At 40.4% G+C, this 141,990-nt stretch overlaps 9 protein-coding genes and 1 long non-coding RNA gene across 22 annotated transcripts in view; 5 read left to right on the top strand and 5 right to left on the bottom strand.

The window, feature by feature from the left end:
* The window catches only part of zak (sterile alpha motif and leucine zipper containing kinase AZK), a 25,112-nt gene extending 14,870 nt beyond the window's left edge, over positions 1-10,242 (bottom strand). The window contains exons 1-7 of one of the 6 annotated variants that reach the window (XM_034575285.1): positions 10,059-10,242; positions 7,925-8,114; positions 5,834-5,921; positions 1,981-2,082; positions 1,354-1,419; positions 1,209-1,237; positions 619-756 (exon numbers count right to left, since the gene is read on the bottom strand). In XM_034575285.1, coding sequence (XP_034431176.1) covers positions 619-756; positions 1,209-1,237; positions 1,354-1,419; positions 1,981-2,082; positions 5,834-5,921; positions 7,925-8,083 — 582 coding nt within the window. In that variant the 5' untranslated portion in view covers positions 8,084-8,114; positions 10,059-10,242. Of the gene's footprint in view, positions 1-618; positions 757-1,208; positions 1,238-1,353; positions 1,420-1,980; positions 2,083-5,833; positions 5,922-7,924; positions 8,148-10,058 lie in introns of all 6 variants that reach the window. The other 5 variants (XM_034575283.1, XM_034575282.1, XM_034575284.1 and 2 more) reach the window with 5 other exon arrangements.
* Positions 10,243-11,777: 1,535 nt separating this feature from the next.
* On the bottom strand, positions 11,778-45,181 carry rapgef4 (Rap guanine nucleotide exchange factor (GEF) 4). Of its 3 annotated transcripts, XM_034575277.1 has the most exons (31): positions 45,037-45,181; positions 41,789-41,931; positions 41,615-41,703; positions 40,860-41,006; positions 28,967-29,039; positions 25,301-25,365; positions 24,165-24,215; positions 23,941-24,047; positions 22,944-23,065; positions 22,659-22,842; positions 22,488-22,572; positions 21,627-21,687; positions 21,429-21,505; positions 21,199-21,345; positions 19,741-19,856; positions 17,902-17,987; positions 17,504-17,582; positions 17,235-17,385; positions 16,750-16,838; positions 16,604-16,631; positions 16,435-16,513; positions 15,595-15,741; positions 14,376-14,473; positions 14,006-14,131; positions 13,674-13,852; positions 13,487-13,577; positions 13,360-13,410; positions 13,052-13,139; positions 12,538-12,602; positions 12,380-12,434; positions 11,778-12,251 (listed from the first exon to the last, which is right to left on the bottom strand). In XM_034575277.1, the coding sequence occupies exons 1-31, from the start codon at positions 45,102-45,104 to the stop codon at positions 12,124-12,126; spliced, it is 3,075 nt and encodes a 1,024-aa protein (XP_034431168.1). In that variant the 5' UTR covers positions 45,105-45,181; the 3' UTR covers positions 11,778-12,123. The 3 variants fall into 3 exon arrangements, with proteins under 3 accessions (XP_034431168.1, XP_034431169.1, XP_034431170.1); XM_034575278.1 differs by lacking the exons at positions 40,860-41,006; positions 41,615-41,703; positions 41,789-41,931; positions 45,037-45,181 and adding an exon at positions 38,944-39,137; XM_034575279.1 differs by lacking the exons at positions 40,860-41,006; positions 41,615-41,703; positions 41,789-41,931; positions 45,037-45,181 and adding an exon at positions 34,866-35,057.
* Positions 45,182-51,579: 6,398 nt separating this feature from the next.
* ppp1r9ala (protein phosphatase 1 regulatory subunit 9A-like A) lies at positions 51,580-78,084 on the top strand. 4 transcript variants are annotated; one of them, XM_034575273.1, is made up of 20 exons: positions 51,580-51,839; positions 52,297-54,403; positions 64,946-65,078; positions 65,286-65,406; positions 65,672-65,776; positions 66,106-66,241; positions 68,009-68,167; positions 68,278-68,331; positions 69,355-69,584; positions 69,760-69,856; positions 69,949-70,075; positions 70,261-70,412; positions 71,275-71,599; positions 71,686-71,743; positions 71,833-71,907; positions 72,282-72,486; positions 73,023-73,067; positions 74,600-74,716; positions 75,895-76,083; positions 76,813-76,971. In XM_034575273.1, exons 2-20 carry the CDS (start codon positions 52,493-52,495, stop codon positions 76,969-76,971), a joined length of 4,398 nt encoding a protein of 1,465 aa, XP_034431164.1. In that variant the 5' UTR covers positions 51,580-51,839; positions 52,297-52,492. The 4 variants fall into 4 exon arrangements, with proteins under 4 accessions (XP_034431164.1, XP_034431167.1, XP_034431166.1 ...); XM_034575275.1 differs by lacking the exon at positions 73,023-73,067 and having other exon boundaries at positions 51,726-51,839; positions 76,813-78,078; XM_034575274.1 differs by lacking the exon at positions 51,580-51,839 and having other exon boundaries at positions 52,493-54,403; positions 76,813-78,084.
* Positions 78,085-78,580: 496 nt separating this feature from the next.
* pdk1 (pyruvate dehydrogenase kinase, isozyme 1) lies at positions 78,581-85,422 on the bottom strand. The gene is made up of 11 exons (XM_034573699.1): positions 84,896-85,422; positions 83,301-83,442; positions 83,149-83,220; positions 82,849-83,033; positions 81,998-82,093; positions 81,787-81,864; positions 81,517-81,593; positions 81,280-81,378; positions 81,004-81,114; positions 80,665-80,778; positions 78,581-80,582 (listed from the first exon to the last, which is right to left on the bottom strand). Exons 1-11 carry the CDS (start codon positions 85,002-85,004, stop codon positions 80,442-80,444), a joined length of 1,224 nt encoding a protein of 407 aa, XP_034429590.1. The 5' UTR covers positions 85,005-85,422; the 3' UTR covers positions 78,581-80,441.
* Positions 85,423-85,797: 375 nt separating this feature from the next.
* nup62l (nucleoporin 62 like) lies at positions 85,798-88,908 on the top strand. Its single transcript, XM_034573698.1, has 2 exons — positions 85,798-87,661; positions 87,758-88,908. Exons 1-2 carry the CDS (start codon positions 86,117-86,119, stop codon positions 87,914-87,916), a joined length of 1,704 nt encoding a protein of 567 aa, XP_034429589.1. The 5' UTR covers positions 85,798-86,116; the 3' UTR covers positions 87,917-88,908.
* Positions 88,901-108,716, bottom strand: itga6a (integrin, alpha 6a). Of its 2 annotated transcripts, XM_034573697.1 has the most exons (26): positions 108,441-108,715; positions 101,143-101,267; positions 100,534-100,613; positions 100,183-100,444; positions 99,895-100,026; positions 97,910-98,123; positions 97,463-97,656; positions 97,278-97,372; positions 96,411-96,538; positions 96,239-96,328; positions 96,092-96,153; positions 95,841-96,010; positions 95,208-95,351; positions 95,009-95,118; positions 94,577-94,739; positions 93,947-94,024; positions 93,778-93,857; positions 93,548-93,625; positions 93,248-93,350; positions 92,985-93,161; positions 92,794-92,889; positions 92,604-92,711; positions 92,420-92,518; positions 92,193-92,318; positions 89,834-89,959; positions 89,221-89,355 (listed from the first exon to the last, which is right to left on the bottom strand). In XM_034573697.1, exons 1-25 carry the CDS (start codon positions 108,620-108,622, stop codon positions 89,852-89,854), a joined length of 3,204 nt encoding a protein of 1,067 aa, XP_034429588.1. In that variant the 5' UTR covers positions 108,623-108,715; the 3' UTR covers positions 89,221-89,355; positions 89,834-89,851. The 2 variants fall into 2 exon arrangements, with proteins under 2 accessions (XP_034429587.1, XP_034429588.1); XM_034573696.1 differs by lacking the exon at positions 89,834-89,959 and having other exon boundaries at positions 88,901-89,355; positions 108,441-108,716.
* Positions 108,717-118,518: 9,802 nt separating this feature from the next.
* LOC117754965 (palmitoyltransferase ZDHHC23-like) lies at positions 118,519-122,984 on the top strand. Its single transcript, XM_034574332.1, is given in 5 exon segments — positions 118,519-118,637; positions 119,332-119,532; positions 119,534-119,917; positions 120,731-120,903; positions 122,962-122,984. Coding segments are annotated over 5 exon segments (900 nt in total).
* A 2,979-nt stretch (positions 122,985-125,963) lies between these two features.
* dlx2a (distal-less homeobox 2a) lies at positions 125,964-128,236 on the top strand. Its single transcript, XM_034574812.1, has 3 exons — positions 125,964-126,521; positions 126,902-127,086; positions 127,216-128,236. The coding sequence occupies exons 1-3, from the start codon at positions 126,203-126,205 to the stop codon at positions 127,540-127,542; spliced, it is 831 nt and encodes a 276-aa protein (XP_034430703.1). The 5' UTR covers positions 125,964-126,202; the 3' UTR covers positions 127,543-128,236.
* A 1,823-nt stretch (positions 128,237-130,059) lies between these two features.
* LOC117755141 lies at positions 130,060-141,527 on the top strand. Its single transcript, XR_004612541.1, has 3 exons — positions 130,060-130,197; positions 130,334-130,565; positions 139,909-141,527. It is a non-coding gene; the product is annotated as an uncharacterized LOC117755141 (long non-coding RNA).
* Positions 133,275-137,494, bottom strand: dlx1a (distal-less homeobox 1a). Of its 2 annotated transcripts, XM_034574689.1 has the most exons (5): positions 137,397-137,494; positions 137,105-137,317; positions 135,314-135,906; positions 134,835-135,034; positions 133,275-134,576 (listed from the first exon to the last, which is right to left on the bottom strand). In XM_034574689.1, the coding sequence occupies exons 3-5, from the start codon at positions 135,621-135,623 to the stop codon at positions 134,325-134,327; spliced, it is 762 nt and encodes a 253-aa protein (XP_034430580.1). In that variant the 5' UTR covers positions 135,624-135,906; positions 137,105-137,317; positions 137,397-137,494; the 3' UTR covers positions 133,275-134,324. The 2 variants fall into 2 exon arrangements, with proteins under 2 accessions (XP_034430580.1, XP_034430579.1); XM_034574688.1 differs by having other exon boundaries at positions 137,105-137,466.
* Positions 141,528-141,990: the final 463 nt, after the last annotated feature.

Genomic DNA, 141,990 nt, shown 5'->3' with positions numbered 1-141,990 from the left:
CCTGCACGGACTCTGGAGTCCCACATTCAGGCCGGTGCTCTTGACAGCCACCTCCTCGCTTCAGTCGCCCACCACACAGCTCCGGTGCACCGCAGCACATCAGCTCACCATCATGAGACTTATATATATATATATATACTTTGAGATGTAGTGTCTTGTTTTGAATATGAATATGTACATTAAGAAGAATCAGTGTCAAGTTTTCATTTATTTTCATTTTTATCCATCCACCTCCATCCATCCGCCGGCCTCCTTCCACAGTCCAAAGACATGCAGTTTGGGTTAATTCCGGACTGATGTACCCCTGCCTCTCACCTGATGTCACCTGGTACTGGCTGCAGCTCCCCCCCGACCCTCAGAGGATAAATGGTTTAGCTAATATATGAATGGCTGGACGTTCAAAACAATGTCCTTGTTGGAAAGTGCATTTCCTCTCCCTGTGAGCACACTGAGACACTCAGTGACTCATTACACATTATGGGACCTATTATAAAGAACGGAAACCTCTGTCCTACCTGTTTTTTATCCTATAGGAAGTAAATATGTTCCAAAGAACTACACAACTTGCATAAGAGTTATGAGTTAAGTGTGAAACTCCCCCACCCCCTTGTCACTCACCACGCCATAGGAAAAAGTGTCACAGGTCTCAGACACAGGCAGGCTCTGGATCACTTCTGGAGCCATCCAGGGAAACGTGCCAACCAAGGACATGTGCGTTGTGTGGGTCAAGAACTTAGACGCCCCAAAATCACAAATCTGAGGAGATAAGAATGGAATTGAGACTGATTTTGCTGCAAAGATTGGTTTCTACTGTTGTGTTATCGCATCATTCAGGTCTGATATTAGCTGCTGCTTTAATCACTGCAGTGCCACAGGAAAATTCAATTTGAAACACTATGGTCTTACAGAATGTCTCTTTAACATATGTTCAGAGTAACATGAACAGTTACAGAACAAACTACATCAAAAATACAAAACAAGATTTTGTTGAGTTCCATTCTCTCCCACGTTTATGATAAATATTCTTTGCAGTAAGACACAGCGGTTAATGCTCTCAGTGGCTTCTTGCACATGCTAAGTTAGTCACTGCCCTCTTGTGTCCATATACTGTAGGTAAGTAACATACTAGTATTTCATGCTCATATTCCATTCAAACCTATATAGATAAAAGATCACATTTTCACTGTGCAGTCATATTAAAAACTCACCTTGAGAACTTTGTCTGAAGATAAAACAACTGAAAAGGAAAATAGAGAGAAGCTATTAACGTATAAAATCCAGCGTTAATGTAAAAACAAATTAATATTCATTTTTGGACGTATTGGTAAAACAATAATGTTGCAAATCTGTTACCGTTCCTGGACTTCAGGTCTCTGTGGATCACCTTAATCGGTGCCTCTGAGTGTAAATAGTGCATCCCTACAGGAGAAGAAGAGATGTTTTTCATAAAGATAAATGAACAGATTTTCTCAATCACATGACAAAGTAATGCATCTTTCAGCTGCTCGTGATCGAGGAGGGACAGCATTACATTGCAAACACTATTTGTGTAGCATTCAGCCAAAGTGACAAGAGCTGCTTTAAATAGAAACGTATACTATTTGATGTTAATAATTGGGACTAATTGACTCTTGTTCATATTTAATTGTAGACTTATAGTACAGCTACACCGCCTGCACACACTGAAGCACACAACAGTTGGTAATCTGTGTAAAAATCAATAATGACGATAACAAATAGATATCAAATATTCTTTCTTGCTTTGTAAACATTTTGAATACTAGAACAGCTGAGGCAGTCTCATCAACATTTTACTTATCAACATATGTGACTGAAATTGCAAAATATAAATATCACACAGCACAATTTCAGCATTGGTTTGAATTATTATGTCATGTGAAATCACAATTCCCCACATTTGCATAATACACGCCTATAGCGGCTGGATATAATAGGGGGATAAACAACAGTCACATTTACCTCGGCCAATGTCTGCGGCCCATGTCATGATCTGTCCCATGTCCATGTCCTCGCTCTCATCACTGGACAGGTATTCATACAGTGATCCCCCACTCGCATACTCTGTAAAGGAATGTGATTGTGTTGTAGATTAAAATAGATAAAGACATTCGGGAACAAGAGCAGAAGAAGATTTGTGCTGATAAAATGTCTTACAGTGACAACACCTTTCTCTTGAGGTATTTTACATATTTGTATATAATCATTTTCAACTTATCTTGTGCCTTTTTTAAGCGTTTTTCTACAAGTTTTATTTCTAACATTGTACATCTTATTTTTATTCATGTTTGTGTTGCCTTCCTCTGCCATGATTGTGCAGCTCCGATGTTATTTTAAATGCGCTCTATAAATAAATCTGACTTGACTTGAATTGACTAGTGCAGTAGGAGAGAGAGAGTTGCATAAAAACAATAAATAGTTGAAATCCTGCTTGACAACTCCAAGAACCCACAATTTCAAACTGCTCTCGTCACCAGCCTGCAGCTGTATTTAGCTTTATTTAACATAACGAAACTGAACAAACTGGTGTGTTCGGTCTAAAAATTCCACAACACAAAGGAATAATCTCTCTGCTCTGCTTCAACAGGTTTCATACATTTCAGACAATGCTTTTGCAAACATCCTCTCTGTAATAAAGAGATTTGATAAAGCTTTTGTAAATGAAATATGTAAAACTAATGTGATAATCAAGATTTTTGCTGTTAGTAGACATGTGGAGTAAAGTGCTCGAACCACTATTAACAAGCACTATCATAACAACTAACACAGCAGGGATCCACTGTTTGTGCATAATAACCCAATCATATCCCAACACAATGAACGTAAACATGCACAGCCGCAAAGTAAGGACTGTAAATAACAATTAGAAAATACACCCAACAATTTAACATTTTCTATGGGCCTTGGTTTTACTTGTATTGTAGCAGGGGCTGATGTAGAAAGTGTGTTTTAGATGAAGTAACATGCAGCAACACTAACTTTCACCTTATTTCACCTGACTCTGTACTTTGTACTTTAATACGTTCATCCGCATTCCATAGATAATGTGGTTAGTGGCTCTAATGTAAACTGCACCTTCCTTTTCATCTCAGCTACCTCCTCAGAGGGAGGGAGTGTCATGTCACATGAGTATGGTGGCCCTGAAGTGCAAATCCGAAAAACATATCACTGAACACAAAGAAGAACAAACAACGGCCAATAAGGAAACACAAATACATATAAGAGAACACAACGGCAAAACACAAAACACGACAGCAAATAAGAAAATGCAACAGCCAATAAGAAAACACAATGGCAAAACACAAAAAAACACAAAAAGAAATATTTATTATTGTGTTTTCTGACTTGTTACTGTGTTTTGACATTGTAATTTTCATTTCAGGGCCACCGTACAAATACGTTTTAATTAGCCATCAGGTGAATGCGCCTTTACTCAGAACTATAACCAACTTTAATTCCCATAGCTTATGACGGCTCGGAGTGACAGCAGATATTGTTAATCTGCTGCGGGTCAACAGAGACAAACAGGCGTCTTGAACAGGTTGTAGATTGTGGGAGCTGGAGAGAAGTGCTCGGCCTGATGCTGTGTGTCAACTGACAGGGGAAATTTATAACACAGCTGATGAATGTGGACATTGCCTGGTCAGGGGGACCATAAAAAATTTTCATGAATCTGTTGTTAATTAGATTCTGCTTTCATAGTAAATAAAGACACTAAGCAGCTCCTTGACAACAAAGCTGTTCTGTTACACAGCTGCAAAACACTACAGCTGTTGCCGAGGAGGAGACACACACAAACTGTGAGGGCTTCAGAGGCAGCTCTGCAGGTCCTGCTCTGAAACTGTATATCTAGTGATCAAAACTTTAAATGCTTTCATCTAAATGTTAATGATTGCTGCTTCTTTCCTCAATTTGCAATTCTTTTCATTTCTGTTTACAGACTCTTCTTAACTTTTCACACTGAAATGATCTGTTTCAGTCGTACTGGCTTATTTAGTGCGTGAGAATAAACAGGGACAGAAAACCCTTGATTCCATCATCTGTATAAAGTCAAATTTAAAGGGTGTTCTAAACTATTTAAAGAGGATATTTAGCTGTGAGACATGGAGTTGTGTGTATGTAAGTTGGTTTTAAAATGTATTGCACTCTAATATTAATGTGAGGTTCCATCACAGTGTGATGCTGCAGAGGTTCCCAGCTCGACCCATAATATCAGATATTTATCTTCTACCACTCTCAAACTTACAGTTATAAACTTGATCTCAGATTGACTGTAGTCATGCCAACAATTAATATGTCACACAATTCTGGAAAAAATATTTACCAACTTAAAAAAGTAGGTAAAGAAATTTTTTTTTTCAGTGAAATTAAGCTGGGGACTTCATTTCAGTGGGTGTGATGTGAAGGAAATTATCACCGTAATTCTTGAGTTAGGGCCAAAATACATGTTTTGTGACATCACTGTGACCTTTGAGCTTTCCTTTCTCTAACATATACATAAACAATCCCTCAGAATGAATCATCTTCCAGCCTCCGTATGTTGTTAACAGCAAGATGAGAAGAGAAAAGTAGTTGTACAAACTTCTCTTAGTATATAAACCTAAATGTATCAACACCCATAGTCACGGGAAATAACCAGATTACAGTTGACTGTTCTCAATAAAACATTTCTTTTAGTGAGATGTGAACTGTGGGCTTGTTTTTAATACATTTCAATTCATTTCATTCAGTTTGAGATGCTGTGCATTTTCCACGTGATGAAAGTATGTGATGTTCCCTGTTCAGGATGTGAATCATCTTCATTCACAATATGTTTTACTGTTTTCCTGGCAGGGGATCAGTCTTTGTCTCAGTATGGACGAGACATTAGAAGTAAAGGACCCGTGGGCAGTCACTAGGTTTCCCAAACATCCAGCAATCCCTGAATGTCAGAGTTTTTTATAGAACAGAAAATCTTTGTTCAACCCGAGAGGCTCAGAGGTTCACGCTCTGATGTAGAGTGGGTAAACATATAAAGAGCCTATAACACAGCTTCTCATGTAGGCTGAGTTGTTTCATCTAAACTGCTGCTGGAGGGCTCTGTTGTTGTTTTCAAGATAAAGAGCCTCTTTTATTTCACTCATAAGAAAGAAGGAATAGTCCTCAGTTTTACAAATGTAATTAAAGTCTTGATTACAGGTTTATAAATGAGACTAATTATGTAATTTAATTAAACAATTTGTTGATTAATTGATAAGCTTATTTATACAAATTAATTTAGATAATTAATAAATTAATTGAATCAACTAATCAAGAAAATGTTTTTCACTATTGGTCAAACAAGAAACTATCTGAAGAATCACATTGGATTCAAAAAATTTACAGAGAGAGAGTGTGCGTGTGCATGTGTGTGCGTGAGTGTGTGTGTGTGTGTGTGTGTAAGGAGAAAGTTTTAGCCCTCAACAGATGAATGAGACCACAGACTTCTACTGTCAGTGCACATACATCGCAAAACACACTTTACAGGGCCCCTTGTTTTGTACAGTCCACAGCAATGTGTGCTTTACAGGGCGCGTTGTTCTTCTCAGCCTCTAAATCAGACAAAAAACACACAACTGCTGTATCAACGTGTGCACTTCCTGAACCCTCCGCAATTCACTAATGCTTCCATAGAAACCTCGGCAGCATTCATTGTTGAATAAACTGTGCAACTGATGCAAACACATTCAGCTGCTGCAGTTTTCTAACATGATGTGGTCCAGTCGTCACACTGCACTTTGCACTGCGACGTGTCAGCATGAATGGTTGACCATTTGTTTTTGTTTTTTAAACTTACCAGTAACGATTCCATAGTGGGGAGCCTCAATAATTGCACCATAAAACTGGATGATGTTACGGTGGCTGAGGACACTGAGGATTTCAGCCTGAGCAATGAAAACACAGAGAGAAAATATTAACTTCATCTTTTCCATCATAATTAATATTCCTATACATGTAACTGCAAATCATTATACATGTCTGAAGAAACAGGACTAGTAATCTACAGCCATTGAGCTAACATGCTAATGATAAAGCAACATTATGCATCTTTTTTACCTTAAAATAGCAGCTTCAAAAAGATTTGATGTAACTTTGGCGAGTGGGTAAAATCTCCTGTGTGACCTGACTCATGGTCACGGCTTTAATTTTCAGAATCAGGTCAGCAAGTTCAACAGTAAAGCTGAACTGTAGATTTAAAATATTAAGACTCCTGAGCAGAGTTTGGTGTATTTGTAACGCAGGAGCTCTTCTGCTTCAGGAAGCCAGGGATCATGGGTAATATCGACCCTTCAGTTGTGTTTCAGTTCAGTGAGTGGGACTATGCAGAGCTCAGACACGGAGCTCCACAGAATAATCACCATGTAGTCTCAGCGTTGCAGGACTCACACGTATGAGTTGAAAGGGCTTCAATCGAACCGCTGCTCATTCACTTTGAATGGGGTGACTTCCTGTGTTGCTAAACTGCATTGTGGTTCAGTTACATTGCGTTGCATTGCGTTGCATTGTCTTGCATGTGGAAGAAGCACAGCTGACAGTGCAGGCACTAACCCATCAAATCACATTATTTCATAGTTGTGCGTATAGGTGTGTGTGAGTCGCACTGCAATTACACCTCCGAAACGCTAGTGGCAACGCTCTGTTAACTTCAGAACACTGGCAAGTGCTACTAAGCGGATCGTGTTGGAGTTGGAGCTGATAGATGTTGAAGAGCAATTACTAGAACTGCAACGAAGAAAAGAAATACGTCGTCTGTGTTCGTTCCTTCAACTCAATAAAAAAAATGGCGGTGAGTCTGCCGGAGATGCGACGCTACCAAAGCGGACCAATCACAGCTCTTGTGATCTGCGTTGCCTCGGTGCGTAGTTACATTTTTGGGGAGGCGCTTGTCAGGTTACGGCGTTGGGCTCTGCGTAGGGTACACGTCTACGCATAGGCTACAGCTTCCACGCAGAAGCATCAATTTGGTTTTACTGCAACAGATACCTGTGAGTCCAGCTTTAAAGTTCCATAGTGTTGCTTTGAAGAGGTATAATGTCTTTCCATCTTATTTTAGTCTTCTGGGAGTGTTATCATTTGCTTATTAGCGCAAAACACAAAGTACAAATAAAAAAGTGTAAAGGTTAAGGGATTGCCATGAGCATCAGGTCATGAGCCATATCATAACAATTCATACATTAGTTGTTGAGAGATTTTAGGGTTTAAAAACACCACACACAAATGTGAAGTACATGGTGGCAGTGGATTAAATGTCCAATCCTTTGTAAAACTGTTGTTAAGATATTGTAAACAACAGCTACATGCGGGTATGATTAAAAATAAAGGAGAGATTATATATAAAGACAATAATATAATACACAGTCCCAGAGGGTCTCGTGTGTCATCGTTTCAAGAATGAATAGAAACTTGACAAAACCAATATATTTAATTGTAGTCAAACACTGTAATTAAAGGAACAATTGGTTGAAGTATTAGTTATTATTTTTCCCTGAACACGCATCTCTCCAACACTTGAGTGAAGCTGAATGGATATCTGTGATCTTTTACAGTTTTATAAAAGACACGATGAATACTTTTTCTGAGCCTATAAATGTAAAACAATCTCCATGAAAAGATTTCAAAGATAATTCATTTTTTGTTTTTAAGACAATGAACCCGAGCTTTCAAAGGGATTTCAAGAACGGTCTCTTCTGTAATTGGGCCAAACACATTCTTTCATCGGGCGATGTGGTTTCTTTTTGCAGCACGCTTCTGAGAGTGAGGGAGTATAATGACCATGAGTGACACATATGGAAGTCACCACATCCCACTAAATGGGGCAGCAATTAAAATGATTACTACACTGACAATTAAAAAGTATATGAAAAGCTCGGGCAATTACGACTCCTACCTCGTTCTCGATCTTGAGCAGCTTTTTCACCGCCACCTCTTTGTCCTGGGAGATCCACCTGGCTCGGTACACACTCCCAAAGCTGCCACCACCGCAGTTCTCGAAGAAAATAATGTCATCAAACTTGACTTGCACGAAGGAGGCGCTTGGAGACAACATCTCATAATGACACTCAGCTCCAACTCAGCTTCTAGGAGAAAGTATCACAGGAAAAGAGGGAAGCCTGCTTCATTACACAAATTCCTCTATGGTAAAACAAACCTGTTCCTCCAGTGCATGATGCTTCAAAGAATAGCTTTGCTCTGAAATACGACAACTGAGAATGTGAGTCACTGCAGGTCAGACGGACTCTAACAGGACCCAAAAGAGGCTGCTGTGCCGCCGGCTGATTCCTCATGTAGTGTCGGTGTGATATCCCTGATGTTAGCTCTGTGACTTACTGAGCATCCTCTGTCTCTTCCTACCAGCAAACACTGAGCTCAGGGTCCACACTGTTTGTTATGAGGAGGATGGTATGCTTGGTATGCTGTGATCACGCAACCAAAGTCGCAGGCTACTCGAGTCTGGCCGACTGTATTCGGTACAAGTAGGGTCATAAGAGAGAGAGAGCTAAAAACAGGGGCTATAAACTGTCTGTGATTGTTTCGAGACAAACGCCGGGAGAGTCCCTCGTGTTCTCTTTATCTTTTTAGATAAAAAAAGAGATCTCCCTGCCTGTGTAAAGGCCATACATGCTGCATTAGTGTAAACCAGGGTCAGGACGAGCATAATGCTGCCAAACTGTCAATGCAGATGGATTATGTGGTTTTGTGTGTCCGCAACAGCATAAAAGCATCTTTTAAAGAAATAATTAATTACAGGAAATTGTAGCTCCGTTATTGTTCATAGGTTTCCCATTTACAGCTGCGAAATTACAGCTTTTAAAAGCTTGTTACCTGGGTCTTCATTGGGATTGCTATCCATCCCTGCGGGGAATGCCTCCATTGTCACAGAGGGGAGCCGTTCTGCTTCATTCAGCTTTCTGCTGATTTACTTGTATTCACGCCATACTTAGCCTCAAGCCAATCTGCTCAGTGGACCGCCCCACCCCCCTCCAGTGTTGTCCGTCCACTCAAGAAGCCAGGGTTACTGGGATATGGTAGCACTCTGCCACTCATTCCTGCCAGTTTCTCACTTAATAGCAAACAACACTTCAGCACTGCAACAATAACGTCTTGATAGAGCATATGTCAAACTGCATCTTGACCTGTCAGCGTCTATTTCACGTCCTAACAGCAACATGGTAACATTTAAATCCAGACGTTGATATCACAATCTTAAATACTGATCTTACAGTGCATGATGCCTTTGATGGCTTAAATCCAGATGTTGAATTCACAATCTTAGATACTGATTATACAGTGCATGATGACTTTAATGGCTCCAATCCAGATTTTGAAATTACAATCTCAAATACAGATTTCACAGTGCATTGTATCTTTGGTGGCTTAAATCCAGATATTGAATTCACAACCTTAAATACAGTTTTTACAGTGCTGGATGCTTTTGATGGCCTAAGTCCAAATGTTGAAATCACAATCTCAAATACTGATTTCATAGTGCATGACACCTTCCATGGCTTGAATGCAGATGTTAAAATCACAATTTCAAATAGTTTTTGGAATATTAGTGCCTCACCTTTGGTGGCCTGAATCCAGATGTGGAATTCACAATCTTAAATACAGATTTTACAGTGCATGGCAGCTTTGATTGCTTAACTGCAGATGTTAACATAAGTGCAGCCATATCCGGAGCATAATGTCTTTTGTGATTATTGGGGTCTATGTACAAGCACATGCACAGTTCACTGCATTAACAAATAGAACAGTGGGGAAGTGTGTTGCTCTGCTTCATGGTGTTATTATGACAGGACTGGACATGTTGTAATAACACGTACCCACTTAATAATTAGAATAATACGCTACTTTATAAGTATCACACCCGGCTCCACCCAGAAGTACAGTAAACATGTACACACACCATATGTACTTCTTAACAAATATCAGTGTTTAAACTACAGTCACCCTGGATCTTGCATGCATGTAAATCCCGTGTCCACCTCCAACACCCGCCCTCCAACTCCCGCTGAACATACCGACATGAAGTGCGAGGTTTCCGGCTCCGCGGCAAGCTCGTCGTCGGTGCAGGTTCCTCCAGACAGAAACTTTCTCTGGAGAAGTTTCCGGGAAGGCTCATGTGACTAATTTATCCTGTCGTTCCGCGGTGGTTTCACTGGTTACACAACTTCCTCCGGCAGCAGCCAACACACTGACTCCATCACAGGCAACATACTGATGACAACAGCGCCCCCAGCTGGAGCAGAGGGGCACATCCTACCTGCTTGTTCCAATGTTTTTCTCATCGTCCTGGGACGGTGGTGTTCAACATGAGGTCCGCGGACCAACCGAGGTCCCAGTATCATCTCCTACATATCTCTTTAGTTTGTAACCTTCAACAAACTTCACTTTGTAACCTAAAAAATATTAATTACATATTCATGTCAATGTTATTTAAATGTATTCACTCATTTTGTATGTGTTTTTTTCACATTTAGTACTTTAAAGGAACTAAATACATTGACTCAATGAAGTGTATTTTTAAGATACATGGGTCTACTTTCATTTTTATAGCACCCTATTATTTGACAGCTATAGTTAATATTTACTTAAAAACATAACATTGTGAATAACAAATAAATAAATATGATGTATTCCTTCACGTAAAACAATCGGTCTATTAAGTAGATAATATGAGCTCCCTCTGGACCACATACTATAATAACTTCTTACATGTTACTGCAGCAGTAATAACAACAATGCAATGATATAAGAATATATGTAAATATTACACTGACTAATACTGACTGCCTCCATGAGTGCAATGAATTGTCTAATCTTCAAGGGAAATGTGGCTCATGATACCTTTTTCTCTTTTTTAAATTTACTATGGAATATTACTTTCAGTTTTTATTATTACTTGTTATCAATTTGACTCAACACTTCTATATATATAAGTTATCTGAGTCTGATACAACTATACCTCTTACTTTTTAATAATAAAAACAGGTTATAAGAATAGTGTGAAGCACATAAACATTGTTTAGGCTCATCTGTTGAGGACCACAAAAATGAATTGTTGTAACCTTTATAACTCCATATAACTGAATTATTTTACCAAACAGTAGTGAATGTGTAACTTGATCAAAAGTTTTCCTCTTAATTTTAAAGAATTTACCATCATAAAATTGTAAGAACTCAAAATGATGTGCTCCTGGAAAAGAATCATGAGAACGTAGAACAACGTTTATCATTGGCTGTTGAACTTATACTCAGGATTATATTTCTCAAAAAAAAATGTATTCCCTAAGAGCTGAATCCAAAATATCATGAATGACAATTGAATTTCAGTTTTGTCTTGCTCATGAGGATGCCCAGGACAAAACTTGAATCAAACTGGACTTTTAACTAAAGTAAATCTGCCTCAGTAACTGTTTGTTTCAATAAACTGGTTCTTGAGATTTTAATATATGATGTTTGAATTCAAAACAGGAACAACAATACAACAAACAAATACATCTAAAATATTTAATATTTGCAGAACACACAAGGTTTTTTTTAGACATTCAGAAACGAGAAATGTGCTCACATCGATAAAAATCATGATCCCCGCATGCTGATGTCAAAATAAATATTTATACACAATTTACAACACATATGAATCTCACAAATTTAAATATGTATAAATATGGTTTGATACAAAAGTTATGAAATAACTGGATATCAGGAATAGTATGGCAACTTGTTAAAGCATCAGCATCACATACTGTATGTTGACATCTGGCATTTTACACAGTATTCTGATGAATGAGATCCACGAAAGATTTTTTCAACTCTCCCTCTTGTGTGAGTCGGAGATAATGGTGGTATCTGCAGCACAGTGATATGAGAGGTACTTCAGCGACAACAATCACTGTTGTTAGAATATTACAAATTACTGTAATAAAAGGCCGAGCGAGTCAGGCAACTGCGTCTGAAACGATATCTCATGATGGGATATGACATAAGGTCCTCCAGGTGATTGCCTGCACTGGAGTAAGTTCATCCCATGGTGGCATGAAGCGAAGCAGCATGAGAGTGGAACATTTCTGTCCCTGAGTGGTTTCAAGACCGGCGAGGCTCAAGTTCATGGGAGAGCTGAGTTAGCGTCCGCTGGTTGTCGATCACATTGAGCTGACGAACGTAGGTCCGAACCTCCGGGTGGGTCTTGCTGGCCAAAGGCGAATCTGGGCCTGATTAAATTGAAAATGCAGGTAGTGACGGAGAAAAACGAGAAAGACATTCAACGTTATTCTCGACAAATCAACAGAGATCTTCAAAGTCTCTATAAAATGATTTCTTATCAAATATTTCCACTTACTGAATGGCTTGCTCCTACAGTGTCTCACTATCTTGACCGTATTAGCGATCATTCGCTGAAAGGCAAAGAGCAACAATCACATACCAGGAATTAACTGATAAATTACAAGATAAAGATTTTCACCATTAGATCAATCCTCTGCACCTCCAGAGTCTCACCATTTTTTCAAAATTGACCAAATTGTCAATAAATGTCTTGTTGCCCTCGTGAGTAAAGGTCATGTCTGGAAAAGACAATGACAAGCAGTAAGTGATCAAGTAAGAGCAGAGATGGGAAAAAAAACTATCCTCCGTCAATTCAGCCATCCATAAAGATTTTATTTTCTTCCAGGCAGGATTCGGCATAAACTCGGTTCATAGCTTTGGCTGTGTGCATTCATGCAACAGGCATACACTTCTCTAATGCAGGATTTGTCGTGCTCCACATCCCAAGCCTTTACTTATCAGCTCTAAAAGTTAATCATACTGAGAAACACACCCAGGAAATATTCACACCAAGTTTGGTCAAAAATGTGCCATGTATTGTTGAATTATTTTTGCCCACATGCATTACAACTCAACAAATCACCTACTGGATAAAACTGTCAATGTAGCATAAACACAACAAAAACTATTGTGATGCACTGGTCAAACTGATGTTACAATAAACAGTCATATAATAAACGGCTCTAACCTTTGATCAGCAGTGGCATGAAGGGAATGATGGGAGGCTCCAGCTTGGCGACTGTCAGTCGGTATGCTCGGTGGTTCCTGGACGGGTCCTGTGGAAACAGTCACACTGTTGTGAGATCTGCCGTCGCTGCGATAAACAGATCCATCACAGACGTGGCCAAGGGTGACACTGCTATAAACCCACAGGGAGCAGCTGACGGTGCAATAATCCTCGTGACTTTTTTATTCAGTGTTTGCTCAGACAAAAACAAGAAGATCAACACACTTTGAAGTAAAAAAAAAAGTTTGAATAAGTTATTTTTCGCTTACCATCAAGTTTTCAAATTCACAGTAAAACTTCTTGAATTTGTTGGGAAGTTTCTGTGAACACATACGACAGCAGATATTAAGATTTTAGTCATTTTGAAGAGACACAAGCACAAATCTGTACACCCACCTCCCAGGTCTGACTGAGCCGGCTCACTGCAGGGTTACTCAGGCCCATAATGACGGCAAAGAAGGCGTTCAGGTTCCTGTACTCCTTACAGCTTTGACAGGAAACATGAAAAGATAAGATAGTGGAGCGAATAAGCATAAACTGCATTCAACATAAATTAAATTTAGTTAAAGAATGAACAACTCACTGCGCAGCGATCTTGATGAACTTCTTGAGAAGCTGAACGCGCTTACTGAGCTGAGAACACAGACACATCTCTGAGATCACCCAGAACTGAATCTCATTAAACCTCCTCAGGAACAGATCCAGGTTCACGGTGGTTTTCTTCACATTTTGCCTCCCGAAGGTGTGGAAGAGGAGCTCGAGCTGTGAGATGCACACAATTATTCTTCTGTTATTCTTCTGGTGAATAAAAAAGCAGATTAACTAAATAAAACAGGTCTGCAATGCTGTGAACCTCGTGGGAGACACCCTACAATGAATCAGATGTGCTAAAGGTACATGGTCTCTCCGTTATACCTCATGCACACAGTGGAAGAGCTCCCAGTCATACGAGGTCACATGATAAGCCACATCCTTAGAGCTCATCAACTCAAAGCCGGACTGTGACCCTGTCGATGGGCCCTCCTGCTCAGGTATAGGGGTCTGGAAAAAATAGAAAACACTGTCTTATAATTGATTATCAAGTAATTTACTGTGTTTAAAATTCGAATAAATTAACAAAATCTGAAATATATCAAATCTAAAAGGAAACATATTGTCATGGAAAAAATATATCAAATGTTGAACAGAAGTCAACAAAATGACACAAAATCACTTTGGCTGCTCACAAGAATAAACATTACAATTCAATTCAAGAATTAACACATTTCCATTTTAGTTAACTCACTAAAGAATCCAACTGGTCCCGTCTGCAGGCAAACAGACGTCCATTTACGCTGAGAGTGGAGAAGACTGACACATCTTTCGGCTTGAAGATCGCTTTCTCTGTCACATGAAAACATGAGACACACAGGTTACGAACAGATTCAGACTTTTAAGGGTCATTTTATGGGAAATTTTGCCCTGCATTTCCTTTAAATGTATCATTAAAATCCAAGTATAAAATGAAATCGTAACCATAAGGGGATTCTATGTGTACCAGCATACAGTCCAGGCTAAATTCACCAGTATGTCAAACATCCCAGTTGTTGCTAGATTGGATCAACTGGTGGGACCACGTGTCTGTGATTGGTTATTTTGCTGTCAGTCACCTGCTTTAGACCATAACCACCAATCACAGTGTCGCTCTGGATGATCCAATCTACGATTATAAAAAAGTAATGACAATGGTTAGTGAGAACTAATGCATTTTTTAATATTTAGTAGATGTTTGGGTTGTTATTTTATAGTTTTATATTTCAGGGTCGGGCAGACAACGGTTCAGAGCACCCAGTGGAGCAGCACCTATGATCTCAACAACTATTTCATGGATCACCATGATATTTTGTACAAACATTCATGGTTCCCAGTGAAGACGAGTGACTTTGGTGGTGCCAGACTTCTCCTTGATTTTTCTTTTCTGGCACAAAGTGGTTCAATTGATTAAAAAGCCTCAGTTTCACAGTTTCATGGCAGCATCCTGCTAATGAGTCAACAGCATACGGTGCACGCTGCAACACCATGTTCCATTAAATTATAACATTGCACCATCGGGCTTTTAAGAACTCTCTCATGGAAATGTTTTCTCATGTGAAAGATATTTAAACCATTTAATTTCCTTGCCCCTGCTGTGTTTTTGTTTTGACTTGCAGAGAGCACGAGTCAAGTGTGGACAAGTAGGAGCTGCATTCGACATCCCTGGCAGAGACAAAGGAACATGACTGCAGTGAGGAGCAGCCAGCACCAACAGCCTCGTGCTAAATGTCATGAAAAAACTGAGCTCAGGTTTTTTTTTTTCTCTCGAGCTGCTTTAAAGGGCGTTTTGTTTTGGCACCTCCTGTCACAGTCAGCAAACTCGCTGCGAAACGCACCTCGTTTCTCACTAAATCAGCCGGGGGATTAATTAGTATTACAACACCATGCTCGCTCCGTCGACTTGGTTAACACGTAGCTGCCGCTGCTCTCACCTCCTGCCGAACTGAGGTTGACCAGGACCAGGTCCTCCGCTGACCCCAGCTTGTCGGCCACAGCACCGATGACCTCCCTGACTGAGGTGGCGACAGGGACCCGGATTGTGATGTAGGTATGATCGCAGCAGTAGACTTTGAACAGAACTGGAGAAATGAATCAGAGCAATTAAGAAGCAGTACTTTTTGGATTAATATTCAAAAATTTGACAACCTGGCAATCACAAAATAAATCTGAGGCATCACAGGATGATTTTTATCTTTCAGATTTTTCTCTAATCTTTACTTTTCTTGTCAAATCCTTGATATAGTTCTCCAAATCAAACAATACACTTTGCTTTATGTAAAGGTATAATATAGAAAAGAGGTTAGAAATCACTTCCTACAACAAAAACTGTCTTTAGCTCAGGTTATGAAAACAGAAATCCCCATAAAAGCGGGTAAAGACAACAATGACTCGTTATTCATCAAGAAAATCCACATCAAACAAGGAAATCCTTTCTGCCAAAACCCTTGACTTGGTACCATATGGTGGCAGTCAATACAAGGTCCGATTTTTAAATAGATTAATCACTTATGTTTCAAGTATCAGATATTAATTCATTTAGAGTTGATTAGAAGGACCAATGGAAAAGCAACGATTCAATCAGAGTGAAAGTCGAGGATGTTCACATTGAGCTGAAAACGTCCATTGTCCTTTTTCTGCTGCTGCTTCAAAATGAACAAAAACACCACCCACTCCATCAAAAGTGTCTCATGAAGACCAGCTGAGGTAAAGACAATGTTATATAATAGAAAAGGCCTGAACAGTCTGTGGGTGGAGACGCATCCTTTACTCACTTTCATCATGACTCCTAATGGGCTGACGCTTCTGAAGCTTCTCATTGCCCATGCTGAAGTGTCGCAGGAGGACGTTGTGCTGTGACCAAATTTAACACGTTTAGGTCGACAAGTAGTCACAATATAACAAATTAGACCTTTAATTTGAAAATGAATGAGTCAGTTTTACCTTTTTCTGTGAGACTCTGGCTTCAGTGCTACAACATGAAAAAAAAAAGCCAAAGTCAAACCGTTAAAGTGACTTGTCTATATTATGAATATAAGCACTTTTGAATGACAGATCTTTATTTCTTTCCCACTGAGACACTAACTTACTTGTGCTTTACTATTCTCTCCAGCTGTGTGAGCTGATCTCTGAGGGCTGGAATCCCTTTGGCATCATCAGACACAGACACCAAAAACTCCTGCAAAACAAACATGAAAGTGCACTTCATAGAAAGTATAGATTAGATTAACAACGGTAACAACTGTGCATACATCACAAAATGTTGTAAACATTTAATAACAGAAACTCTTATTCTAAGTCTTCAAACCAAAGCAATAGGAAGCACATCTCTACAAGTGACACCTGTAGCTCATAATATATATATATATATATTTTTTTAAATTATATATACTGGATTTTTCAAAATAAAGGTCACAAAATAAAGACTAAGTATGTTCTGAGTTATAACTATTGTTATTGTACAATTTATATTTCAAAAAAAACTTTCATTTACTTTACATTGATAATCAAAGTGTATTCCCATTGATTTTATTGTGTTCAGGGGTTAAATCAGCATTCATATCTAGAGGCCGACCTGTAGGAAGGCCACTGACAGGTCCTCCTCCTGCAGCTGATCTCCATGCACAGCTGCCCACTGCATCACCAGGCGAATCACCCTGCGCTTGTTGTTCAGTGTGTAATCCAGCTTCTCCTGCTCAGAGCCCTGCAGGGCCTGGGCATGGTAGGTGCACCGCAGTCAAAGATCAAAACCATGTAACTATACAGCAGAGCAGCACGTTTATGTTCTTGTTCTCGTGTCAGTTCATCAGCACCGGAAAAGAACATTAGGGTAGCAAAGGATATTGGGCCATCAACACGGGACACAGTTGGCTGTTTGGAATGAAGACGCAGTGCATGAGCGCAAAGTCGTCCAGGGCTGAATCTGTGACAGAAAAAACAAAGGAGCTCGCGTCACACACCTGCGATGTAAGAGCAGATCAAACGGTCCCTGTCACCTCTGACAGGCAAATGAAAACCATATGTACCCACACAAGCGAGAGTAATTAGATCAGCTCTGTGATGTGTGGCTAATTATAGATGAGAACAAGCGGGTCAGTGCAGAGCGGGAGCGGAGGACAGAGCAGAGAATGAACATGCTGCATGGAAGAAAACCCCTCAGAGTAAATGATCATCATTGTGACAGATTATATTTAAAGGGCTCTAATCCGCCACAGTGAATGTTTCATGCTGAGCTGTTTTACCTGACTCCGTGAACTGGGAATCCAATCGCATCATTTCAAGGAGGTGCTCCAAAATCTTCTCCGGTGTCCCCGACATCACCCTGTATCTGGACAGAGTGAAACACACCCTTCACTAATCAAGAAACACCGGCTCTCGAGGCTTAATGACACAACTGGGGCCCTCGATCCGATTTGTGTTACGCTTGAACTTGCATGTGTGTGTGTGATTGCTTCATTTGATAACAATCCTATTTACAATCACAGAGTTCTTGGCTACAGATTAAGAGGAGTCTGGGCTAAGTACTATCAGTGAAGCCCCAAAAGAAATTTTTTTTATATATATACATGGGGATCTTCGCTGTGAAGGAGAATGAAAACAATCCAGCGACAATATTACTTGATGGCAGCCACACAAGCAACACTGTGTCCCCCCCCCACTCACGGGGGAGAGCGTGGACTCTCATGTGTGAGGAGAGCAGCTGATTAGAGGGCGACCCCGAATGAGTCAGTCGTGACTTGCCAGGTCCCTTTCTTACCCGTAAGAGCTCCAGTTCATCATTACCATTAATGTGTCTCCTTATATTACTGTGACTGTGGTGCAGTGACAGACGCCTCTGTCAAGAAAACACTTGTCGGCTGCAGTGCACAGGATGTGCTCGTGCAGCCTGTGTGGTCGGGAGGCATTTTCTTTTGACAGATATAATTCAATATTCTCCAGGGAAATTACAGCATCTTCAAGGAGAAGGTTGGGCGATATTTTTGTTTTTTTCTCATTGGCAACACATGTAACGAGAAGACGAAAACCAACCATCTATGAATGCATTTTCTAATCTGAGTAAAGTTTGCTACGAACTACAGAACTAGCTGTAATAGGAAAACTTCTAAAAAGAGTTACAAAGTGCTTTACAATAAAACTGAATTTCAAGAATCAAAATTTTCAATTTTAACTTACTAAGCAAGATAAGATCATTTAAAATGAAGGACAAACACCAACAGTTAAAAATAAGACATAGGATAAAAGTGAGTCTTGAGAAGAGGCTGAGGTGGCCAGCCTGAGAACTCCAGGCAGGGAGTTCCAAAGTCTCAGGGTCTGGATATTAAAGGTCCCCTTGTCACCATTAGTGACCAGTCAAGATTTTTCCTAGACCCTTTGTGACCAAATTATTAAAGATTTAAGTCTTCAGTAGGAAAAAATAGGATTTAGTCAAAGATGAGCTGTAGAAAGTATTGGAAGACAGCCTAATGTATTGTTGACTGTAGTCTTTTCATGTTGGCAATGAGAAAAATATAGAATACTTAAAAAAGGTCACCTGCAGTTTATTTGTTTTCTGACTCAGAACAGCTGTTGAAGTTGTTGAAGTATGCAACTTTTTTTTAAACCTTAAATAGCAGCTTCAAAAGTTTGATGGTTCACTGACTTGGAATCAGGAGAATGTTTCCTCTTTCATTCCCACACGTCTGTTCTTGCTCTTTGTAACTTCGGTGAGTGGGTACAATCTCCTGTGAGAAGTGTAGAACTGACTGATGGTCATAGCTTTAATGATCAGAAAGTTCATGAGTAAAGCTGAACTGTAGATCAGTCAAAAAGACTCATTAAAAATCTGTGTTTATCTCCAATATTCAGCGAAGAAATTTAAATTTTCAAAAATTCGAAACAGAGTTTGGTGCATTTGTTGCAGCGGCAGCTTTTCTGGTTCAGGAAGCCGTGAATCATGAGGAATGTATAGGCTTTGTTTGTTCTCTACATGAAAACCAGTTTATCGCTCAGACACACAGCCCAACAGAATGAGTCACCATGTGTGGCTGCAGAGGGCGCTGTTTCTTCAGTAATGTGTGAAGTGCAGTGGAGGGTACATTTACTTGTAATGGGAGGACGAGGCTCCATGGACGGAGCTTTGACTGCTGCTGAGACTCTTCTCCAACACCAGAACATCCTGACCGTGCTCCTTCAGACGCACCGTGTTGGCCTCCACGTCCTTCACACACACAATAAATAAAGTACATAGATATTAAGCATTTTAATGTAAAGACCCATGATTATGTAGAATACACTGAAGGTTGTTTTGTCAGTTCTGTCTGATCCTGTGCATAAGATGCTGTCTCCTCCACAGCTGAGTGAAAATGAAGCGTCATAAACTGGGCACAGTGTTTACACCATCACACAATCATCTGGTACTTGCAGTGAGGTTTGACTCTGCTCTCTGAACCAGAACCAGTATTAATGGTCCCCACTGCAGAGACAGTGTCATTAACACCGGGCCCCGGCCACAGAGCAGAGTGGAGGAGATGGTTTATCCAGTGCAGAGTCAACACACAACCACACTGACCCCAGGTTTACACAAAGCTCCTCACACTGTAATGGACTGCATTGTTTTGACTCATGATACAGACTGAGAAACATATAATAAGGAAACAACTGCAATTCAAGTCTGTTTAGTTTAAAACACCCACTAATTGGATGTTTTGTTTCTAGTATGATGTGCTTCTTTTACCTCATAAGAATTGTGACATTTTTTAAACTAGGGATGAATAAACTTAATTTTTTCTCACAATGAACTGGAGATGGAGATCCTAATGTTTCCATAGAAACCACCATGGAAACCATGTCAGGCCAAATTTTGGTGACATGTTGAATGTTTACAATGTACAATGAATGTTTAGATTATTTTACTGAGTCTAAATTGTATCTAGCTCTAATAAATAGTTGGAATATAGATCACAACGTTTTGGCAATAATCAGTTTATCACTTTAAAGTTACATTGCGGATTTTGAAAAATGGTGATTAAAAAGCAGTGATGTCATCATATCCAACACAACATCAACAAATCATTCAAAATATTGATTATTATTTGATTTGATCATTTTATTCAACTTGTAATAGTTTCTTTTTCGGTGTTCGGTTTCTTTACAATCTGACCTGCTGGAGCATCGTACAGGATATGATGTCTATTCACTATGTTAAACTGTAAGAAGCAAAGCTGCTCCAGCTCAAGCTCAGCATTTATGAGTTCCCAGATGGAAGTTTGTCACATAACAAAGTTTTGCCCCTACAGCGGATTAAACCCCAAATCTGTGTGTTATCTCTAGCTTGGAGCTACATGAGTCACCATATTCCACATTTAATGGCATGAGCTAATGGCTGCAGAGGGCTGGTGTGCTCTCTCTCTCTCTCTCTCTCTCTCTCTCTCTCTCTCTCTCTCTCTCTCTCTAAGGATGCACTTATAGCTGCTCTGCTGAGTCTTCGCCAACAGAGGGCATTAGTGTGTTGTTGTTTTTTTACAGTTGCTGTAATGACATCAGTAGACACAGAAACTCACCCTCAATATCCTGTTGAAGTCCTCCTTGTCTACTCTCAGGAAGTGACAGTTGTCCTCTCGCAGGACAATGGACGCAGCACGGGGGGAGTCGTTGACTAGAGCCAGCTTCCCAAAGTCGTCCCCCTCATGAAGCGTGCAGACGACACCCTGAGGAGCACAGCACCCCACAGATCACACATCAGTATCTTCATGCTTTTCACATTTGTATCCGATTTGAACAAAATACCTACTTTTCCATATATGACGACATTGACTGAGCCCTTCAGAATAATGTACCATGACGTGCCCTCCTCCCCTTGATTGAACACTGGGAGAGAGAACAAATCATATCAGAGAGAAAGACTGATAGTGTCTAATCTGGGATTTGTTGTATTTATGTAATGCAGTTATGAATAAATCAATCACATCAGTTTTATCAAAACACTCACACACTGTTCCTGATTTCGCATGAGACTCGAAGATCAGTACTCCTGCCAGCTCTCTTTTCACCTGTGCAGATTTATAATGAGGGAGCTCAATTTTAAAACACTTTCCTTTTACTTAGCGGTGCCACGGGGAGCAGCCAAAAATATCACTCTACTTTCCTGCAAGTCAAATCCCTCACTGGTGTAAAACATGAAGGTTATTATCCATTAAAAGAATATGCAGTTTACAGATGTTCTCACATTACGTGTTTTACAGTGTCCATGAATCTCAATAGCAGCACAAACTAATAATATTACCTGTAGAACATGTATCCAAACATCATATAGTCAGGGGAGGATCTGTGGGTGGGGCCAGGGGGGCACTGACCCCAACTGAAATCTGATTTTTATACATAAACTAGTCAGTTATTAACAATACTAACAATAAATAGTACATTCTGTTCAGAATTTTCAAATCTTTTTTGAAATACACAATGTGCTTGAACAAAGATGTTTTTCAAAATATATTTATCGATGTGTGGCTTCGCTCAAAGCTATAGAGCTAAAAATAAACAAGGAATGAACTTAAATTACTCAATCAGGAATGGGAATTGGACGTACAATTGTCCCCTTTGTATAAGTTTTGGCCCCTTTATGTCCCCTGATTAAGAAAATCCTAGATCCACCACTGCTGTAAGTGATGATCTGGAGTGAGATGAGATACATACGGGCGTGTGTGTTTGCATCTTTGCATCTTTGCATCTTTTCTCTCACTGTCCCTGCTCTGATTCTAAATATCTGAGAGGTTGAGCACGTGTTTTTATCGCCACAGGAGAGAGAAACAGTTGAAACTGACAAACTCACTGATGGAGAATTTCTACTCACAGTGGTGGATAGATGAGATAAGGCCTTGATATGGAGCAGCTCCTCATAAATGATCTCCAAATCATCTGCTGTTCTTTCAGATGGACTGTAAAACAGGAATCACGTAAAGGAAATTATTCCTTTATACTGTTGCACTTCATTAAATATTACTTCAGATATTTAAAGCCGTACTGTTTCCTCAGAATCATCCTCATGTGGGCGTCAGGTCCGATCTGCGAGAGGAGGAGCAGGGTGTCCTGCAGCTCCTCCTGGCTTTCCTGCCTCTCCTCCTCGCTGGGCAGGGGGGCATCCTCCTGTTCATCGTCCAGGAAGCGGTAGAAGAGGTACTTGTCCTGGAAGATCAGCTCCTGGTCCACTGCGTCAACACAACACAACACAGACAGCGCGGGGCCTAAATTTAAAAGCTCTGTTGCTCACTCACATGTGTGCAGACACACGCGTCACGCAGAGTCTCACCGTGGTTGAGAACACCTTCTTCCAGCAGCACCTGCCACATGCCCACAGCCTGGATACGAGAGTGGACGCACGAGCTCTGCTGCATTTGCCAGTCGACCAACTCTGTCCCCACACAGCACTGCCTGGCAAAGACACAAGTCAATATTAGATTTGACATAAGGCCGAGAAATTATGCAACACGCCTATTGTGTAATATTAGTTAATTATCTATTATTGAGTAGCTTTGTCTATCTGTTGTATTAAAATTAAAAGTAACCGACATAAGCCTGCTTATGATAAAGTTACACACTTTCCAATTTTCCACAGAACCCATAGAATGTAACGAAGGCATATAAGTTTTTCATTTTCCACCATAGACTGTAGATAAAGATGGACGTCATGTCTCCACTTCCTCCCACTATCCAGATATGAAGCCAAAATATCCCAGATACAAGCGCTGCTATCTTGTGCATTTGGAGTCAGCACAGTAACGATCGTGGGATGGAGCCACGGCATCGAGGTCCCACCAATACACACACAGGACCAATTGCGAGTCAACTGTCAATCATGACGTTTCACCCTTTTGAACAAATGTCAGTGTGATAAGAACTAACGAAAATGACAGAAACCATCTTTGAGAAAAATGTAATTGACGTGTAATCTTTAGTTTGGTCAATGTCCCATATGCTAGCAAGGAGGAGGTGGAGTTTATGATGCAGCCAGCCACCAGAGGGCGATCAAGATGCTTTGGCTTCACTATTGGGCAGCAGTTATGTCCATCTTTATATACAGTCTACGGTTTGCACCACACAGATCCTTTACACGTTAATTGATTTTTTGCCACTTGGGGGCAGCACAACAAGCTGTAAATACAGAACTGACACATGAAGTTGATGTGAGGATTACAATAAATGATGATACTTATTTTATCGTGTTAGTATCTTTATTTTGTTTTCAAGCTAATGCTAGCTTACTGACAAACTATTTCTTGATAAAATGTTTAAAAATGTCAACCAACCTATATGTTTTCAGGTGGTACTTCCTGTCTCTAATCATGTGCGGCGCCCTGGAGAGGATGGCGTTACGGAGAATCTTCCCAGCCCGCAAGATCTTCTCTGAGGGAACCTATAGGTGATAGAATTAAAGTCAAATCAAAGACAAAAGTCAAATCACAGCACAATAGAGTCCAACTGAGTAACAGGTGATAGCTGAGCCCTACATTACAGAAGGTGAGTTTACTACCTGAGAAATGCATTTAGGATTGGGTTTGGCTGCGCTTTCAATGAATGACTTCTGCAAAAAATAAAATGAAACAAAAAAATAAGTGGAACTGCAAAGAAAAGACATCATGGATGAGAGGGGAGGTGAGGCTCCTCCGGTGGCAGAAAATTAAACGTTACAGAAAAACGGGGTGAAATTAAAGGTTTGTTGTCGCGGAACACAACAGTCCAGTAATTGGCAATAACAGGCACCAGGACAACAACAGCAACAACAAGTCAAACCAGTCTAGTTAAATAACGGGTGATTTTCCTCTCGCGGCAGACCGCTGGACGCCTTTTCCACCGCTCCTGTATGACTCACAGTCGACATTATGTGTTTGTTAGCTGTCAATTTTAATTGAACTTATGGCTTTCTATATTGCTTCTGAGTTCAAATAATAGTGTGTTCCCACACGGTTGCCTTCAATTGCTCAAATGGGACATAGATATTGTGTCGTAAGTGTTTCTCTTTCTCCACTGGGACCATTGGTGGGGGTGGGCTGCGGGGTTGTGACATTTAAAGTGCATTGTGCATGCTCCAGAGAGCAGCGTTAACTCATGCATTTATGTGACGGCTTTAAAGCTCATCTTTTATTAACAAGAGAATTAGTCCACTCAGCTTTTATACTTATTATTTATATACTGCACGTTAAAGCAGTGTTTTGTTTGTTACATAAGAGAAAAATATGTTATGGAATCCACTTTTTATATAACTGCAAAATCTTGTCGCTGTGTTGTTCCTTGGGTATAGGAACAAAGCACAGGGCACCATATATCTACTGCGGTGTCACGTTATCGTCCCAGTGGCCAGGAAACGACAACAGGAGAAAGGTGGGACAGGAACTGTACAGGATGGAGACAAGAGCTCCTGTCAACTTATTTATATTTAGACTTTAAACAAACTTCACATTCCTCGCTGATTTCCAACCCAAAATATTAGCCGTAACTAAGGCTGCCAAAATGTACAATGACACTCTGCTAGACGGGAACAAGGCCGTGACAACAGCTCTGTCCCAACACCCCCCAGCCCTTCTCTGTCTTTCATAACATGCCCCATTACAGTTAGTGTTATACTAAATAATTCACATGTGTTAGCTTGCAAAGTGTCAAAGAAATTACCTTATTCTGGTGTTTGGATCCTGGAACAAATGAGTTGTTGCTGATGTTCTCTTTGTCCGGCATTCCTGTATGAGAAGAACAGAGCATATATTACAATACACTGTAAAGTAAATAGAGGAAGAACATGAGGATCAATGAAAAGGGAGTTAAGACCTTGAGCTTGTCCCATTTTTGCTCAATCCTCCTCTATTTAACCCTATTAAAGTGTTGGTCCCGCAAGGGTCCCGTGCTTCACTCTGCTTTATCAGCTCATACCAACAAGTAAAGTTTCCTCCAGCAAACAAGAGGCTGCATCTATACCATGAAAAGACAAATTAATCTTTGAAAACCCCTGTTTTACTGTACATGTAAACACATATTTTTATTGTGGCTTTAGAGCATCGAAATAAATGCAGAATACATTAAGTTAGTTTAACTATACTAATATAACAATATAATTATGATAAATAAAATACAGAAAATAATATCAATATATATCAAATATATAAAATGTAAAATATAAAACGAAAAAAAATAAAGCAATAAAAGACAACAGAATAGAAAAATAAAAATACAATCACCAGACTTTACAAGTCCACAGGGTTAAAAAACACATACAGACGTTTGTCCCAGTTTCTCTCAGTAAAGCCCTTATGTTCACATTTGAGTGACTTAATCGAAACATTAAATATACACATAAATTCCTCAGCACAGTATTAAAGCTGGGGACGTTGCTATGGCCACAAAAATGTGATTTGCATCTGTCCATGTTTGAAGCTTGAGCAAAATTCTGAATCTTTCATCCTTATTATATGCCACCTGACGTTATTTCCATTTTGCATCACTGTAGCTGCCTCACAGGTTTGCTGTGTAAAATAAAGTTCAGTAGGCTCCAAACATCACATCAAACTTTAACAATAAAACAACTAGTATTGTATATCCTGGTCAGTGTCATTGAAGGGCATAAAAGTATTTAACGATATTTATATTGTGCTTTTTAATGGTGCCATCTTCGGACATTTCTGTTTAAAACAATCAGGTTCATCTATAGAGCCACTGTTTGAAGATATTATTTCTGTGGTTTGGATGTCATCATGTGAGCCTACAGTCCACTAGTGTTTTTTGCTTCACCAACATAACTTTATCAGTAATTTATGTGTATTTATTCACTTTTTTTCTCATGTCTGCCTCCTCAGTCAATACGTTTTCAGTTATTCTCTCAGAATAAAAAATAATTTGGGCTTTCATGTGCATTCCTTTAGGTGAAAACTGGAAACTAGTTACAAATGTGGTCTGAACTGTTCTGAAAGAAACAGGAGATGTGACTTAGATTTATCATTAATTCAAATGTATATTAGACTCTATTGCTTAACATGGGGTTCATTCAATTTTACCAACCAGTAGAGAAATAGTTTTGTTAGTGTTTATACTGAGGGCGTTTGTCAGAGGGGTGTGGTGATTTCTCAGTATTCAGAGCCCTAAGCCTGCTGCACTGTGCTGATCCCCTCCCTCCAGGACCAATAGCATAGTATATTCAGTCAAGGTTGCTCAGTCACAACTGTATCTGCAGGGAGAGGAAAAAAAACGCAGCTATTCTTAGCAGTGCCTCTCAGACTGCTGATACCACAGAACAGACACAGAATCAGTGGAGAAAGTGGTACACGGCCGGATGTGTAGACTTGAGGCTACATGTCCAGGAACAAAGTATCTGTATCAGCTTCAGCTCTGTGGACAAAGCTTTGTGTGATTCCTGGTCACTGAAGATTCTTCTATATTTCACCATCACGTTGCATAAAATGTGTTTTTGTGCATTTTAACCACATGACTGCTGGGAAAAACCAATGTCCTTCAAGGAAAATGATCTTAGAAAAGTTGTAAAATATAAGATCTGTGCCGGTGTCAACAGAGCAGTCACTCCAAATTATTCACAGTTTTTTGGAATATATGTGTGTATATGTATTAATTTGCTGTAGATCCGTGTTGAATTTGTGCATGTTTTGTTGCTGCACTGAGAAGTTAACACAGCTGTCCATCATTACATCTGTGAAGCTGTCATGCTGGTGCATGTGACATTATGCCGTTCATTGAAGTGTCACATGATTTCAATCACATCAGTTGAGAAGCAGCATGTTTAATGCATGTGAGAGCAGATCCCAACATTAGACTCACAAAACGAAATGTTTTTATATCCTGGGGAAGAGAAGTTCTTTCACTCTGAACATTTCAAAGCTGAAAGATGAGTGATGCAGTTGGACACTTGTCTTGACCAATGATTGTGTTCATGCTTTGTGCTCAGGTGCAGTCGTGCTGACTGCATGAGCACAGTGAGCGAAACAATGCTGACTTTAAAAGCATCCACCTGTTGACACAGGTGCCGTAAAAGCCTTGTGTTTCTGTGAGTTATTCATTTGACTACAAACCCACCGAGCTGCTGTGGATGCACTGTACAGGGAAGTGCATCAGCCTCCAGCTGCTTGATTTCTGTCGAGGTGAATTCATGCATAGAGTTCATACTGTACATCCCCTGCACTGTAGGTTGCTCTGCGGTCACAGTATCGCTCCAAAGCTCAAAACAGTGATGAATACTGATGCAGACAAATCTACTTTTGAATGCTTCTAAAAACGCTAAATAAATTTAAGTTTATGATGAGAAGGGGTTCGGATGTGACTTATTTAAAAAGCTATCGTTGTTTGGAACATATAATATTTGTCCATCGTTTATGATCCTTCCCTATAACTGCACTCATTAAACACTGCCAGTAAAACCATCAGGCTCTGGATCCCCTCACTGCTCCCTGCCGCTCATCATTTTTATGGTACATGACTTTGAAGCCTGTTAAGTGCTCTGTCTGAGCAAAGATGAGTCAGTCTCGAGTTAAATTGCAACAGAAAATAAAATAAAAGCATCAGCCTTTATCAAAATGTGACAAGATAAAAAAAAAAAAGGAGGGTCGGACAGTAATTGAGTTAGACAGTGAGAATGAAGTCATCCACTGGAAACGCTGGTTTTCATCTTCATAAAGTCTTACACGCAAGAATAAGTGCACAGAAACCTAACACTACATTTTTTTATTCTCGATTTAGCTTTTTCTTGTCTGTACCCTGATCTCTCACGTAAGAACATTACAAAAATTCTACTTCTATTCTTTTGGCATTAACAACAATTACACGTTGTTAGACTTTCAAAATATAAATTAGTAGCGTTTAAAGTAAACACTGAAATTGTGTCAACAAATCAAATTAGTCAAAATTTTGTGAAATAAATGTGTAATTCATTACAAATAGACCCAGCTCTATTAACTTAGTTTCTTCAGTTGGGGAATGCAGGAAAAACATTATTTACTAAATGCTTTGTTTATACTTTGATGTGTTGTTTGTGTTATGACAAGTTTCTTTAACTTAGAGTGAACTAACAGGAGTTTGTAGTTCCTCAACTTTAAAAACCTCCAAGTGCAACCAAGAGCAGAGTCAATGCATAGCCTTCTGAGACTAGCTGTACTATATAAAGTATTTTACAGTTGCATGCATGATTTAAAAATCATGTTAGGTTCAAATTTTATTTAATATTGGGACAATATTTGTTCAGTATACTAAAATCTGTCTTGTGTGAAATTTAATGAAGCTAATGATAGCTGTGCTAGTTAGGACTAAATGTCAAGCAAACATAAACCACTCAGGGCTACTTACTTATTGCACTACAACCACTCTCCATCACACCGTAGGGTGGAGCGATGAGTCCAGCCAAGCACTGATGATATTTCTGTAAAAATAAAAGAAATACAAGAACGATATCAGATTTAGTAATTAACTACTGAAGAGTCCACAGATGTAACTAGGCACAGCAGATCTAGTGCATGTAGTTTAGCATGCTAGGCTACAAAGCTGAGGCTGATGGGACACTTATTAGTTTAGGAAGAGACCTAAACCATTGACTGTATATAAAAAAGCCAAAGTGTCTCCATTGCGAACTGGTGGCTGGCTGCAGTATAGGTAAAAAATGCTGCCCTCTCCATGTTAGCAGATGGGACAAAGACCAAACCAAAAAATAAATACACGTACATAATACAATTTTTCAGAGATGGTCTCTATCATTTTAGGTCGTTCTTATCACACTGGTCTTTAATCAAGTTCAAATGTTTCTTGGTAAGTTTGGTTTTATTTAGTTAATTGATGTAATTGACAGCTGAGCCTGTGACGATTGGTCAAGTGCATGTATCGGTGGGACCTCGCTACTGTGACTCCATCACATTGTCGCTACTGTACAGTGTCTTGCTCCAAATGCACAAAATGGCAGCATTCGTATTCGGCATATGTCGGCTTCATTTCTGGATAGTAAGAGGAAGTGCAGACCTGTCGTTGATCTTTACATACAGTCTACTCTATGGGAAAGTTAATAGTTAAGGAGGTATGTGGACAGATAAGTGAAAGCCCAGGATGAAAAGTTAATAGTTATTGCAATGAACCCTGTAGGAAAACACTTCTTACATCCTTAGTTTAACTTCACTGCCAACAACAAGTTCCCTGTAATTAGTTGCTTTACTAATTACAGGGAACTTCTGTGTCTTTCACGTTTAACAGATGCAAAGACATAATATTGAGCTAAAATGTCAGAGGTTCACGTCCAGCTGGGAGTCTTTGTTGCATGTTATTTCTCGGAGTCTCTTCCAAGAAGAAGAAGAAAAAAAACAACAACAACCCTTCTGTCATCATTTGCCTCCAGGATGAAAGGATGAGAAGACAAGTCGATGGGAGTTTGGGGTGTTGGTTGATATTTCGTCCTCATCAGTTCCAACACGCAAATGTGAGTCGGGTTCAGTGAGAAATGATCACAGAGATTTTTCCAGACTCTGGGTTATTATGAATTATCGTGAAAAGCTTAGTTATTGAGGACAAAATGTTCTGCATTTGTTGTGCATTAAATACAAATTTGGCTTGATTCTACTTCCCAGTTAAAAAGAAAATGTCCCTGACATGCAGATTAGATCTTTTGGATGTGTGCGTACCCACTTATGTTGCACATGCTGCAGAGAACCACAGAGCAAACAGAGCATGACAGTACAACTGTATTTGTCTTATACCATCACTGTGCCCCGCAGCATCAAAGATGTTACGCAATGAACATCACACCGCACCCAGGCTCCCATATAAATGTCATGTTGTTGTTCATGGCACTGGTGCACTGAGAGGTAAATCCAGCCATAGCCAATGAGCCATAAAGATATATCGTGTTATGAAGGGAGTCTAGTGGTGAATACAAAACTCTTTAAATGCAAAACCACTGAAAAAAAATTAAATCAAAACACTGTTTTCTTATGATAAAATGTAACATCATAGTTTTTGTATGATAATATGATATTTAAGACATCACAGGATTTAAAAAAAAAGAAAATGCAGGGATGTTTTTCTCTCTTTTATGTCGGATTATTCTAATTAACTCAACCAGGCATATTTTTGATCGCGAGTGGCACAGTGGTGTAGGGGTTAGCAGTGTTGCCTTACAAGTTTGAATCCCAGCTTTTCTGTGTACACTTTTCGTGTTCTCCCCGTGTCTGAGTGGGTTTTCTGCACAAAGACATGCAGATTGTTGTTAGGTTAATTGGAGATTCGTCTGTGGGTGTGAAACTGAGTGTGAATGGTTGTTTGTCTCTGTATGTTGGCCCTGTGATACGCAGGTGACCGGTCCAGTGTGTACCCTGTCTGCTGGGATTGGCTCCAGCTCTCCCTGCCGCCCTCATCCGATTAGGGGTATAAATAATGAATGGATGGATGGAAATTATGTAGCATTAAGTCAGTGTTTTGTTTTTCATTTTATCTTCTCATCACAGGAGGGAATGTTTCCAGCTGTTTAATGGTTTGTTTGTTTTCAGCAGGATTACTTGAAAACTATTTAACCAATATATCCACATTTTTGGAGACACAAACTGATCCAGAGGTTTTTTTCTGTTATTTTCACAAAAAACTGAATCATTCATGAATCATAAAAAAAAAAAAAAAGGGACTGATATCTATGAGTGTGTGTAATGTGGTTCAGCCTTATTGAATTTAAGTCGGCTGTTTGGCTCAGCGGAGGTACGTGCTCTACTGAGTAACATTCTAGTTTTTGTCACGTGTAAAACCTCATCATACAACATTTTACTGTGGTACAAGCTGAATCTTAAAATTTTGTTTTAAAACAATTTCTCAAATGTAAATGGTAGCCTATGAGATTATTTTGTTGTCAAAGACGACCAAAAACTGATTATGTGCCACAGAGGCTGTGTTCTCGGTCAATAAGAAGCTGATAGAGGACCACTTAGTGACCGGCCAGGTCTCTGTGGCCTCCTATCTCCTGGTCAGAGGAGACTCAATGAAAGCTAGAACTCTCCTGCCGTTTGTTCCTGGATGGTAATGTGTTCTCAGAGGCCAAGGTTTTAAATTCAATTCCACCCTCTGAGGTCAGTTAATCACTTTAGAGACTCTTCTGGGGAACACAGCTTTTACCCCTCCATCAAGACGAGGCTGGAAATGTTTCAGTGAGGTTTCAAAACAACTGTAGTCAACCCCATACTCAGATTATGAACGTAATTATCAGATTAATTAATCCTTCAAAGTTAGTCAATGCAGTGAAGCTTTCAGAGTCACTTCACTAAGCCAATCTTTGTCAACAATTGAAGGATTTAGGATTAGGGAGGAGCACTTAAACTGAGCCGCACAGAAACAAATGAACTCATCCCGTCTGAACTAATAAAGCTGTTCTCCCTGAGGAGCTGAGTCCGCTTCACACGGTGCTGCTGTTGTTTTAGAGGAGGATTAGAACCATTTTCAGGTGTGTAAAAAGCACTCAGTCTCTGTTTTGTCAGTAATGATGTCTCTGACTCGTAGAACACATAATACACCTGTTTCTATAAGCAACTGTTTCACAACCTCCACCTCACTGTCACTTCGGTTTACCCTCTGCTTGCATCAGACTATTTTTATCTTATTATTTTAGTTATATTGTCTCTTTGTCGAAAACCATTAGTCAATTAATTGATTAGTCAGACAGAAATTCAATAGGTAGTATTGTATTGGGAGTTGTTGTGTACCTGACACCCAGAAGAATATTGCTTTATAGTTAAATGGATAGTACAATATTTTGGCACTTATGCTTTCTGGCTGATACTTGCACAGTTAGATGAAAAGATTGCTCCCACTTTCAAACATTATTGTTGCATCAGTCAAATAAGCCAATTTCCCAAAATGTGAAACTACTCCTTTGAATGAATCACACATTGGCCTTTATCATTTTAACTCTGCATGATTATTAGAGCATTAAATCCGTTCACACAACAGCTAGAGAGATAAATACTGCGAGTGTACTGGAACTGGATGATGAGATCTTATAATGAATACGTAAAAAACCCTGTTGACATCCTGATTAGGTTTATAAGCCTTGTTTAGAAAGACATCTAAAGTCAAACGTGCTTGCTTTGTCACCCAGAAATGCAAATTAAAAAAATGCATAACAACGCTTTATGTCACAGTAAAACATCCGCTGGGTGAGATTTGTGCAGCTACTTCCCTTCAGTCCATCATTTATAGCCATAACAGTGGCAGAGGTTTCCTTATCATCCATTATCTCCAGTTGTGTAGGGACAGCAGAGCAGTAAATCACTTTCTAGGGGTTTTAGGATCACTAAGTTGCTGCAGCAGATCAGCATTTCCTGACAAATGGACGCACAAGAGTCAGAAACAAGCTCCACTGGGACTCACGCACATCTCTGTGCATAAAATCCACAGTTGTATTAGTGGTGCTTAGGTTTCTGAACACATGCGATTATTAGTGTAAAGCACGTATGAGATGGGCCTTGAGGGTTATTCTACTGAGTCAAATAATCGGTCACGATCTGACACTCAGAGAGTGATCACGTCGATGTAGTCACCTGAATCTATTGTGCTATTTTTATGAACTGATTCCATCACATTGCAAGATTATGATCTGAGGCAGATTTACTCTGAGCAGCTGTTTCAAACAGGAATTAGGCCGATGAAGTAAAATGATAACATCTATTATATCTATAAGGAGCTTAAAGAGCCCTTGACAAATATCGACCTGACTTCAGAACCATCATGTAGCAGACGGCAGATACACAACTTTAACAAGGGGCTGTTCTTTAACTGCAGAAAATGTGATGACAAACCAAGAGATGTTTTTAGATTTCAAAGATTATGTTGAACAATGACAAAGTACAGTTCTGCCATCACACGCACATTCATTCAATGCAGCTATGTTCATTTCTCTATTTCTGAGATCAAACTGCCGGTCAGGGGACGACCCGTTCGACCTCCTGATCCACAGCCGCCCAAAAAGTGACGTTTTATTTTCTCCTTTCTTGTGCTTTGACTTTATATCAATGAACGGTTGCTCATGATTCCACAAAAAAGAAAAACATACCCAACTGAAAAGTTAAAAATAGTAATAATTGAAAACTATTTGAACTTGACTCAAAGGGGTAGCATTGTCTGGCTGATGAAATATTAATACTGAACATATGTGACTCTGTAATTACAGGTAACAAGATCCACGAATGACAATATTTTGGTATTGGAAATGAAAGATTCAACATTTTCTAAAACAAAAGATGTTCACAAATAATTTTTATAATTATAATTATAAATAATATAATAATTTACTTGACAAATTGACAGGTGTATGTAGAGTACACAGATATGTCTGATTTGATTCTGCATTCATTCACCACACAGCTTTTTACATAAAATCATAATACAAACATAAAGACATATATATAGAAATGTCTACAGTAATTTATGGACCGATTCTATTTCACCCCAGTGAAGTTTGGTTGTGTTTATTTGCTCTCACACACTAACGTCACTGTTCAGGGCAGCAGCAGAGCTCTCACATGTCCTGTACCATCACTGTGTCATGTTAACTCACGCGTCCTGTGAATAAAAACATCATAAACACTGTAAACATTAAGTGAGAAACTGTTGAGCATACAGTCCTATCTCTGTGTGATCCACATTGTTGCTATGCCTCGAGTGATTATGTGTATGAGTCCACAGATAAGTCCAGTCTTATCTCCGTCATAACGTCAGATCGGTGAAGATATTAATCAAGTCACGTCGGTGCATTTTCAGTTCATGCCTCCTCCTCGCTCTAACATGCCCGAGCACATTATGGCATTGTGAGCATCAACGTGCATGAATGCACTCTTGTATTTTAAATAATTCACCCCCAGATTACATAAGTGCAAACTGTTCTCCAGGCATCCGGTGAATATTCTGAACTCTTGCAGGCACACTTCTGGAAACAAGTGGGGGGAAGAACTGTCCCTAGAGTGTCACTGTACTTCATAAATATTTGATTTCCTCAAAACAGGAACAGTTCCAACATAAATTCAACATTTTTTAATTGTAAGTAGAAATGCAATACATTTTGCAAATTTTAATGCAAATTCTGACTTTCCAGGAAGTTTTGCAACATAAGCAAGAAAAATTCTGCAGGAAATCTAATCCTGCAAAGTTTTACTTGCCCCAAAATCTTACACAGTACTCCTCATGAATCAAAAGCATTGCACTGTTCAAAAAGTTTGAGAAAGATTACCTAAAGATCAGCATCCACATGCAGCCTATTACTGTTGTTTACGACTGGAAGATCCTCCACAAGCTCTTCATCCAGGCATTAACAAACACCCCGAGCATGTAAATCCACTTCTGAGAGTCCCAGTGTCACACTGGTCGTGGGTCATATGCAGCGTGGTCACACATGGTCCAGCAGCCCCGTCACCACAGTCACTGAGCGAGCACAGCACACTGTGTACGAGCAGCACAGTGCCAGTCAGCCGCCGACTTCTTCTGAGCAGCAGTTGCTAGGGTGACTACTCAACTCCAGTCAGTGAGCACACAGGAGCATGCTCTCTCTCTCTCTCTCTCTCTCTCTCTCTCTCTCTCTCTCTCTCTCTCTCTTTCCCCCCCCCCCCCCCCCCCCCCCCACTGGAGCCACTACACTCCTAATAGAGTAGTCACTCATTCATTTTCAGCACGGCCACCTTTGCAATGCAAGTCGAGCCAGGCCATTCACACAGGATGTGAAGGCAGTCGAGATGTCAAAATAATTTGCAAATACCTTCATCACAACCCATCATCATTTAGTTAAACTTTTAGAATCTTGTCCTTTCTGAACTCCAAAGTTTTTCTGGAGTCCAACCCTTTAATGTACAAGACAGATGTACAGACAGCATCATCCGGACTCCTGCTCCTATCGCTGAGCCTCTTCCTCTTAAGTACAGAGACCAGATGGTATCTTTGACTTTGTTTCTTATCAAAGACACAGGACAGCTGCATTCAACTCCCGGAGCGAAGAAATGAACCAAATCAAACATTTCTCAAAGGGATATTACTGTGTCTCTATTGATTAATGGCAGATTTGCAAGACAACAATTGTTGTTACTAAAGTAAAATTGTTACGACCCTAGTGCGGCCTTTTTGTCAAACTACAATAGAACTCAGTAGAGTTCATTCCTACACCAGGGTCCAACAGTTCTCTGAAATTAAAATTAAAGCTGCACCAAATTTCACACACTCCCCTAAATATGCCTTTTTTTTTCATCAAGATCCATGAATTATGGGATTTTGGTGAAAATGTAAAAAAAGAAAGTAAAAAGAAATTGCTGGATCTGCACAAAAGTTAAGTCTGTTCTTCCCTGACTCATCCTGCATCCTTCCACCAAGTTTTGTGGTGATCCACAGTAGTTTTTGTGAAATAAACAGATGAAAACAGATGAAAGACATGACCTCCTTGGCAGAAGTAAATATAGTTTCTTGTTTCTTGTTGACATTTCCTCCAACCTCATTCATAACATCAAGAAATGTAACTAAGAAACAGAGAGAAGGACCAGAAACAACAACAGATCAGCTGAATCAGTGTCATATCGGACTCTGTCACTTTATAGTCCCGGCTGACGGAACACACTTAAACTGATTAGCCTCTGTGATTTTAGGAAAACCATGAGATGGATGTTTATTCCTCTTTTTAGGTTTTGTCATTAGTCATCTTGAATTTCATGGAACATTGGTTTATATTGAACAGGCACCAATTTCAAACTCTGGTACATTGTATTTTATGAGGGACAATAGGAAATGGAGGCACTGGAGAGAGAACATATTCCATCTTCATTATCTTCTCCTCAAATTTGATTTTGAGAAATTTGACTCTGACCCTCAACTGTCAGCCTCATGGTGGCGCTAGAGGAAAAGTTGTTGGATCATAAAAGACAGAGGGAATGCAGTTTTTTAAGGTTTTTGTATTGCACAGCTTCCAGTTCACATGCCAGGCTTTTTCATTAACTCTGTGAACAGAGATTAGGGGATAAAATGTTTTCGATTCAATCTCCCCGTGCACATATCCACTGCACACACTCAGGCTCTGGATGTGGCTCGGGACATGGATGTTGAAAAGCCAGAGAACTCATGTGGTCTCGTGTTTCTTTTCCAGCCCCCCTCCGCTCCAATCCTGAGACACCAGAGGGCACGCTGCGCCCCTGCCACTTCCTGTTCGTCAGCTTTCTCCACTGGCTGCCCACCAGGCTACTTCTACATGGACTGATGCTAGTGACACACCGAACACCCTGCCGTGCTCTCAGCTCTGCACCCGGCAGACATGCTCCGAGCACAAACACACATGAAGAATACACCCATTTGTAACATGGTGGCATTCAGAGCATGTGCCGTGCAACAGTCCTCCTGTGATGTGTAATTTGATGCACAATAACAAAGCTTCATGTCCGGGCCACATGCACACTGCTGTGACAGTAACAGAGCCGCCTTACGACCTAAAAAAAACAAATTACACTTGTGTTGTTTCAATCACAGTGGCTGTCGGAAGCAGGAAACACAGTGAAGAGCGAATTGATGATCAGGCAACTGTGTCTGTGTGTGTGTGTGTGTGTGTGTGTGTGTGCATGCTCAGCTTGGCCCATATCTGCTGTGTTAAACAAACAAGCACACAGTCACTCATTCCCAGTGACAGAATCCAGCTTCTGTCACGTGCACAGCAGCGTGAAAGCCCCTTTCGTAGTGGTTGTAGCAGTCAGCAGCACAAGAAAATATCAAACTTGCATGCATGAGTGATGTCCATGGACCACTCATGCATGGAGAGTCCCCTCGTGTGCACTTGTCACAGTCACACATGCAGAAAATATTGGAACAAATTAGGAAAAAGGAAAACTTGCAATAAAATGCATTTGTTGCATCTACAGCACAAAAAAAAATAACATATCCATATCCTTATATTAGCTTAAGGAGAAGATGTAAACACAGGAGGGAGATATACACTGAATAATTGACATGGACAGACATGAATAAAGAATTGGATCCATTGGTTCATTGGGGCATTGGTGTGCTCACTCTGGCATAGTTTTTGTAAAAGTGCTCGGCCTAAGGCGAGGACAGATCTGTGTGGGAGGAGGAGGACGAGGAGGAGGAGGTGTGTAGGTTTGTTTCCTCGGGCTTCTTCTTCAGCAAAGCAGGATAAGTGGTGCATTTCCCTTGAAATCGTCCCTTTACAATCTCTCTCCAGCTGCAATGGCATCAAAGAACATTTCTTCTGTTCACCCAGGTTTTCAGGGCTTACTTAGCTCACGCAGCTTTATGTTTTCATGCATCGCAAAATGCCATTCAGATGTAATTTAACCTGAGTGAGGGAGCGGAACTACACTATTTAAGCAGCCAGTGATCCTCCCGTGCAGGGACGGAAGTTGGAGGCAGTTTGTCGCCACAGTAAAACTGGCAAGAGGCAGTCTGCAGTGTGAAGCCACTAGCAACAATGGAAAACATACATCAGTCTTTCTGCATTGCAGCAAAACTGAGAGGACCAAATAAACACCGTTGCCAGAGTTATTTGGCAAAACTGCTGTAAGAACAACTAATTGTGAAAAAGAACGAGAGCAAGTGTAACGATTTTCAGTCAACAGGCTGATCGAGGGAATTTTGACTCGACAGCCCTTCAGTCACAGTTTTGCCGACTTGTGAAACAAAACAAAATCTGCCCATGTAACAACGGAGGATCGATGCTAATGCTGTAAACTGTTGTCCTGGTTTTCTGGGCTAAAATACATCAGGAAGTACAATGAATATATGATTTGGACAAATGCAAATCAACCTGAACTGGATCAATGATTGGAGATGCACATGTTTTAAAGAGGAAACACTGCATATCCACTCCAGACTTGTAAAAGCACTCTGCTTGGAGCATGAAAATGATGCTCATAACAAGCTTCTATAGTGTTGTATATTATTCTGCACAGTGGAAACCAGAAATCCAATTAAATCCAGAAATCCAAGTGAAGAAACAATAAGAAAAAGGCAGCGGGGAACACCACACGAGTCAGTGGAGACACCTCCAGAAAAATGACTCTCCTGTAGAGTTTGATATAGTTGAGTTGGAAAAGAGGTCACATGACATGAGTTTTGCTATCCAATGCCGTTGAACAAGACTGATCCAACATTCAAAAACTGCACTAAATTATAATGTAAATTGCAAAATATCAGTTAAACATGATGGAACAAAATACATCAAATTCATTAGGTTATATACCAACCAAACCCACACAGATCGGAGGAGACAACATACAACAATCTGATGCACCGGAGTCAGAGGCCATAAAATCTCATCTGGAACAAACCTGAGTGAAGAGGTGGCCTCGGGGCAGAGGTGAAGTGAGTGTGGGTTAGCAGTATCTCCAAGTGATCCTGAACACACATCCAGCCACAGCTGACCACTGCCCTGACAGAGACACACGGGTCCTACTTTAACCCGCTTGTGCCCTTCAGTCCCAGAGGAAATGGGCTGTGTCTCTCAGGAAACCAGCCCATTACAGAGGAGGGGGCCTGGGAGGGAGAAGAAGGGCCTCGACACAGCGGGACGCCCTCCAGCCAACAGCCCCGGGGGAGGCAGAGGTGAGAGACTCAGGAAAAACAACCTACTTTGATAAATCTTCTACTTCTCCACGAACATGTGACAATAAATTTAAATATGTATTATGTCAAGTTTCATGTTTGTCCTGAAGCAGCAAGATAGACTCCGAGTTATCTCACAGGTGTCGCATGAATATAATGGATCTGACTTACACTGCTTATCAGTGGAGGAATCCAACAAAGTACATTTACTTCGTTACTGTACTTTACTTAAGTATTTTTTTTCATGTACTTTTCAATTTTAATCCAACACATATATCAGCCAATATCTGTACATTGTACTCCACTACAAGTCATCGCGTTACATGTTCACATTGTTTTTAGATTAAAAAAAATAATCAATAGCGAGAGGTAAATTATAATTTTGTATTTTTATACTTTGATTACACCTAAAAGCAAGTACTTACTTACTTTTGCTTTTATGTGGTACTTTTACTTGAGTACATATTTATCTATTTATTTCTACTCTCATTAAAATATTTGACTATCTTCCCCAACACTGGTTATTTCCAAATCATGGCTGGTGAGTAAGGATGAACAGGCCTTTTGCAGTTAGAACATTTACCTTTGGAGATCACATTGTAACTTTGTTAAGAAAAGGGCTACATAAATAGAGTTTATTATAATCATTACTTGTTGTGGAAGACTATTCTGAAAGAGTCAGGACCAGAGTGGCAGCTTCTCCTCAGAACTGTACTTCCATCTGGTGGTCACAAGGTGCAAAGCTCCTCCACCCCAATAAAACCAATATCCAAGCACACACACACAAACTTGGGAGCAGAAGGTTACAGTATAATAAGTGGACAGCTCAGCTCATTATTCATGCAGCGGTCCAAACAATAAATTCACAGTCCTCCGTCCACTCATCCACACAAACAGTTGGACACCACCTACACTTTGGCTTGTGCTCAGCTCGACTCTCCAACAAGAGCAGAATCCGACAGACGACTAGAATCCTCCTCCTCAGTGGATCAGACGATTAGAGGATAATGTGCTGCCTTATGCGACTGATCAACTGTTACAGATCTGATTTTCAACTGCAATCATTGACTTTAACAATGTAAAATGAGTCACATCTTTATTTTAGATAAGTTAAAAAGACATTTTTTACCTGTATATTTCACCATGTGGTATGAGTCAGGGAATAACCCATTACATTTTGTAGCAGATCTGGATCAGGGATTATTTAGTTTTTTCAACTTTCTTTAACATTGAAAGACATTTTTTGACATTTTCACTAGATTCCCTGGGAATAATGAATGGATCTAAAGATAAAGTGCCATGTAAGTTATATTTTGAATTTTTGCCAGCTTAATTCGGACTAACTTCTTGTGTATGACCCTGAAGCCTGATTGTACCTAAACCCTGGTGTATTGTGTGTTGTTTTTGTGTCACTTGCCGGCCAGAGTCACATGGCCTGGCTAGTATAAATCCAGAAAATAAATCTTCAGTTTAATGAAATGTGTTTACTTTATGTAATGTGTGTGGTCTTTGTCCTTTGAAGGAACAAAACACATCAGTGATAAGAGTGTGAATCTCTTATATATTTGTCCCCAGATACAGTATGGACAGAGATTTCCTGCAGTCTGATGAATCCAAAGATGAAGCAAACAGAGGTGCTCACCTGCCACAGAGACCTGAACTCCCTCTGTTCAATCCGCAGGAGCTCGCTAATTTCCCGTGTCACTATGGTGGCATGTCGGGGGCTGTTATCCAGGACCGACTCTCCGAACGCCGTGCCGGTCCCCAGTGTGCATATAGTAACAGCATCCTGTAACAGAAACAGAGGGAGTTCCCTGCATGGGCCATTGCTTCATTACAGGAACATCATGCAGCCAGATAATAACTATGCAAATGTAATGTCCTTATTCTTCTCAAGATAATGCTTTGTGCTTTACACTTGAGAAACAGTGCTCTACTCTCAAAGGGTTAGAGGCAATCACCTGAGCACTTGTGGTAGACAGACGCATGCACTCCAATCTGCACAGATATTACTCCAATCAGCATCCAGACAAACTGGGGTGCATTAAGCTGCATGGTATTCAAAAATATTCAAACTAAAGTGTTAAACGTTCTTTACAGCCCATGTACACTCCAAACAAGCTTGGATGTGGAATCCTTGGCATGCGTGATGAATTTCAAGTGAGGCTTTACTGATGAAATAACAAATCTTCCCAGAGAGATGCACGGAGATGTTGTACATTTAGAGAATAGGCACAAAGTGATTATTTAATAAAAAGTAGTTTGAAAAAGATGGGAGGATTCCTGATATGTGACATGCTAATAGGCCAGACAGATGAAAAACACCATTTCTACCTTGATATCCCATATTTCAGTTAAAACTGGGGTGTCATGCTTGTGTAATCATGTCAGTCGTACCTGATGACGTGATGTCTCAGAGACTTTGACGTCCAGCGAACCAGAGAGGACGGCGTACCAGCTGGTGCCGATGTCTCCTTGGCGATACACTGAAAAAACACAGCACAATTTGAATAAATCAACCTTTTTTTTAATGACCTATTTTGTTGTTTCAGAGCTCGTGTCCGGACATACACGTGATGCCTTTCTCCAAACACTCGTAGAATCCACACAGGCAGATCTGCTGCAGCAAACTGGTGTGGAATCTCTCGAAGGCCTTTGCATTTTTCAGACGTGCAAGGATGATGTCGACATCTTCTCCAGAGCGCTCTGCTGGTCTGGAGAAATGAGGAGAAAATGGGCATTTACAGGTAACTGCGCAATTAAATGTCCATGACGCACCTAAGTAGGCTGCAGCCCAAGCAGCGTAACTCCATCTCTAGCTCTGTAGGAGGGATCAACTCATAGTCAACTCTATGTTATAACTCAGCCTTACACTTGCACAGTATAGCATCAGCCTGGAACACCACAGTCTGATCCAGTTTTCAAGAGGTCAGACAGCTAACAAGTGTGTGCTGCATGACTACAATGTTGCTTGTGTGAGGATTAAAGTCATGTGCTTTGACAATTTAACAACATGTCAATTAAAGTTTGGTTTAATTACACTGAATCTCCCAGGCTGATATGAGGCATGAGCCAAGTCAGTCAATATAGTTGAAATATTGGAGCTTTCAAAAAAATCACAGTTTCCCAATCATAATTATCTCCACACAAGAAGGTTGTGTTTTCAACTGTGTCTGTTTGTTGGTTTGTTTGTTGGCAGAGTTAAGCAAAAACTACAAAACTGAACAAACTTGTTGGAGGGGTGGGGCCTGGGCCTTGAAAGAACCCATACATCTTGGTGCAGATGCGGATTAACAGGCAGTTACTAGGTTTTGTGAAAAATACATCATGATCATAATAGAAATAAAAACTTTATCTCAGTGATTTGTAGTGAAAAAAATAAAGATCAACAATAAAAGTCAGTATTTTACTAGGAAATTTGACATTAGATGATTTTAGAATTATAGAAATACTTGAACTTTAATATAAAAGTATGTTGTTTCTATATTTTGTTGCTTTTACAATGGGAGAAACAAACTGTAGCAGAAAATGCTGACCCCTCTCACATCACCACGGGTGTGTCATCATTTGTTATACTGAATCCAGAAGCTCTGATGTAACATGTGGGTGGTTCTTCTCAATAGCATACAAACACCTCTGAATCCATGTTCTCCCTTTAAAAAGTGAAATATAACTGTATCAATAATTCAGGAAGGGGAAAGAAAGCTTTGCTTCAGTGCTGCAACACTTTTCTGGCTCTCTAAAAACGATTTATCGTGCTAATATATTTTCCGCTCTGTCGTGGTACAATAAAAGTGTTTAAGCACCAGCTTTCAAGCAAAAGACTCTTTCATCATGTATACCCTGGCAACCTGTTACCTGACAGCAGAGTCACATTGTCTCCATTCTCTGCACTTCCTGATAAGACCGTGTGATCACACCTGCAGCCATATGTAACATGGGAGATCCCCTTGTCTACTCCCAATTTGTTTTTGAGCTGGAAAGGGACAAATCTACTCTCCTATTTCTGCATGGTGTACTGTGGCAGAGTGAGCACAACAAGGCACAACAGAGAGATGTGTGCGAGCCTGAGTTTCAGACATGAAGCCAAGATGTCTGTTTGGAAACAAGTCAACAACACAGAAAACACCTTAAAAAAAAAAGGTGCTGATACAGGGTCGAAGTGAGGACAGAATGTGTTTGGGACGAAGCAGCTTTTTCAGTATCTATGAAACATAAACACGACAAACTAAATAAGAAAACTACTTTAAAGTTAAAGTCCAACTGTGAGATATAGAGTTTTGTATATTTCTGCATCTGCTAAGTTCTCCATCAAACTGATATAAAATCCATTTAAATGGGTCTTTTTGTTGTATTATCTTCTGTAGAAGTGCAATTCAGTTCAGTGAGTGACCTGCAACATTTAATTGCGGCAGAATGATAAGGTGAAGCCCACGGGTGGAGCACACAGGCTATCGGCTGGAAAACCAGAGGCCTATAACTAACCAGAGGATATTACTGTGTAAACACGTCTGGCACACTGCGTCACGTGGCTGTTTATAGATGATGTACTTTGAACCTCTGTTTGTGATGCGCCCCTCGTTCTCCCCCTTTCATCCCGTGTATCTTATCTGAGCTGTGGCCAGCCACCCATTTTGAGTGTAAAGTGTAAAACCTCATTATATCATGTATACAGCGACACACATTGCAGTTATTTGCTGTAAATTGCAGATATTCACATTGCAGCTGTGCGACACATCTGTCAGTGGTGCCGAAGGGACAATGGTTCATAGATCTGTAAGGTGTTCATAGCTCTTATCATCAAAATGAGGTCACATCACTAAAGCACATCACCTGGATTTACACAGGACAGGTGTGCATACAGTAGTTTTTTGTTAGTTTTTTCAGGCCAAGATTTCCACAGTGATTTGTGGCTGAATTTAGTCTGAGGCTAAATTGTGAATAAACAGGCCTCTAGGCTACAAAGCATATTCCATGATGATAATGATGAGGCATCCATATGCTATTTATAATATCTTGGCAGCTTATTGTCATCAATTTTGATCTTATAATTCTTATGAAACATTCAAATCTATACTGCACTGCGATCTATTTATTTTCACCGCCTCCAAAAATCAAACACCTCAGAGACAGTGTGCACAGAAGCTGCAGGGCTGTTCAATGCTGTATTGAACTTTTAAACTGTGCACATTGTAGCAAATAAGTGGCAGCTTAGTGTGTGTGCATTATCCAGGGAGACTATAAGGGAAATGTGTTGACGTGTCTTTTTGAAACTTCTACTCCCAGAATAACACTTTTTAGTAATTCACACTGTGCATGTAAACTACTGGGTACAAATTAGAATGTCCTTTTAGGTTTATAAACCTGGATATTAGCAATAATCACGATTATAATTTAGTAAGTAAAACTGCTGCATGTGCATATTAGAGTCAAATATGAATGTAGTCAGTGCAAATTAACTTTTAAAAGCACATCAAACACCTACTTGAAATTCTGCTGTGATTATTGTCCCCGGAGCTACAGTTTGTGCAAACTAATTTTGCTTTAAACCCTCAGCCAGCAGTAAGGTAATGGCAAACAAATGAACTCATCATATAAATGTATAATCTTACACCTGAGGCTTTCATGATCACCCTGATTCAATCTGTGAGTCTCAATCCCACTGGGAAATTAAAACTACAGAGTCGACAGCAATGTTTTCATTCAGCTTTTGAAGCACGACGCCCAGAATCTGCTAAAAAAAATCCCCCATCATTCTGTTAAATTCAATTATTTGGGGAAATAAAAAAAGACACTGACATCACATTTAAATGAATTACCTTTTGTCCAGACAAATAATCCACTCAGTAGATTCCGACGAATGTGAAGAAGTGTGCGCTGCTACCATCTTGCGATTCTCCTGCTGCTGCAGCTGCTGTTGCTTCTGCGGAGGAGGAGGACGAGGAGGAGGAGGAGGAGGAGGAGGAGGAGGAGGAGAGGGCTGGACCACTTCATCTGCCGCCAAACACTCACTCTCTCACTCACTCCTCACAGGCAAATAGTCTCTGCTGCTCACCTGTCCGGCATCAGCAGCATCTAAATGAGTTAGAGGGGGAGTGTTGTGATGGAGCATTTACATTGTAAGGTCCCTACTGCAGACCGAGTATTATATATATTTATGTACAGAGGTAATTTTAACACACTATACACTCAGCTGCCAATGCTTCCATTAAGGTTATACTGTTATGTTTTTAACTCTTTTACAGAGCTGTTAATTTAACTTGATGGCCAATTTACAAGCTGCATTGTGCTATTATGACATCCACACTATATGAGTGAGGACAGACTAAATGTTAGAAACACTTTTCAGTATCATTTCATGAGGGGACGATAATAGCAGTGTGACTTCAATGTTATTTTGGAGTGAGAATATTTCATTTTGATGTAGAACTCTCTCCCCTTCAAACAACATAAGTTATAAAACAATAACAGTGATTTTTTTAACAGTTCATCTCAAACATGGGCAACACAGCCCACACACTGCAGCAGCTCGTACCAGCCGATGTCTTTGCTCCGCTTTTGTCACCACATAAAACTTTCTCGCCCACACAGATCACTGATCTTAAAAACCTGGCTCTGAAATGGAATTTGTCCAAATATAAAAAATATTGTTCACTGTGATTCTGTGAAAATATCATATTCAGAGGGATAATTATGGCACTGTGATTTATTACACTTTCAGATGACACTTCAAACAAGTGAAAATGAGCAAGGGATTCGGCTAGTGGGTCAAATGAAAGAATATTGTGTAATTGTCATCAAAGAAGAATAATGAAATTGTAGATTTAATGGTGCCACAAAGACAAGTATTGCAGGCAGCCGTCTAAATACTGTGTCCAATCCGCACAATGAGTGACTTCTCTGTAGGATTTGGTGTTGCAAAGGACAGACAGAAGGTTTGGTGGTAACACTGAGCATTGCCTCTCCTTATCCTGATGACCACCATGGCTCTGTAGGAATGAACGTAAGCATGCAAGGAGTCAAGAAAATAAAAACAAACCTGCACTGTCTGTCACATGTCTGCAGTGTCTATAATTAAATGGCTGACAGCAACGGCCTCCATTGAATAGGGACTGTTAGCTTGTCTCCTATCAAATTGGGAGCCGCTCTATAATGGCCTTGAGAAATTTATGCTTTGTAACAAGAGGCCACATAATGAAAAGGTCATTGGCCTCCCTCAGTTGCCGTGGCAACGGCGACAGAAGTATAGAGACTCTGTGGTGCAGCTTCACAAAGCCGTCTGTGCACTCTGTCTTTTCACATACTTTTTTTGTTACGGTTAAGAAGTTTATTTTCCCATCGTTACTTAAAGAGTAAAACAACAGATACACTGTTATGAATGAGATCATAATTCATATACCATGTAGGACTAGAGGATAGTTTCCACTGTTTACAAATAAGATTCTACCCAAGTTAGGGTTACCCCAATAAAAGAAAGTTTGACTTTAGACCCAAACAACAGATTTTTTACTATCTGCACCAATTACAAAAATAATAGCAATGTTTCACTGAGATGAAAATGATAAATAATCCAATTTCCCATCTGGTAATGATTGAAAGTATTTTATCTTATGTTACATTTTATTGTTGTGTACTGTATTAAACAACTGTAAAACGATATTTGATACCATATGTCATAGATTTAATCATGTATACATAACTACTTAAATTATTCATTTTTATTCTCATTTAAATGTTTTGTTTTGTTTTGTTTCATTTCGGGCTGTTAGTAATGGGACTGGAGCCCCAGACAGTTATCAACTGCTCCTGGTGTTTATCACATTTTTGGAACCAGTATTTGTCAGCGTGTGCTTCTATCTGCCACAAGATGGCAGCATCTTCTTTGTACAAGGTAATCAACCCAAAAAATAATGGGGTTCAAAGAGAAAAGGCTTTATTTTGGGTATTAAAGAAATAATTTGGAATTTTAAAAAAAGCCTAAAACATTTAGGGTTGTTTAGCATTGATAAAGTATATTCATAAAACTGTATACTGTAGGTATGAAATATTCAAGCACCATTTTCCAAAGAATTTATGTATTTTTATTGTCATGAGTACACTGCCCCACACCTAAATATAAAATTGAAGGTTTTTGACAAAGTACTTAAGCTGAAAGTCCACTTACTTACTCTTGATTTTTAATAAGCGAGCCTTAAACTAGGATTATGTCCTCAAACAATAATTTCCATTTAAAAGCATGTTTACACAAGGTGCATGTGCGCAGTCCAGCCCCCCACCCTCACTCTTGCCCGCCTCTGACTTATGTAAATAGCAGAGAAGCGAGGCTGAGCTCAGGCTGGGGCATGCACAACACCAAAACACACATTCCTGTAACGCTGCATACCACCATGTCACAGCAGCAACAGCAGACAAACACACAACAATGTGTGGAAATGTCAACATGCACGGCAGCACAACTTTACCGCAACACCTTTGTTCCTTCTTCACTCAAGCTGGCAGGTCACAAACCACAGTAACAACATGTTTCAGTCCCAAACTAAATCACACGTAGGTGAAAGTCTCTTTCTTTAGAACATGAATAGATGACAAAGCAAGCAGGTTTTAATATGTTTATCCATAACAGGTAAATGTGTATAAACCCCATTTATACCCTGAACATTTTAAAACCCTGATATGTGTACAGAAAAACCTGAGAGACAGCAGTATGGCAGTATTTAAACATCATAGAGTATTTCAGGTCCAGGTGGAGCAGCAGTTCTGTGCTCCATGTTGTGTCTGAAACATCATCTCAAAGATTCCGCTGGCTCCTCAGACCAGATATCTTCATGGGCTCCTGTTTCCATTTGGTTTGTCTCGTTCATTGGATGTTGTTTAAAGGGTTACTAGGGACGACTGGCTTGGTTGCTGTGTGCCATGTTGCTCCCTGGAGTGTATGTACAGTACGGCTCTTTAGACCCGCAGTTGCTAGGAGAGGATCCAGGAAGCCATGAAATGAAACGTGTGTAAACACACTGACACATGCAAACCTGATGTGCACACACAGCTTGATTTCAGATGGGGATGAGCGTTTGCTGAGACATTAGGTAATCCTGAACTCTTATAGATCCATGCAGCCTTAAAACACTGAATCACACTTCTATTGAATTAGTTTCTCTTCTCGTCCATAATTTGTTTCCCCAAGTTGATCCTTACTCAAGAGAGTTAAGAAAGATTGAATTCACACAGTGACGGAAATTGTTGTTTAAAACTCGGTGATCTGTAGTTTACACTGTTCAGACTCACAACCTCATGGCGCCCAAATGTTGGACCTCTGACCAGCATAAAACAAATAAAGACAGAGGAATGAATGGAAAGACATAATGTGCAGTGTAAACTAACAAGAACTCACGTAAACTATGTACGTGTGTGAGTGGTTGTAAAGAAGCCGCATAAAATATATCAAACATATCAGATAACTGTGTCTCAGATGGAATGTGAGGGCAGATAACTCCAGAGGAAATGCCTGAGGACTGGACTTTTTCCCAAGAACTCTCTCTCTGAATGTTTCAAAAACACTAATTTACAGCTTTGATTTGATGGGTGAAGGTCTGTCAGTTTCTTTTATGACATTCTGATGATTGAGTGCAAAAAAAAAGTATCGCTCTCTGGAAGAAGATGGGCGGGTTGAATATTTCATGTTTTGCAGAATTAAAAATGTTGATGGGATTAGACTTTAGGCAACTGAAAAATAAATGACCACGCCTGGTAAATAGATCACCATCTGCTTAAGCCTCTTCTAGTCTAGTTCATATTTATCAATAATTACTGCCCTCTTCTTGCATAATGCTCCTCATATTTAGCTGCATGTAATATATATATATAGAAATGTATTGAGATCTCATCAGACATCCACTTTTAAAGGATGGAAAATAAAAAATTTAAACGTAAGTTAAACTAAGACTAAGTCCTAGACAAACATAACTGATATATGTGTTATTAAAATTTGCATCATCATCATCATCATCATCATCATCATCATCATCATCATCATCTTGTAAAAAAGTTCAGTTGATGTGCATACAAGTTGAAGTTGAGTTCAAGTATCTTCTTCCACTTGTTCTGGCTCCTGTGTCCTGTGATTGGACGGTATTTTTGCAATGTAGGTTCTCAGCCACGGAGGAAATCTGACTACACTCACTCATTCAGAATCTTTGAGGCTGATCTCAGTGAAAGCAGATGCAATGTGGTGGATCAACTTTGAGTTAAATTGCAAGAGTGTTGCCGTCAGGGGAAGGGACCTGGTTTATGAATAGCGTACGAAAAAACAGAAAGCATTGCACTGTATTGTGAAAGTTTTTATCCTGATATTCTGAATCTTTGACTGTTCTGTGGAATCACTCTAACAGACTATATCAGCATATTTTATAGAACACGAATGTCTAAAAACACCTTGTATGGAAGAGCAAACATCTGAAGTATATAGGATATCTGCTGGTGACCTATTTTTATTCAGGCCATATAGATACACCCGACCCACTGTGTGTTATGTGAAGGATACCGGGGCAAAATCCCAGTGTATACAGAAGTGAGACCAGTCCCCTATCATATGTTGGAAAACAGTGAGAGCTGGAACAATCTCCTAAAATCATGTTTGAACTTGACCAAGCTCATGTTGTTGTCTAACTTGCACTTAGCGCAATATTTTTCTGTCGAGTGGTTTTAATCCTTTAATTTGTGTTTCAATAATTGATGCCAGATTTGCTGTTTAATGTTTTTGATTCAAGATATAAAATGCTGACATGCCTCTGTGTATAATATGTAGTGTACAGACAAGCATATCTTGCATTGTCTTGTTGCTGGCTGCACCTTTCCAGCACCTAGGTATGTTTTCAAGAACTATGGCTCCCAGAGGATTGTAGACCTGGGACCATGGGACCTTACTGTATAGAATGGGTTCTGTTCCACTGAATTTTGATTTGAATGGAGCCCTGGTGCTTCCAAACTGGAGTAATTCTATTCCTGAATTCAGTCAAATTTGACCTTTTTGACTCATCTCATCAATAGGCCTTTTGTTACGGCAGAAATTTAGATTTTTCCCAGTATAAGTCATGACAAAGTTCACAATGTGACAGTGAGCCAACATTGCACAGTGCCAATTACCTGACATTAAAGAAGCTGAAAGAAATTCAGTCATTGATAAATGTATGATCAGAGCTGTGCTTGCCTTTTGTCTTTTATGTAAAAAGGCCCATAAATCAAATAAATGCTGTGAACCTGGGGCTTCACACCCCTGAGGATCTGGGGCCTGCAGGTGCAGACATCCACTTTTCCAAGTTCATATTTCAGCCTTGACCAAATTTGATATAGCTGCATAGTAAAGTAGGGTTACGTCATTCCAATAGAAACTGTTGTTCCATCAAAAAATACCCCAGACGGTTACTCGATTGTACTTCCATTTAAATGTGGGACTTAAAAGAGACATAAAAAAAGAGAGAAAAAGAGTGGCCTAATTCAAAGCAGCGAGGGCCAAGATATAAATCTACAAAAACAGAGAATCTTAGAACGCTGATCAATCTTTTATTAGACCTCATCTGCCTCCTCAATGTGAGTTTCTTTTAAAACTCTCACTATAGTTTATAACTTAGATGTTCACTAGGACCCTTTATACAACATTATACAACAAAAAAATATAAACTGGTCTTCAGAACAGTTTTTACTGTGTGATTATGGTGTGTATTTTTTATTTTAGTGCAGGATTATGTTGTATATATATGCGTGTATTTTAAATTTTACCGAGGCAGTTTTATTCTGTAATATTCTTGTATATTTATTATGATTATTATGATTATTATGATTATGATTATGATTATGATTATGATTATGATTTTCTTTTGGAGAAGCTCCTTGTAAACTGGAAACCCTACAACTGTGGTTATTACACTTATTTCATGAACTGGTGACTTGTAGTTTAGTTGAAGAGTTTTTCCTGGTGCAGAGTGAACTCTGATGTACAGTGAACTAGTTCCCACGCCTACAGCTCCTGTGTGTTGAGCAGAAAGAAAGAAAGAAAGAAAGAAAGAAAGAAAAAGAGGATGAGGTGGTGGAGGTTTAGGAGGAGGTGGAGCAGGAAGAGGAGGTGGAGGTGGAGGAAGAGAAGGTGGAGGAGGAGGATCAGGAGGAGGAGGTGGAAGAGAGGGAGATGGAGGAAGCAGAGGAGGTGGATGAAGAGGTGGCGGTAGAGGAGGTGGAAGTGGAGGAGGTGGAGCAGGTGGAGGTGGTGGTGGAGGAAGAGGAGGAAGTGGAGGAGGAGGTGGCGGTGGAGGAGGGAATGGAGGTGGTGGTGGGGGGAGGAGCGGAGTGGTGGGTTACCGCTCTGGAATGTGTGCGCGCTCCCGAGCCTCTCTCTGTTCTCGTCTGTCGCGCCCGCTCAGCCAGAACTTCTCCGTGAGCGCGCCGCCTCGCGACAGACAGACAGGTCTGGAAGTGGAGGAGGAGGAGGAGGAGGAGGAGGCAGGACGACGCTGCTGCTGCCGGAGCAGGAGGGGAATGATGGCGGAGAGCGACCAGAAGTGGCAAGTTTGAGGCGGCGAAGAAAAAGCGGGGACGACATTTCGGAGGCCGAACACGATGAGGCGAGTGGGAGGTGAGAGGCGAGCACAGTTGTTGACCTTTGTTCGGCTGGTGTGTGTCGGACATTTCTCACCGCTCGTACTTGAAACGCCACAATGAGTTGTTGAGAGCGAGGCAGCAGTGTTGAAGTGTTGGCCCAGAGTTTAACTTCGGTTTAACCTCTCCGGTGACGCGTTACCAGCGAAACTAACGCAGTTAACTACTTAAACCAAGTGCAGGTAAAGTTGCTAGCTAGTTAAAGAGTTAGCAGTGGTTAGCTAACGCTCGAAGTGCGATAACAATCGAAATGCATACAAACGACTCCACACGTTACTTTTAAGCTAGCGTTACTTTGTGTTTTGAAGCGAATTTTTAAACGCATTATGATTTGATTGGCACTTTAATGGCTGCCTTTATGTACAGTGTGTGTGTATATATATATGTCAGGTCTCTGTATTAACCGACTTTTCCCTGTGTGTTTCTCTATGAAGATGACTTCCCTGTGACTGTGTAGTTGAGACAACAGGGCTCCACCGCAGCTCCACCCCCCCCCCCCCCCCCCCCCCCCCCCCCACCATGGCACCGCATGCGTAAAAGTGGAGGAATAAAAGTTGACCAGCAATCCACTACACTCTCTCCCCGAAACCCTGCTTTTCTGACAGTGGCTGCAGAAACAAACAAACAAAAATGATCAAAGCAGAAAGCAAAGTGGGCGAGAGGACCCTGAGGAGTGCGTCCCCCCACAGAAACGCTTACAAGTCTGACTTCCACGCCATCAAATGCACCTTTGATGGGCCAAAGTCTGAGGGCTCCGCCAAATCGTATACGAATGGCTCCAGCGACACCCGGGAGGACTCAAGGGGGAGGCCGTTTGGCACTAGAGTGAATAAGATAAAGAACATATTCCTGCAGATGGATGGTCAGCAGCAAGAGTGTCAAGAAGCAAAGCCGCCTTTAAAGTCTGAGGTGACACCGGTTTCCCCGCCGAAGGTGCAGTTTCCGGTCAACACGCAAAAAGCCAACTTCAACACCACTGCAAGCCCTGAAACACAAAATTTAGAGAAAACACCCAAGGGGGAGGATGTTGAGATTGACAAAGTGGCTTTGGCGGAGAAGTTTTCTTCAACCAGAAAACTCTTTGAAAGACGCGTCAAAGAGCCGCCCGCAGGTGAAAAGCAATCCCCGAACAGAGTGGTGAGTCGCCTGTCCCTAGGAAGCGCCTCTGATGAGGGGAAAAGCACAAGGAGAGTATCGGGATCTTCGGAGACCACTATCAAATCAGAGCAGGCTCCCACATCAACGGAAAACAGTCGAGATGAAAAGGCTGATGGTGAGAAAAAGAATGTGTCGAGAGCGTCTCTGAATTCGGGACCAATTTCTCGGAGGCTGGAGAATTACATGGCTGAGAATGACTCAGAAGACAACAACACGGCTTCTGGAAAAGGCGCGACGGTGTCTGCCAAGCAGCACAGTACCACTGAACACTCACTGCCTACCTCTCCAACAAGGGACAGCTTACATAAACCGAGGTCTCCCGTCAAAGAAGCCACTAGCTCTTCACCTGTAACTAATACCACTAACAAAAATACATCCCAGATGCCGCGTGTCGTCGACAAACAGTCGACCCCTGGGTCTGATTGCGGTCTCAAACCAACAACTCCAATAAGTAATGCAGCCCACAAGTCTGTTTCTCCAACAACTGATGCCACTCACAAACCCCTCTCATCAGAGAAAACGACTCCAATTAGCCACGGCTACAAGGGCTCCTCGTCAACCAGTGATGGATTTAGCAGGACATCTATTGGTCGGGATGAAAGCAAGCCACATAGTCCACCCCCGAGGGATGTGAAGCAGCCTCCTCCATCAGCTGATGGCTTTCAGGAAACCAACAGGACCAAATACTCTGAAAAATCCAAGAGTAATGACAGTGTGATACATGTTCCTGCCAGGGAAAATCCACCCAGCCAGAGCTCATCACTGGACTCCAGAGGGGTGGGCATGGTACGGGCAGAGTTGGTGGTTGTTCAGAATGAGTCTTCGGAGAGTGAAGAGAATGAAGATGAGAACGCTGAAGATTGTGTGTTCGTGGAGGAGACAGTGCAAAGCCTTACAGAGCAACCGATAGAACTGAAAAGAACCTTTCAACCAGAAATACAGAACTGTAACACTCCTAATGAAGTCATGGTAAGAGATGTTGCAAGAGAGACACAAAGGTTAGCAGAGAGTGTGGGTGAAGGTAGAGTCCTCGAGGACGTAGAGGGATTTGAGTCAGATGAGGACAGAGGAGAATATAGTTTTATTTCAAATCAAGACGGTGGTGATGAGGAAGATGATGAGGTAGCAGAGGAAGAGACTGAGCTGGAGGAGCAGGTGGGCGAGAGCATCGTGGATGGAGGCTCTCCAGTGGTGTACGGTATTGAGAACGCAGCCTTTGTGGATGACAGGGATGCGGACCATGTCCTCAGGGAAGAGGAGGAAGAAGAGGAGGTGGATCAAATGTATGTGGAGTATGATGACTGTTATGAAGCCCCTGGTCTGTCAGATGAGGAGGGGCCTCCCACGAAGAGGAAAATCAACTTCTCCACAGGTCCAATTCTGGTAAGTTTGTTGTGTTGTGTTTACATTTGAAACACCTGAAGCACCAAAAAACACATTGCACAAACCTGTCATCACAAACCACTGAATCAGCAATGATGTGTGAACTAGGCGTTTCCCCGCAGACACAAGACAAATTAGAAGAGGTTGCAAGTATGTTTTTTGTGGGATATTGATGTCACAGCTTCTGCACTCTATCATCAGACATGCTTTGAAACAGCTCAGAAAAATCTCAACTAGTAGTTTATTTTATCTTAGTGACCAGGGAGGCGGGTAGTTCGTCAACCTCGTCTCCTTAATCTTGCAAGAGAGAGATCCGCAGAGTCGGGAGAACTTTGGGGGATGTGAGTTTGCAACGTTGTTTGTGTGATATTTTTGGAAAATATTGTTTGCATAATAAAGCGTGCAAGATTGGGGCCACAGTTGAACGAGGGCAGGAGTGAGACAGAGATGTGAAGCTTTTAAGACTGTAGCAGAAGAAAGAAACCAGGGTCTACCCCTGAGTCACTGCACTGGTGGTTTGGCATTTTTTACTCTGGTTCCTGTCTGTTGTGATTCATGAGGGACTTTTCTCTTCTTTCCAACATGGTGGAATTCAGGGATTTGATTCAGCCATATGATCTCTTTTACAGCTTATGGAAAGGTTATTTCTATGGCTGCAGGGAGAATTCTTTATTTTTTATTATCAATAAATTTATAAAGATATAAATCTTTGTGAACAGCAGAGAGGCACATTCTGCATTTTTCCATTTCTCTGATCTATCATCTTCTTGGCTTTTGTGACTGTGAGTGGTGGAGCATCATTTCATTGTGAATAGATGTTCTACAGTTGAGTTTGTAGAGCTTGGTGATACCGACAAAATAACTCTCTTAGGTAGCCTTCATGCAAAAAGCAATCATGATTATATTTGTTTTATTTTACCTTCCTACAATAGTCAAGTTTGGAGAAATAATGCAACCCTAAAGACAGCATTATATTGATGTCTTCCATAAATAACAATCCATGTAATCGCATACCATATTAGGTACAGTACATGTATTTGACACATGTCTCAGCTTTACAGTTATGTAGTCCAACTGATTTTCCAGTTGGTGTAATCTCTATTATGGTATTGCCACATATCATTTGCTGTAAATACTGCCTGTGGGTATTTTAAGGGTGTGGGGGTAATATCTTCCACCATGGATATTTCACTATCAACATGTTGCTAAATCGGGGGAAAACAAATCACCCTAGTGCACTCCACTCTGCTTTCTAAATAGCTCAGTGTTTATCCAGGCCTTAAAATGTGCTGTTATCTCAGGGTGTGGACCCCCCCTCCTCATCCCAGTCATCCTGGCAGGGGGTCCTGGGAGAGGGGACCAGAAGCTGACCTGGACTGGAGGGGACACAAACAAGAGTGCACTTCCTCCGTCCACAGTTGAGCTGTGACAGAGATAAACACAGCTTTACAGTTCACAACAATATGCTAGACTGTGTCTGGGGTCGGTAGCAGCTCAATCCTCATAACACCCATCAGAGACTTTATATCAAACAGAAATAGCTGACACATGGTTGCATTTGTTACGTGGGGTTCATCCAAAACTATTTCCACAATTAACCTTTACGTTTTCTTTGATAATTAATGGGTTGCTTCTTCCCACATTCTCATAGTATGTACTGTGTGGGAAGTTTAGTGTGTGCGATGCTCAGGTGGACATGCACCATGAACCAAATATTATGAGGGGGATGGCCCTTGCTTGATTTAACTGCCCAACTATACCTCTGCCAAGGCCCAGCAGTCTCCTTATGAATTCACAATTAAATTCACAAAATCTGGATTTTTGCTTGGATCTAGACGGAATTGCACACACTCATAAATATCAGTCCCCACAGAGAATCAACAAAAAGGCCCCAACATGCAATGCTCAGGAAAGTGAAAAATTATTCCTGGTTTCCACAAACGTAAACATAACCTCGTTGAAGGCGGAAATAATCCTTTAACCTGGAGTAAAGTAGGCTGGAAAGAGAACAGAGAGTTTTCAAATGGCTATGGTTAAAGATTAATTGTGTTGGCTAATGAAGTCACAGCAAACATTTCTACCGGTGTTCCCTCTAACAGCGACCTCCCGCTAGTGCCGGATCCATCTCTACATTCTGCTTGACAGAGCTGGCATTGTGATCGAGCAAACTTGAGTCTTTACCAACTCTGAGAGAAAAAGTACTTTGTGTTGCTGGCTCACAACAGAATTAGCTCATGTAACCTGAGTCTTTTTGACATTGGATGTGTCCTCTGTGGAAGAGAAAGGTCCTTTTATGAAGAAACGGGTCCAGTTCCTGCATGTCGTGGTCGAAAAAGAAACTTAAATGATGAGCGCTGCACTCACACTGGAGTTATTTTATACCTTTTATATTTTATGAGAAGATTGTTTTTCATACATTTTAATGCAGAGTCACACTTTAGTAGGACATAGGAATGCTGCAGTCCCATCGCTGCTGTGTCAGTATAAAAGTTTGCAAGTTGGCTGTGTCCTGCAGCTGTATGAGCAGCATAAATATTGAAACACTTCTTTAAAGTGTAACTTTGGTCTTTACAGTGAGGAGGTAGTTTCGTCTATAATTGAAAATTAAAAACAGGCCAGTAACATTAGATTTGTGTGCATCCAAACGTGTCTTTACCCAGAGAAACCTTACAACCTCAGATCACTTTGGTTTAGCAGTTTACAGGTTTGCGTCTGCTGTAAATCACCCATACTCTGGAATAGGGAAAAAAGCCAAGAGTTATCAATGATTAACGCTCCCTGCTGAAGGTGTGTTATCTGCTTCAGGACAAAGACTCATTTTCAGGGTAGTTACATCATATCTCTAGAGAGGTCATCATCTAGGTTTTGTCTGTCATGTCGCACACGAGAAGATTTGTAACAGGAGTAAAATAAAAGCAGAAAAGAAAATGTCCAAAACCATGGTCTGCACCTGTTGCTTTGCCCCACCCCCGCAAAGTAACAGGAAGTACCACACGCAGTTATATGTCAAGGAAACGCATTGTCCCTACCCGGACGCACAGGGTGTGGTGAAGATTTTTTACCAGTCATTGTAAATGAAAATCCAGCATTTCTTTCTCTGTTTGCACTGAAAGAGCTAAACTGTCCACGTTAGCCACTATCCAAGCATACACATCCTTTTGTCAGTTTGATGCCTGCAGCACTGCTTTGTTTCAGTATCTAGACATTTCACAACGTGCCAGGTAGACAGTTTGCACACATTCATGTGGAACCAGATAAGAGCATCATAGGTGCTCTGTGGCTTTTCTACAGTAATGCTTCCAAGCCAGAAAGTGTTTTATTATTTATTCAGGCAGGAAAGTGGGGATCTATTTTCAGAAGATTCTCTAGCTATTCACTGTGTATTTCATGTGATTTAGTGAAAAGCAAAATGGGCAAACCCCATGGACTCATAGTGTTATGCTTTCCATTTCCTATCTGTAATGTGTCTTCTTTCTGGCCAGAGGAATGTGTCTTACAAGACTCCACCCTCATCCAATCATGAGAGGCCCTCCCCTCGTAGGATCCAACTTCTCTCCAGCCACCTGGGCTGCTGGGTGACTATCTGACACGGTGGTGCTGAATACTAATGCAGTCAGCTCAATGCTGTTCATTAAACAGCTTGGCATGTGATGAGTGTGGGGCTGATTGTGATTGCCTTAAAAGGGTTTCATTATGTGATTACGGACCAACACATTAGCTGCGTGTTTTCACTGAAAGTTAGATGTAAATGAGTGCGCAACTTTTCAGCAGCCCTTGCGGGACAAAAGTAGCTTTTGTGGGCCATTCATAAATAGACCTGCTCAACCTGTTCATGTTTGCACTCATGGAAATTTGATTCCATTATGGCACTCTGCTCCAGTCAGACTCCACCTCTGGTCATACATGAACACTTCAAGTTCAAGGCAGGAAGACATGCATATTATTTCTGTTTTAGTTAGTGTGAACTCTTTAAAGTGTTTATGATTCCAAGGCCATCAGGGCTTTACACAGGGATATGCCCTGTCTGGTTCTTCTACCTGCGCTTTATTACAAAAACTCATTTAGCAAGTTATCTTGGTTCTAAAACTAAATCACATATTGCATCAGTTCTAAGTTGAAATATTCTTCACAACAAAAAACTGTAATTATAAAGGTATTCGTTCTAATATTTTTCAGTAACCGACCCATCTATTTTCTCCTTGAAGTAGCCTGTCAGTCTTTTCATTTCCAGTTCACTCTATTATTCCATTATAGTGCTATATACTCTCTAAATTATACTCTTATAGTTAATTGCAACTTGTTAATTTACTATTTTGTTAGAAATAAAATGAATATAATAAAGTTGCCGACTGGACTTTAATAAGTGGTCAGCTGTCTGGTGGGCAGCTGGTGGTTGTGGAAAACTGGGGCATTTTTACAGGAAGTACCAGATATTTTGTTCTTCTTCCTCGTGTGTTTACACAGGATCTAAAAACTGGGCCCCATGCCTTCTTTCCTAATTGCTCTATGATCTGCGCCAGGCCACCACCCCTTCCCCAGCTCACTCTCACAGCATGTTTTGATTTGCCGTCTTTCTCTAGGCCCGCTTACATTGCGAACTCCCCAATCCAGTGGTCAGCCCTCGTTTTGCACTGGCAAGAGATTCCTCTGGTTTGCTTTTGCTCACAGCTGCTGAGTCATTTCCCACATTGGTATTCAGTTATGGGGAAGGGAACGAAGGGGAAAGATGGAAAGGGTTTCAGTGTGGGTGTGGGCATGTGAACATCTGTGAGGACAGACCACTGCAGTTGTTAAAGATGGATGAAAGGCCCGCACACTGCTGAAGGCGAGCTCTTTGGAGGAAAATTACAGCATGGCATAAGTTGTCTGACCTACAACACAACCTCACTGACCACAACAACAATTTAAGGGCATGAACTGGCATGAAAACACATTATATACCTTGTTTTGTATAAAGTCGACAATAAATAGTTATTTTTCCTTAAGTTGCATACCTGTTGGAGTCTTGTTGGAGAATTGTGGAACTTCTGCCTGACAGAAGTTTGTTTTGGTTGTGTTTAATTGTTGGACAGTGTTTGCTGAGCCACAAAGGAAAATGGGTAGCTGGAAAATCTGATAGCTGGAGACGGTAAGAAATGTGAAAGACTTTTTTTGTGAGGCTGAGGCTAATAAAGACTGATTTCTATTGTTTTTGTCAAGAAGACAGAGGTTGAGTGATTAAGGTTTTTGCAAAGAACAGAGCATTGTTTAAAAACGGTCTGGGAGTCCATGGCAACAGAAAAGTCAGACTTTGGTATTGAGGGGGAGGTAGGACGGAGAAGCCAAGCTACGCTGCTGCTGCTCAGCTAATGCCGGGGCTCAGGATACAGCGGTTCTCCCTATATTCTATTAACCTACATTTTTAACCCTTAATTACTAAAGTCTCCAAAGTCTAAACTAAAAAGCATCTTTCATCCTTGATGAAATTTCTCCCTGCTCTAGTTTTGTGAATCCATTTTTAACTGTCTAAATTATGAGTTGATAAACTTTGTCTGCCTTATTTATAGAAATGTTGTTAAGCTTGTTTTTTAAGAGACAGAATTGGTTTAAAGATGAAAGCAGGACAAGAATGTCTAGAGAAGCTTCTTGGTTAATTGGAAGTTATAATCTTGTCTTTATGTAACTACCAATGGGGGAAAAGCACAATATATGGGTCATAGAGGAAGGACAACGCGTCTCGATTTTCTCCCACTATCCAGTAATGAAGCTCAAATATCTTGGCTAAGAGCACCAGGATTGTGGATGGAGTCGCGATAGCAAGACCCTGTCAATACACGGACCCCCGACCAATCACAAGTCAGGCTCACCACGTTTCACCCCGTTTTTATAGCATCAAATAAGTAATTAAAAGTAAACTTACTGGAAAAATGTACACTTTACACATATCAGTGTGATAAGAATTACAACAAGGGTTTTAACGCATACCTTGTTTGGTCCATTTACTAAAATGGAGGAGGTGGAATTTATGACCAATACTGCAGCCAGCCATCAGTCTATGGCTTGTTCAAGTGTAAAAGGAAGAGGAGGATTCAGAGGGTGAAGAACTCACTTGGGTTGATGGAGGTTTGAGGCCCCATGAATAGCATTCCTGTCTCTACCACAGAACTGCAGTAGTGTGAATAATCTGCCAGTTTCCTATCTATTCAGTTTTCTACTTCTTCTCATAACATCAGGGGTCCCTGCACATGTACCATATCAGTGCATGTATGTCTTTATCCTAAGATAACACAATATGATTCCACTTGGATACGTTTGTATGAGAATCAGCAGGATGTTGTAAAGCAGAAATAGATGCTGTAATTCCCTTTGACATAATGAGCAGAGGGCTTATCGAGTTATTTTGGAAACTTACTATCACACTGTTTTGGGCTCCATCCAAGGGCTACACAGTGAGGAGACAAAAAGACAGAGGGAGATTGTTTGTGGTTAATTCCTCATGTCTTGACATGCTGCAAGATCTAGACCTCAGACCCTGTTGCCCAGGGTGAAAATGTTTATGTGATGACATCACACACCCTCATGCCAAATGCCTCAATCATTCCTGTAATCCTATAGTTTTACTTCATTTTGTTTGGTAAAGGTTCATTCTTCTGTTTTTAGATCTTTTTATGGGTTTCAACACACTTGTGATTCCCATTCTCTACAAGACTAAGACTGTATGCAGTTTGTTATGTTATAATAGTGAGGCTACATCCACACTACGTTTACACCTGCCGTTTACACAACTCCAGAGTTTTCAAGTGTCTGAAACCGAGAAGTTTGATACTGCTTTGGCCCTGTTTTTGCATTAAAACTCCAGGCCTGAGTGTAGTATGGACAGGCAAAAACTAAGACATTTGGAAATGACGCATTTACTTCCTGATTGGTTCTTATCAGTCACGACTAGACCATCTGCAGTGAAGGCAAAACATTGTAAACACTTACAGTTCCAGCTTGTCTTCGGCCCAAGAAAAGAAAGACTGCATCTCAAAGTAATAATAAAAAAGAGCAAATATATTGAAAGTTAAGCTGTGTACAGATTTTGTTTATTTCTTAACATCCAGTATAAAGACGTATGAGTGCTCCATCAGGCTTAGTTGCAAAATATTTTTAACTTCTCATAGCTTTCCACCAGTAAGCAAGCATAGATTATTTTTTACCACAATATGGATAAAATGGAAATGACTTCTGTCTCAGCCCTCATGCAGGATCTTGCTGAGCTTTGTTTGTGCGTGTTATGACATGGATCTTTGCTCTTGAAAGAAATGCTCTGTACTTGCTCACTAACTTGACTTAACTTGATGGCTTCATCATCAAGTTTCAAGTCCAAAGTTCATGCTAAATACTGAATTATCCTTCGTCTCATATTCTACCTGCAACTTGTATTTTCTCATTCACTTACTTTCCCCATTTTCCCCATGTTTGAATTCCAAATTCCAATTCTTCGCTCCATATAATTGGTATGTCTATTATTCAATAAAACTAACATTCCTCTTTTCACATGCACAGTGGAGCCAGATTATCAGCTTGCTCATTATTAACTCAGTCTACCTCACCTTTTGACATTGTTGCCAACATCCTGTCATGACTCCACTCAGATTAAGACTAATAATCGCCAAGCAGGGGGTTTAGGTATCCGACCTACAGTATAGTCAGGCATTTGGCCCCAGTGGAGTCTGCTAAACTCTAATCTGGTTTATTTTTTATCAACAATTCATTTATAAAAACTCTCAAAGCTCTGGGTGTTGGGACGGTGTGAGGTGCGATGGCCTGTTTGTGCAACTCAGACCTCTTCATCAGTGACTATGCAGACTTCAGAGGAACTTTTAAGATTGTTCAGACTCTGCTGGGAACTCTTGGAAGGTCTTGCTGGCTTGAACTGAAGTTAAAAGACATTGCTTTGCAGCTAACTAGAACTGCAATAATTAGCTGTTTGACAGAAAATATATTACCTCTACCAAGGTTATGTTTGTCAGCAGGATTGTGCAGAAACTGCTGAACTGATTTTGTTGAAACTTGGTGGAGTACAAATTTAAAAACCACAAATTTGGCTGTTTTTCTGATAGTAAGTCAAAAATCCATGTTTTTGTCTGTTGTTTTGTCGAAACAGGAGATTTAAAGATGTCACCTTGGGAAATGGAAAACTATTTATAGCAACTATCAAGTAAAATATAATGACAATGAGTATTTGCTACTGCCCTGCTGATGACTTTGTTTTTAAATATTATGAACTGTACACTCTCACTACATGGTAACTGAGACACAACAGATGGTCATCTCCAGGCCATTAAATGCTAAATATTGTAGTGCTCACTTTAGCTTGACCCCTGGAGTGTTTTTCGGAGTGGATTAAGAATACCATTTGTACTTGTATCGGTGGAATTCGAGGGGAGCACAAAATGTAGCGGTGTGTGTGTGTGTATTATTAGGCCTTGAGGCTGCTGCTGAGCACTGGAGCATTGGCTCTTGATTGAAGATTAAGTGATGAATTTTTTTTCTTTGCTTCGGTTGTGATTTTATTTCTCTTTTCTATGCTGATGACATCCCCTTGTCTCCTCTAATCATTGATCTTTGCTACATCCACTGCTCAGCTCTCCCCAGCTGTGCCCTACTTTCCACACCGCTCATGTTCTGTCTGTGGGATATAATTTCAAACAGTCTCTGGGACACATCCAGTGTATTGTGAGGCCTGCCTGCAAATTTCTCCGATTCTTACAACTCTCATAAAAGTCCTCAACAGTTTGTCTTGGGAATGCATCTTCTGCTTTGTTGTCACTGACACTTAATTTGCATCTGTTCATCTTTCAATAAAGATGCAAAAGATGAGTAACAGCAGTTCAATATGCATGTCCGGATATATGCATATGATTGTATACAGTCGCAAGAAAAAGTGAGCCCTCCATTTATGTATACGTTTGTCATGAAATATGGTTAGACCTTCATATGAGTTTCATTTATGAACCAACACAATCTATTATTACAAATCACACAAATCATTGTATTGTACTTTGCCACATTGAATACATCATTCAAACATTCACAGTGTAGGTTGGAAAAAGTATGTGAACCCTGATGTGAATGGAATCAATACAAGCCAAGGATAGTCAGACCTTACTAAACCGAGAGTCCAGTTAAGATTCTAGGTGTAGATGAGTTATTTTAATTTATAATAACTGCATATGGTAACAAATGAATCTTAAATAGTGAAGATATTCATCTACATTTACACAAATAATCTATAAATGTAGATGATTGAGTTCAATGGCTACTTTTCCCAGTTGAAGGCACCCAGCTTGGATGATTTCAAAGGCACAAGGCCGAAAGTAATTACTGGAGCTTGTTAACAAGTCTTTGTCTTTGTTCATCCGTGTATCAAATTCAAACCATAGTGTTTGGCATGAAACATTGTTCCCATGTCAAGGCACCCTGGAGGAAGCTCCTGCTCAAACAAACAAAGGCGTAGTTTTCCAGATAACACAATGATACTGCACAGCACTACTGGGAAAATGTTCATGGACTGATGAAACTAAGGTTGAAGTGTTTGGGAAGAATATGCAGCACCGCATAACAAAATGAAATCATCACAACAGCAAAAGGCAGCATCATATGGTTTGGGCCTTTGCTGCCTCTGGGCCTGGACAGCTCGGTATTATTGCAGGGAAAAGAATTCCTCGGTTTATCTAACAGGATAATGTCAGGGTGGCTCTTTGCCAGCTGAAGCACAGTAGAACTTTGGTGGCTTCAAAACAAAAGGGATAATCCACCTTTTGGAGTGGCCCAGTCTGAGCCCTGACCATAACCAAATATAGTTGTCGTGGAAAGACTTTATTAAATCAGTTCACACTAGACATCGTAAAAATATGGCAGAGCTGAAGCAGTTCTGTAAGAAGAATGGTCCAAAATTCCTCCTGAATGCTGGAAGTGCTTGTTAGAGGTCATTGGTGCCAAAGGACGTTTTAAACAGTTGTCTAATCCAAAGAGTTTACAAATTTATGTTTTTTTGATGTTTTCAATTTAAACACAGAAGATCGTAGTTTGTGCAGTATGAGCTTAAACACAGTGAGTGTGCTTATACTTGGTTGAAGATCAGGTCACATTTTATGACCAGTTTATTGCAGAAAACCAGATTTTTCCACTGGCTTCACATTCTTTTTCTTTCCACTAGTAGCTACAAACCTAAAGATTATTCCTCTTCATAATCTCTGCCAGACATTCTTGTGGAAATTATAACACATTTGATGAGTGCATTTCAATATCAGTGGCCCTAATCATCAACAAAGAGCTGTGCTGTCCTTCAGCAGCTGTTAAATTGTGCCTCAGTAATGCACTAGCGCAGTAATTTCCTTAGTAAATTTCCAGAGAATGTGTGTAATTCTCCCTCACCATGCTTTTTAGACCAAATGAAGAATATGTCCTTGTTCACTTTACCTAGATTGATAAAAATAACTTAAAAGTGAAAATTGTTTGCAGCTCTCTTTGCAGATGCCTCTGATACTCTGTGCACTTTATATTTCAACAATACAGGTCTACAGTACTTTCTCCAATGAGGAATATGATCGGCGAAATGATGACGTGGACCCAGTAGCAGCATCTGCAGAGTATGAGCTAGAGAAGAGAGTGGAGAAGATGGATGTGTTTCCTGTGGAGATCGAGAAAGGTGAGTCTAGTAACCAGTGAGGAACTATAGTGACTAGTGAGTATTTTAACAATTAAGGGTTGTGACTGTGGTTTATATTTTGCTGCTGTAATATTGATGTCAAATCAGTGCTATCAAAGTTTTTAGTCTGAATGAATATGAAAATGTTATCCTGTATGCAGTTTTTTCAACCAACTGTTTTCGACCCTATTCATTTCTCTCCATTAGGAGAGAATGGACTTGGCATCAGTATCATAGGAATGGGAGTGGGAGCTGACCAGGGTCTGGAAAAGCTGGGCATTTTTGTGAAAACCATTACAGAGCAAGGAGCAGCTGAGAAAGATGGACGGTGAGTTAACGCAGCAAAACTCCCTCTTTTTTTGCACAACCTCACACTTGGATCTCATTCCAAGAGACTAGTAATGTTTTAATGTCACACTCTAGGAATTCCTAGATTTTATTTTACCCTCCTGAGGACAATAAAGAAAATGGTCCTAATACTTCTGCTATTGTATTTTTTTCATGTTTGCTACTAGGATGGCGGTGGTGAGTTACTCTGCGTTTGAAATGCTTTTAAAAGTTCTTCTTTTAATCCCTATCTTCTGTCTGTCTAGGATACAGGTGAATGACCAGATAGTGGAGGTGGATGGTATCAGTCTGGTTGGCGTTACCCAACTGTTTGCAGCTACAGTTCTGAAGAACACTAAAGGCACAGTGAAGTAAGACAATCTCTGTCTTCATCTAGAAATGAATCTCTCACTGTTGAATGAGTCACTGTAATCTCACAGTCAAGTCTGTCTTTTTCCTGAGAAACCAGAGGCCACGAATGCCTGTGATGTATTGTGGCATGTTAGTGATTTATGATGGGGAAATGAAATAGACCCACACGACAGGGTCAGGCCTAAACTGCATCCCAAAATTTACATTTTCCTGTAGCAAGTGCAATAGATATGACAGAAGCTGCAATATGGTGTTTCCAGGCAACATGTACAATATTTTATTTAACTGTGGATTTTCATGTTGCATTCTTAAAAATAAAAAATAAAAGGTTCCATATTGGACGGGAGAAGCCAGGGACGCAAAGCGAGGTGGCGCGCCTCATAAGCGAGACGCTGGAGCAGGAGAAGAATCAGGAGCAGGAGGAGGAGCACCTAGATGATCCCTATGAGCACTCCACAGAGGAGGTGAGGTTACTGGACAGTTGTTGCTCATGTTACATGAAATGGCTGGAAGAGATGGTGGATTCCTAAGTATATAGCTCGTGAGCGTTCACTTCATCAGGGCGATTGTATGATTACAGAGCTTGTTATCTGTATTGAAATACTTTGCATTGACACTATAAAGCCACATCTGTTAACGGGTTGTGTGAGGCATCCATATGTGTCTGGTTTTCCGTCCAGTCCTAAGGATTAAGTCAGACATGTTTTTCTAATTGTAATTACTAGTTGGATGTTGACATTGTTGTTTCCCTCCTGCCACTCCCAGTCCAATCTCACCTAGATCAATGAGGAAACGAGGATCTGGCTGTGAGTAAGCCAAGTGTCACTATTCTGCTGTGTTGAAAAGAGTTTATTCAACTGCTGCCTGTCCAACAGAGTTGTGAAATGTTTGTTTTGCGAAGTTCAAGTAGCCACAAGCCCCGGTCTTTACAATACAGAGATTCAGTCCAGGAGATTGGACTGTAACACATATTTTGTTCTTCAGACTCTGTGTTTCAACACATTTAATTTGAAATGAAACAATGGATATTACATAAAAGTTTCAAGTCTCAGCTTTACAAATGTATTTTTGTTTGAGAAGGTTTCTATCCATATAGAAAGAAGTGTGAGGACGATACTGTCATTTTAACTCATAATGCCCAAATTTTGGATCTCCATTGCATCCACCGTCAACTCTTGGTTGTTGTGGGGTCTCTCTGCTTTCAGTCTGGTTTTCAGCAAGTAAAATGCAGCTCAAAAAGTCATTAAGAGCTTTTATTCATGGTGCAATTGATTTTCTGCTCATGCACAAGATCTGTGCTATATGGCTGCTAGGTTTGTATTTGCCATTTTCTAGTTTTCAAGAGAGCACCTTCAATTTTAGTAGAGTCCAACCATTTTATCTGTTGGCTGAAAGATGGCCTATATTAGCCTTTCACAGAGATATTGGTATCTGTGTACTGTAACAACTGTAAAATATCAAGCCTTAATTATCTTTATTTTTCATGAGGGGTTTGATAACAACATCTTTGTAATTGTTGCCAATTAAAAACAAAATGTATGGGATGATATATCAATATAAAATGTTTTACTCCCTGGTATTGGCCTTGGCCCCCAAAAATCCCCCCCCCAAAAAAAAAAGGTACATTTTTTTGTATCAATCCAACTATTGGCAAACCAACTCCATTTGTTATCTCTCTGATTTTGTCCATGAACTATTACGGAAATGTAACAGAACCCCAAGAAACAATTAGTAGCGAAGTGTACAATTACTTTTAAACCCCTGAAATGTGGGCACCATGTATTAAAAGGGTCCTATATCCCAAACAGTTATTTCTATGTTGATGCCAACTGACTCAAATTAAAGCTGAGACTTGGTACTTTTAGTAGTGTGTTCAGGACTGTACTGTATATCTGGGATTTATGGGGAAGTTGATATTTTTATCCCTGCCCTGTGGTTATGCAAAATGTGTGTGTGTGTTTGCAGGTGTGTTTATACTGTCATGATCATTTCATGACTGACAGTATTGATCAAGGTAATGTGTCAATGCATCAGACATGTGTTTCCAAATTCCTACAGAGCCTCAGTGTGAGGCAGCCCACTGATATTTGGTTTTGATGTATCGATTAAAATGTTCTCGCCAGACTGTGACCGGGTGCCACAGGGTGTGTTGTTGACACATGCCGAGCCTGTTCCTGTGGGGTGTGTTGGTGTTTGCAATATATAATGCCATGTGTGATCTCATATTTCAGGACGAGCGCTATGAGGAACAGGACGGAACGGAGGAGGGGATTCTGTGCTCCAATTTCTCTCCAGGGCGGAACGTAGAGGTGTTTGAGCTGCCGGATTCTGAGGTCTTGTTTATGCCCAGCAACATGGACAGCTCTCAGATGGCCTTCAAGTTCAAAGAGGTATCACCCACATCTGACTATCAGTCCTGTAATCTCTGTTGAGACAACAACGATTCAATAAAATACAGTACTGGGTGTAACCATTTTATTTCCCCTCTTTTGTTGCATAGCTGCAGCTCAAACACAGCGTTGTGGCAGCTGAAATAATTCAACTAAAGGAAAAGGTATGGAAATACAATCATTTAAAAAAATACTTTTCCAAGATATTCATACAATCAAAAGAAAACTGTCCAGTCACTACACATGAATGCAGTACCATTACATAATAAACCAAATCAGAAAGACATATTATGATATTTCTTCCATTAGTATTTATGCTCTATATATCTAATTCAGATTTTCTGATACTTTGAATGAACTTTAAAGTAGACATATTATGCTTCTTCAGGTTTTCTTTCCTCTTGTGTGTTGTATAGGAGGTTTATTTATGTAAAAGTTCGGCAAAGTTAAAAAGCCCAAAGTCCACGGTAAAGGGTGCTCCTTCCTCGCAAAGAAAACACTGCTCCTTCTGAAACGCTTCGTCAGTAGTCCAACCAATACTTAGCACAATTATGATGGCAGATGGCCCACATTTGTGTAACCCACGCTTGGTGCCTTGTCTGGCACGCACCCTAACAAAGCCAGGCAAATCCAAAGCAGAGGCCAACTTTTTCTTTCATGCGCTGGAAAGAGTTGACCAATCACAACAGAGTGGGCCAGCTGGCTGGGAGGGCGACTTTAAAATGACTGGAAGTAAAACCCAGTGTTTCAGACAGAGGTTGAAAAGAGGAGCTGCAGCAATGGACACTTTGAAAAAAGTTGTGTGTTTTCAGAACATTAGAGCATGAATGTTTTCAAGCAAATTATATTATGAACCTAAATATAATCATAATATGTCTCCTTTCACTATTATGGCTTTTCATTGACAGATACCGACTCTGGGGATAGTTTTGCTAGCATTTTGGCAGGCTGCAGACTTAAATTCATTAGATCGTAAATTTGAATTATAATACACTGTAAACTTTTGATGTTCTTATCGTAAATTATTGGAGAAAACGGGATACCACTTGACAAGCAGTCAAAATGTGTGACCCAGTTCTTCTAAATTACTGCTTCAAACAATAATTAACACACAGTCTGTGTCAGGCCACCTGTTAAACAAATTCAAATGAACACGTTACCAAAGTTAACACGACATCTGTTTTTAGCTAAGGGCATCGGAGGAGGACAGATCGTTGTGGGAAGCCAGAGAGTCTGCACTGGAGCAAAAGATCGAGGATGGCAATGATAAAATCCTGAAGATGGAGAGTTACTGGCTGGAGGCCCAGTCTCTGTGTAAGAATGTGAATGAACAATTAGCTGAGACTCAGGCCCAGTATGAGACCCTGGACAAGAAGTACAACAAGGCCAAGAAACTGCTCAAAGACTACCAGCAGAAGTAAGTTTGTTCTCTGTTATACAACACTGTAGGATTTAATGGTTCACTATAATCACTGTATTCATAGGACACATTTACTATTCGCTGATTTTACCTTTTGCGATTTATTTCTGTGGTTTGGTGATTACAAGCTAAAGGTCTGACGATAAACCACATTTTCCTGTTTCTTCCCCAGAGAGATAGACTTTGTGAAGAAAGAGGAGGAGCTGAAGAAAACTTTGGATGAAAAAGACAAGTGGTACAGGGAGCAGCTGGAGATCTTACAGAACAGGGTAAGACCACGGTTAAGTATACAGGTGCTTATACACTACAGCGGACTTGCTAGAGACTCTAATAAGCTGAGGTGTCGCTGGTTTGTCCACAGATCTCTGTCCTGGAGTCCAGAGGGACATCAGGTGCAGAGCGTCAGAGTGGTCAGGACTATGCTGCAGAGGAGAGACTGAGCAGCCAAGGCTCAGTCACCAACACACAATCTGTTGACTCACTGTCAGGTACAAAGGGTCATTTACATTCAATTCAATTTAAAACGCAGGTCACTTATTTGACTGTGTGATCTGTCAAACATTCACTTACATGCATCCTAAACTCCGGTGAGCCCTGGTAAATGATTACAACTGCAATATGATGTTTTGTGGCTGATTAAGTTTGTGTTTGTTTATTTAATTCTCTTCTGTAGAACAAGACTGGAGTGAGTTGGTGCCTGAAACTGAGCGTTTGGACACCAGTGCACACAGAGCTAAAGGCTTGCTGGCTCAGAAAGCCAAACGTCAGCCTCCATCCCGGACCAAACTGAAGGAAAGCCTTACAGTGACTTCAACTCACTCTCAGGTCAGAACTGAACTACTGTGGAAATACTGGAACATTGGTTTATGTGCAGCAAATCAAAGACCAGGGTTCTAAGAGCAAATGATTTGGTATGAAAATGCCTAATGACATATTCACACTCAAAACTCATGATGACAAACATTCCCTTTACCTCCTGATGATAGAAGGAAAGAAGGAGAGAAGGAAAGAAGCACAGGGAGTGTGTACTTGAATATTGTTTAACTCTGTAGATGAATTTTAATAAACTGAAAAAGAAAAAAAAAACTTTTTATTACCTCAGCCAAGGAGGTAGTGTACCTACCAGGGGTGGATCCAGACTCTTTTTGTCATTGCATTTTCCAAGGAAATAATTCATGGATCTTCAAAAAATCTGGCGTGTGTGAAATTTGGTGCAGCTTTATTGAATTCAAGGAGACTGTATTGTGCCTTGGCGGAGGTTTGCACTCTACTGAGTGCCGTTCTAGTTTGTTGCTGTGACTGAGCTGTAAACTTCCTGCCCCTTGTTCTACCTTCTTAAAAGCAAAATTTAGAAATATCTCAAATCTGTCCGGAAACAGGTGCCAGACTGTTGTGGTGTCGAGGAAGCACTTTTCCTAAAAAGCAGAGTTCACACACAACAAACAGCTGTTATGAAATACAAGAGGGAAAAAACAACAATATACCTTTATAATGAATAATATAGTCATAATACAATGCACCAGGAATCTATTTTTGTTTTGATAATAGGGTCAAATGTGTGTCATGTAAAAAGTAGGCATACATGCTTCAGCTAATCAGAACAGAGCAGTAGGGCTTTCTGTTATGTTTAGCTTTCATCCCCTCTTCCTCGCATTGTCCTCGTAAATAATTATCTTTGTCTCCACAGGAAACTGAAGAAGACGACGAGCAGGAGGAGCAGGAATCTCCCAGGAGGCGGAGGTCTATCCAGGAGAGCCTCTCCCTCCCTGTGACCGCCTGCTATCCTGGGAATGGACAGAAAGATAAGCCCAGCGAGGCCAGAGAGGGATCCAGGAGTAAGATGGAGCTCTCCAGCAGCCCGTCTTTGTCACCATCACAGGGCGACAGCATTGAAAGCAGCGGAAGTCCTTCTTTGTCTCCTCCAAAAGACGGCTCTTCACCACATTCCCCCTCTGGATTCATGCGCAACGCCAAGAAGAGAGAGTCCAAAGGGAAGGGCAAAGATTCCAAAGGTCTGTGAGGCCCAATTACAATGGCTGCATTAGCAAAGCTTTTACTTACAGTGTTACTGATACTGATAATTATGGTTTGATTCCAGAGGAGTTAAATGAGCCTTCACCAACAGGAAAACCTAAAAGACGATTTCCAGACTTTGGGTAGGTCTCCACAGAAACCACTATTTATTTGTTTGCAATTTCCCACCATTTTGTTCTCATGAAACAAATGTTACCGGTGTTAAAAACAGTGGCCTCCGGAAGTCAGGAGGCAAAGGAAAAAAACAACAGGACAAGGACGCGATGAGAGCATCTTTGGACAGCAGGTACAGTATTACTAGTATAAATATGGTTTATAATGACATTATAAAGTTGATTCATATTAAAATGACTTTTCAAGCTTTTATAAATTCAAAGAAGTACATTACTACCGTATTGGGCTGTAAATATTATTAGAAGTGCTACAGAGATATGTCAGAAATCTTTGTTTTACTGAATTATTAATGGAAAAAACATTACATCCTCATTGGAAAACAAAGGCTTGTGTAAATAGCTTAACTCCACAAAGACTATTTGTTTAATTTTTTTATATGCATATTACACTTCTACACTCCTGTTGTCAAAGCTTAATATAGATTGCCTTTTTTCCCCATATCTGAGTGTCTAACTGTTTTTTGTTTCTTCTTTCTTTGATTTCCAGGGGGTCGGCAGAGTTACTGGATGAACCTGGAGCAGGGAACCTGTCTCCTGCAGAGTCCATGACCTCCATCCCTACCTGTATGCCCTTCACCTGGTTTGGAGACAAGGAGAGGGACAGAGACAGAGAGCCGTCCTCTTCCAGCAGCAGCCTGCCGTACACTGCAACTGAGATGAGCAGCGAGCAAAGCCATGATCGCAAGAATAAAGTATGAAACTTCCTCTGACTTAATATATATGAAAGTAAATACGCGATGTCGAGAGTATTTGTATCCGGTACTGCATTAAGCTATAAGTACATAAATGAAAAGGAGATGAGACATCTGTGGGGTTACTTGTCTCTGACTGACTTGACCATGCTATATTTCTTGCATCACTGAAAGTGTAAAACTAGTAGACACATAACAGAAGGCTGTTTACAGACATGTGCCGTTACTTTCAGGTTTTCAAAATAAGCTACACTGTGCAGAGGCCACAGTAACTGGATCCATATGTTAGCATTCAGAGGGATGGGGAGAGTTTCCAAAAAAAGTGACTCATGAAACGCAGCCAGTGAAACGGCTGAAACCGTCCAGAGGCTGCGGTTCGGCTGATGTTCCCACGTTTCTGTTTAATGAGTTCAAGACGCGAGCTGAACCAAAGTGAAATAATTACTAAGAGAAGGGTTTTGGTTGTTTTGCTGTGTACACTATGGCAGGTTTTTGTCAGTGCTTATTTCTCACTGAATCATGTTTCCTTTAAACAGACAAATCTCTCCTGGTCCTCTTTATTCAGTCGCTCATTAGATTTGGTACAGTATACAACTTTTGTTTTCGCCTTTTGATTTTAGATGATTAGCTAGAGCATTACTAACAAGCGCTGCTCTGCAACCCGTAATTTCGCATCTCAACACGTCTTGTGAAAAAAACATTTGGTGTCGTGGGTTTGTGGTTGTGCTATTAGAAACTAGAACTACATATAAGAAACCTTAATTTTCTAATTTTTCTAATGTATCTTCATATTCAGAAAGCCTCTTGGCTCATATTAGTGACTAATGAAGCCAAAAAAAGTTTGTAAGGCTTGTTGCACCAGCAAATCAAATCTGAACTGGATATTATGATTTATGTGTGAAATCAACACTAACTGCTTTTAAGTAACTAACTTGTATTTTGCAGCCTGTTTTTATTATGAAATCCTCACCCCACATAATGAAATTAAACTGCACATTCTTTAACATAGCTGGTGCAACCGCCTGCACATCTGGATGTTTCCTTTTATTCCCTAATTAACTCACATATGTGTCTGAAAAACAAGCTGCAGTTTATATTTTTAGACTGGATTCCTAAAGGGTTCATCTAACAGCACATGTTTGTGTTCTTACGGCCTTTGCACATCAATTGCGACGTGAATAATTCAGAGGCAACTTTCGACGTGCCGGACTATTATTAACTGTGACGCCTTGGGAAAAGAAAGATGGAATCAGCATTAAACAATGTTGTTTTGGTCCTTTGACTAAGTAAAAGGAAAAACTGAGAAACTTTTCAGTGCTTGGTTCAGGAGCATAAACTATACCAAAGCTGCTTCAGGATGTATTTCAGGACGTTGGACAGTTTGAGGAACATCTGGCACCAAGATCATAGTTTGTCTTTATTATTTAGGTCCCATCTGTAAACAGTTACAGCTGGTTCAATTTGGTTCACATTTGGTTTAATAATTTTCTTCGACTGGAGTTGTGTCGCCTGCCGTATGATCTTAGCTTCAAGTCGGCCACCTCGTATTCTTTTCAAAGAAAAAAAATAGAACATAGTAAATTAAATAAACCTACGACAATCAAACTTAATATCAGACTAGATAGAAAAGTTGTTCTTTAGTTAGATGAGTGTGTCTGAAGCGAAACCTTGAAAAGAATGTACCTAGGTCCGAAAAAACAAAAGCCTCAATCTCCCAGCATAATCCCGTCGCTGATATAAAAGCTTGCATTGACTTAGTCTGCAAATTTATTGCATAAAAAACAACGCTTCTACTGTGCAAAGGCCTGTCGTGTTAGTTACTGTAGTTTAGAAGTTGTTGCTGTAGTTGGTGGTGGACTGGTTTTAGCTTTTATCACTTAGAATATTGTGCTTCGTAGTAGATGTTTGATCTTCTCACTTTCTTTCCACACGTCGAAGATCAAACTTGGATTACTGCCACTGAAATCATTTTTGAATAATTTCTCGTCATCAATCCAACACTCTCCTCTCACAGCCCCTCACACCTGCAGCACCATGTTTGTGTTCCTCCCGTAGATCTGTTGTGTGGTCGTGACTTTTCAGTAAATGAGTTCCTTGTTTCCACTTGTTCCAGAGTTTTTCAGTCATAGATGATTCTAACGCTGCCAGTCCCAGTTCAGACATCTCTGGGTTAGTTGCTGAGCCCAATCTGTCTGGGCGCTCACACACTTTAATCTTCTCTTCCAGCGAGGTGAGTTTCTCGCCGTTGTTGCACCGTCACACAAAAGCCACGTGGGACGCCTTGATGCAGCTGAGAGGCCATGTTCTCAAGCATGCTCTTTGAGCCCCCCCCCCACGCGCACACATCACACACACTTTTTAATAGCTGAGGTTAAATCCTGACTGGAGAAGGAGTAGAAGAGCTGCATGCGTGTGTGTGTTAGAGCAATTCTGATGTGTGCTACAAGTCGTTTGGCTTAGCTCAAGTCAGCTGATATGTGAAGTTTGTATGTTTGCCTCTGTTAGAACTGTCGACCAGTGCTTTATTTTCTGTACAAGCTTTTGGCACAGAACACAACTGATGGCTCTGCTGCCTGCTTAGTGGTATTTCACCTCTCTTATCATAGTCAATTCTTTAAGTGTCTCGGTTTCTCTCAGTAAAACACGAGGACGCACGGTGACATGCATCTGAGAATGTTGGTATTTTGCTGTCATTGCATGCATGTTTTTTTCTCAGCACTATCCTGGTGAATTTGTACATTACACACATCAGTAGGACTTGCACATGTCCTTTTTGTTTATTGTTTACATACTGCTGTTGGTTTTACTTCACTTTGCCCTCCCGCCCCAGCCTACCTCCTCTTTATCTTGAACTCTTTTTAAGTGATTTTTATGAATGTACTGGAAAACATGATCAATGTTTTATGGCCATTAACTAGAATAGCACTTAGTAGAGTGCACACCTCCACCAGAGCCCAACAGTCCCCTTAAATTAAACCATGCCGCACCAAATTTCCCAAACTCACAAATACATGACAATTTTAAGAAAGCCCTATGAATCACATCCACTGCAAAATGTAATGTTTTTACAATGAAACCTCTTTGGTGGAGATAATTACACAGATCCAAACACATAGATTTGATTTATGACATCAACTGGCTGTTACACATTACTCAAAGCCATCAACTATACATCTTTGTATAAAGTTGTTATAAACTATTTTCCATGCACCAGACATGAGCAGGGATCTTTTCACTGAAGAGCGAAACAACATATTACACAAAAGAGTTGTGCACTGGAAAGATTTTCAGAACCCTGCACAGATTTATTTTCATTTGAATGAAAAGTACAAAATGTTGATGCTCTTATTAAAGCAGCAGTGAGATTATTAATCTACTGTCTGTTTGTTTTATCTGTGTCCTGTGTAGACTCTGGATGATGAACCAGTAGCTACAGGGAAGGAGTATCAGTGGCAGAACCGGCCTGTGACTGAATGGACCAATCAGCAAGTGTGCCACTGGTTGATGGGCATGAACATGGACCAGTACACACCTGAATTCACAGCCAAGGGAGTGGATGGACAGCAGCTCCTGAACCTGGATAGTGACAAATTAAAGGTGAAGGAAAAACATACATACACAGTGGGACTCACAATTCTGACTATTTTCCCTATGAATGATGATGATGATGATGATAATTGACTCGGGATTATCTGTGTTATGATGTAGCTGCAAGGATCATGATGTTTTAAATGATGTTTTTAATGTCGTCATACAAAGAGGCCTCTGTCACTGTCAAATCAGTCCTTAGTTAAGCCTTGTCAGCCTTTGACTGCCACCCTGTGGCAAGAAGTTGCAAGTTAGAGAGAACGTTGTCATTTCCAGCTCTGCAGCCCCTGTGAGGAAAAGACATGAAGGACAAGGAGAGAAAACTTCACGACAGGAAGACTGAATAGGGATGATGGGAGAACTACCCATCGTCAATGTTTGACACTTATTCTGAATATAACAGCATAATGTTCACATCAAAGCAGTTTTTAAAATCAGACTAAAATTACATAGTTGAATATTTGAATCCTAATTATTAACATTTCTAATAGCAAATTATTAGAGTAATAGTTGGTGGAGTTTTTAGGTTAATATCTTGACATAAATCCCAAGGTCATCAACAATCTTTGGGTTTTATATTGTTGTCAGGACAAAAAAAGCTCATTGAAGACATCACATTAACTCTGTGAACTGAAAATTAATGAATGGTGATGATAAGAAATTATGCAACATTAGTCGCAGCCCTTCTTTGGTCTCAATATGCTCTGATGTGTTAAACGTCTGCTCTTTGTCCTTCAGGCTCTCGGCGTGTCGAGTCAGAGCGACCGCTCAACGATCAAGAAAAAGCTGAAGGACATGCGCAAAGCCCAGGAGAAGCTGGAGAAGCAGAGGGAGAAAAGAGAGAAGGAGGTTCGACGCAGTGGGAAACTTCCCGTCAGTAATGACTCTGTCTGCTGAGGGGGCAGCTCTGTTCTCTGAAGTCACGTAGCATCAAGTCTATCCCCACACAGAACTCTAAGAAAACACTTTTTATACTGATTGCGTCATGTTCTTCATTCCACATGTTAATGCCAATAACCACAGAACTTTGTCCCTGCCTGAGGTGCCAGTAGTGATTTAACTTCTTACTGTAGTTCCTGTCTCTTCCCTCATTGCTGTTTTCTCCCAAATGTTTTAACAAACATCAGCTCAAACCGTTTTATCTGTTAGTCGGGGGGGGGGGGGGGGGGGGTAAAAAAAACACTCATGAGTTGGATATGTGACCAAAAAGGTATCCTAAAAATGTTTTACCACTAAAAAGCTCTAATTATAAAACGTCAGATACAATGTAGTTTGGTGCAAATCATACACAAGTTTAAATGAAATGTATACTGCTTTTTACGCATTTTATATTTTTGCTAGTATAACTTGCCTGTTTCCGTGTACACCTCCTCTGCAGGAACCATTATTGTACAGTTCAGATAAAAGCACTATATTTGTCTTTTAAGCTTCAATGGGCGACAAGGTTTTAAATGTATAAATCCGTTTTATACATGTGCCTATTGAACTGCATATCTTTTTTTTTTTTTTTTTTTACTCAAATTCCATTGTTCATTTTATACTATCTAAATTTTTCTACTAAGTAGAATAGCTACGCTGTTGTTTTTGCTGAATGGAAAGCAAAAATAAACCAAACGAATCAAGTAGTGACGAGGTGAATGCTGCTCCTGTTGTCCCTGACTCTGACTGTGTGTGGCTGAGATGGGACCGTGGTGCTCCATGTAAAAACACACACCATGTGCAGGTCCGCTACACGTACACCTCGCTGGTCCGGTAGAGGGTGAGATGAGCCTATGACAAGGACTTGTGTGAGTCGGGAGCACAGCTTCATGTATGAATGTGAGGCCGGAAGAAGAGTCACTGACGGATAAACTCAACCTCTTCCTTGTTTTTTTCTCGAGCATTGACTCCATGTGCTGTATAGAATACAACATGTTGGGACTGCAAGAAAAATGATGTTTTCCACGTCTTCTGGAATGGAGAAACATTTCTTGGTACATACGGCTACAATAAACTAATTTTCACTTTATGCAATGTTTGTTTAGTAGTCATCATTTTATATCTATTGTGGGATTATAATTTAGTAGGTAAAGATTCCACAGGTGTCTTCTTCAGTGGTTTCTTAGTTTCTTTATAGATTCTTTATCGATAAAACATGTTATATCATCCACAATGTGCCACAAATACTTGGTGTCGATGGCCTGATTGAAATTTACCCTTTAAAGCCACACCAACTTTTACTGAGCAACGGCGCCCCCTGCAGCCAAACACGATTATTTCTGTGGAATAAGAACAGCCTATCAATGTGTTGACTGGAGATCTGACCGTCCCACTGACTGAACTGAAACTCAACTCAACAATAGATATTACCCATGATCCCTGGCTTCCTGAACCAGTGGTGCTGCAGCTGTGAAATCTTTAATATTTTTAAAAGGTTTTTAATGATCTTCAGTTCAGCATTACTCTTTAACTTGCTGGGTCTGACTATTGAATCCGTGACTGTCAGGCCAGAAAGAAAGAAACAAGGGTCTGTTGGAAGTGTTTATGTTTTTACTGAACATGATCCAGACAGTGTAACAGTTCTGTTGTAACATTGAACATTTGAAATATAGCGTATTTAACAAAGAATCCCTAAAAATACAACCACAGAAACACAAATACTGCATTTCACTGAATAATACAACTCTGATGAGAGAAGAGCTTAAAATGTATTTTGTTTCCATTTGCTGCACATTATTTGCAAATGAACTGAGAATTCAATAAGAAAGCTTATTAACACATGAACGTGCAATCGTGACAAATTAATCTCCCAATTAATTCTGTGAAGACTTGACCTTAACAGACGGTAAACGAAGACTACTATGGTAACTTTGCTTGTAAACACCATACAACTGAGGAAGAAATACCCTGAATGAAAGACATAAAAAATAAGACTTATCAGCAAAACCTTTAACAGATTTTTAAAAAAACAGCAGTAAATTGTTCCCCTTTCTTCCAAAACCTCAAACTGAACACACAGAGGAGAGTGAAGGAGCAGAGCTGAACTACAGTTCAACTTTCAGCAAAATAAAAAGGCATCTAAGCAACTTAGGAAAAGCTGTAAACTATTGGAGACGTGCATATTTAAAAATAAACTTGTACAGTTCCTGCCTCAAAACTGAAATTAGGGTTTTAATAAATTCAGTAAATGATATCGAACCACGCAGGTGGTTTCAGGAGATGGGGTTTCCTGCTGATAGACTTTATGAAGCTCATCACACTTACAATACTGTACTATTGTTGTTTGTGTTCATAGTTACGATCAAAGAAACTGTGCTGCTGTGAGTTTGTCCACTAGAGGGCGCTGACACGTTTATTGCTCTGCAGGCTGGTGTGGTCAGAAGCAGGGCTTTGTTTTCACCTCTCTCTCAGTGTGTGTGTATGTGTACAAAATAACTCTACAACACATGGATGGATTTTCACTCAACCTGGTGTGGTTATTACTTAGGAGCGGATCTCCACATCATTAAGTTTTGGAGTTGATAGGTCAAAGGTTAAAACAAAAAAATATGGTCTGAAAAACATTTACTGAGAAATCTCTGCAAATAAGAGACAATCTGAAGCTTATATTGATCAGATATTGATTCCCGATTAAATGATATGTGACTCCATGAAGAAGTCAGAAAATCATGCCTTGTTCGAGAATGGATATTTTCTATAAGTATCTCTGCTGCCTTTTAGACTATAGACACGACTTTAAGCATATATAGTTTGAAAAACAGTTTATGATCATATGGTGGGATGACGTCATCATGATGACATATATTGCAACAATTAGTATAAGTGAGACGATTGACATACTTATTTAAACGAACCAATCATTTGTCATCATATGTTGTAAGTGATGTCATTATTATAATATAAAGAGTTAGTATTGCCTGACAGGGGTAAATACAGCTTATCCACTTGGTGTTCATCAGCCATCTGAAGCTTTTTATTCTATACTGAATATCCTGCTCAGTGCACAAAATGACCAATGGCCAATATCACAACCAACTGAGACTTTAAAATGAAACTATCAATATCGGTATTGACCTCAAAAATCCAGAATTTTTTATTTTTTTATTTCTGTGTCTGTTTAGAAAGCTGGTCATGTTTATTTCCAGTTATTCGCGGTGAGGACACGCAGGAGTTTTGTTTTTGTTGCTCCATAATCATCACCATAACAACTTGTTCTAATTTATGGCACTAAATCTTTTCTCAGTCAGTCCTTCTATTTTTTTACTTTCTGTACAAAACCTCTGAACTGATATAAAGAACCTTTACACGCTCTCACACACACACAAACCACATTTACCACCTCCCCCCTCCCACACACTTTGTTCCAGGACTGATTTGTCGTTTGAAAATTAGAAACTACGAAACGTGGTCATGTCCTTGGGCTCTTTGCTCGGGATGCACCAGTCGTCGGCCTCGTGGATGGTCTTGTAGTGTTTCCATGCCGACTTGTTGTACACGGGCAGCCTCTCAATGGACTCTGTGGAGAGTGCCTGACAGGAAATAGAGAGGAAGTTCAAACATCCATTCTGCCTTTTCTTAACGGAGACGCGATTAAAAAAACAAACAAATTACCCGAAAGTAGATCACAGCATCAGTTCCATAACCCTCCAGAGAGTACAGCTTCAGGTCCCCTTGAAAGTAGCGAGCGTACAGTCGAGAGATGGGGAGGCCGTAACCGTAACCAGCCTAGAAAAGAACACAGAGCAGGGTTCCTCAACACAACACAGACACACACCACAATCTACGAAAACAGAGCCGTGAGCTGTTCTATGGTAAAGAGCAAATACTACAACAGTGAAGTCAGTCTGGTGCTGATCTATTTCACCATATTGAGAAGAACCCTAATAAGCAGCAATGACTGTAAATCAAGTTTATAGTTTTTAATCTGTGTGTGTTTATCCGAGCACTGACCAGAGGAGCGGCGTGTGATCCGTCGAAGTTCGGCCGAGGAGCGGTGGAGTACGTGTAGGTGAACAGCCTGTCAATCTTCCGCAAAGGCACACCTCCTCCGCGATCGCTCACCTGCAGAACAACGTGTGGTTCTCATCGAACTCATATACAGGATGGATTTTTCATTTCCCAAATCTGTTGCTCCAACAGGTGAGGAGTTTATTCTAGTAAATTCTAATAAGAGTAAAAAAAAACAGGGATAAATCCAGCAGATCAGACTGAGACATGTTGATTTACCTTGACCGTCAGATCCTCAGTTCCCAGAGCGATGTGTGCGTGGATGGGAGGACACTCCATGGAGTCCCCATATAACTCCATGGTGGCCCGCATGGCGTTCTGCAAAGAGGACAAGATGGTCAAGATGTGACGCGACCTTTTAAGTGTAAAATTGCTCTAAGTGGATGTAACCAAACTCTATGAGAATATGTGTTCTGTTGAGAAATGCATTTAAGTTCAGTATGAGAGGAAACTTACCTTAAAAAGTTCGAACACCATGTGATAGAGATGAGATGGAACGTAGACCACAGTGATGGGGTTGTCCCGCTCTTTGACTGTCAGGACAAATACATCATAAAAATAAATTCTATACATCTTTATTGGACATTATTGAATCAGGCAATTTCTATTAATTCATTTAAAAATCCATTAATTGCTACAGATTATAAGTAAAACTAATTCTGTGAATAAACGTTACATTCATAATTAAAAGTGTGTGGATGTATAATAATATCCAAACAAATTTACCATTGGATTCCTCCAGCTTCAGCTCAGGAGAGTTCATGTAATACCGGTCACAAAGATTCCGTGCGTTTTCGTAGGCGTCTACAAGGAAGATGTTTGTTTTGCGGGGGAGACAAAAAAAAACGCACATTAATAATTGAATGAAAACTATTTTAAAACTCTGACGGTTTGTTGCTCCTCATGTTTGTGTTCTTAAAACAAGACGTTCTCTCACCTCTGACCACCTCACTGACACGACAGTGCGGATCAATACTGCCGATCTGTTTGGGATGAGCCGGGTTCACCTTCACCTTCCCACCAAAGAGGAGCGCTAGGAGGAGACACACAGATGATGACAAGCACCAAGTATGACATGTTACATATTTCAAAACAGATGCTATATTTCCACACAGCACATGATGATGCGTGTTTATGTCATTTAAATTTTGGGACTTTTTCAGTGCTGCTGAAATAAGGATTTAATTGTAATCCTTAAAGTCCTTTAAATGTGGGTTAGAGCAGCAGGAGGCAGGACATGGTTTTAGTTCACAGCCCATCAACACCGGCGTTGGCCCAAATCACCAAAACCTTGTGAGTCTGTTGTCCTGACTCCTCTTTTTCACCCTAAGATATTTTTATTCTTCCAGTTTCATGTCTGTTGCGTGTTAGAATCGTCATCAACACGCCCACTCACTCGCTGTGAATTTTGCAAACATGGGCTCAGACTCACATTTTCCCGAAATACTACGAGGTGGCTGGCAGAAAAAGTTCCAGAGCAAGTGAATTGGACATTTACCTTCTCACTAACAGCTTCTTATTAGGACTTCAGGTAAAAGTCCAGTCTTAGATGATGTCCCACTGTAATAGATGTTCTCTGTCGGGCAGTACAACTTCAATTTTGAAGTATGGGTGAAATATATGCCAAAACTTAAATTATAACATGTAATATGATTTCATAACGTTACCACTACCCTGACAATCGTGTTTCTGTATCAAAAACTTGGCTTTCTATAGATTCTCTGTAAAATCTACAGTGAAATATCAAACTATTGACTGTTTTTATGAAGTAGAAGAGAATGTCCTCACTGTGCTGGTTGAGCAGCATCCGGATGGATATCCGACTCATGTAGAAACGATCCAGGAAGTACTGAACATTCTGGCTGACGACCGGGTCTGTGCCGTACGTCTCTTTGTATTCCACGACTCCCTGAGCCATGGTGGGAATGACATCGTTGTGTCGGTTTCGGATTTTTATCACAGCGTCTGTGAAACTAAACATAAATATACAGAGTACAGAAAGAAATAGATGAGTTTTTTTTTTTCACTGATTTAAAACATCATTAATATAAGGATTAAAAACCACACTGCCTGGTGTGATTTACTTACTCATACCCAACTTTGTCATCATCTGTATTTCTTTCTTTGAACTCAATAATCTCCTGTAGACTCTGCATGTACCTGTGCAAAGAAAAATAAATCAGTGTGCATCTGCAGGCAGCGGCATGATCCCTGACTGGGAAGAAGCGAAACCTACGTACCAGCTCTGAACCAACCGGACTGATGGGGTCCTTAACAAGTTGTCTGGCAGCAAGTTGATTTCTTTCATGATGTTTGCCAACCTCACAGGCAACTCATGTCTGAGGAAGATGAACGATGTTTTCTCACATGCATTCTCTGAACCTGAGGAGTGAAAATACAAACAGAAACATAAGTAGCCTCTTGTGTTATTCTTCTAGACAATAATGTCAGAGGCAGAGTTGTCACAAAATGGCGTATTATTTATGTTGGTGCGCATGTTGTTTTTTTAAAGATATTTTTGGACACTACGGCTATTATTGATTGGACAGAGTTTAGTGTGAAAGAGGGAGACAGGACATGCAGCAGAGGGTCGGAGTGAAACTGTGGCTGCTGCAGAGGACTCAAGCCTCAGTGTTGTGTTTCTGTGCTGCCTCTAGAATGAGGCAACGTGATCATTTAAACCATGAAAAGAAAAGAAAAGAAAAACTGTAATTTTGGCCAAGTCACTGTAGTCAGTGCTGCAAAGTGAGAAGCTGGGCTGCTTTATGTCAGTGTTGGGTTTTATTTTTATTTTTTTAAAGTACATTTAGCTGGTTTAGCCAGAAAACAACATTTCTGTCTGGTTATTAGATTTATCAACATGTCCTCAATACATTTCCAAGTAAATGTACCACATCATGTTTTAGGTGAAAAGTGTGATGATGACATTTGTGCACCATAACAAACAACAGAATCCATATCCACCAACCCTTGTTACCCTCAAATTATACATTGATTTAAACCTGATGGTTAATTCTATGTTGATAAAATGATCAGTTAATTGACGACATTGTTGCAGCTTTACTCTTAAGAATGAAATGGCTCCTGTGTTTTTAACTAATCTTGAGGCCTTCTATTGTTGGTCTGCTCCCACGTTCCTTGGTACAGTCTGTGCTCAGTCACACCACAGGAAACTGGGGTTTGTTTGTTTGCAGTTCACTCGTGTTCACAAGTGCATTCATTGGGGCTTGACTTTCCTGGGCAGGAACCTTTTATAATCTTGAGTGATAAAATGACCTTCTCAAGTAACCAGTCAAACCTTAACATCTGTATGGAACTTAACGTAATCCTGTCTGGCCCAAAGTCAGTGGTTATTGAAGTAGGATAACTCCCTTGTGTTTTTATTGATGAAAGACAGTACAGCCTCATCTAAAAGTCTAATTATTTAAAGACTCACAACTCATGGATATTTAACCACTCCACTGCCTTAAAAAGATACACATTGTGTGCACAGCTAGCTGACCTATATACTGTATGAGGTACAGTGTGTGTGTGTGTGTGTGTGTGTGTGTGTGTGTTTGTTATTTCTGATACCTTTACCAGCATAAAACCTAACCTTGTCAGGACCAAAGCCTTTTCCCAATGTGGCTAAACTAATTGTCACTAGGTCCTAGTTTAGGTAAATGGTGAGATGTGAATTTTGGTTCAGGTTAAGTTAGGTTTGAATTGGTCATGGTTAAGGTTAGGGATTAGGTTTTGGTTAGACTGTCCACAATGAATGTAAGTCAAAGCAAAGTCTAGCTGCACAAACGTGTGTGTGTGTGTGTGTGTCTGTGTGTGTGTCTGTGTCTCGTACCAAAATCCAGAAATTGCTTAATGGAGAGAGGGGACGGTGAGAATTTGGAGTAATAGTCGATGTCCTTCCCTGTGGACAGGCTGCTCCTCAGGAACCTTAAGATCCTCATGGTGACTCCTCCTGTGTTCCCTCAGTTGTTGTTGTTTATAGTTATTCTTCGCGTCAATGGGCTGATCACTCACAGTCGCTCGATCTAGGTAGACATTAGCTTGTCGGCTAACTTCAGCCGGCCGCACACGCACACTTTACCGAAGTCCTGCTGTCGAGCGGTTTGGTGAAATGTGATCCTCCATAGTCACCACTACCGTAATACAATAATATACAAATGCGCTCCTCAGTTTGGTCGCAGCTCAATCCTCGAAGGCAGAAATGTCAACATGCTAAACAGTCGTGAAGGGGCTGCTACAGTGCCACATCAAGATAGGTCCCTGCCTGTCGGTTTTGTTAAGAAAATACTTTATTTACCAGCATATAATTCAATTGTATTTCCTGTTAAAACAACCGTGTCGTCTTTTTTTAATCTGTATATGTTTGTCCTCGCGTTTAGTTTATTTTATTTACGTTGCGTTTGAATACAATATTATATTTTACATCGACAATGCACCAATTGCGTCATTTAACTGTATAAAATCATTAAATACACTTGAGCAAAATATTGTAGTTTGTTATTTTTCCTTTTTCATTTCTTAACAGAAACAGAAAACCGGTGAGTCATTTTATAAACTGTTTACTCTTTGATGATTTTCTAAAAAAAATAAACACCCCTGAATGGGTTTGTCGGCCAGGAGGCTCGACCAATCAGACGAGGGGGTTTGTTCCAGACAGGTCCGTGATTGGACGTTACATCTATCACTCTTCTAAGAGAGCCGAAACGTCATCTCTCCGTGGTCCTAACAAACGTCATTTCCTTTAGTAGTCCACAGAAATGCCTGCGTGAAGGAGCATCGAGGACTGCGGGCCACGTTTTTTTTGTGGACGATGTGTTTTTAATTTCCGGTCCCCGCGTCCGTTAAGGTAACGTCAACAAACGTTAGATCGACTTTATAACCCGGTAAAGTCTGGGAAGTCGCCGCAGGAGGGAAAGCTGTCCACCGGCAATTTCAGCAGCTTGTAGTTGTGACCCGCCAAAAGCCGCGGAGGCTCAGCGAGGAAGTGACCATTTTGTACCGTGTCTGGTTTCGTTAACCGTTTATATTATAGTTTATCTTGTTGGTAAAGAAAATGAGCGGAGGGTTTAGCTTCGGGCCGCCCACTGGAGGCTTCGCTTTCGGGGCTCAGAAGCCCACAGCTGCCGCCGCCCCCGGTCCGGGCTTCGGGATGCCAAGCTCCACACCTGTAGCCCCTGGAGGGGGCTTCACCTTCGGCACCCCCGCCCAGCCCAACGCCAACAGTGCCGGCGGTTTTAGTTTCGGCACCCCAGCAAAGAGCACAGCGGCCGTGGGTGTAGGATTTCCTTTTGGGACCCCCACCCCCAACGCGTTTGGTCTCGGCGCGACTCCTCAACCCACAGCCACAGCGCAAGCACCGGGGATGACCCTAGGCTCCGCGGCAGCTCCAGTTTCGATGCAAGGGTTCAATATGGCCGGCGCGATGTCCGCACAGACCACCGCTGCCCCCCCAGCAGGAGGCGGCTTCTCCTTCGGGACTGCTCCTCAGGCTCAACCCCAACTTGCTGCACCAGCTCCAGCCCAAGCAGCTCCAGCCCAAGCAGCAGCAGCAGCAGCCGCAGCCGCCGCCGCTGCAGCTGCAGCAGCAGCATCAGGTGGCCTCTCGTTTGGAAACTTCAGCTTTGGAGCTACAAAGGTCCAGGCGACCGCAGCAGCCCCCACTCTCCCCACAGGAGGAGGCTTCGGCTTTGGCACCAGTGCTCCCTCCAACCTCACCATGGGCATGCAGCCCCAGCCAGTCTCCACCACTGCAGCCCCAACACCTCAGGGTGGAGCGTTTGGCTTTGGGATCAAACCTTCATCAACCCCAGCTCCTCCTGCTTTAACACAGCCAGCCCCAGCCGTAGGTCCCACTCTCTTTTCAATGCCCTTCACTACAGTTGCTGCTTCTGCTCCTGCTGCTGCTGCACCAGCAGCTGGCTTTATGCAGAGTGCAGCTCCAACTTCAGCAGCAAGCACCGCTCCTGCAATAACCACAGCAGCTAGTGGAGGTATGTCTTTTATGCTCAAACCTCTGGGGGCAGCTACTGCCACCTTGGCCGCTGCTCCTGCCTCTACTGCAGCTGCCACAACAGGTGCTGCAGTAGCCTTTAGCCTGGGACTCAAACCTGCATCTGGCATAAGCACCATAACAGCCACAACACTCACCACAACCACAGCTCCTCCGGTGATGAGCTACGCCCAACTGGAGGGTCTCATTAACAAGTGGAGTCTCGAACTAGAGGACCAAGAGAGACATTTCTTACAGCAGGCCACTCAGGTGAACGCCTGGGACCGAATGCTTGTGGAGAACGGGGAGAAGATCACATCCCTGCACAAGGAGATGGAGAAGGTAAAGCTTGACCAGAGGAGGCTGAACCAGGAACTGGATTTCATCCTGTCCCAGCAGAAGGAGCTGGAGGACGTGCTGTGCCCACTCGAGGAGTCTGTGAAAGAGCAGAGCGGAACCATCTATATGCAGAACGCCGACGAGGAGCGCGAAAGAACGTACAAGCTCGCAGAGAACGTGGACGCCCAGCTGAAGAGGATGTCGCAGGACCTGAAGGAGATCATCGAGCACCTCAACACATCCAGCGGCCCTGCAGACACCAGTGATCCAGTAAGATGAAACTCGGCTTTGACACATTTTTAATTGCTTTTGACATTTTATACTTGCAAAATGAATTAACATCTAGCTTCTCTTTTCTTTTCATAGCTTCAGCAGATCTGTAAAATTCTCAACGCCCACATGGATTCTCTTCAGTGGATCGATCAGAATTCGGTGCTCCTGCACAGACGAGTGGAGGAAGTGTCCAAACTGTGCGATAACCAGCGCAAGGAGCAGGAGAAAACCTTTCGTTTAACGTTTGACTGATGGGAAATAAATACAACAGCCTCTATATTGACATTGTACTAACTTCACTTGTCATAAACTAGGATGTTCTTTAGGCATCATGATGTTTTTGATTTGCCTTCAGCATAGTTCCTGTTAAAATGCTTTTCCCTTCTTTTGGGTGATGTTAAGATATTACATATTTTCAAGATATTCTCAATGCATAAGGTTTTTATATAGAATTGTGGGAGTAATTGTTTCTTCCCACGTAAATGCTTTGTGTGCTCTAAAAAAAGAATGATTAAATAAACCTTTAGATTAAGGCTTTGTTTTATTGGGTAGTAAAATACAAGAACTTTTTCCATTTGTTTCAGTGGCAGTAGTTTAATCACAGAGGGAGACATTTGTGCACTTAAATAATCTCCCTGTAAGATTTTTATTATATTACCTGGGATTTGAAGATGTTAATTGAGGCTATATGACATTGTGAGTTAGTTTTGCCAATTTCTGTCAAGAGGATTTATGGTACAAAATAAATAAACCAGTGGCATGCCTGGTTTTTACATCATATAAACTAATTTAATGGAATTCAACAGTAGTGACCAGTTTTTAGAGAATTTATTGACAGTGAATTTGAATTTAATCTATTAACAACAAAACACTTTTCACCAGCTTCCCTTTGGATTCCTTACATGCAATTTAAAAATAAACATACTTTTAATACATCAGTGATGACCTACAACACAGTGGATGCTACCTGAAACCCACAAGCGTGACAGGAGGTGAGAAACAACCTCTACTTGAATTAAGTCAGTCAATGTCACTTGTCAATCACGCTGTTGATGACTGACTTGATGATGTACCTACATGTCTTCATAAAGACAACAGATGTACATTTTTTGGAAACAAACTCGCTGGATAAAAGGCACATTTAAAAATGTGCCCTGATTTACATTCACATTACAGAGCGAGCTGTACCTTCCTTGCATAGACGTTAAGACATTACAACTTTATTAAAAACAACAGTAAACTAAGACTACAAAACTCTTTGGCTGCATTATTTCTTTTTATCAAAAAATAAATATACAGTGTGTGTGTGTGTGTGTGTAAGTATTTAAATATGTACAAAACTTACAGTTCAAAAAAAGTAATCTTCTATACAGTGTAAAAATTCAAAGACGTGAATCCAGCTACTTAAAAAATCACCGAGCATCATGTTCACAGGAGAAAAACAAAGTTCAGTGTTTTTTGTGTCTTAAAACTATACAAGAAAAACAAGTTAGTCCTCAGTAGCAAAACAATCACGTAAAACAGAATCATGAGTAACTTTCGTTGTCGATCCAAGACGTCATCCACTGCTTTTTGTCAAAGGCGTCAAGCTTGACCTTTCCGTCTTTGTACTCTGGAGTCTCCTTTCGTATCCGCACTGCGTTATAACGAGGGACGCTGCTGTCTTGTTTGGAGCGTTTGAAGAATCCACACTGAGAGGGGAAGATTGCAAACGTTTAAAAAAAAAAAAAACGTGTCATTTATCTTTATAGAAATATATTTATGCACATTGTAGACAACAGAGCGGAGGTGTTAAGCATGCTTTGCAGATTTGAATAGGTCATTTTAAGCTGTAAAAGCGATGTCAGCGAAAGCATCTGCGAAGCTCTGTTACAAAAGGCAGAACAAGTTAAGCCTGCTGGTGAGAAAGCACATTCAGTTCTTGGCAAAATTCAGAGACACATATTGTACAAATGCCAGAGAAGTTTTGATAAATTATACTTTTCTCATTTTACAGAGACTGGAATCTACCCAACATTTTGTGGACATTTCCCCAGATAACCGGCCTCCTCTGCTTCGTACAATATGCGTCTGATTGAATTTCCCTGCAGTAAGTCAGCTGCTTTGGCCGGAGAGTGAGTCGGTTAGTGGCGGCAGGAATCACACTCCATGCTGACTGCTTGTTTTTACCCCTGTTCACAGGATAAATCAGGCCTCAGCAGTGAGTTTGTCTTTGTCAGAGGGTTGGACATGGATCTCTGCCTTTTGATATGCAGCATCATACTCGTCTTTTGTTGCTCTCTTGAAGAAACCACACTGAGGGGGGGGGGGGGGGAGTAAGGGTTGTGAATGGTTAAGAGTGACACCAGTCAATGGCTGATAGGATTTCTTCTTTCAGCAAAACAACAGAAAGAAAAGCGTCTGTTAAGGAAATGACTTCATCTGGTGAATCCAGTGCTCAAACGTCACTGGACAACAACCAGATGTTCCCCACTCATCTATAGAATATAATGGCTGCTTCATTTAAAAACTGAAACCTGAAGAAATCCAGGAACCATTTTTAATATCAGGCACAGACTCGGAGTATCTATAGATGATCTCACAGAGGCACACACTTGATTTTGTTAACATAATTTAACCCTTGAATAGCCACCTATCTAAGTTCATGGGAATAATCCATATTCACAAATTCAGATGGATCATGTGACTGATTTAACCTGTCAGAATAGAGGTCTGATTTATTGATTATCTTATGGGGCCCTGACGTTCAAGTATGAATATTTCATCTCAAATTCTCAACTAATTTAATCAAAACATTTTTTTTTTTTTACTTCACTTGAATTTATGGATCTGAAAATAAACACATGAATTCAGGAAATTTGAATATACATACAGTTCGTTTTTAACACAATTTAAATGAAAAATGTAGTTGTTTATTTAAAGAAAACTTTAAATAAAGAACTTTTAGAGATTAAGAAAAATATTGACATTTTTCATTAAAAGGTACGGGATACATTTCCACTATATATACATTCTGCTTCCTGTCATTCACCATTTGTGGACTGTAGAACAGTAGCATTAAGTACTAAGCACTAAGCTACATTTTATTTTATTCTGACGATCTTAGGTTTTATAAACAGTTTATTGTAGAATAATAACTGTACCGCAAATAGTTGTAATAGTAGTAATTTTGGTTCACGACTAATCAAAAAAGTATGAACTCCCCCGCTGTGTATACAACTTTGGACTCGCCCGACGTAAAGCAGAGCGTCAGTTTGGCTCCAGACTCCAGAGCAGTTTGTATACAGTCTGTGCTCCAGACACACTGACGTCATGTGAAGAAAGTTTTGTTCAAACGTTTAGCTAAAATGTCGAGTTTACACTTCACTAACAGTTTACACTTCTCACCCACCAACATGGCACATCATGTAAAAACGGTAAGCTAATGCTAACTCTGTCAGGATGCTAAGTCAACTTTGTGTGTAACTCTTTCAGTGTGAAGAGAAAACACCGCCATCATTATGTTTGATGTTAAAATTAATCAATACGTTGCAATTACCGTCACTTCCTGTATATTATTATGTTTATTTACAGTTTATTTAGATTAATAAAGAACATGAAGTGCACTTGTTGCATTGAGGCTGATAAAGTCAACACTAATCAATCCCTGACTAATCGATTGGTTAGAACAGGTGCGATTTCCCTTTTTTCCCCCACTTTTCATTTATTCAATCATTTTTATTTATTTCGAACATGTAAATAAAAAAAGAGAAATTATACAAACAAGTGGGAAAAAATAAACAGAAAAAAGTATTTTTACAAACATTGATGAGGAAAAAAGATCCAACACATAATGATTTAATCGACATATTCGAAAAGGAGTGAGAAGAAGTACAAACTTATTTCATCTCACCCCTTCTCCATAAGTCATAAATTAATAATTATCTTATACTAAACCAGCTGTCTATAAATATGTTGTTTACCTGTGCTCTATATTGTATATAATGTACAAAAATATATGCAATAATATAAATAATAAAAAGAAGGATATATATATATATTTATACATGTATACAAACTCACACACCCACATAACCAAAATTTGAACACACGCATTGTTATTTATAGCGAAAAGAGAGGAAGATAAACTAAGGAACAAGTATAAAGTGACCAAATAAAGAAACAGTACAGTGATTGTCAAATCCCCTCTTCATCTTTTCTCTGATTACAGCCTTAGCCGTAGCCAACAAAAAAAATTCTTCCAACAACGGTGAAGAAACTCTCATTTGAAGTTGCCTTTTGTGGAAGTGTGTTTTTTTTTCTCGTGAAAACTTTTCTCTGAATAATAATCTTGTTATTTTTTCCCCAAGTGAATGCAACACACTTCTGTAGCTTTTTAACAGTAAATCTTTTTTTTATTTTACTGTGCAAAGAATAAACCCTCTCCAACCTGTTTTCTGAGAAGATTCAATAAGGTTCATGTTTTAACTCACCATTTGTTTTTCTCACATTTTACCCTACATGGATGCTATGAAGATGAAGTACTCACCTTCCAGAGCAGAAACACCAGCAGAGCCAGGATCTTGATTCCTGCGAGAACAGCCACCAGTATGATCCACCAGGGAACACCTACATACTGAGCCACTGCACTTTCTGGAGACACGGCCAGTGTCACCTGCCATCAAACGACAAAGGGAGTGAAACCAAGCGACTGAGAGACTAAATCTCCAGGTATACAACAAAGTTAATATGTGTTGTTGCTGTTGAGCTGCTTACATCAGTGTCAGGGGTTGTGAGGATCATGTTTTCAGCCTGAGCGTGAAGCACGAGGAAGGCCTTCACCACTATATGTAAGGTCGAAACGGAGGCGTAATCCTGCGTAAAAACAGAAACACTTGTTAAGGTGGAAGTAGAAATCAGTAGGTCCTGCGTTGTCACAGAAACATGGATGATATGTCACCTCAATAAAGGTCGAGTTCCACAGACGAGACCTCAGCTCAATCGTTGTACCGTCCAGGCCCTGCAGGGGGCACTTGAGCACCACACATTTGAGCCCATTCTCACAGGTCTAGAGGAGAAAGAGCCCATTACACATCACATCTAAAAAGAAATCTTAAAGAGAATGTGAATAAATCCATACACATACTCACCAACACTTTTTTTTTCTCTAACAATATAGACTTTTTTCCACCAGCTTTTCTCTGTTTTCTCTCAATCTCTCGTTTTGTCCGGGACACACTGGACTCCTGAAAGCATGATTAGACTCAATATTACAAAGCCTTAAGAGTAACGTGGTCTTACTTTAAGTACCTGAAAATAAAGAGGAATAATAGAGCCCTACCTGGATGTGTTTGAGATAGTTGATCTCAGACTCAGGAGAGCAGCGGACGTCCTCCTCTCCCGTCGCTGTGATCTTCACCACATACAACAGCCATTTCCCATCTTTGTTGAATTTGGGCCACTGAATGTGCAGGGAGGCTTTAACAGAAGGCGTCAGGGACTTCCATAAGTTGTTTATCTGCAGGAGCAATCAACCCAGACGCTTTTACTTATTTCATACATTATCATATCAACATTGGATCAGCATCAGATGGATAAACTCACTCTGAATGTAAAGTTAATCAAGCTTCCGATCTCCTCCTCCGTCTTCATGGCACTTTCTCCTTTCACAACACCTCCAAAAGAAACCTGATTAGGGCTGGCCTCCCTGAGGAAAACAAGCGGATATTTTATAATGGATACGTTTTCATTGCCATTTGTTTGTCTGTCTTTTTGTGAGCAGGATTTACATAAGAAAATGACTGAACCGATTCCCATGAAATTTTGTGGGGCATGACCCACTCTCTCTCTCTCGCTCTCTCAAACACTAGTTTCCCACGACATGATTCACAACAACAGACTTACCCACTGACGGACAACGGTAGTTCAATCACCACCTGAGCCTTTACTTTCACAGGGATTATATTTCTTTGCACACTCGTCCTGAAAGAAAAAGCGCAATTCTAACATGCAATAAATTGAGAGGTGACAACTTCCCTGAAAACACAGGATGATGTTTGTTTTATGACACTTTCACATTGTTGTCCGACACTGTTCCATCACATAACATGAAGCTCGGTGTCTGTAGTACTTACGTGTGGAGCTGCAGGTCAATGTCAATCTCTGTCGTGTCGAGACTCATGCCCACCGTGCTCAGGATGATGAAAAAGGTCGTCTTGTAGAAAGAAGCAAAAAAAAAACGTTCACATTTGAACAGCTAAATGTCAAAGTCAGGATTAGCAGGTGACCATGAAAAGTCTGTACCTCTGAGTCTCTCTTAAAAGGATTTCCCAGCTCACAGTCGGCCTGAGAGCCGTTCTGATTGGCAATACAGATGATCGGCTGGAAAGAGCAAATAGTGAAATATGAGCAAGTGGATCGTTACTAAACCTTTTCACTGGGTATGCTAATGGCTGACGAGGTGATTTGATTGATTTATCAAATCTATTTTGAGGATTCCTGTGAAATGTTGTAACAACACGTATGATCCTCAAAGGATGAATTCGTGAATGACTCTGAATAGAATGACTTTGGTGACCACAAATAGATCAAAAGTTGCACTCATCGTGGAAATCATTAGATATGACGGTAACCCTAACGTGCACTGTACTTACACACAGCTTGACTTTAAGCATGTTCACTTACAAACTATACACAGGTTATAATCACTGTTTTTCAACATACATAAATTGAAGAAAGGTATGTGTGATTTTCACACACGTGTTTGTATCAAAACAACTATATTACTCAAAGTAAGGATAATTTAGTATAACATCACCAAAGAACATTTTTCTGTACCAAATCTTATTATTTTCCCCTCACTAATGGCAAAATTGTCTATCCATTTTTTCCATGCAAGTCATATTTTGGTCGCGAGTGTTTCTGTGGACTTACCATTGTTTGTTGGGAGCGGACTCCAGAATACGACAGTGTATCTGGGAAAGTTCCCACCAGCTTTGCCTCATAGGCATCGTCTCCGTTCATGTTGTTCACCGTCACCCGCAGAGCCAAGTCCTTCCTCTCGTAGTTCAGGTGAAACACGGGGACGTTGTTCTTGCTGCAGATACACAAACATGGACGCTGAGCTTGGTGGAGACAAACGGGCTCGTGCTAAGTTTTCAAATATTACAATAAATTTATCAAACTGTTGTAGCAAACCTTATTTTTTAGCCACTGCCTTATTATCACAGCCAGGGAAACATACTGTACATGTAGTTAGAATTTTTTTTTTTACTGTATGTTCCACTACAGATTGATGTTTTATCCTACAACTATTGTAATATCCGATTTTAACCTGTTGGTGAGAAGAGTTGTAGCAGAACTTACACATGTAGTGGAGTATGCATGTTGTTTTGTCTGTAGAATAATTTGTACTCCATCTTCAGGTTACTGCGACAAATGTGATCACTTCCACATCCCTCTTTTACAAAGTTCACCTGCAACAACGACAAAGCAACAACCAAACTTGACTCCACTGTAGACATGCTCTTAAATTCATAGTTAATGTTGCAGTCCGCAGCTTTACCTCAATGACTTCCTTGCTCGATTGAGAGGAGTCTAAAATGGGCATAAGCTGAGGGAGGCCGTTCCTTGACTTCTGTCGCTTTGTACCCACAATTTCTGCAGACAACTCGATAGGAATACTGCGCATCTTGTCCTTAATGTTGTCCTGAGGAAATCAGAAACAGCAGATGTAGTATTGAGCATAATCCTGGCTTGTGTTCAATTATATAATAAGACGTTTTTTTTATTTTATTTATTTATTTATTCATATATACCTAAACATAGACTTTATATATTTTTAAAATTATATAATAATCTAATAGTTTTAGCCTCATAATGCTTTTAGGATAGGATTTAAGAATATTTTAATGTTTGTACAATGTGTAATTGTTGAATTTTTTGTATGCAAAAGCTTCAGAAATGAATCTTCTGCAGGAAATACAATTTACTGATACATAGGATGTCTGAGAGTTTGGATGTGTAAACATTATATAGTATATAGTTTGATATTCTGCACAGTCTACAGACTGAATCTTTATATCTTTCAGTATCTTCCTCCTACAGCACAGACACACTTCAGTTATTCTTGTCTTTTGTTCTCTGTGTGGATTCAAACCTGCCGATGGGGTTTATCTCTGTGATCAATGTGTTTTACCTTGAGTGTAGCTTTTATCTTGATGCACGTTTCCTGTTTTTGACCACGCAGGTCTAAGGTGCCGTTAAACAGGTAGTCCGTGTCCGAGTGGGATTTGTTCATGAACATCACCCTGGAGGTCAATCCCTGTTTCCTGCGATCTCCGTCTGCCTCCACAGAATAGCTGATAGCTGCAGTGTTGTGGAGAAACACATGTAAGAAAGAAAGGCTGAACAATGTTGTGTCACGATAATAAATCTTCTTTTACTCACTCAGTCTGGGGCTGTAAGACGCTGGGTTGGCCGTGTAGGTGAAGCATGCGTCCACTGTGAAGCTGTGGAGAGATTTTTTAATAATTTCTAACATTGTACGTTTTGACTGTGAGTTCTGTATAATTATAAGAATATTAGAGCACATACCAAATGCTGTTACCACAGGTTTTGATTGTAAGGTCAATTTCCCGCGGAGATATTTTGACATCTCTCCTGATGCTAATGATTGGTCGGGCCCTGAAAGAAATGTTGTTAAATGAAGTTGTGATGGGAATCAGTGGGGTTTAATTTCACTCGCAATGTGTGAGGAAATAATTACCTGTAAATTAGAGCGGTGTCAGACAGAGAGCCCACAGCCAGGTCTGGATACGAATTACTGTCCAGGTCCATGTTTCCTGCCAGAGAATAACCAAATAACTGGAGCTGGTGGTCTTTTCCTGAGAGGATCTGTGGAGGGGAGAGAGAAGAAGAATACAGGACAAACATGTAAATATTTTATGTTAAAAAGTGGTGGTTTTCTTAAATCAATATTTGGTTGGATTTTTTATTTATTTATAGTTAATACCACCATCAAGGATACGTTTTCATCTGTGTTTGTTTGTTAGTTAGTTAGCAGGATTATGCAAAAACGATTGGATGGATTAGCCCTAAACTTGATGGAAGGATGTGGTATAGGTCAGGAAAGAACCAATAAAATGTGGGTGTGGATGCGGATCAGGGGGCGGATTCGGTAATTGACTCTCTGTAACACAGCAAGATAGGTCTCTTTTTTCCCCCCAACATTTTCTTTGATTTCTCAGAGAATAGTTCATGGATCTCAATGAAAGAAAAAAACAGACATGTTTAGGGGGCTAATATTTTTGAGTCTGAATCTTAATATCTGGTGAATTTAAATGTGGTTTCATAAGGCCTCTGTGTTCTTGTATATAGTTTATGGTTAAACTATAAAATATCGCCTCAATAAGTTTCTTCACAAGGAATCATGGACATTTTTATATATCAACCAATATCAGGAATTGTTTTACTCCCTAATATCCGTATCGGCCTTGGCCCCGAAAAATCAATATCAGTAGTGCTCTATAAATATAAAAGACCCTGATCATCAATCATAACCTTCCTCAAAGTAATGACTGGACAGATCAATGAATGATAATGAAAGTTTCTCATAGAACTTAAAAAGGCTGACCTGTGCAGGGCTTGTGTCGATCCCCTCTGCAGAGCCGTGATAAATGTAAACTTTTCCTGCCCCGCCGTCGTCATAAGGAGCTCCGACAGCAATGTCTGAAATCAAAAAGTAATCGTTTTCTGTAATGTGACAGCAACTGAGAGAGAGAGAACAAAAATGAGCCACAAAAATGACAACTAAATTACCTGGATATGAGTCTTGATTGATGTCTCCAATGTTCCGCACTGCCAGTCCAAACATCGAGTCTTTGGTCCCATCCAGACGGATCGGCGTGATCGTCTCCCACCTCCCCGCCTTGTTGATGTACACGTACACAGCCCCTCCCACGTCTCTGTCCTTCATGTAGAACTGAGGGGCTCCTACAACTATGTCCTGCCATCTAGTTTAAAGATGGGTGGTAAATATTTATCAGCATCATACAGAATGTAACCTGATAAATAAAGAAAGTCCTCTGAAAGGAAACATTTGAAATCATACATTAGCAACAGACAGCGTTCTAATAAAGAAACGTTAAAGGAAGTCAACATCTCACAGCTATACAAATCAAATTTTACTTGTATGGATAAAGACCTATCCTCCAGTCAGATTAAATTATATGTATGCTAATAAAGAGTGTGAGGAATGTTACCCACCCGTCACTGTTCAGGTCAACCACAGCCACGTCGTATCCGAAGGAGGACCCCAGCCCCGGCCCGTCCAGAGTGTGCTCCACAGAGAGTCTGGAGGAGGCTTCCCCCCCTTTCTTCAGCAGGACCACAGCTCCATTGTGATTGGCTCGGGGGGCTCCAGCCACCACCGTCAGGCTGCGACCCCTGGTGATGCTGTGTCCCGAATCAAGGGAGAATCCTAAAGTGTGAGGGATGCTGTTAAATAAAAAAAACTTAAACTTGTTTTTTCCATGATTTGGAAAATCTACTCCCCTTGATGGGCAGTCATGAGGGTGAGTGAGACAGATTCACAATATCCTCCCATCTCTCTGTGCAGGTTTCCCAACCAACCAGTAGGGGTCGCTAGTGTAGCAACACAAACACGTCTCATCTACAGACTCACCACAATATTTGCTCTTTCATAGAAGTGATTCCCATACTTTTCCTATCATCCTCCTCTGTAGCAGTCAAACAGACCCACACCAATACATGAACTGATTACATTTCTGTCAACTGGTAACTGTAGAGGGGAGGATACTAACAAAAGGAGCCTTGTTGAAGAACAGAACCTGCGTGTGTATTTTGCCATTTTCAGACAAGAACTGTGGAGAATTGAGTCAGCACATTGCACTTCACATGTGGAGAACGCAGCAAGAGTCCAGATCAGACACGTTACCAACAACAGGAAAATCTCCGGAGTGTTCAGGGAGGGTTGGCGTCTGGGTGTAGCATGCAGAAGGCAGGACGTGTAAACTTCACTGCAGAAAGCACATGGACACCGGCACTGGCCCTTACCACCTAAGCTCTCGAATCTTGTTTTTCCAAGTTGACATCTTTATATTATGTAAAGGTATTTGTATTCTTTTTGTTTGTTTTTTCAGTTTTGTGTCTGTCACATTTTAGAAAGGTCATCAACAAGCCCACAGTGAATTCTCCAGACATTTTCCTGCTGTATTCTCACAGGCGCTCACGCAGACATTCTCTGGACATTTTACTAGGGGGCTGTCAGAAAAAGCTTTTAAAAGTTTGTTCTGTAAACTTTGTCCACACTGACGGTTTTTACTCACAAAAGAAACAAGGCTCCTCTTTTATACTGACATAAAGCGTCACTACTGATCTACTTGAACATGTTGTTTTGGTTTATTATCCCAAAAGTCTTGTTAGCATCTGCGCAGTGTGGCTTCCTCTTAGTTTACAAAAGAGTCTGATTCAAAGACATTTTTCACAGCAGATTTTTGTCATAGCAGGAAAAAGAATACCGACTAATTAACCACGACACTGTTCCCATGGTGATACCAAAGCAAAGCAGTCGTCTATTATGGTATTAATTACACCTGTGTCTGACACATCAAAATGACTGATGTGAGAAAGTTCAGTCAACTTTTGTTGAACTCCACATTTTCCTTTGGTCACATTCAATAACGGCACCCTGTCATTGTTCTGCACCAGTCTATTGCAACCTGGTAACATTTAGGGAAACAATCATTCACTGGAACACACAATGAGCAACTTTTTGTAAATATAGACTGTTAAAAAAATGAAGCCAAATCATCTCATTCACCCCCTGGTGGCTGGCGGCCATATAGGTCATTAATCCATGCCTCCGCCATCTTCGCGGATAGGAAATAGACTAAACTGAAAAGTCAAAATACACGTTGAATCCCTACTGCGCAGACTCAGGCTCCAAATAATGTTGAATGTGCAACATGGAGGCACCCGTATCCCAGTTATTTTGGCTTCATTTTTGTACAGCAGGAGGACGGTGAAACCCGTTGTCCATCTTTATATGTACGGTCTATGCTTTGAACAGAGACTGTGTATTTGTTTAACTGAAACAAAAGGAAAACCTCAAAAGTAAAACAATAATGAAAAAGTTCTCTCAAGGCAAACGTGTTCATCTAAAACATAGCTCATAAAAAAACAACATGACACGATAGGCTCATAAATCAACAACATGATCAGTTACTCACCGAGGTAGCTGTTGGCAGGTACAGGCACCAGATCAGGGTTCCAGTACTGCTCATCTCCAACTTCATACGGGCCGTCATCATACACGCCCATCTCTAGCAGTGTGTTGTTCTTCTGCTCCAATCGGACAATGCCTGCACAGGTGGTGAGTGAGCAATGCAGTGGATGTTATCAGGTTTAAACAAGATGTTGTTTTTTTACTCTCAAGACTAAATCGCACTTGTTTTAGCAGATTCCATCACCAGATTCCCTCAGTAAATGCTGTAGAGTAGTTATGGTTAGTTAATGACCTTTCCAGTAGTAAGCTCCTGGTGCTCCAAACACTATGTAATGGTAGTCCTTGGTGAAGGTGGCAGCTAGGCCCTGCTGACATGATCCAAACATCTCGTGGCCTCTGGGTCTGCCCGCACAGAAGTTCCAGCTACCTCCGTCCTCGTCGGAGGCCGCATCGATTGTCAGGTCCTGACTCAGGACATAACAGCGCCCAGTGATGTCACGGGACTCCTGAGCGGTGTTCGCAAACAACCGCCTCTGATACCGATGAGCACACGTCTGAAATTACATAACACGGCTGTGTTTTAAGTTTGTACTTGCATAACAGATAAGACCACACTCAAGGTCTCTGGGAAAGTTTGACTCACCACAATCTTTCCTCCAGGTCCTTGGCTCTGAACCGTCACCCCCATCCACTGATTCTCCTTGTTCTCGATACGTACGTCCTCTAGTGAATAAGACAGTGATATGACAACTGACACTGATTCTTGAATTCATTTTTGTGATATATTTTACAACTTCATGACTAGTAAGCTGTTTTCAGACATGCACTGATCTTTTGATATTGTCCTGGAATTTTCTGGAGGGGCTGTATGTGAGAAGGCAAAGCCCCAAAAGAAAATGTCAGAGTGAGCCCATGTGCCAATACAGCCGGATAATGTCCGGAGAATTCACTGCAAGCTATTGGGCTCGTTGATGTTGACGGACCCAAATGGGTGTGATACACGTACAACAAAGAAATCAACTTAGAAAGCGGGACTCAAGAGTTTTTGGTGATAAGGCCAGACGCCAATTTAGATGTGCTCTAAACAAAAATGTCATCTGAATGTTCAGGGCATTTTCCTCTTGTTGTGAACACATCTGACTGCTGCTGCATTCTTCATATGTAAAACGCAAACTCCGGAAAATGGTCGGACCCAATTTTGCTTAGAGTTCATGTCTGAAAACAGCTGTAGACAGATAGATTGACTTCTCACCTTCAATGTCAAATTCAATGCGTTCACAATCATTGGACAGAGAGATTTCACATTTATAAAGCCCTCCTGTGATGTTGGCTCTCTGTTTTCCTAAAGCTCTTGCTCTGGGAGCCCCGATCAACAGCCTGAGGGAAAAGAGAAATATATTATACCCAAGGTTATTATGTAAGGCATTAGAGGATTGAGTGATAAGGACTGATATGTGCTTTTTGATGTAGTCACCTGTCATCGCTCTGACCAGCCACCACTTCAACATTTTTTAAAAGGAGCTTTCAACAAGCTCCTTTTAAAAAATGCAGCAGCTTGTTGAATTCAGTAAGTGTATGTGAAAAGATCAACGGCGAGAGTGACAGTGAAAGCACAGCAACAGCAAGAATGCAAGTTTGACTTTTCATGCAATGCAAATATTGTGGCTGCTGTTGGCAGAGGAATTGGTTCCACTTCTTCTTTTCTCTTCTTGAATGTCAAAAGAAAACAAAAAGTCTAGAAAAAAGCCCACAGTTTAAAATCTGATAAGATTGCATTAGGCACTCGTTGGACTGATTACAATGGAGCAGTATGGCAATCGTCTTGATTTGAAGTTAACAATTGTCATTATGTGTAAGAATTGGGAACAATAGAGGCATCCTGCTGGCCTAATGTTAAAGACACGAACCATAAAGTCACAAAACATCCGTGACTCATTTCCAGCTTCAGACCGAAGTTAGATCCATACCCACCTCTTCCTCCCCCTGTTTCCTGTCTGCATCTATAGATATGCAGGGGCAAATTAGAAGGAAAACTCTGTCTGTAGTATGGATACCACAAAGTCCTTCATACTATAAGTAAATGTGATCATATTCTCTGTAAAACCTGCTAACATGCTCATATTCAGCAGGTATGTTTATCATGTTCAAAGGTTTATTTTAGTCAAAGTACATTTAATGCTGATTAGATTTGCTGGTACACCAAGTCCTGGACAACCTAACAAAATGTTGACTTAATGATTGCTTCAGCGTTCACCAGTTATTCCAATTAATTCCTGGAAGGGCATAAACGTGTGCACCAAATTTCTGACTGACAGACGTAAAAGAAAATTGATTGAAAATGGACCCCGACTGATATGGATTTTTGGGAGCTGATGCCAATACCGATATTGGGGAGTGGACATTTTTTGGATATCGATATATTGAACATCATTCACATTAACAATTTGGCAATGATTTCTAAGTTGTCATTATCTAACCCTTATGACAAAGAAATGTAATTCAGGCTTGATATTTTTACAATTTAACCATAAACTAATGATAAACAAAAAAAAAGAAAACACAAGTATAATCAAATACATAGAGCTTGAATTAAGAAAACAAAGATTTATTTTAAACGTAAATGCAAATTTGCATTGTTTCCTCTGTAATAAAATGTTTCATATTGGCCTAAATTGGCAAACATAAAGGCAGATGCTGATATGTCTGTGAAAGGCTCATATTGCGCTTCCAGTCAGGCTGAAAAATTCAAATTGTAAATGTAAAACTATGTTTTTAGAGTAGATTCAAAAGATGATAAGGTCTCAGCCAGACTCACTCCTAGGTCCTTACTTCCATTATTTTATGTTAGTAAATTTAACACAACAGATTTAACGCTGTTTCCCTGTGATTAATGCACATATTACCTATTGTGTATGTCATAGTGGAGATGATTTAGGGTTTAGCTTGTGAAAAGCATGCAGTGTTCGAGCCGTCTCTCAAAGAGCTTCTGTATTTTGTGATAAGGAACTAGACAGAAAACTGTCGTACATGGAAGTAGAACACTGTCCTGCATTCTTCACAGGGCAAGTGAGCACTGAAGCAGACAATCTAATCTGGAGGGAGATCAGTGATGTGCTCATTCTGCCCAATTTTCACTAAGTGACCACAGCAGGAAAAGAGGATCTGTTTCAAGTGTTAGTAATGTCAGCTACCACTGGGGTCACTTGCTTATTTTTAACAGATTGTCAACCTTTGTTTTTGTACATTCATTGTAGGTCTAGACACAGACCAGAATGAAATAAATCTCTCAGTTTATGGGAATAAAATATCTGCAAGCTTGACTTAGATCTGCTGGTTAAGAGCTTGAGAAAGAAAGAAACTTGATGAAGCATTTAGTCAACTGCTATTTAATTTACTTTTGTGAATAGTCAATATATCATTGCTACAGTCTCCCTGAAGCTTACAGTGACAGAGAAAAGCAAACACAACTACCATCAAGTCTAGACCGGTGATAATTTGCGGCAGGTATGGTTATGCTTTTCAGACTGGTGACATTATTTCTATACATTTATGATTGCCTGCCTTTTGGTGTTACTTGAGAGCGGTACTGATAACAACTTACTGATAGCTCTGAAATGTGGTAACAACTTGCAGATTGCATTTCCACTCTCAGACTTGTGCATGCTATACAAGTCTTTTGCAAAGAGAGAGAAACGGAACAGGCCTTATTTCCTGTCAGCGGCAGGTAGAGCCTTAGTTCATCCTGTGCTGAGGTCAAACTGAGAAAATGACTAAGCAGCAAAAGTCCAATAATCTTGGTGTCAAAGAGAAATCACCATATATTTACAAAACTAATAAAACGTTTTCAAATGCATTCAAAGTTCAGTTTGGTTCATGGTTTTGTAGTTGAGCTCTGAATTGACACTCTTGTCACTCGGTGCACAACATAGCCAATTGTAGTTGGGTACGTTGTTAACAGTTAACATTTACACAGTAAGCCACACACTATAGTGTGATCTGAGCAGCCTGCTGTCAGTGTAGGACATTTCTTAAAGGACTTGGCGGAAATCCTCTTCATGCTTCTTTTCCTCCCAGTGACTCTGCAGTTCCTTCTGTCACCCTCCTAATAATCTATGGCAGCACCGTGGCTCGTTATTTGCTAAACAAGGATTCTCCAGAGGAGGTCCGATGTCAGACTGAAGACCAAACTGAAAACCCTCTCTCCAAACAAAGCCCAGTGTGATGCAAATACAAGCAGCAGCTTTTACAAAGTTGGCTTGGATTTGACATTTCAGCTTTAGCCCAACATGCTTCATCAACTGATCTCAACTGACTCACAGAAGAAACTATTTGCTGTGTCATCAGAGAGGCAACAACAACCTATACTACTGTGTATTAGATATATTGTAGAATATAATGCAACCCAACACAGCAACACCATTTCTACAGCTTCAGAAAGAGAGAGAGAGCGTTGAACACATTGAACTAAAGTGCATTAGATTTGGTAGATATGTGTGTGTCATCAAGCTATTCCTACAGTCAGTTCGCTTCTGTGCTTTAAAGGCCAGGGGGCAATATCTTACATCCAAGAAGTGCCAAGTTATTATTCTCATCCAGTACTCATGTAGATTATGTGTCCTTGCAGCGCTGAGATGGTCGACATGCAGGAAAATGTCCCATTTATGAAGACTTTGTTACACAGGTAAAGAAAACACACCTCCAGCTGAACAGCAGAGCTTCTCAGGGAAGTGATGGCTGTAGAATTTCGCGAGTAACTGAGGGTTAACATTGACATGTACCTGCTACACACCAGTCTGGTAGACACATGAACTAGATTTTAAAAAAGACTACATTTTAGTATTTTTAGAAGTTTACAATTGATGAAATGTTTGCCTGTTGTGCAAAAACAATACAATGTATCTAATACATATATTTAAATGAAGCATAAAGTATTGTGCACTGCAGATACATTGGCTATATTTCCTCACCATGGATGTTTCTGTATTGACAAATGGGTTTGCCAAAGCTATATCTGAGTTAGAGGTAGAAAGTTAATGTAGAGAAACTGAACTCAAGGTCCATTTAGCTTTTTGGTTGTTTAAGAACATGGTAGAAATGTAAACTGTAAAATATTGCACTCTGCAAACGTCATATAAGGAATCACTCACTATAGCTGTTTTCAAACATGGACTGTACTCTGAACATTTTCCTGAACAGTCCCTTAGTAAAATGTCAGAGTGAGTGTGAGGGAGTGCTGATGAGGTTTCTAACAGTTGACGGACATGAAACTGGAAAGATACAAATGTCTCAGAATGAAAAAGAGGAGTCGTACATTAAGCCTAGAAGAAGCCGAAGATTCTGTTTACTTTGAAAGACAACGAGATTTGAGAGCTGACATCAGTGTCAGCACTGTCTCCTGCATACTCTACAGGCCCCACAACTCGCCTGAATGTTCTGAATGTTGTTGTGAGCACGTATGACCCAGATAATCTCTTGCAGATTTCTTCATATATGAAAGACAAAGTCTAAATATCCTGACTAAAATTTCTGGCCATTTTCTGCAGTTCATGTCTGAAAACAGCTTAATTGAGATGTTTTAGAGTTTAGAGTTAGTTAGTCTTTAACGGAAACATCTTATCTCCTCTGGCCAGAATCAGCCAGGCTGCAGTGTGAAACCACTTCCCATCATGCCTTTCACTGCAGTGTAAATGTGAATACACGGTGAATGGTGTGGGTTTACACAGTGATCTCGCTGGTCTTTGTTAACAGATGTGTTCCAGTGCTCCACAGCTGTGTACTCACAGCCACACGAACTGGTGCAGCTGTTCTAACTGTTTCAGTTTACACACACACAGATTGGGGCTGACCTGTGATTTGCTGCGTATACGCCACATAAGGAACCATGAGTATCCACTACAAGTGGAGATCAATTACTTATCAATGATTAAAAAGTAAAAGTAAATCAAAGACTTAAAAAGTGATTCACCTGCATTTTATTCAACTTTTTCTAAGCTACACAACATATTTCTAACTTACCAAAGTGTAGTCTAAAGTTTGACTGAAATATCTCGACTGATGCGTTTCCATCATCAGGTTACATGTGCACAGATGGCTCTGCATGTCCTCTCAAATGGCCTTTTTCTCTGGTTTCATTGAGAGGATGTTATATCCACATCATTAACTCAACACATTATTCATGGCAGAGGCATCCAGTTGCCACATTATGTTCAAACCTGGATCTCCTTGTTTCTTCCACTCAACAGAGATCAATATGTGAAGGAAGGCATAACAACAATGTGAGAATCCTGGCTGTGTTTTTTAATCAACTCATTAGAGCATGAGTTGGATAAATAGCTTTAATCACAATATTAAATTGCAGCAATAGAGGGGGTCGGAGTTTAGATCTGAAATGGAGGGGATGAATGAAAGGCCAGTTGTTGTTTGACATAAAATGAATTTTATCTATCTCATCACACGTGTTGCTAGCCGTACAGATGGTTTAGAAATGACTGTAAAGGCCAGAATTGCTGTCTTCACATAGGACTTTTAATACTCAGATTAATGTAAGCATTGATAGCCAGCAGGAGTTTACAGCTGCTAGTGATCATCATCAAACACATGTTTCTATGATAGCAGAAGGGACAGATGTGGAGTGTGTGATTCATTGCTGACTCGTGTTTTCATGGGTTCAGAGTGCCACAGTGGTCAGTGCACTGGGCTATTCATTCCCTAATTCTATGTGCTCCATTGAGCTTTCACTTGACTTGTCTGGTTGATAATCCCAGGGTCACATGAGGATTTGGAGCCGACATCATGACCGGGCAGGGGGAGCTGCTCTTCAGCTCATACTTTCCTTCCATAATTCTATGGTTCAGCTTCTAAAGACCCCACCCGACCAGTCAATGATAGGCCAACATCCAAGCTGCTTCTTGTGTCCAGACTGCTGGAGAAAGTTGCCCCCAAGCAGCTTTCAGTTGTTTTATATACACATAGCCCAGTATGGCTTCGATCAATCCATTCAAACCTCAACTTTGCTCTTGGCACCCTTTGCACAGATGAGCATGGTAAGGAGGCAAATCTTCACTCTCATCTTACTTTTATTGTCTGAAAAACAAACTATCAGGCCAGTGTCACATTTCGAACCTCTCAGAAGTGAGATTAAAAAAAAGAATTCCACAGGTTAAGACTAATCTGTGAAATCTTTTAGAAATAAGCGCTGTTATCAGGGCTCTTCATTCCTGCTCTCGGTTTCTCAACATGCTGCTGCAGGGACCAGTGGCTGCTGACCAGTGTGTAACACAGCAGCTTCAGCAGGCAGCCTTACCCTGTTTGCAGGCTTTGACATGCCAACCCCTCTCCTCATCTTACTCCCCCCCTCACTCTTGGAGTGGCAGGAAGATCAGGCTCGCTACACAGACATTTTTTTCCGCACCCTCAGGGCTAGCCAAAGGAAATGGTTTACTGTAGTGTATGCATGGTAGCCTCGACAAGCATTCTTGAAATACTGCTGTTTACTTTTACTTTGGCCCAAGCTTAAAAACTCTCTGACCTGTGAACTATAGGTCATGTACACGTGAATGTCTAAAATGACTGAAATATGTCACAGCGGAGCACAGGATGTATCAGTCAACGGGTCTTTGATATTCATTCAGAACAACTCTAACGATTTTTCATTCATCCACTCTCAGTGCTTACATATAAAAGTTTACAGTTAAAACCATTGAGTAAAAAAGCACCTGCTAAGTCGTTAAAGGAACTTTATTGGAGCTGTAAATCACTGCCATTGACGAGAGGGACATTGCTTATACTAACAGGATTAATAAATAAATAAATAAAAACAAATACAACTGAAATGAAAGTGAAAAATCCTCTTAACGAAAAAGCTGTGAAATGAACCACTTAAATAGGGTTAGGATAGTGATGCAACCCTAACCCAAAATGTTATATTTAAAATGTTATTAAAAGTAGAGAATATCCTCACATTTGCACATCGGCTCCAATCAGCAAACTTTCTCAATAAAGTTTCTCAATAATTTCTTTTAAGATAAACCAGTTGTCAAAATAGATCATTAGAAAACTAGAAGCGATGAATCGACTTAACAGTTGCAGCATTGCACCTCTCCTCTCGTTGCTCTCCCTGTTTGACCTCACACAAGCATTTGCATGACACTTCTAACCATTGTTGATTCACTTGTTGTCCTAAGGCTGCTCTCCGCTTCATATTCAAAGCATCGCATGGAAACAGTAGAAATCCATTGAAGCTAAAGAACAAAAAGTCGCATGGGCTTTAGGAGACTGTTATAAAGTTACTTTCACATCATGCAATGCTGCAAAATCACTTTATTCCTCTTGCAAAGGCAGAATCCTTATATCTCGTGAATGTTCCCTCTCCAGGATAAAACCAGATTATTAGAATCCACGTTAAGATTTGTTGAAAAGTTAAGGCGCAGTGCCCTGAGCCTGCAGTGTCAGGTGTCCTTCATAGCTGAGCTGCACTTTATCTACCATGCTGAGGCTTTTCACCTACACTTACAAACAAACAGCAGTGGAGGTGGAGGCTGCATCACTTACATTCTTTTATCCGGGTTGAGCTGCCGGTGCATGGCGAGAGAGAAGCCGAACAGACTGCCCGGCTCCCCGTCTTTCCTGATGACATGACCGGTGTCCAGGTTGAAGGCGAGCACCGCAGTTGTCTGCAGAAGATGAATAATAAGCACAGAGGAGACCGGAGAGAGTCCCCCGTGCAGCAGCATGGCGGAGCGGTCCAGATGTGTCCACTAGTCCGGAGATAAGAGCCGCTGACCCCGCTGCTCCTCACCGCTTCAGCCGCTGATGATCCACTGGAGGCTGCAGCCGTTTGTTACCTCTCCCGGTGCTGCGCGGCTGCTCCACAGCGCCCCCTCCGCTCACCAGGATGAACTTCACCGGCAGACAGATCCGCCTATTACAATGACAGAGACTAAATATAATATATAAATAAGGATATATAAGTAGGCTGTAACACTTTATATACATGTAAGGACACAATGATGATAGCTCAAATGTAATAACCCTAATTTACATTTGAAGTTCCATTCGGGTTTATTGTCACTTCTTATATTGTAATAAATATATTAGAATATACAGAGCTCTATTGGAGCTATAGGCATGAGGGAATAAAGTCGAAATGTCAAGAAGACATTAGCAAGGTGTGGTAATCAGGATTAGAACTTTGAAGAGGTTGTGCCAGAAACTGTCTGTTTAGAAGGAGAAACTGCACAAGCTTGGAAAGATGGGACGCTGTCATGCTCTCAGCATTTACACTTAATTCTCAAAATGCCCAAGAAAATCTTCCTAATTGTTTTCTTAATACTGACCCTATTACTCTTCTATAAGAATAAAATCAGTTCTAGGATAAATTAGAAAAATGCCATCCGATCATCCAAACAAAGCTCTCTATCCCAGTTTTCATCTTCCTCCACATTCCCCCGTGATGAAAATACCAACTACTGTGCCAAAACCAAAATCACATGACGACCGCACAACACCCGCTCTTATCTGCTCTACTTTCACTCCTCATCTATGATGTTAGCTCGGGAGTGAGAATTTAATCACTGACAGGTCAAATGTCCCTAACCTTGAAAATCAGGGTCAGAGATTTAAAAACCATGGGACAACTGCAGGTCAAATGAATATTAATAAAGTTCCCATAATGTTTTCAGATTTCTTAAAACAACTTTAAGATAGAGGTCAGTTTACGCTTTTTAAAAAGGTAGAAAACACAAACTTTAATGCCACAATTCAAAAAAGCTATGTTTTAAAATCTGTATTTTTTCTTTTTATAAGTACTGTATTCCCATTTTCCATTTTTTTAATTTATAGATACAATATCATGAGTGAGAGAGCAAGGAAAAGAACAAATGGAACATGCAATTGCATATTAATGAAGGTTACTTGAGTGTTGTCGTCGGCTGGAAGTAGATAAACATCAAGTCAGGTGTTCAGTCAGCTGGACAAATACTGTAAACCTCCCAAATTCAGACAGACATGGAGACGAGCAGCTGTAGGTTCCGGGGTCTTTGAAGGGGTCTGCAATTTCTTGTCTTTACCAGGATTCTCTTTAAAAAGCCTGACGTTTTATCTGTCTAATGTAACAAAATATTTGATTATTGGTATAATATTCTCTGTTTGAGGTTTTTCATCTCTCCATACAAAATTGAATAAAATATTAATGTGTGCTTACATTAGTAACAGCTGCTGAAGAACAGATTTATAAATAAATAACTAATCACTAACGTCATTCAACACACAGGAGGTCTTCAGTGACCTCAGGAGCTTTCAGTTTTGATAATGTTTTGGATATACACCTGAAGGATTATACTTTACTGAGAGATGAGGACATTTTGTGATCCTTCTGGTTTAAAAAAATGTTCACAAACCGCTTAAATCTGGAAATGAAGCTGTTTCGACCCACAACAAGCAGTGATCTGAGCTGGTGTGTGTGTGTCACCCTCCAAACCTGCAAGAAACATTCATCATCTTCATTGTTTCTCAGTGTAGCTGCTGGTGTTTGATGTTGGTGTGAAGTTTGAGCCAGTGTGGGCCACAATCGCACAACAGAACATAGCACAATGTGGCCATTGTTGAAGTTAGGAAGCCCTCTACATGCGTGTGTGTTTGTGTGTGTCTGCGCTGGTGTGTGTGTGTCGGCAGGCAGGGGCTGGTGGGGTTGGAGTGGGGGTGCGGTGGCGTCTTAACCACATTCCTAATTGCAGCAAATGACTTGGGAGGTTTGAGTGTAAGATATGTGAATGGAATCTCTGTTGCTGTGGGCTCAGTGACAGATGCATCACAAGCCTGATCACTGAAGTCAGACAGATTCTCTAGCAAATGACAGCATCAGCTCCCTAACATTCACAAACTGCTGGCACAAACATGACTTGTTAACATGACCAGTACACACTGGTGTCCAGACAGAATAGACACCAATCTGTTCTGACACCAATGTGTCCACTCTGGCATCTTTTGAAAAAAAGGGTTTTAAACGGATAAATGTGCAGCGTGCAAGCATGGATATATTGATATTGCATGTTTTAAATCATAAGCTGTATAGATTATATATGGATGTATGGATGTTCTTCAAAAATTCCTCCAGTTGTCGTCCTCTATCCTAAATCCCTGACACATTTTATTCCGAACTACTGGGCAGTTTCTTAGCTCTATAGTCCTAATTTTAGCTCTGTTCAGTATCTTAAACCGCTCTATCTAATAAACTGAACCCAGAAGTAAAGTCTATCTTCAGTGTGTTTTCGTGCAGCACATGTAATGATGTTAACCCAATATAGCACTAATTAGAGTGCATACCTCCGCCAAGGCCCAACAGTTCCTTACAATTCAAATCAGCTGCTATTCCCTGGGAAATTGGTAATAATGTTGAAAAGCCCCCCTTAATGTTAAAGAAAGTAAAATAACATTCCTGGATCCGTCCCCTGATCTGGATCCACACCAAAATTTAATGGATCCTTCCCCGACTCAGACCGCATCCTTCCATGTTTCATGGAAATCCATTCTGTTGTTTTTGTCTAATCTTTCTTATCAACAAACATAGAAACAAACCAACGGACAATATAACATGTTTAAATTATGCCCATCAATCTAGTTAAAAATTGGTGAGATACTAATTGTATCTTGACTCTGGATAATCTTGATGGTGAGCTGATCAAAACAAATTAAAAGTGTTCAAATGGACAGATGGACCCATTATATCACATATGGCACATGTTGCCAAAGCTGTTGTATAGGAATCTGATCTATAGAGAATTTTTTCTTTAATTTTATTTCTTGCAGAACTGTAAATCTCTGTATTTTCTTCTATTGAGAGACTTTTGTCAGATCAGAGTGATACACATCATTCAATCTATCCATGGTGAATAAAGAAAAAAGGTCAAGTTGCTTGCTTCTGTGTGTCCTGGTGAGTGAAAAGGTGCGTAACTTGGTCTTTACCTGAGTTCAACCAGCCACATAAACAGCGCTTTCATGTCCACTTCTGCCCTGGGTGGCTGCGTAACATGAGCTGAGAGAGGAGGTGAACCTGCCCGGCCTCGTATTGTCTCAGGCCAGTGGGAACAGAGAGACTGGAGGGACTGTGCGGGTCGAACAGGTGGACCCCTGCAGGTGATGGAGCCCTTCTTCACAGATTAGCTGCACTTTTGTAAGAACAAAATGAACGCAGACTTGAGAGAGGTCTGTTTGGCCCCGCAGTCAAATCAGTGGTGAAGATATTAGGTTTCACCTGAGAGTTTAAGCCCTTTACACAGAAGTTAATGAGTTAAAGGTAAAATTCTGCTCACTCTGTATTCCCCTTAAATAAACAAAACTGTAGAGTATTCAACATGATTTTGACCTTTAAGAAAGAGGGAAATAACACATTTAATATATAATTGCCTTTCAGTTATGGAGCCTGTATTATATTGCAACATTACGATTAGATTTGTCTTTTACATAAAGCTGTTCTTCTAATCAATGTTTTAAAGCTACAGACAAAGAAACATAACTGCAGCTGTTACAACCTCCAAACTTCCTATTTTAAATCTTTTTAATTTCATATGCCCATGCAGAGAGGCATAGATCCAGTTATTGCCGATGGTTCGAATCTCACATTTTGCCACTTTCATGCCGAAATTGTTTGGTTTTAGGAGCCGTTAAACTCAGATCCTGTTCAGACAGAAGGGCCGGCTTCTTAAATTTCACCGACGACATAACAGAGACTGATGGAGGAAACCAAACCCAACAGTTATCAGAGAGGCAAGGAAACATGTCCAAAATGCACAGATGGCATCGGCAATTTGCGAATGTGCCACGCCATAAAAACATAGTGATGACTGCAATGCGGTGTAAGTCCAGTCTGATTTCTAATGGCATTTACGTAGACATACAATGTACATTCCATGCTGTTGTAGTAACGCTGTGAGGATTTAGTCTGTTTTGCAATCAAGACGACTCACGCCCTCCTTGAGAGAGATGCTAAGGATAGCAGCAGTGTTAATGGTTGGGTTTCACAGATTTGACGCCTCCATTGAGCGCTTATTAAGTTTTAGAAGCTAAAGAGTGGGTCAGAAAGGTCGGCTCCTTAAGTTCCAGTGCAAGGAAGCGCTGGCAGAGGAAACCAAACCCACAAGTGATGGGAGAGGCAAGGAAACAGGCTCAAAATGTACAGTTGGCATTGGCAAATTAAAAGACGCGTTTTAATTTTGGTGCCTTGGAATAAAGCCATATTGATTACCACAAATTAAAGAACAGATAATATATTGTTTAAATAAAAATAAAAAACAGCTGGAGTCTAACTGATAATATCATTCATACAGTTCAAAGTCATGACTTGTTGACCTGAATAGCCATAGTAAACCTAAATGAATGTTCATGCTGCAGTGTTGTAACCTCTTTGAAAGAAATGCAGAGTGGTATCAATGTAATTCAGCAATCTACGTGAGTAAAAGTAATTTAGTTCAAATCAAATCATCTTACAGCTCTCGCACTGAGTGTCACTGAAGTGTGGGGATGCTGAGTGGCCATAGAAGCTGTGTCTGCATCAGTGGCTGCGTTTAGCGCAGCTTTAAATCGCACTGTGTGAAAGTGTGAGCAGCTGATCCTGTCCCTGTTGTGACAGTGGCGTGGTCCTTTGTGGAGGGACCATCCGCAGTAAATCTGCTCCACTCCCCCCGCACAAAGGACCTCTTCCATTTATGGCTCCTGGGTGGGGGGTGTGCCGCTGAATCAACAATGAGGGGTGCAGGACCTTGCAGACCTCTCTGAATTCTTTCTCAGGCAGGCTGCACAGATGACACAGGAAATTCTGGGGATTCCTTTATCAGGGCCTGCAAAGTGCAAAATCATTTATGCTTTAGGGCATAAGAATGGCCTGTGACATCTATTATTTTATCTTGGCATCTTAAACATTAGAGCTTTTACATGAATTTCTTATCTTGTGAAAACCATATGGAATAATCAATGTGTATTATTTTCAAATCAGGCATAAGCCCATGGAATTTAAGAACTTTTTCAACCCATTATAAAATTCAATGCTCCAATGAATCTTTAAACAGCATAAAGATGAATTTAAGAAACTTTCAGAAATGAACAGATCAATTCTAAGCATGTGAAAGATTGTGGTCTATCACAGACAATGAACCTGACTCATGGAACAAAATACAGCCCATCCTGAAATTAGTAACGCTTCCAACCTTTGGACATTTTAGAAACCTTCCAACTTCCAGTTGCAATTGTTTTATGTTAAAATTTAATTTTTATTTTGCAATTTAGGGCTTATTTATTTTAATTGTAGTGTCTGACAAAACTCTATTTTATTTAAATTAATTAGTTATTTATTTATTTTAGGATTTAAAGACATGTTTTAAATGACCTTTACTTTCGTGAATTAATAATTGTTTATTAGAATGCTCCAATGTTGTTGTTGTTGTTGCTTTTTTCCCTCCTCTTTCTCTATCTCTGTAATCTAACATTGTTTTAAATGAGGATCACCCTTGAATGATTTCTGAAGTATAAATGAAGGTTGTATGTATGTAATTTATTAGCAGACTGTAGATAAATCTAGCATTACAGTGATCTTCAACACAGACTGGCCCATTGTGGAGCATCAAACTTTAACCTTACATCCGTTACGAGCTCCAAACTGAAAACTTCCTCTCAATTGTTATTGTCTAGCAACGCTCGTCATTAAAGCCTTTGTTGTTAAAAATAGCTTCTCATCAGGGGAAAAGCCGCCATGACTAATTCTTAGGAAACACATGCTCGATTACGAACCCCCCCGCTGAAGGTCTCCGACTTAAACTCCGCTCGTGTCCGGAGCTGTGCAGAACAGGCTCAACCTTTCTAACTGAGAGGTCAAGAAACAGTCGGTAGATCATTTCCATGTTTTGCAAGAAGCACAAAGATGAATGTGTACAGACACTGCAGAGGATTTTTTTTATTTACCTCCTCTGTGTCCTGAGCTCAAAAACATATGGAAACATGAGAAGAATGAATAAACCGCCCACTGCTACGTTGGTTTTGTTTGAAAACATTTCAACTTTTAAGCCGAAGCTGAAAATGTTCATGTGATTTGACTAAAAGGGTGAGTTGCCAAGGTGATGAATGCTCCAATAGACCCAGCAGGAGCTCAGTGGAGAGAATCCACCAACAGCCTAATCACTCTACTGAGCCAGAAACCTGGCTGCGTTAAATACAACACGACCATTACTGCACCTGCTGACCCTGAGTACAGAGTCCAGAGCAGAGAATACAGTACATGATGAAAATTGGATTATCGGTTTAACCAAGGTCAAAAAAGGTATATTTTAATATAATTTATATGCATTTAAAATTAGTAGAGCTCAAGCTGTGTTACACTGAATCATCATCTCAGCTACACATCTGAAAAAAGTCTTCCCCCTTACGAAACCACATGTAAATCAGCTATAGATCCAGATTTTTATTTGGATCCGCAAGATGCAACATACAAATTCACCACCAGATGTCACTAAATTCTACACACTGAACCTTTAAAGTTCAGAACAGTTAATAAATCTTAGAATTTACGAATATCCCTGGCAGAATATGAGATAAGGCAGCCACACTCTGTCAGAACAGAGGCATTGGCTTGGAAATTCTTTGGCATCCACTAATCGAGACCCATGAACCTCTTCCATCTGACTACACATAGACTCTCACATACAGAAAAAGAGCAAACAAGACTTTAATGCTGAAAACCAAAAGCTGCAGAACAAATTTATTTGTACTAAATCTTTTTGAGTCAGGCCAACTTCTGTCAGTTTTCCTGCAGAGATCATTAAAACATCATCATCATTATGATTGTTCTTTTGAGGATTTTAGATGATCATAGGAGATTGTATCTAAATATACATGTTAATATTCAGTGTAACATCTGTCTTCCACCCTCAGCCTGTCTTTTGCCAGTATAAATACACAGAAGACACTGTGTGGTCATGGAGTTCAAGCTTGAGCTCTTCTAATCTATTAAGCAATAATGGCCCTCAATGCTCACCTCATAGATGTCAGCTGCTGTTTATCTTTTGAGTCTCTGCAAAAAAACTAAAACAAACAGAAAAATAAATAAGAAGATAACCAGTGATCAATAACTCAACTCAAAATGTCAGGGTTGTTATTTTTCAATGGAACGTCCTGTTTTCTTCGAGACAAAATGTCAATATGAGCCGGTGTTGTGACATTTCGTGAGCATGTTTTCTCCTCACAACCTTTCTTATGGCAGCAGCGTATAGGCTGTAATTAAAAGTTGATTGAAAGTGTAATTATACAAACCATATATAAAGTTCATAAGAATGTCTTGAATACAAGGTGTCAGAATTACTTTATGTCTGTTTGCAAACTTCTTATTGAATGTTTAGATGTTATAACCCTCTGTGAGTTTTCTTAAAGAAAGATTATTGTTTCAGTGTTGTTTGGATTATTATAAAAGAAGACAGAGTTGAGATTTTGGGGTTATTGAAACTAGAATGATTCATACCTTGTGTGACTGACACCGCATTTGAATTCAATAGATTTTTATTTTTATTTGGATCTGCACCAAATTGCACACACTCATGAATATCAGTCACCTGAAAATTTTGTATTTATACAATCACTGATCCATAAATTATTTTCTGAGAAATCAATGGACATGTTGACAAACGACATACCTCACAATGTTAAAGAAAGTGAAAAGAATTCCCATAGCCTCCACGTTTTCCGGATCCACAAAACTATTTAATGGGTTATTTCCTGGCCCATATCCTTCCATTAAGTTTCGTGGTAATCTGTCATATAGTTTTTGCGTAATCCTGTTTAATAACAGACAAACGCAGACGATCGCATAACCTCCTTGATGGAGGTAAAGATTATGGAAATTTTCAATACATGAGGGAATAACATGTTGAATTCTGTGAACTGGTAATAAGTATCATCAGTTTAATCATCATCTTTAATAATGTGAGGCAACTTCCCAAATTTCTCTGGCACCTAAGAAATATTAAATAATGTATGGGTATTTCAAGCATTAAGCTAAATTATTGATAGCAGAGCAGAAGACAAAAAGAAGGCGGGGCATAGTAGTTTTGTATTTGTGTTTTTTCTAACAGCAAACAAAGATAAAACAATAGGAACTGGGAGGAAACATATTGAATACATACACATTAGTACACAAACGTTTTGTGATTGTTGTTCCAAGAGCTGAGTCAGGATCCGCTCCTGTGTAAATGGTCATTTGGAATGCATGATAAAAGCTGCTTACATCATGTGTCCTGTCATTTGGCATCATTTCCATTTCTTTGAGCACTGGGGTGATTATAACACCAGCTGCCCTGCAACTGAAACAGAGGGGAAACCATTAAAGATTAAAATCATAATCGGCTAACTGGACATTACGGCCATAACAACAGGAAAACTTAAGCGTAATGCAGCAAGTACTTGAGCAGCAATAACGACAATCTATGTTGTTAACCTGTGGTCTGTCCTGTTACAAGTGTTTTGGCACATCCTCATGTTGACTGTGAACTGTAAGATATGTAAAATATGATGAATTCTTTAGAGGAATCTACTTCTTCTTTCAAAAGACTTTAAAAATATTTACATTTTCCCCATGAAATATCTTAACTGGGACCAAGTGTAGACAAAAAGTTGGATTTAGAAAAGATATATGTATATTTGAACCCAGATTACTGCAATAATACTGTCAAAATTCACCCGCCATCAAACAGTCTCATCAGCTGAAGCTTCGATGAAAAGAATCTTGATTAGATGAGATAATTACTCGCATGACTTCCATTGTTAACTTCTACGTGACTCCGGATGCAGAATTTCTGCCGGGCATCTGAGCGCAGAGACAATGCCGCACTGATGAGCATTGACATAAAGACCCATTGGCCCGTGGCGGGAGAGGATTGCTTGTCTTTTCAGGGAAACAATGGGCAGACAGTACTGTACTGGGTGTTGGGGTCCTGCCGCAGAACAGCCAGAGAAAACTCATCAGAGAAGCCCTCAATGACAAAACAAGTAGAATACCTAGATATGACAAACTGTGATAGGAGCTTGGCCTTTGCTAGTTAGTAAAGCTTTGGTCAGGATATCTCTCCAGGGGCGTTTCAAACATGCACGATTGAATGTGACTTCAGAAGAAAAACAAACATCGAGGAGGACCGACGTGTGTCTGTATTGCAGTGAAAAACACAAGAAAGACTAAGGCTACGTTGTAGCACTAATGGGCTCAGGCATTTCGAAGCCTGTTGCGGTTAGTGGAGAGAGCGATCAATAGAGCCTCCCACCGTTCAGTGCTCGGGCCCTAATTAGTTGCTTTTAATTGATAAGTGGTTTTATATCATTATAAGATATCATTGTAAGATAGATGAAATATTGCTGCCAATTCAGATGTAAAGTAAACCCTCTATAATTACGATAATTGCTCCTATATATATGTTGATATGTATGTATATATGTGCTTTTTTCAAAGTTATAGATCGTGTGTGTGTGTTTTTGTGTTATAGATTCTGTCAGTACATTTCCATAGATATGTTCCCTGCACTAATAGTTTGTTTTAATGGTGTAGTTCATTTGTGCATCGCCCCAGAGAACGAAGTTGCCCTGTGAACTTCAGGAAGCCATAATGAAATGGGAGAAGTTAAAGCCTCCGGAGCCAGATGATCCCATGTGCTGCTGCGAGTGTGATATCTACCAGTACGGATGCTGCTGTGACTGTGAAGATCTGGACGAGGCCTTTAACAGGTTAGAAGAAGTATGACCTTTAATGAGACACAAAAGGGTCACAAGGTGATTTACAGACATCAAATACAATTTAGATGCAATTCTCAATATCATATTTTAGCCATAATTGTTCCAAAAGCTAAAAAAAGTACTTGTTAGAATAAAACCATGTAAATAACCATGCATGGTGATTATGACAGATGAGTGACAGCATCAGTTGCAGCAGGTCAGTTTACAGCACCACAGGAAACATTGCACATGGGAGATTTTTTGTGAACAAGCTCAGCTAAAATATCCTTTGGGATAATGGGGGTCACATATCTCTGACTCGGTTATTTTGGGCATCAAGGACTCAAAGGTTTTGGAATCCCTGCTTTAGTACAATAAACTTCAGGCCGAGTGACGAAATGTCCCAGGGCCCCAGATCCTTCTGAGACTTCATGACTTCATGTTGCAATGTATTTAATCATAAATTCATTTTATTTTATCCATTTATTTATCTTTTTACAGTTTATTTAAAACCAAACACGTGTGACATCACACCAAAGCACAATATTAAAATTACAGGGTCTGACCCTTCTAATAAGAAAACAACATGTGATTTTTCCTCATATCATCTTATTAGTTTGATCAATGAAAGTGTATTAGCATCATTCCTAATTAAGTTTTTTTATTTTCAAGTGTTTGTAACTCTGCCTGAATGTATGCGCTGCAGGTGGCTGAGACACAAACCCCCTCACAGCGAATGTCACTCTCCTGTTCTCGGGGCCCTGATTCACAACCTGGAGATCTCCATGATCCCGGCCCTGGTGCTGCTGCCTCTGCTGCTCCGGGCCGCAGCGCTGCACTACCTGCTGGGCATCATCATCCTGACAGCTCTGCCCAGCCTGGTCCTCTGGTACTACTACGCCACGCACCCTCTTCTTCCTTACTCTGGCGCTGTTCTCTCTGGCCTACATGTATTACCTCTTCATCACAGAGATTCTATCGCGTGGGGACGTCAGCCATCTGCAGCTGTGCACTGTGACTGCTGGGATGATCCTCACCATCGGATCTCTCATTCACACCAAGAGAGGCCCAGGGTTTCACACCACCTCCTATCACAGCCAGAGTGAGGAGGTTAACAAGGACTCTACACATCTTAATGGATCCATCCAATCAGCGGCCTCCTCCTCCTCTCCTCCTGCCCTGACAGAAAAGTGGAGCAGATGCTCTGTGTGCAAAACAATGCGACCCCCGCGGGCCGGACACTGTCGAACCTGTGGATCTTGCGTCAAGCGTCTGGACTACCACTGTGTCTGGTGGGTTGGATTTGATATTATAACATCTTTATACTTCTTTGAATTGTACATTCACACCACATCATGAAAGTGAATATTGAATTATGACAGATTAGATAACTGCCCTGTAATTACACAACAACGTTCATGTCTTAAGCAAAGACTCCTACTGTACCCACTGGTTTCCTCAGGGCCGTGCACAGACATTTTGGGGACCGGGGGCTCAAGTGAAAAACTCTTTGCATCCAAAGATTGATTTTTAAATGGAAACTGCTCCCAGCAAAAATGTCTTGAAATGTAAACTTGAACTAGAAAACTGGTAAACTGGGATCTGTCTCAGGCCAACCAGGAAGACAGGGTGTCTATTTGTTTGTGAGCTTTATTAGACACTTTCCTGAACTGCACACTGCCAAGAACATTAAAGATGATGATGTCAGTTTTATAAATCTCTTTATACCTCATGCACAGTTTCTGAATTGTTTCATTGTCTGCAATAGACTTACAACCTCAAAGACAAAAGAATAAAATGTATATATGATGTTAATCTTCCTGTTTATTATTCACATTTACTATATAGATAGAAACTCCAGAACCAACCATGATATACTGTGAGTATACTGAATCTATTACCACCAAACTAGAATAACCCACATGATAGTCTGACCAGGAAATATTCAATAGTCTTTCAAATGTAAACTTCAAATACTACATCTACTGAGTTATTTTAAATACAGCAGGTATATGGAGCCAACATATCCAGGTCAGCTTGGGTCTCACAGATCTTTGTCTTGTGGGTCTGTGTTGTGTTTGTGTGTTTGTGTTGAGGTGTTGCAGGATAAACAGCTGTGTCGGACAGGCAAACCACCGCAGTTTCCTGCTGACCCTCTTGGTGTTCGTGCTGACCTCTCTGTATGGGATCAGTTTGGTGCTTTGCAGCATCTGTCCTCGGCAGTATGTCATGACGGCTCTCTTCTACTGCCCCGGTGTCTACAGCCAGTCCAGGTACAGCACTCTATATATCATAAATACATGTTTATGTATCATATCTTCTGTCTCATCCCAACAACTACATCAGAAATCCACATTGAAAAAGTTCACCAAATTAATATAAACACAAAAATTGACTTTACTTGTTGCTATTAGATAATAGGTATGATATGATATTAGTAGAATTTGTAAGGACATATATTGTACTGCCTCATCTTTGATACATTGATGTATTAGAGTCATCAGTATTTGATTGTGGGAAACAGTTAAAAGAAGATTCTATTTGGAAATTTTTGACTACTTATTTAAATGTTGTCCATGTTTTGAGGCAATTTAATTTGAAACAAGTCAGAGCCTTTGGAACGGCTGTCAAAAAATACAATTAACTTTCAAAACACGAAAGTAACTAAAAGTACAAAAGTAACTAAAAGTACAAAAGTAACTAAAAAGTAACTAAAAGTACAAAAGTAACTAAAAGTACAAAAGTAACTAAAAAGTAACTAAAAGTACGAAAGTAACTAAAAGTACAAAAGTAACTAAAAAGTAACTAAAAGTACGAAAGTAACTAAAAGTACAAAAGTAACTAAAAAGTAACTAAAATTACGAAAGTAACTAAAAAGTAACTAAAAGTACAAAAGTAACTAAAAAGTACAAAAGTAACTAAAAGTACAAAAGTAACTAAAAAGTAACTAAAATTACAAAAGTAACTAAAAAGTAACTAAAAGTACAAAAGTAACTAAAAAGTAACTAAAAGTACGAAAGTAACTAAAAAGTAACTAAAATTACGAAAGTAACTAAAAAGTAACTAAAAGTACAAAAGTAACTAAACAGTAACTAAAAGTACGAAAGTAACTAAAAGTACAAAAGTAACTAAAAAGTAACTAAAATTACAAAAGTAACTAAAAAGTAACTAAAAGTACAAAAGTAACTAAAAAGTAACTAAAAGTACGAAAGTAACTAAAATTACAAAAGTAACTAAAAAGTAACTAAAAGTACGAAAGTAACTAAAAGTACGAAAGTAACGAAAACTAACGAAAACTAACAAAGTAACGAAAAGTACGAAAGTTACGAAAAGTTACAAAGTAACGACAAGTAACACAAAGTAACTAACAGTAACGAAAAGTTACAAAGTAACGAAAAGTAACGAAAAGTAACTAAAGAAACTAAAAATAACGAAAAGTTACGTAAAGTAACGTAAAGTAACATAACGTAGGTGGCGCTATGACCCTGAACTAATATTAATATATGGATGTGTTCAGGTCAGGATTGTGATCATAGGTCAGTAGTTCGGAGCCGGTTGGATAATGCAGAGTGGATTTACAAAGTACTTCCTGTTTCATGGCGAATCAGTAGGTGGCGCTATGACACTGAGGAAATATTGACACATAGAGCTGTTCAGGCTTGGTCTCTGATCATGAGACAGCAGTTTGGTGGTGATAGGACAATGCACACTGGACTTATGACAACATCGTCTCCTTTGGTGAAGGATGAACCTTCGCCGCACCTCAATGTTTACACGGTTTGAGGAAATGTCACAATTTGGACCATGATCCAATGACTTGACTGAGCTCTTTTGAGCTGTATATTGTAAAGCAGCCAGGAGCAGTTCATCAAAGTAACAACATGTCACTTCCTGTAGCCAGCAGGTGGCGCTGGGATTTTAAGTCAAGATTTCTGTGTAGATGTCACCAGGCCGGGACTCTTGTCTTACATGTCTAGTTTGGACTCGATTGGAACAAATATGTCAGAGATACAGAACCTCTTGTTTTGATGCGGTGTAATCAAACTTTGATGCCACACCACGGTCACACTGTGTGACGAAATATCGATCTTTGAGTTAGTTTTTATCTCCATCTTGTTTAAATGACACTCATCTCAATATGAAGTTGATCTGATGAAAGCCCTACGACAAGTTCGTCAAAGTAAAAATGTGAAAAATGGCCAAAATGGCCACTAAAGTCAAAATGGCGGGCTTCCTGTTTGGTCTAGCATGTCTATCCAAGAGACTTATTTGTTTGTTATGAGAAGACACATGTCCCTAATGGTTTTTTGTACATGTCCGCAACTCGTGGTGCCAGGGCTGCCCTTTAGGGGGCGCTAGTCAGTTATTTTGCCACGCCCATTCCTTAAAACCATATGAATGTCTGCAGGGGGGGCTGTTGCTACACAAATGTAGTTTGAGGGAGATAGACCCATGAACACGGAAGTTACAGCAATTTCGTGTGTCACAGCGAGTCGATGAACTTTAACGCCACGCCATTAATATGGCGTTTGACGAAAAGTCACAGTAATCTTATGCCTACATTATCAATGTCTTGAGACCCTTTTGACATAGGTCTGACATGGCTGCGGTCAGTAGATGAGGAGGAATACTTACAAGTGTAAGACATGCAAAAAACAAGACATTTCCTGTTGCCACCAGGGGGCGCTGTGTTTTTAAGTCATGATTTCTGTGTAGATGTCATCAGGCCGGGACTTTTGTCTTACATGTCTAGTTTGGACTCGATTCGACCAAATATGTCCGAGATACAGAACCTCTTGTTTTGATGGCGTGTAATCAAACTTTGACGCCACGCCACGGTCACACCGTGTGACGAAAAATCGATCTTTGAGGTAGTTTTCATCTCCATCTTGTTGTGATGACACGCATCTCCATATGAAGTTGATCTGATGAAAGCCCTGGGACAAATACATCAGAGTAAAAATGTGGAAAATGGCAATATGGCCACTAAAGTCAAAATGGCGTGCTTCCTGTTGCTTTTTTCCCATTGCACCTCCGACCTTTTTTGTTTGTCTTGTCATGATACACCTGGGCTACGATTTTTGTGAAGATCGGTGAAAGCTAAGTGAGGGGCTTTTCCTTAGATGGCGCTGTTGAGCCATTTTTCCACGCCCATTTCAAATTACTCCAGAATACAATTACTTTTTGGGGTTTTGAATTCCCTGCAAACTTTGGTAACAATTTGAGCATGTCTAGGCCCTGAAAAAGCCCCAAAAGGGAAATACAAATCCTTCGAAATACAATAGGGCCTCCCACCGTCGGTGCTCGGGCCCTAATAATCCTTTCAATTTCAATAGGGCCTCCCACCGTCGGTGCTCGGGCCCTAAAAATCATGGATGAAATCATGGCTGAGAGGATTTATACATTTTGCAGCGCGAGCATTAAGATTATTTTTTAAACCTCCTGTCGGGAACGCCCCCGCAATTGTTGTAAGGGGCAAATCGGGTCTAAAATCGGGCCCAATTATCCTGTAGTGTGCAGCAGCCTTTAGTCCAAAGCAACAACAATCCTGTGAGAACTTCCTTAGATTCTGTGATCGGCTCTGTACAGGAAACTGCAACAACACCATGGTCGGAAACCCCCTAGCAAGGCTGCATGCCACTATCTTTGTTTCTTACTCTATAGGTTGGGTTCAGAGGTGACCAAAACATCTAAATGTGTGTGTGGGATGGTGGTGGGGGTTCACACTTGAACTTTATCACTTAACTTTAATTCATGTGTATATGCAAAATGAGCACTTAGTCGATACGGATTGATATGGAAATAATCATTTAAAAATGTAATGATTTGGTTTGGTATTCAAGTATGTATACCTGACCCCAGTCTGTCGGGGCCTGTTCAGATACAAATTTTAAAACCAAAATTTGTTTCTCATTGTACATGCCTGGGTCGTGTTTGGACACAAAGAACAGAATCTCGGTGAGGTTTGGATCAGGTTTGGGTTACTTTTGCATTCCGACAGAAAATCGCAGAAGTAATGACAGCATACGTTTTTGTAACACCTCTTACACTAATATATTTATAACTCGTTATTTTTATATGGAGAGAGAAAATGAAATGATTTTGAGACAAAACTGTGAATGATCCAATTCTTCTCATCAGATCAGGCTATAAAAGTGTATTTGGTTTCATGGGTGTTGAGATGAAGAAAAACTTCATCACTGTCAAACAATATCTAAATGGTCTCAGACGTCATTACTTAAGGATTCAGCAGCAAAAAAAGGTTTCAAATGAATCACCTTGTGACAGAACAGAAAACACTTTTCTTCTGTCTTATCACTACTTTGTTTTACTTTGCAACACAGCACTCCTTGTGTGGACAAAGGAGCATTGCATCTTTCTGTAACTGTCCTGTTATGTCTCACTAAAGCTGTAATCTTCATTTAACTGATCGATAAGAAGCCATTTCAACATATTACTTGTTAAGCTAGAGATGTTAAAATAAAAGGAACTGTGCTGCCATCTTGTGGTTATGGACACAGACACCTGAACCTCTCACGTCATCACAGCAACTTGTGTTCTTCAGAAAAAGTCTTTACGATGAGGAACGAACAACATTTTGCAATTGCAGTTTTAAAACACACTTTTGTGAGCCTCTACACGTGGTGGCTGATGGGAGATGGTTGCTATGACGACTCATCTTCTCCTCTCTTATGCATTAAATGCAGACAAAGAGATGGAGAATGGCTGTATGTCCGATTCCCAACACTTGGGGGCGCTGCAGCTTTCTCATTCAGTCACCTAACTCAACCCTCAGTCTCAGGCGCAGGCTTTGATTTTGTATCAACACCCTCGTCGAGCTCTATGTGTGGTTTTGATTCATTCTGTTACTGTCACATAATTGTCTGATAAAGTTTAAATCAAATTTCCATCAAAAATTCCTGTGGTTCCTCCGAAGCACGTGCTGAAAACTGATATAAATTTGCTACATGACAAGCGTAAAATCCAAAGGATAATGGCTATAACCACAAACCACAGAGCCATTGAGAACTAATTTGCAGATGTGTATTACATTTATCCACATGTTTCTGTCATATTTTATCTTGTGTGTGGATGATTACGCACGGGGATGAATGTCACCGGGTGGAGATGTGACCTGTTGGACCTGCAGGTTTCGGTCACGGTGCCTTTTTCTCTGATTCTTTTTGCGATGCTTTGATGAAGACTCTCTGCAGGGGCACGGACCTGAAGGAATAATGGAGGGTGGACGCGGTGGGGAGTAGTCAGCGGGGCAGCCCTTACCCATTGGTCGCCTCAGACACAGTAGCTCTCTCCCTCTCACTCTCTCATAAATGCGCTCCCACCGCCGACCGTATCAGATAATCACAGGCCACTGAGCGAGGGGACACACCTTCCGCAGACTTTTTTTTCCTCAGTGCCACAGTTTAACCAGGGAATGCGTTTTGATTTTCACGAAGACGGGGTCATCAGTCCGTGATTTGAGTCGTGTTTTGCAGCTCGCAGCTTCGCAATTTTGCCTCTTTTTTTTTTTCCTCCTTTGCGCTTAGGTTACGAGACTGCTCCGCTTCGACGCGAGAATGACCGGGGTGTTTGAGAACTTAAATACCGATATGCATTCGAACCAGATTACCTCAAGCAATTACCACAGCTTGCACAAATCGCAGGAGTCCCCGACCCTGCCGGTGTCCACGGCGACGGACAGCAGCTACTACAACAGCCAGCAGCCGGGTCACTGCGCCGGGTCTCCCTTCGGCCAACTCGGCTCCTACCAGTACCACGGCGGCGCCCCGAGCACTATGCCATATAACGCAAAGTCTTACGACCTTGGTTTCAACACAACATATGGTGCATACAGCTCATACGGCTCCAACCCCTCTCCTACTCCAGCCGACACAGGTAAGGAGGATCTGAAATGATTTTTACGCAGTTACATAAATTGTTAATGGATCTGTTTGAGGCCAAAATTCTAAACTTGCCCATGACATGAAATGTCTGCAGAACAAGTTGGATCATGCGTAAAAATAACTGGAGGATAATTAGTATCTGGATAAAAGTTATTTGACACACACCGGAGACGCGCAAGGGCTACGTGTTCAATTATTTATTTAAAATGTGTTATTTGTTGCTTGCTAAGTCATTTTAAATCTTGTGTAAACAAATTTGTTATTAGATGTGGATCTGCCAAAAATAATTGGAGCCCTTGAAAATGCATAACTGTCTCCATTATAACTTTTGCAAAACCCCTCATACAAAATGCGTTTGAATGTTCCCTTCAGAGAAAGAAGAGAGCGAGCCAGAAATCCGGATGGTGAATGGAAAACCAAAGAAGGTCAGGAAGCCACGAACCATTTATTCCAGCTTCCAACTGGCTGCACTTCAACGGAGGTTTCAAAAGACGCAGTATTTGGCTCTACCAGAACGGGCCGAGCTGGCAGCCTCGATGGGCCTTACGCAAACACAGGTGGGTCACACACTGTCAAATGTTGATTGTTTGTCTACCATGAAACGATATTAAAACTGTCAAATATGGATCTGGGCCCTAGAAAATATCAGTTGTGAATTTAATGCTGATAATCTGTTTCTTCTCCAGATCAAAATCTGGTTCCAAAACCGTCGCTCCAAGTTCAAGAAGTTGTGGAAAAGTGGCGAAATCCCCCCAGAGCAACACGTTGCTTCCAGCGAGTCCCCCCCGTGCACGTCTCCGCCAACTACTGCCTGGGACTTTCCACAGACTCAGAGAATGAACATTGTCAACTCCAGTTTACCTCAGAGCTGCAGCCCTCCCAACACGACTGCGCCTTCGTCCTTTTTGGCGAACTACTCCTGGTATTCAAGCACGAACTCTACGGTGCATCTGCAGCCTCCTCTGGTCCAGCACCACCACAACTCCGCCATAAGCGCTGGGACGATATTCTGAAAATTAAAATAATAATAAAAAGCATCGGGTTTAAATCGGACGATACTGGTGAAATAAAAGAAAAATGCCATTACCTTCATTTTGCAGACCTAGTGTGTCCCGCAATGCGAACTTTACGCATCAAGGAGAAGTTAATGGAGCCAGACAGGTTCATGGATCAGTAGACACAGATTTCTACAGTTATTTTTGTATTTATTTATTTTGTGTATGTCGAGGGATGAATGAACCACTATTACCCAAAGCAATCACAGCCTGGGCTTGTGCCCACTTTTACGCGGACGTCACTTTTTTGGCCATTCCTGCAAATGATAAAACACCCACCGCAGGACGAACCTGTCACAAATGTAGCACAAGTTAACTGTATCGTGCCTTTTTCAACATGACCTCATTTTGTTGTGAGATGATTAAAAAAGACAACTTACCTTTATCCATAATGTCATCAGTTGGTTTGAATATATTTTGGGGGGTAAGTGTGTGAATCCATGTTTGTAAATATTTTACCACAGCTTTTTTGATGACGCTTTGACTGTTTTTTAAGGCTATTGGTGCAAATCCATTAACCACCGTAAGCTACTGATTGTCCCACCCTCTGATTTTCTTGTATCACCCTTTTAATTGTATTTTGGTCTTATTTATTTTAGCAGTGTTTCATATATGGCCAGACGTTATTTAAATAAAATTTGTTCTGTGCAGAGCCCATCCTTCTGTTTCTATTTCTTAAAACATTTCAGTGTAACACGCAATTCTGACATTGTGCAGAAATTGTGTGTTGTCTCATTTCCTCTAAAATGGTCCAAAAATCACACATCTGCTCAGGGAATATTTTTATTTAGTCACAGAAAGGTGTGAGTTTTTTTTTGTTGTATAGATTAAATGTTTGGTAAGTGCTGCATGATTTAGATTTTCATTTCAAATTGCTCTATTTCAGAAAATTTAAAGAAGTCCTAGCTTGATATTGCAAACAAAACTAGTAAAGACTAAATATGCTAACAAAAAAAAATCACTTTAATGGTAATACACTGTTACAAACATGCAACAGTTATTTAGTGTGTCATATATGTTGTATTTATCTGTATTTTGGTGCTGGTATACTGGTCCAAAATGCAAACACTTAGCTGCTAACAACTTAGCCTAACATGTTAAACTTAGGGCCAGCTGAGTTGCTTAGCAACCGCTCAGAACTAGCTTTAGGCTAAGCTAACTTTAGTCATCTCAGACTTTAGGTCTACTTGAAAGGTTCCGCTGATCAAAGGCCACTTCTTAAGTAATAAGATGTTGTTTGTAATTACACGAGCGTGTTATGGCGCCATCACAAGCGTGGACAAGCACAAGATGAGTCCTCGCTGTCTCTCGGGTTACATTCATTTTACCCGGTTCCGTCCGCGGATGATTAGCCGAGCGGAGCCGGAGGTAAACGGGGCCGGAGCAGAGCAGAGGTCCGGGGAGCGGGCTGAGGAAGAGGAGGGGGAGGCGACAACACGCCCTGGCGTGCGAGAGGCTTTAAGATGAGGGTGGGCACGGCCGAGCCATGGGATCCTCAGACTGTGTGGAGTCACTCTCCAGACGTTTTATGAAGTCAGCCTAACAAGAGAGACAGAGAGAGGAGCTGGCTCCAGCACAGCCCGGAGCTACTCCATCATGGAAACATTTCTCACAACTCTGTGATCTCTGAAGACGAGCACATTGACCTACATTACTGGTTATGAGGCTCCTGGGGCCTGGAGGCTACGTGGAAAAAAACGCAGGGGCACGTCCAAACACTTCATTCGCATTCACTGCAACCGGGAAATGTATTTTTATTATAATGTTTTAACAGAGCCGTTTAATAGACACGCAGATTTAGATAGATACACAGATCTGACTCACCATCTCTCCCCTTCAAGCCACCACAGGCCATGAAGTGGGATCGTCTGTACATAATTAGAACTTCTCTGTGTTGCTGCAGCTCCATGGTGGAGCCTCCTCCCCGGGGCTGACAGCACCAGATCCCAGACATGCAGCAGCTCTGTGCCCCAACAACATCACACCCAGGCCGCATGTGTACAGCAAGGCCTCTGCAGGTTTCACTATGTGTTACTGCACAGAGAGAGTGAATGCATGATGTCAGGGCCTGCATGATGCACCATGGACTGACATGACACAGCTTTAGCCATGCATGTGTAGTTATATGAACAGATTTCATAATACTACTTAAGTAAATTGTTTCTGGGTGTTAATCAATAACACAATTAAATAAAATTGCATTTCTGGGTGTTGCTCCACGTGACTCCAGTCATCATGGATCAGCTGCTGTGGTTGGCCCTGTTTTTTTTGTTGCGTTTTTCTAGGCAACTTGTAAATGCCATACCCTCTTTAATTTATACCCTGATCTGTAATTTTATCCACATTTGCTCCGGTTTGAGCATTCTGGCTTTCAAATCTGAAAGCCTGCAATTACTATATAATTCTTCGCAATTTTAGATGTCCTAATATGGGATGCAATCTTTCTTTTTTTTTGCACAAGACAATTTCGCTGCTATTTCAAGCATCAACATTGTCAAAGTTGTATGTACATAATAAATGGGAATATCAATGCATAGTTTTTAGCCCTAACATCTTGACTCGACGGTAATTATATCCGTGTGGAGCCGACGCAGAATTAGCCTGAATTGCATGGTGACTGCTGCTTTAAATTTTTAAAAATTACTCATAATTTCCCCCCAAAGATTACCAAGATCTCGAGTGCACAATGTCATCAGCGTAATGAGGAGTAAACATTTATGCTAATAATCTACATTTTTTTCCCCATCAGCTATAAAGAGGGGGAAATAAAGCAGACATTTTCCAGTCATATTCTGAACTCTGCTGCTGTAGCTGAGACCAACACATGGGACACATTTTGTGGGATTTGAGCGCTCATGGTTCATCTGTGTCTGTGCTGCAGGATGATGATGAAGATGCTGCTGCAGCTCCTCTGCCTCCTTGCTCCCTCTGAGCCTCCTCACGTGGAGCCGCAGGGCCCCTTCAACACCAGGGGCTGAAAGGTGAGCATTTTTTATTTCTTTACTTTTTTTTAATTGGAAGTGACGCCTGGATGCATTTGAAAAAACAAAACCCCACAGGAAACAGATCCTCGTCGCAGGCATCCATCCACCTCTCCCTTTGCTATATCCCATGCATTTGCTTTTTTCCCTTTCAATTCTTATTCAGATCTCTGAATGATGCTGATTATTTGATGATCCGAGCTACTTTATTAATAGTGAAATCTCACGTGTGTCTTATGCTGTAACTTTGAAATCTGCTACCGAGGAGCTTCTTTTGGTGGATTATATAAAAAAAACAAAATATTTTTTAAAACGTGCTGCAGCTGAGAAAGCAGCTCCCACCGGGAGGAAATGTAAGGAAGGGGAGACACACAAGTTGTGCTTTAATTCGCTGGCTGCTTTCATTCCTCCTGCTTTGTGCTGTCGCTAATTTTGCAGCCTCTTCGCATTGACAACTCATGTGATGTACACCTGCAAGCAATTTGCCAGCCTTATACACATAGGCTAGGTCTAAGGGAACAGTGACGAAATGGCAGCTCACCTATTTCGCTATTTTATATTTCTTTTCTTTTCTCCTCTCACGGCAGCGGCACATTTCTTTCAGAGCACCATCTCCTTTGTCAACGTGAAAAAAAGAAAGATCCTCCATGCGAAAAAAAATTGCTCATAATTACCTCAGAGATAGGAAACTGCATTAGAATAAATAAGGGCGAAATGACTGTAATTATGTTGGGTTTGATGGGCTCAGCTCGTATAATCAAGAGGAGAATACAGCGAAATAACACTGACCCTCTTGGATTTGCAGCTGCGCCTTTCTGGGGCTTAGGTAGGCATATTTATGTTCGCTACAGCAGCCACAGCACAATTCATATTCTTTTTTAATGGTGTAAGGCTGCATGGGCCTGTTCTTCATATAAGATGCTTCACATAGGACTGTCTCCTATAATATCTTCCCTTTTCATGTTATAATAACATGGGGAGGCTGCAGGGTTGAAGCTTGCACAAAGAGAGAACATTATAGATGAACAGAGCTTTCTCTTCTTCTTCCAAGATACTTTTAGTTTCGTGTTTTTTATATATATAAAGGCCTAGTAATATTAATAAAACATGCTGAGGTAGAATATAATGAATCCGTATTGTGATGGCCTGACTCACACCTTAAAACATACATGGAACACATTTAAAAGTAAATGATGTGAGGTGATGGTGTTATCTGTTAAAGAGATGCTGATGTTCAGACCGTTAGAATTACAAAGTATTTATATCGGCATGTGGCAGCAGAAGGAGGGCGAGTATCAAGCCGCACATTTGCAATTATTATACTTTTTTTCATTCTTTATTTCTTACACAAACAGTAAAATGTCATGAAAATTAATTTAGGCTGTTATCGTGAATATAATTTTTTATATATTGTTTTATAAAGTTATTATATTATTTTCGTTTTCTTTTGAAATTTCCTTATTTTCCATTTTCGTCTTCTTAACCTTGTTTTCATTTTTAAATGTACATTATTCTTTCAATTTATTTTCCAATTATTTTTGCAATGTGTTGTCCAATATTGACAATTCCACCTGTGTCTAATGCAGGTCACTGTATTTGAAATACATTTTATTTCATTTTAGAAAAATACCTAAAAAACTATGACATTTATATAAAATTTAAATAAATATAAAATAATAATAATAATAATAATGTTCTTTAATAATATAAATAATTCAGATATTTTTTCATAATAAAAAATATATTTGCCATCAGAAATATAAATGCAAACACAAAATAATGTGTTGAATTTTTCATTTTAAACCCATTCGAACAAATGAGAGGACTATGAAATTTAAATGTGATGATTAACTAAAATACTCTGAAGCGAGTCACGGGACAGACTGGATAAAGTGCATGTGGCCCAAACAAGGAAGCCTTTTGAACTTTCCACTTTCACTGATCTCCATCTGATCTGCTCCATGTCCCGCTTTGCTCATCCACTCTGTTTTCTTTCTTTTTTTCCCTCTTTTTTTTTGCAGCACCTGCCTCTTGTGCAATTATTCACTTAACACACTCAATTGATCTCTCCCATTCACTGCAGAGGATCTGGATTGTCAAAGACAAATAGAGGGAAGTTTTTTTTTTTTAGTTTGGCTGCGATGGAGAAAAGTTGAAAAGACGAAAGGAACAAGTGATGATGTTGAATGAATGAACCGCAGCTCTCCCGCAAGCACAATAACATGAGGGATTATCAGCCATAGGATTCACTGTGGTTTCTCCACTATTTATCATTAAAGCATGTGACATTTTTTATTTTCTGTTATATTTCAAAATGTAGCCGAACCACGTGTGCTGATATTATCTTGTAAATGCTGATTGATTTATTTTTTACATGCAACATTAGACTTTTATAATTCTTAGGTCACTCGAGAGCTTTGACGACATCTGCAAGCAGTAAGCAGCAGCAGCACAGAGCCATGTAAACGCTCAACATAACCATAAATCTAAACGAGGAGCCGTTAGCAGCTCACAGTCGCACTCACACGCTGCCTGCTACAATGCGACCAACATGATACTGCTTTGTGTCAGCTCACATTAGACCTGCACCACGCTGAAACCTTTCTTTTCACACGAGAAGGAGGCTGCGTGCAGGGTGCCGGTGCACGGTGGGGTGCATGCAGGGGAGGGGGTGGGGGGGGGCGGATGAATCAGACACTTTTTCTTGACATAATTTAAATCATCATTTTACTGCTTTTGAAACTTTTTGCACATTATGTACATAAACTTCAGCAACAGATCAATAAATTAAAGTGATCAATACAAAACTAAATATTTTTTCCCTATTTTGACCTAAACACATCTGGACAAATACATAAAAAGCCTAAAACCCTGTTTCACAGCGTATCCAGTACAGCACAAAAAAAGAGAAAGAAAAAACAAATCTGAGAAATTATGTACAAAATACAGTGACACATGAGCTGCTCACCCTCAGGATATTTTTTTTCTAAAGCAGCAAATCGTCAGGCCGTTTACATTTTTCACATAACACCGGGGCACGGCATAGAAAAAGCTTTTGCTTGCATTAGTGCAGCATTAACAACACAGTGTTGTTATTTCAAACACACTCACAAAATGAACACAGACTGACCTCAACAGAAGAAACTAGCCCGAATAATTTAACTTAAATAACAAACACATATATAAACAACATAGTAGCAATTTGAGGCTTTGAACAGTATGCTCTGTGGTTGTATACGAGCTGTATGCGTAATGGTCGGATGGATGGAATTTATAAATCGTTGTAACTCCCCTTTGAGGCCGAATCGACTATTTTAACTGTGTGTGGGTGCAGATTGATTCTAGGGCCCAAACGTCACCTCTGACCAAACATCTGGCCTTAAACAAACACGCGTTTTCTTATAAACAGGTAGCCTACAGCTTAACAACAGAATAACTCACACAGATATGATTAAAAAAAACGCTAACCGACACAAAGGTGATAAACGGCAACCAAAAAAAGATCCATTTGTCTACGATTCCCGCTGACCGTCCCCGGCTTGTTGCCCTCGGTCGCATTGCGTGCCTGTTCAGTCTCTCAGCTCCTTCTCATTCTTCGCTGTTTGTCATCATCCGGTATGAGGAGGCCTCGGTGTCAGCTGGCGGCATGCGGCAGCAGACTCCCGGGGTCGGTGTGGTGCATTACCAGTGCTGGGCCAGGCTGAGCCACCGTCCTGACACAAGAGCCACGAGCAGAGTCGAGGGGGCTGAGGTCCGTGTTCACATGAGCTGTGACTGTTGCATAGACTCTTGGTGTGTGGTGGGGTACCATGAGGTGTAGCTGGGGATGTAAGATCCGGTTGTGCCCACTGAAGTCTTCACGGTGGTCGGCGAGCTCCAGACAGTTGGCACCGTGGGAGAGCCGCTCGAGAGTCCGCGGCCAGTGGCCAAAGCGGCGGCGTCAATCGTGCCGCCGCCTTGCTTCATCAGTTTCTTGAATTTAGATCGCTTGTTCTGAAACCAGATCTTCACCTGGGAAGATAAAGAGGAAACAAGGATGAGAAAATTGAAACTAAAGTTAAATAATAGACAAACGGTATAAAAGGTTTAAAAAAGGAAGGTTTTACGCACAATTTACGCACGAAACAAATTTCATAAAACAAAGTTTGATCAAGAAAAAAATGTAATAATAGCAATTTAAATGTAATAATAATAGCTTAGTGTATGTTGTAGAAACAATGGATGCCCCAGCAGAGTGAAGCTATTTGTGAATCTGTCTCGTGGACTTGCCTGTGTCTGAGTGAGACCCAGCGACGCTGCGAGCTCAGCTCTCTCCGGTAACGCCAAATATTGGGTCTGCTGAAATCTCCTGTTCAAAGCTTGAAGTTGTAAACTGGAATAGATAGTCCTTGGTTTTCTGATCTTTTTCCCTTTGCCGTTGAATCGAACCTCTCCGCCTTCCACAACTGTGTGTTTCTCTGTTTCTGGCGCTGGAGACAAAATAAAGAAGCAGAGAGAAGAGAAGACAAAATGAGGAGGCAGTTGTAGCCAACAGTGTTGCGCAGCAATAAATACTCCAGCGCTGTACTTTCGTATAATTACCCTTAATTGCATACATTGTTTATAGCGTTACGCAATAAATAATTACCAAGCCTAATTCCATCGTCTGGCTCGTCTTTTTTCGGTGCAACGGAGATTGCACGGAACAGACAGTCGTGCTTGCGCGTAAAGTTAATATATCAGATGCAAAGATGCTGTGGTTCACTTACCTGTGTCCTCTAACCGCGTCTGTGTGAGTGCCGAGCTGTTTTGGTAGGTCTGTACTGTGCTCAGATATGGGCTGGTGGAATGGCTGCCGACGGAGTTTACGTATGGATAACCCAGAGATCTGGGGAACGATGAGCCCGGACTGTAGCTGTCGTGCTGGGTATGACCTGCAGAATGTAAACAGTGCATGGGATAGTGTCCGTGAGACATGGACGAAGGCGACATTTGTTGACTCGGGGGTCCAAACTCCATGAAAACGGCTTTTCCTGAGGCAGGGCTATTAAGACTTTCTGGAATTGTAGTCATTGTCATCTCTTCTGGCGGTTCCCCTCGTCTCGCTTTTGTTGTTTTCCTTCTATGATCTCAGTGAAGGACGAGTCCCAATTTAAGCCGAGCAGATTTTTTCTCTTTCCATTCATAAGAAAATGTAGTTTGTCCCTGTGAAAAGTCCTAGGTATGATGCTGTGGACCAAGACAAACTCGCTCAAAGGTTTGAATCTCGGACTCATGAATATTCATCGAAGACTGTCGCTGATTGGTCCACTCTCTCCAAGAGGGAAGCCGATTGGCGACGCTGGGGCTGGGTCCGAAGAAGCTGATAAAGTCAAGGAAAAGCACAAAACCTCAGATTTACACTGCCATGTCAAGATTCACTTTTATTATTACTACTACTATTATTATTATTTCTTTTATTATTATTAATATTGAAAACCCAGTCTTTAACAACATTGATTTTTCTAGGCAAAAAAAAATTACGTATTTTAATGGGTATTACATATTTTTCTTGTGCATATTTTTCACAGCACTAAATCCAAAATGTTTTGTTATTTAATCCAACGTGGTCATTTATTTAATTACAGGTCTTGATAATAAGGTGAAATGTGCTCTCTCTCTTTCTGTTCTCTTTTCCCCCCTCTCGTCTAAACGTCTTTTAATAAAGTTAAATAATATTTGCAGCCTCGTTAAAGCTGCTGCTGCTGCTGCTGCTGCTGGCCATGCGCTTTGATTAAAGCTTTTCTGATTAAAGCTGCTACTTCTCTATCAGGAGGGAAGTGAATTAGCATAACAGTGCTGTTTAATTTTCATAAGTAGCTCTGTGATTAGTCATGTATTTAACACTTAGACCGGCCCCAGGTCTCAGTTACACCTGGCAACAGTTTTCTCTCAAGTCCAATGAGCAGGTTTATTGGTGCAGGTATATTTATATATTTATAGGTCTATTTTACACCTGAAAACACATAACAGCACCACAACCTATATATCATATAGACAAGTAAAACAATATTTTTTTTTATCTGGGTGGCCATTCATTTATTGATGTTCAATTAAGTAACAGTGATTCAAAACAGTCTATTTAAAAATTGCAACGCACCAGAAAACCTCTTTTAATTATTTTTATAGATAATTTTAAATTCTTGTGATATACAGTACAATCTTGTTTATTTACTTGTTTAAAAAACACAACCTTATCTCCTTATAAAATGCTCTCCATGCGTCTTTACGCACCCTCCATCGCGGTGGTTTAATGGCCGCAGTTTTGTTAAACACTGGCACCTTTTGATTAGCATGAGTCTAAGTGAAGTTGGGGGTGCGGCCATGCCTCCCACAGCCTAACAAGAATAATTACCCGTGGACATTTGATTTAATTGAACTGACGACTGACGAAACAGGAGACATTTTTCTTGAGCTGCACGCTGCACCTCAGAGCTGCGGCACTTTAACTAGGCCATGTTCAAATAAAGCAGTATCTTCATTTCAATCAAGAAAAAAAAAAGCAAAGTTTGTCCACTTACTTTAAAATCAAATCAAATCATGTGATGGTAAAGATAAGTCCGGGGTCACAGAGGCTCCACCGGACGCTCCTGGTTGAGGAAGGAGCAGCAGAAAGTCTCCAGCAGCTCCTTCGTGTTATCAGGCTTCATTTGCAGGCTCCTCTTCTGCTGGTGCGCGCACGGAGCAGGAGGAGCGCAGCCAGGCTGCTCCATCCGCGGTCCCTCCATCGCCACCTGAACAACAAATTAAAGGCAGTTAAATTCCACCACTGCGATTATCAGTGTAATTACATAATTGATCTCAAAGCAGAACCTCGACAAGTTTACAAAATGTGATATGAGAAGCCCGGGCTGTGACATCACGACGCGTGTGCCACAGTGTGCCAGGCGGCAGCGGGCGCCTGGATTTAAAGATTTCTGTGAAATATTTGGGTTATAACGAAAAGCTGGTCCCTTGCCCCCTTAAAAAATAGGCCAATTTGAAGTGATTTCTCTGGAATTACTTTGAGGGAAAAATGCTTCAAGATTTCCTCTATCAACAACGACGATGATAATGGTAGTAAAACCAATAATTATCATCTTCCAGAACAGAGGACAGATTTTTTTATGGGTGCTTGATGGGTGCGACTGATAACTGTCATTATTTTCCCACGATTATAGTATCTACAAACTGAAACGCGGCTGCGAGCAAAGCCATTAACAGAGCAGAGGCTGAATTTGCAGCAAAATGTAAAATAATACCACAAGAATACTGCTAATTAATCCGGGGCTGTTTTATTGTTGGAGTAAATGTAATGTGGGGCTGCTATTCATCTTATTTTATTGTTGCCAAATCAATCATTTACAAACCTGAGGGATTAAATGTTTATTTGAGGGGGCGTTTCTCAGTTCTCCTGATGACATGAGCACTTTCACATATGAATTGGACTCTGGCTCCTCGGTGCGTGGCAGCATGAGGGCAGCGCTCCGTGCGGGTCCACTGCTGCGGGGCCTCTGGGGCTCTAACCACCCCGCCACACTAAAAATAAAGTCCTCCATGCATGGCTGGAGCGCGGAGGCAGCACTCGTTAGGGTAGCTCTGTGGCTGAGGGTGTTTTAACACCTGCTGCTCTTCACCTGAGGGTGAGAGCAGAGGGGAGGGTGCCGGTGGGTTCGTGGAGGGGGAGTTGAACGGGCCAAGATGTCACAGACTTCGTTTCGGCCCGGTGACAGTAAAAACCCTCCCCAGCTAGATACCAACCCACAGTTTAACAGCACCCCTTAAATGATCCAAGACCAAGGTGCATTGGTAAAACGTGCGTGTGCTCCCTGTGGACTCTGCATGTGATCAGTGATTAATAGTTGTCATTGGGAACAGTTTATATTGTCTTATTTCACTTCCTCGTGAAGAACACGCTGCTGCTTCAAATCCATGTGAGGGCATTTAGGCCTACATGTCATTTCTGATGGTATTTGGCCATTTTAGCTGATTTTGAGTTAAACATTTCCTTTTAAACTAACATTTCTAACTATTATTTCCAACATTTACTGTGACATAGATTCAAATATAAATAGCCCACCCCAAATATACAAATGCATAGGTCATAAAACAATATCAATAATTATCGCAATAGCAAGCAGGCCTATCACATAAGTCCAATATATTCATATCAGTATTCATATTCATATAAGTTCATATCGATATGAATCTTAGGCATTGTACAGAGGAGGTTTAGAATATATTTTATCTAGCTCAGATTTGTAAAATATGTTTTTAATTCTCTGCTTATGAAGAGTTTAAGACCACAATCCTCCCTCTGGAGCAAAAATCATAAAATAAATAACAATGTGACATTAATCGTGATGATTATCGATTTGACTGATAAGAACATTTTAATCTTGATTCTGGTGTAAGTTGTGCCCAAAAAGTCCAACTCTATTCCAAACAAAAAATAAAATAAATTTTTTACATCAATACAGTAGCTCATCCTTTCTCATGGGCTCATTCTGGACATTATCACCACCTCCGCTCCAGATGCAGAAATGCCGAAGGTTGCTTTCACGTTTTTAAAGGCATTGGATCAAACAAGTGAAATTGCCTTTTGTTCGGCTTCCTGTCTGGTTTTGCTGCTCGCTGCCATCCTGTAATTTGCAGCGTTCAATGAACGCAAACTAGATGCACCACAATTAACTGGAGTCAGTGTCTATTTTCCTGTTCAGTGTGGCATCAAAATGTGAATTGATTTTGTTTACTGAGATATGTGTAAACACAAAATTGAAGCATAATATCTGAGAAAGGAGATTGTTACAGTGGTTAATTGATTACATTATCATAAGAGCCAGGAGAGAGACAAGGAGAAAAAAATTACATTTCTCTACTGTTTTAGAAAATATCAAAGAGTCTGAACCAAATTTACTGTCTCACAATAATATAATGTATTAAAAAAACATTGACACTTTTGTTTGTGTGATGATCAAATTTACAGCTTGAATTTGTAACTTGCAGGTTAAATTATAGTAAGAAACAATTCAAAATCAGTAATTTTTTCCACCTAACCTGAAGTAATTCAGATAATTTGATTTCAAAATTAAACATTTTTGTGTTTCTCAAGTGATTATTACCATAAAACATTAAAAACTTTTAATGGAAACATTAAAAACAGTCTTCAGCTTGAAATACTGATTTAAATTGAAACTGATTATGCTTAATACATTTGCTAAAAAGTAGAATAAAGTCCTTAATTTGACTTAAAAATATGTAGAATGTTTTTTTCTATAGCCAATGAATAGTGAAACATTGATGTAATGTTTATGCAGGAAGTAATGTTTGTTTGGTTTGTTTTCAGACCCTGATGGCCCTGTGAGGAAACCGCATCTCATCAGCTGTGGATGTTCTGATCCAACGATCCTGGGACTCCAAACTGGAAACTCTCCATATTCTTTTTTCTTTTTATAAAAAAATCCTTGTTTCACCCTCACACAGGAACATTTCAGAAAAAGGAGCCCAAGTAACTCTTTAATTTCCAGCACACGTCATCTCCAACTGCAAAAACTTGTGTGAATAAAAGGAGGGATAATTAACACATGTGTAATAGGGTTTCATTCTGGTCATTGCAGAGCTGAGAAGTCGTATTTTCAACTCCTCTCCCTCTTTCAGTGCTCTCTCCTCAGAAAAGCTGGGGTCACAGTGTGGAAAAGCCCCCAGCGAACTGGTAGAAATGCAGTCCCCATTACAGCAGCCGCAGGGGTCAGGCCATGGCAGCAAGCATCCAACCTGCCTGAAATTGGCTGCAAAATGACCAATTACCTGAGTGAAGGCTGCGGAGAAAGGACTTGGGGGGAAAAATATGGCTTTTACTTAATTCAGCTAAACTGTAAAAGAAACTAGAGTCACATTGAGGCTTCATACTTGCCACACGTTACAGTGGCCCACCGGTTCAGCAAAGATCTGCCCATGAAAATTCTCAACTTACAAGAAAATGAATTTCACAGAAAATGTCATAAACTCATGTGTTGATGCGAGAGAGCTGGATTGTGTAGGGATGAGCTGCAGAATTATTTCACCAACACTAAAACAACGATTGATTACACATTTCTACGTGGAGCCCTAATTGAATTAATTTCCCTGCAAATGGAGAACATGCAAATTCTGAGAGCCGGACTGCTTGACGTTCAGCTGCCACTGCGCCTTTAGTCTGAAACCCCCTTTTTAGTTTTTGTTAAGAGTTAAGTCTCCAACAAAGACAGGAAGGAGGTCAGCACTCAGCCAACACCTGAATGCGCCTCTCTTTATTGTGCTCCCCTTGATCCCCACAGTCTGTGCCTGTCATTAGTCTTAATGATGGAAAATTGTCATGTTGATACAAGTCTTGCTCTCCCCCTCTCTTCTTTGTATAAGTAGAAGGTGGAAGCTCCATTTGTAACAAAGTTCTTTGTGACTAAAAGCCGTGGACATTGCATTTGTGCTGCGGGAGGAAAAAAAGGCTGTAGATGCTCTTTCCATAGCTGGGATAATTATTCCTACTGTGACCTTAATGATTCGCTCTGTTCATCCTGCATCTCATCCACGCGCCAGGCCCTCAGCAGAGCCCTGTGTCAGGGAATATGAAAAACCCATATAATGAAACCATTTTGGCTGATGGAAAAAAAAGGGCTACTGAAGCTGCACTTGCTACAAAGACGGCTCAATTATATGAGTAATTGTGATAATTTTCCCTCCATTCACGGCTTTCTCTGAAAGGTAAAAAACACAGATGGTGAAAGGGAAATTACTTGGACAATATATAATCTGTGAAATGGTCACAACAGAAAAAAAAGGTGACTGTAAGAAAGTGAGCGACTATAAATAGGTATGTTAATGCAGGGCACATAAATACACTCTTAGAAGCTCGCCGACATAAACAAACAGCACTACCCCTGTATGCTCATGTGAGAAAAAAGAAACATGCAACAAATGACCATTGCAAAAAAAAAGAAGAAAGAAAGGAAAAACATGATAAGAGTAGATGTGCAGCTGCCAGAAAATTAAACCTCCTTCTCCTTCCTATTGACAAATTTCAGCTCCTGAAAATGCACCCCCATAGTTGGCTATCATTTGTTGTTCTCTGACAGGAAAAGGATAATTACCTCTCTCAGAGGCAGGAGGACTGACATGCCCTTTAGACTTAGCTTGATAGAAAAGCCTCGGGAATAATTTTGTCTTTGCCTCTTTCCTTTATGTTCAAGAGCATGTTTTGTTCGAAAGAAGTTGGACATGGTAGAATTGTAGAGTGCATTAAACCGTGGGTGTTCAGGTTCATACTGTAAATATGACATCCCAGTGTCTATCAGCTTCTCCATTCGAGGGGAAGGGGGGGAAAAAACTCTAAAATGCATTAAAATTTCAATTTCATCTTGCTGGGAGACAGGCGAGATAGTGAGATATGCAT

This window comes from Hippoglossus hippoglossus, chromosome 21 (assembly GCF_009819705.1).
Source record: "Hippoglossus hippoglossus isolate fHipHip1 chromosome 21, fHipHip1.pri, whole genome shotgun sequence".
NCBI lineage: Eukaryota > Metazoa > Chordata > Actinopteri > Pleuronectiformes > Pleuronectidae > Hippoglossus > Hippoglossus hippoglossus.
The sequence above is the reverse complement of the archived record's forward strand: the minus strand, read 5'-3'. Positions and strand labels throughout refer to the sequence as shown.

What these genes read in the sequence shown, in the direction of transcription:
- rapgef4 (XM_034575277.1), bottom strand. Translation starts at nt 45,104, where the DNA reads ATGGTAGCAGCGCACACTTCTTCACATTCGTCGGAATCTACTGAGTGG. An exon ending in TTCCCAGTTCACGGAGTCAG is followed by an intron (nt 17,583 to 17,901) that starts GTAAAACAGCTC and finishes TTTCTGTCACAG; the next exon opens with ATTCAGCCCTGGACGACTTT. An exon ending in TCTTCCACTGTGTGCATGAG is followed by an intron (nt 13,853 to 14,005) that starts GTATAACGGAGA and finishes TGCATCTCACAG; the next exon opens with CTCGAGCTCCTCTTCCACAC.
- ppp1r9ala (XM_034575274.1), top strand. Translation starts at nt 52,493, where the DNA reads ATGATCAAAGCAGAAAGCAAAGTGGGCGAGAGGACCCTGAGGAGTGCG. An exon ending in TCTCCACAGGTCCAATTCTG is followed by an intron (nt 54,404 to 64,945) that starts GTAAGTTTGTTG and finishes TCAACAATACAG; the next exon opens with GTCTACAGTACTTTCTCCAA. An exon ending in AGAGCATCTTTGGACAGCAG is followed by an intron (nt 71,908 to 72,281) that starts GTACAGTATTAC and finishes TTTGATTTCCAG; the next exon opens with GGGGTCGGCAGAGTTACTGG.
- pdk1 (XM_034573699.1), bottom strand. Translation starts at nt 85,004, where the DNA reads ATGAGGATCTTAAGGTTCCTGAGGAGCAGCCTGTCCACAGGGAAGGAC. An exon ending in TAAGCAATTTCTGGATTTTG is followed by an intron (nt 83,443 to 84,895) that starts GTACGAGACACA and finishes TTCACTCCTCAG; the next exon opens with GTTCAGAGAATGCATGTGAG. An exon ending in TGTCAGTGAGGTGGTCAGAG is followed by an intron (nt 81,865 to 81,997) that starts GTGAGAGAACGT and finishes TCTTCCTTGTAG; the next exon opens with ACGCCTACGAAAACGCACGG.
- nup62l (XM_034573698.1), top strand. Translation starts at nt 86,117, where the DNA reads ATGAGCGGAGGGTTTAGCTTCGGGCCGCCCACTGGAGGCTTCGCTTTC. An exon ending in CTGCAGACACCAGTGATCCA is followed by an intron (nt 87,662 to 87,757) that starts GTAAGATGAAAC and finishes TTCTTTTCATAG; the next exon opens with CTTCAGCAGATCTGTAAAAT.
- itga6a (XM_034573696.1), bottom strand. Translation starts at nt 108,622, where the DNA reads ATGCTGCTGCACGGGGGACTCTCTCCGGTCTCCTCTGTGCTTATTATT. An exon ending in CATTGAATTTGACATTGAAG is followed by an intron (nt 100,614 to 101,142) that starts GTGAGAAGTCAA and finishes CTTATTCACTAG; the next exon opens with AGGACGTACGTATCGAGAAC. An exon ending in AGGAGCTTACTACTGGAAAG is followed by an intron (nt 100,027 to 100,182) that starts GTCATTAACTAA and finishes CCACCTGTGCAG; the next exon opens with GCATTGTCCGATTGGAGCAG.
- dlx2a (XM_034574812.1), top strand. Translation starts at nt 126,203, where the DNA reads ATGACCGGGGTGTTTGAGAACTTAAATACCGATATGCATTCGAACCAG. An exon ending in TCCTACTCCAGCCGACACAG is followed by an intron (nt 126,522 to 126,901) that starts GTAAGGAGGATC and finishes TGTTCCCTTCAG; the next exon opens with AGAAAGAAGAGAGCGAGCCA. An exon ending in TGGGCCTTACGCAAACACAG is followed by an intron (nt 127,087 to 127,215) that starts GTGGGTCACACA and finishes TTTCTTCTCCAG; the next exon opens with ATCAAAATCTGGTTCCAAAA.
- dlx1a (XM_034574689.1), bottom strand. Translation starts at nt 135,623, where the DNA reads ATGACAATGACTACAATTCCAGAAAGTCTTAATAGCCCTGCCTCAGGA. An exon ending in GACGCGGTTAGAGGACACAG is followed by an intron (nt 135,035 to 135,313) that starts GTAAGTGAACCA and finishes TTTTGTCTCCAG; the next exon opens with CGCCAGAAACAGAGAAACAC. An exon ending in TGGGTCTCACTCAGACACAG is followed by an intron (nt 134,577 to 134,834) that starts GCAAGTCCACGA and finishes TTATCTTCCCAG; the next exon opens with GTGAAGATCTGGTTTCAGAA.